This window comes from Elgaria multicarinata, chromosome 4, assembly GCF_023053635.1.
Source record: "Elgaria multicarinata webbii isolate HBS135686 ecotype San Diego chromosome 4, rElgMul1.1.pri, whole genome shotgun sequence".
Lineage (NCBI taxonomy): Eukaryota > Metazoa > Chordata > Lepidosauria > Squamata > Anguidae > Elgaria > Elgaria multicarinata.
In genome coordinates, this window is record NC_086174.1 from 13,949,107 (window position 1) to 14,074,174 (window position 125,068).

Here is a 125,068-nt window from a genome sequence, read left to right on the forward strand (position 1 = left end):
GGGGACATCAGCGTCATTGGCGGCGGCACAGAGAGACTTGGGACATCAGCGGCGGCAGCAAACAGCAGGTGGGGACATGGGGGGGAGAGGGGGGGATCGGAGGCCAGGGGAGGTGGGGGGGGCTTTTTTAAAAAATATAAATACTTACTTGGCCATTGGTGTGCTCCTGCACACGCGGCCACTTTAAGGGGGGGAAATGGTGGACGCGACGGGGCTTCCCTCGGTCCTGTCACGCTTCAGACGGGGCCGACAGGCCACGCTACTTCTAGTGCGGCCTGGCCCCTCCTCACCGCCGGATTCAGCGGTAGGTCTAGCAAGACCCTTAAATATAAGGGAAGGAGGTCTGTTAGATATCCTCGTGCGAAGTTGTTTAAGGCTTGAATGCCAATAACATACAACTTTGGTTATGGTTGAAATTGGTTGAAAGCATTATTAAAGAAAAAATAGTAAGCCTATAGAAGGACAAGCCCACTGAAAAACAATCAACGTGGTTTCCACAAAGGTAAGTTGCGTCTCACTAACCTTTTAGAGTTCTTTGAGAGTGTCAATAAACAGAGTTGATCTGGTGGACATTGTCTACTCAAACTTTCAAAATGCTTTGACAAAGCCACTCACCAAAGACTCCTGAGCAAACTTAGCAGTCATGGATTAAGAAGAGGGGTCCTCTTACAGACTAGTAACTGGTTAAAGAACAGAAAGCAGAGAATAGGAATAAATAGTAAATAGAGAGAGGTAAATAATAGTGGCATTTCACGGGGTTCTGTATTGTGACCAGTGCTTTTCAACTTGTTCATTAATGATCTGTCATTAGGAGTGAGCAGTGAAGTAGCCAGGTTTGTTGATGACATAAAATTACTTAGGGCAGTTAAAATAAAAAGGGATTGTGAGGAACTCCAAAAGTGGGGACCAGAAAAATGGACTGAGAGTTGAGGGATCCAGGTTCTAGGCTAGGGTAGCCATATGGAAAGGATGATAGGGCTCCTGTACCTTTAGCAATTATCTAGAAAAGGGGATTTCAGCAGGTGTCATTTGCATGCATGCAGCACCCGCTGAAATTCCCTCTTCATCATTGCAACAGTTAAAGCCGCAGGAGCCCTGCCTTCTTTTGTAACTGGTTGCGCTAGGCAGCTTTAACTGTTGTGATGAAGAGAGAATTTCAGCAGGTGCTGAATGCATGCAAGTGACACCTGCTGAAATTTCCTTTTCTATGCAACTGTTAAAGATACAGCACCCCGTCTGTATCTTTTTCAATACAATGGTTAAAGATACAGGAGCCCTGTCCTCCTTTTCATATGGTCACCCTACCACCACCCCTGCCTCTCTCAGCCTTCACTGATGCACAATAAAAGAAGGGCAGCAAATGAGGAGGGATGGAGGCGTTCCTTTGTTATCTCTTCTGTGTTCCTTTTTAAAGGGCCACCCTGTAGGGATGTCTTTTTGCCATTTATGAGATGCAGGCAGAAGACAATCCGGAGGCCGCATCGCATCAGTCCTCCCTCTCGCCTTGCCCATCAGATGTTTGCATGCAACTGCATATTCCAGTAAGAGGATGAAATAAGTTACACCCAAGGAATTTGCTCTTGGGATGCTCCATTGGAGAGGACTGTCGATGAGTAACTAGTGCTGAAGGCCCAGGACCTCCCCGGTTGTGTTGCAGCCTTCTCCCCTTTGGCCTTGGGTGGCCCAAGGCTTACGCAGCGCTGCCTCCAGCCTCTTCAAGCCAACCCTTTGGGGAGCTGCAAACTTCTTGCCTAAACCAGAGCTGACCTACTCAAGAATGCATAGCTGAATGCTGAGTCGCGTGGGCCACGCTGAGGGCACTGTCACTCAAGGCCCTTTTGGAAACACGTAGTGCTTCTCATGGGGCCAAAGGAGGCAAGGGCCTGATCCTCTTTCCTGCAAGTCGGTCCTCAGCTCAAGAGGCTTCACATCGCAGGAACTCAGGAAGCCACCTGATACCAGGTCCCTCTTGCCCAATATTGTCGACACTGGTTGGCAACAGTTCTCTGAGGTTTCAGGCAGGAGCCTTTCCCCCTACTTGGAGATGTCAGGGTTCAAATCTGGGGCCTTCTGCATGCAAAGCAGATACTCAACCACTGAACTACATCAGCATTTGGGAATCTTTTTTGGCCGGAGGGCCCAATTGTTTCAGGGCAAGCGTGTTGGGGCCCGTGTGCCAGCAATGGGCAGGGCCAGGGGCAGCCCGTCCATATAGGCTAAGCAGGTGATCGCCTAGGGCAGCAAGTTAAGTGGGCTGCCAAGTGCAAGGGCAAAAATACAAAAAGGGCCCTGCACATACAGAGGAAATATGACCGGAGCTGTGGAGGTTGGCTAGGTGAATCGAGATGTCCTCCTACTCCACTGCTGCTCCCTGTTGGAGGCAGGGAGTGAGAGACTCCCCTGAGAGCAGCTGCTTCCTTTGCCCTTGGCACCTTCCTGGCCATGTCGCCCCAAGGATGCAACCGGGACCCTTCTGCCAGGGACCCCTGTTGGGCAGGAATCTTGTTCCTTCGCAGAACAGAAAGCTGTGTTCATCTCCTATGTTGGTTTTATCAGACCCTCTGTGTTGATACAGTACTTAGTGAAGATGGCTGGATGGCTGGATAGATAGATAGATAGATAGATAGATAGATAGATAGATAGATAGATAGATAGATAATGATAATATGAGGAGAGATTGAAAGAACTGGGCATATTTAGCCTGGAGAAGAGAAGACTGAGGGGAGACATGATAGCGCTCTTCAAATACTTAAAAGGTTGTCCCACAGAGGAGGGCCAAGATCACTTCTCGATCCTCCCAGAGTGCAGGACACGGAATAATGGGCTCAAGTGACTGGAAGCCGGATTTCGGCTGGACATCAGGAAAAACTTCCTGACTGTTAGAGCAGTACGACAATGTAAACAATGACCTACGGAGGGTGTGGGCTCTCCAACACTAGAGGCATTCAGGATGCAGCTGGACAACCACCTGTCAGGGATGCTTTAAGGTGGATTCCTGCATCGAGCAGGGGGTTGGACTCGATGGTCTTAGGCCCCTTCCAACTCTACTATTCTATGATTCTGTGATATTTCTGCTTACAAAGATGTGGGAGGGGTTACCTCTTCATTAAATGGCAACTAGGGGCAAATGTTTCCCAGTTTATCAAAACCTAAGCCTAGATCTGCACTAGAGATTTGGGAGTGGGGGTGCTGTTCATATGCTTTGCCTAGGGTGCCAGGTAGCAGCTAGTCTAGGCTGCCCCTGGGTGGAGCACACTCCAAAGTGGGTGCAGCCTTCCCACTGCTGACATGCAGCACCTGGGTGATGCCCCAGACCTGGTTCACACAGACTCATATACACACATTCACGCACTCGCACATCACCCTTTCCCTTCCGCAATCAGGCTTTTAAAAAGCTTCAACCAGTGGCCATGGAGACTTTAAAAACCTGGTCGCAACAGGGGAGGTGGGATTTGGACAGCTCCTTTAGAGTTCTGACTGAAGCCCAAAGCAGATTCACCACCCCACTGTCATTGGAGCCACCAGCCTCCACTGGCTTGAAAGCATGCGGCAAATCTTGGACTCTCAAAAGCAACAGGTGAGAGGAATGTGTTTTCCAGTGGTGGGGGGTCCGATTTCGATACCCTGAAAAGCACTTTGCCGTATCCCAGTGACTACCAAACTCTGAATATATACACGCTAACTCAAAATAAATTGTTAAAGAGAAGAGAAACCAGGCAGGTTAATTTATCATGCCATAACCTTTTGAGGCCTAGAATCCCTTTCATCAGATGTGTGACGTGTTATCATCAGGTGGCAGGTAGGTATGTGCATATATAAATAAAGAGGGGAAAAACATAAACAGTGGTACCACACGTCTATGAAATGCAGAAAGTACAGTCTGTGTGTAAAGCTCAAATGTATACAAAATAAGCACAGTAATTTGGAAATTTAAAAACAGGAACCACAGAGAATTTCTAATCTATGGGTTCTGTTTCAGAACTAACACCACCTCCTTCAGAGCTCCAAAGTCTAAGGAGGAAGTCGAATGAGGAGAATTTTAGAAGCATCCCTGATTTCACACAAAACAACCAGACCCCGGACTTCACCTGAGGCCTCTGCTTCAGTTTCATTGCGATCTTTGTCTTATACAGGCATCTCCTAAACTTCAAGTCATCGTAGATACTAAGGTCGTAGCTAGACCTAAGGTTTATCCCAGGATCATCCCGGGTTCATCCCTGCCTGAGCGCTGGATGCCCTGTGTGGCACTTTGATGAACAGGTGTGACCCCAGGACAACCCTGGGATAAACCTTAGGTCTAGCTACGGCCTAAGAGTGAATTCATTCTGCAAGCACTGATCCTTATGTTGTGAAAAAGGCACCGTCCATGTATGTAGGGTGTGGGTATATCAGCAGGCTTGGAGAAACCCCAACATTTGCAAAAGGAGGAGCAGGGACCACCCAAGAAGTCCATTGAGGACTGGGCATGTTCAGTGAGCACAGAATGCTGAGTTTCTGGGGGAGGGTGGGATTGGAACACTGGAAGGAATTGGGGCCTTGGAATGGAATCTCCTGGCAAAGGGTGTGGCTGGAACCCTGTATAGGAGCCCTTCACACTGCAACATTTGGTTGCAGGCTCATATTGATTGACTCGGTCAACTACACCAGCTTTCTCCAACGTGGTGCCTTCCAGAGGTTTTGGACTACAACTCACATCAACCCTGATAATTGGCCATGTTGACTGGGACTGATGGGAATTGTAGTCCCAAACATCTGAAGTGCACCAGCTTGGTTGGGGAAGGCGAATCTGCACAATCAGTAAAGTGTGTCTATGCCATGCCATGATGACCAGGTTGCAACCAGAGAACTGCCCTGTCTCTGTAATGAACCCCCAACTGCGAAAGAGGATGCTGCCACTGTTTCTCCCAACTTCTCCTTTCTCTTTGTCCTCTTGCCCACCTTCCTTTGCCACTTACTGCACAAATTGGGATTTCGATATCACTAGGGCTGTGCATGGACCCCCAAACCCACTTCAGAGGCTTATTCGGAACATCTGAATCAGCCCCAATCTGCCTCGGCCCAATTCGAACCTGATCTGACCCACTTCAGATCTGAATTGGTCTGGTCACTCTAGTATAGCTCCTGCAGCTTTAACTGCTGTGATGAAGAGGGAATTTCACCAGGTTCCCCTTATATACAAATGACACCTGCTGAAATTCCCTTTTCTCTGCAACTGTTAAAGATACAGGAGCCCTGTCCTCCTTTTCATAGGGTCACCCTAATTACTGACCACTTTGCTCCCTGCTAGCTTTCTGTCTACAGTGAGCTTTTTCTAAAACAAAAACATAAGGAAGCATTTAAACACTTATTTGGAAGGGAGTGAAATTTATTTCCGCGTAAACAAGATTGCAATCCGAAACACACTTACTATGCAGTACACCCCACTGAACACAACAGGATTTATTTCTGAGTAAATATGCATATGATTCTCCTATAAGTTCTATATTCTATTGGCCCTGTTCAGAAGACACTTTAAACCATAGTTTTAACCATGGTTAATAAGCCTTTTTGCCTTATTCACTGTGGTTAAAGACATGGTTTAAGGTGTCTTCTGAACTGGGCCATTGTCTAGACCACACAGTGTAAGAACCTGCTCCTGTCAACAGACCCCCATAGATTAATCAACTGAATCTTAGTTGGTTAATCTACCGGTTAAAACATACAGCCTTAATTTGCAAGTTTATCTGTCAAGCTTATCTTACTAAAAATAAACATAGACGATTTTTTTTTATTATTATTTTTAAAAGGAGTTAACTTTCCATGTTGTTATTGTTTTGGAGAAGAGAAAATGTTAGGAAAATCTTACTCATCACTAATGATAACAAAATTAACTTTTAGCATCATTCACACCAGTTCCAGTTTTCAAATCACAGGAGACCATCCTTCTCACTCCTTCCAGCAAATTCCACCCAGTCACTAATTATGAAAGAAAAAGAAAGTTTGCCAGCAAAGAAATTAACAAAGAAGATTCATCGTTGCCAATTGACTTTACTACTAAGTTAATGGGGAAAGTATGTTCAAGAAGAGCCACCCAAAGGAGGGAGATTACCCATACGCTCAGAGGAATGCTATTCCAGAGGAAACATTTGTGACATTTGACATACAACCAGCTTAATCTGATTTTAAAGATGCGGGTGGTGGAAGCAACTGATATAAATAAGACTCAACACTTGCAAAAAAGATATATTGCTATATTTCCCATCTTTCCAGAAGAGTGTGTGTGTGTGTGTGTGTGTGTGTGTGTGTGTGTGTGAGAGAGAGAGAGAGAGAGAGAGAGAGAGAGAGAGAGAGAGAACAAAGATTTAGAGCAATGCTACATGGATTATAATAGGGTGACCGAAAGGAAAGGAGGACAGGCTCCTGTATCTTTAACAGTTGCATAGAAAAGGGAATTTCAGCAGATGTCATTTGTATGCATGCATAGGGTGACCATATGAAAAGGAGGACAGGGCTCCTGTATCTTTAACAGTTGCATAGAAAAGGGAATTTCAGCAGATGTCATTTGTATGCATGCATAGGGTGACCATATGAAAAGGAGGACAGGGCTCCTGTATCTTTAACAGTTGTATTGAAAAGGAAATTTCAGCAGGTGTCATTTGTATATCTGGGGAACCTGGTGAAATTTCCTCTTCATCACTGCAGTTAAAGCTGCAGGTGCTCTGCCCTCTTTTAAATCTGGTCACTCTAGTATAGCTCCTGCACCTTTAAATGCTGTGATGAAGAGGGAATCTCACCAGCTTCTCCATATATACAAATGACATCTGCTGAAATTCCCTTTTCAATGCAACTGTTAAAGATACAGGAGCCCTGTCCTCCTTTTCATATGGTCACCCTATGCATGCACCATCTGGTGAAATTCCCTTTCCATAACAACTGTTAAAGCTGCAGGAGCCCTGCCTTCTTGACCAGATACAAAAGAGGGCAGGGCTCCTGCAACTTTAACTGTTGCAATGAAGCAGGAATTTCACCAAGTTCTGCATGCATACAAATAACACCTGCTGAAATTCCCCTTTTCTGTACAACTGTTAAAGATACAGAAGCCCTGTCCAACTTTCCATATGATCACCCTAAATTATAACCAAGCACAGAATTTGAAACTAGATGCCGAATTCAGCATTCTGAGATTATCAGCTTTCATTTGAAAAAAAAATAGAAATAGGTTTCTAGCCTTTATGGCTCCGATGATAGGCTTCAAGTTGGAAATGTGTGAGCAATGCCTAAGGAAATCTCAGAAGCCTGAAGGCTTAACTATAGATTGCAGGGAACGTGTTGGTACCAACAACCAAGATGCCCCCATCATGCTACAAACCAGTAACATTTGGTAAAATAAGCATTCAGTGTGACATCGTTTTATTTTGTGTTCACCCACCCCCTGGAGGTGGTGGCCAATGAATTGCAGCAGGGGCAAGGAAATGTTAAACAAGATGCACTATGATTGTTTTATCTATTCTTTATTTATAACATTTATATACTGCTCTACATCAAAACAGATTCTGCAGTGGTAACCAATAAAAGATAAAAAAGCATAAAACACCATGTTAAAATTGTTGTTTTAAAAAACAGTATCAATAAAAAAGGAAATAAAGCAGCTCCTGAAAACAACACAAAGTTGATGCCTGCATGACCTCCAGAGGCAGGGAATTCCAAAGAAAGGGGGCCACCACACTGAAGGCTCTTCTCTGGGTGAGAATAAAGAGGACAGAAGGAACTTGAGATTTAAAAGAAGAAGAACCCACAAACACAGTTCATGGAGAAAAATCAGATCTAACAGAAGGTTATTGAAACCTTCAAAATGTACATCTTTTATCTTTACAAAATTTCCTTAAATATAATATTCTTGGTGTAAACTCCAAGATGGTCACTGTATTGTCCTTGTTCTGGTCCATCCATAACTTGAAGCTTGAGGTTTGCCAATGAACACATATGACTCATGGCAACTTAGAGTTTTCCATGGCAGAAATCAGGTGTAGGCAGATAGATGCCAACTTGGTCCACAGTCTGTCCCTGGCTTTTGTTGATGCTAATGGAGAAGGCCAGATGAATGGGGAACTGGTGACACTTGAATTGGGAGAGAAGAGATGAGTCAGAAGGGACGAGGTTCATCCTCAGCAGAAAGATCTGCTTGCCCTTAGCCTGTCCGGGGAGGGCTTCCTGTCCTGATGCAAACAGTTGTTGTGCAAAGCAAGCACAATGACCCTTGTTTCATTGGTAAGACCTTGAGTCACATCCAAGTTCCTTAGCAGGATGACCACAGTGACCTTCTTCAGAGACAACTTGCTTGGCGGCAAACCACTTGGGGTGAGTGTGTTTAGGAACTCCAAAGGGTATTGCACATCATGCCTGACATTATCGCCAGTGACTTCATCTGTGCTCAAGTAGGTCCTTCCTTCACCTTCCATTCTGTCCAGTGCCATCTGATTGACGTAGTCCCAGTGCTTGTTCTTGGGACACAGAATGACCTTGCCTGCATAAGCACATACAGCTGCCTTGCTAAAAGCTTTATGGACATATTTAAACTCCCGACTTTGAATTATAGTGGGAAACGTTGTTATTTGTGGAATCTGTGTGTCAAGTGGGGTTGTAGTGTCTGCCCCCCAGAACCCAGTCGGGTGCCCACGGTGCACTCACAGATCCACACTGTGAGTGCCAGCAAGGCACAATGAGCACTCAGCAGCTGTGCACCTTCACCCAGAGCCTCCATTGTGCACCACAATGGAGGCACTGAAAATTATGAATTTCTCCCATTGCGTAAATGTTGAGCGTAAAGGCCCCACTTATGCAAGAGTAAAGGTGTAAATGGGGCCTTTATGACCATCCTTTACTCAATGGGGGGAATGAGTAATTTCCGGAGCAAGGGCAGGCAGGCGCCAAACATTTGTCAGGCTTCACCGAGGCCTTAGCTAGACCTAAGGTTTATCCCGGGATTGTCCCAGGGTCATCCCTGTTCATGTAAATGACACACAGGATATCCCGGGAGCAGGCAGGGACGATCCCGGGATAAACCTTAGGTCTAGCTAAGGCCAGAGCCTCAAAAAATGCTCATGTGGCCCAACAAGTGTGGGCGGCTGGCGGTGGCAAGGTGAGCATCTGACAGATGAGACATGGGTGAGCTTGCCCATCCCTAGTGTCTAGAGCTTTCCAATGAAGTGTATTCCATGAGAATCGGCCCATAGGAAAGCAGTCGAAAAGAGATGACCAACTTACTCCCGATTTTGAAGTGTGTGTGTGTGTGTGTGTGTGTTGTGTGTAAGCAACAGATCCAGGCCCAGGGCTTTGAGTGCTTAACTCTTAAAGGTCTGGATTTGAAACTTTGAGTTTCTGTACATTAAGCAAAAACTCCACACTTTTGCAGGGCTTTTTTTCTTCTGGAGTCTTTCCAAGTTTACGATGGGCTCCTTTAGATGGCAAACACGTGGTTTGGAATTGAAAATTTCCTTTCTCGGCAATGCTGTATATGTTCGATTAAACAATGCCATCTAGTGGCTGAATTATAGCAAAACGCCGGCATTTCACACTGCTGACATGGCACCTTATTAACTGTTATTACAACTTATCTACAATCTTTTTGAAATTGAGATAAAGTAGAGGAGCACAGGAGATGTCCTGAAGGTTCACAACATTGTGTAAAGGACCTACAAACTTCCAGAAGTGATTAATCACAAGCATGCAATAAAATAGCTCATGCAGAGAAGCACTTTGTATATTCAACTATGTTTGTGGTGCTGAATTAGGATTGCCAGCTCTTTTTTCTGACAGGCTCCTAATTTTAAGAGCTACATGGCAGACAGGTACAACTTGGTCCTCTCCATTTTGGAGTTGTATGTATTGAATTTGGCTGGTGCAGACGGGAAAATTTCCTTTCAATTTTTCCTTTTTGTTTTGCGATGATGAAGGTGATGTTGAGTTACCTAAATGTGCAAACGTCTTCATAAATGGGATGGAAATAACTTGATATTACAGTACCTCCCATGAAAGCTCATGCCTGAGGCTGAAATCCTATACACTGGGGTGGGAAACTTATGGCCTTCCAGTCGTTGGACTCCAATTTCCATGAGCCCGAGTCAGCATGGCCAATGATTAGGGATGATGGGAGTTGTAGTCCAACAAAATCTGGAAGGCCACAGGTTCCCCGCCCCTGCTATATACATTTACCTGGGTGTACCTAAGTCCATGTCCGGATCCAATTCAAAGTGCTGGTATTAATATTCAAAGTCCTGAATGACTTGGGGCCAGGTAATCTGAAGCATCACCTCCTCCCATATGTACCTGCCCAGACTCTAAGATAATCTTCAGTGGTCCTTCTCCATGAGCCTCTGCCAAAGAAAGTGAGGCAGGTGGCTACCAGGAAAAGGGCCTTTTCTGCTGTGGCACCCTGGCTGTGGAATGAGCTCCCTAGAAAAGTTTGTCTGGCACCTATATTGTACTCTTTACAGCATCAGGTGAAGACCTTTTTATTTTCTCAGTATTTTAGCCATTTACTATCCTAGTCCTTTAACTCTGCTGTTTTAAATCTGCATTTTAAATGTATTTTAAATCTCTGCATTGCTGCTCAATTTTATACTGGTTGTACTTTTATTGTCATTTTATATTGTGATTTAAGTTTTCATCTTATATTTTATGCTGTACTTATGGTTTTAATTTTTGTGAACCATCCAGGGAGCTTTGGCTATTGGGTAGTATAGAAATGAAATGAAATAAATAAATAAATAAAATTCTGGGACTTCGTTCTTTGTAGACATGCATGAGTTCAATGGGAATTACTTCTGAGTAGACATGCATAAGGTTGAGCTGTTAAAATGCCTTTCAGCTGCCTCGGGGCTCTTTGTTACTGACTTCAGTGGAACCTAATTCCAAATAAGTGTTTTGATCAGAACCTTTGACATATATTTCATCTTCAAACAGGTAAGATATCTTGATATTGACTGTTCTTCTTATCTCTTGTTTCAGTTGGATTCAATCTCCTGCGTCACTAATACTTTTCCTCCTTTTTTGATGCTCATTCCTGACCTTCTTTAAATGCATGCATGCAACAGAAGATATAATATTTCTCCCAAGGATTCTCTCTGCTGATCTCCATTAATATCAGGCCCCCTCCCCCGCCCTGTCATCACAAAGCGCAAAGAACAATTTTACCACTCCCAAACAAATCCCCTCTTGCTTTGCTCTGAGTGATCCTGAAATATTTTGTTATTCCCAGAACCTGAAACTTAAGACAAATTGCTGAACTCAAAGACTCCTCGCCTTGCCAATTTGGGAAGAATCCAGTTTTTTTTTTCCCCTGAATCACTTAGCATACCAAACTTCCTGCTTAAACAAACTCAGCAACGAAAAATAAAATAAAATTGCATTTTAGTCAAGATAGACATGCCCCTGGCCTGGCTTCAGAAAACACAAAGTCAAGACATGCAGATCTCCAAGCTATGTGATTCCTTGGTTAAAAAATTATAGAAAATGTAAATATATATTTTCCATCCAAATTTGCAACTAGCGCAAACATTTTATGTATTTACTGTACATCTTAAATGGGTTTATAGTTCCTAAGCTGGTTCCCTCCCTAATCTGGTTCCTTCCAAGGTGTCAGGGTGAATATGCAACACATGACAATAAGGCCACAGCTAGACCTAAGGTTTATCCTGGGATCATCCAGGGTTCGCCCCTGCCTGAGCACTGGATCCCCTGTGTGTCACCTAGATGAACAGGTTTGACCCCTGGACGATCCAGGGATAAACCTTAGGTCTAGCTATGGCCTAACCCGAGCGTAACCAATAAAAGGAGTGATTCCTCAGAGTCCATACATATACACAAGCCTGTTCCCAGAATTCCAGAATTACACCAAGAAATGGAGATCAGGGCAAGGGTATGCAGATGAAGGGGGTGGGGCTATGTAGATAGGAGGCTGGCTCAGCTTCTCATGGCTCCCATTGAGTTTCATGGGACAAAATAAACAGACCGCATTCTGCACAGGAAGCTCCACAATCTCAGATCAGACAATTTGTACGTCCAGCTCAAAGGGAAGCGAAAATGACCGAGGGGCTGGAGCAATTCCCCTATGAGAAAAGGATACTTTGGCCCTGTTCAGAAGACACCTTAAACCATGGCTTTAACCACAGTGAATAAGTTTTTTTTTGGCGGGGGGAGGAATCAAAAGAAATTTGCACAAATTGTGGGTGCACATGGTGTCATTTGCAAAAAAAATGGGTTGTAATTTGCCGTCCTAATTTGCGCAAATTGCAACTGCAATTCGCTCAAATTAAACAAATTACAGCCACAATTTGCACAAATTAAGCGAATTATGACCGCTATTTGGACAAATTTCTATTGATGAATAAACACCTGGAAAATCCTGAGCTGGCTTAATTCGATGCAAAACGAGTTGGGCCAGGTCGCAGGGAAGTGAGCCAAAGTGGCGGGGGGGGGGCAATCTGATGGAAGTATGGCAAGTTTAAACCCTCCCCCACCCCAGACAGATTCCTCCTACACCCCTAGCCCTCTCCAGCTAGCCCAGTTCTCCAGCAGACATGTATATATGTGGCTGCTGGAGAACTGCTGGACCACATATTGCTATGTGGTCCTCAATTGTGGGGGTGATGATCCATTTCAGGGGTGCCATGCTTTCCCAGCTTTCGTTTCCTTTGAGAAAGAGGACACTGGAGGCTTCCTGGCATTTGGTAACATTTGCACTTATTTACAAAAATCCAGGTTAAGCGTAAGTGGAAGGGCACAGGGGGGTATTCCCAGCATGGCTGTTCCCACATGAGATCTGGGGGAGAGGTCTGCAGTCCACACCAGAGGCAGCTCAGCTCGCTGTCTGTTCTCAGTCTGAATCAAAACAAGACAGCTGATGGTTAGAGTGTTGGACAGGGATGTGTGTGAGATCTAGAACAGGGATGTGTGAGAGCCAGGTTCTAGTCCCCACTTAGCCATGAAACTCTCTGGATGACTTTGGGCCAATCATTGACTCTCAGCCTAACCTACCTTGCAGGATTGTTGTGAGGCTAAAATGGGGAGGAGGAGGGGGATCGTGAATGCTGCCCTGGATCCTTTTTGCAAGAGGAAAAAAGGGAGGACTTAAATGTAGTAATAAATAAACTGCCAGTCTTACCTTTTATGTGCAGATTGTTCATATCATCTGCCGCACGGGATGGGGGAGGGAGAGAGACATACCCCCCCTTTTCTAAAATGGCTCTCTCTTTTCAGAACAGTTGTTGGAAATTTCCTCATCATTGTGGGTTATCGATGGGTGTCGATCAGCTAATTCCCTTGAAAAAGGGAACGGGACTGAGCCACTTTGCCTAATATTATTATTATTATTATTATTATTATTATTATTATTGCATTCTTTCAAATGAAATTACAGCAACATGTAATATTAATACTCTCTTTTTCTTTCTTTCTTTCCATTAACAAGATTTTTTCCAGCACAGGGTTCTTTCTGTTTTAGAGATCACAAAATTATAGAATGTTTTCAGATGAGGGTATTTTGTTTTGCACCATTACCATGTCTTATTCACAGGCTTTTTTTTTTTTTAGTGGAGTGGGGGGGTCTAGAAGACGTCTTCCCCTCATAGCCCTCCCATTTTTTCCCACCACTTCTTCATTTTTATATATATACAACAGAAAATCTGTTAAGAAAAAGACAGAATACCTGCACACAGTGCACCAGGAGCCCTCCACTAGAAGCACCTGCAGTTTTTCCTTTCATTTTTCTTGGATTGGTTTTATGCATCCTTCCATAAATGAATGGAAGATGGCTGTATGGTTTGTAAAACAAATAAATTTCTGCCAAACTGCGTTGGGTTTTCTTAGTCCTTTAAAAACGTTCATCTGATTTTTCTCTGCCAATAGTGTGAATTACACCTTTTGGTACTAGCTCTCTAAGGGCACGATGCTATGAATGTTTAAGCAGATGAATGTCCTACAACCCTTAGCATGGCTGGCTGGGATACGCTGGGAGATGTTGGACTTTTCTTCTGTCTAAACATGCATAGGATTGCCACCTAAGTGTATCGTTTTCTTGTCCCTCCAGTGTTTTGTCAGTACTAACTAGGGATGTGCTCCGCTTCTAATCGGACCGGCAAATTAGAAGCGGAGCGGGGTGCTTCGCCTCCCCTTAAAGCGGAGGCGAAGAGGATTGGGGGGCCGGCGGAGCATTGTGAAGAAGATCGAGGTGAAGGCGGATCCTTCGCCTCGATCCGGAGCTCCGCAAGAAAGGTAAGTGGGGTTTACCGGGCCCTGCCGCTGTCACTGTCACCCATGCGGCGACAGCGGCAGAGCCCGGTAAACCCCCCTCCATCCTCTCCCTTACCTGCATCCGTCCGCAGTCCCTTGACTTCTTCAATTGAGCCCGCGGCTCAACCAGGAAGTCTAGGCCACACTTGCGGCCCAGACTTCCTGGTTGAGCCACGGGCTCAATTGAAGAAGCCGACGGACCGCAGACGGAGGCAGGTAAGGCCCCCCTCCCCCTTGGTCCCTTACCGGGCTCTGCAGGTAAGGGAGAGGAGGGAGGGGGCCTTACCTGGCGCCACTCCCCTCCACTGCGGAGCTCCGATTCGGAGCCGGAGCTCCGCGGCGAAGAGGAGCGGACTATGCGCGGAGCGGCGTGGAGCGGAGCAGGCCGATCCGAAATTTTCAGATCGGCCCGTGAGGAAGAGTGGGGGTCCGTGCACACCCCTAATACTAACCCAGCGGCCACAATCATAAACAAAATTCAAGCCTTGGTGCAGTACGTTTTCATTATCTCCATCATCAAACATGTTGAGTACTGCTACTTTAGGTTCTTTTAATATGCATTGCCCTCTAGGAGTTGCAATTTCTTGAAAGACCTTAATCTAAAAGGATTCAGCCAGCAGACATCTCCACCCCGTCTGGGAGTACAAGTCCCCTGTGTTGCAACCTCTTCAACAGTTGGATGGGTACATACACAGAGCAGGGCCAGGATCTCTTCTCGATCTTCCCAGAGTGCAGGACACGGAATAACAGGCTCAAGTTACAAGAAGCCGGATTCCGGCTGGACACCAGGAAAAACTTCCTGACTGTTAGAGCAGTACAACAATGGAACCAATGGCCTAGGGAGGCGGTGGGCTCTCCCACACTAGACGCATTCAAGAGGCAGCTGGACAACCATCTGTCAGGGATGCTTTAGGGTGGATTCCTTCATTGAGCAGGGGGTTGGACTCGATGGCCTTGTAGGCCCCTTCCAACTCTACTATTTTATGATTCTATGATTCTATGTCCATAACATGGGAGAGTCTAAGCTCCAACGTGCAGAGGAAAGTGTCTACTTGCAGCTGCCCATCCTCTTCATTTCCAAATAATGTCTTTGAGCCCCGTGTGTGACTCAGATGCATCCCTAGGGGGGAATCCGCACGTCGTACCGAGATCGCTTCTAAGCGACCCCAGTGCGGCGTGAAAGCGATCGTGTAACTTCCCTTTGGAAGAGCCGACGAAGAGACGTCTTTGCCGTCGCCGCCGCTGCCACCCACAGACCTCCTCGCCGACTAGCGAGGAGAGCTCAGCTGAAGAAGGCGGGGTTGAGAGCGGAAGAAGCTCCCCACCCCGCCTTCTTCCCCTGAGCTCTCCATCCCAGCCGGCGAGGAGGGAGTTGGGCAGCGGCGGCAGTGGCGGGAAAGACGTCTCTTCGTCGGCTCTTCCAAAGGCAAGTTACACGATCGCTTTCACGCCGCACTGGGATCGCTTAGAAGCGATCTCAGTACAACGTGCGGATTCCCCCTGGGAAAAGAAAATGGTGGTGACTGTAGGCCATCATGTCCCTTTGAAGCAATCCCAACACATACAAGCTGGAGCGTGTTCAGAGGAGGGCAACCAGGATGATCAGGGGTCTGGAAACAAAGCCCTATGAAGAGAGACTGAAAGAACTGGGCATGTTTAGGCTGGAGAAGAGAAGATGGAGGGGAGACATGATAGCACTCTTCAAATGCTTAAAAGGTTGTCACACAGAGGAGGGCCAGGATCTCTTCTCGATCCTCCCAGAGTGCAGGACATGGAATAATGGGCTCAAGTTACAGGAAGCCAGATTCTGGCTGGATATCAGGAAAAACTTCCTGACTGTTAGAGCAGTACGACAATGGAACGAATTACCTAGGGAGGTTGTGGGCTCTCTCACACTAGAGGCATTCAAAAGGCAGCTGGACAACCATCTGTCAAATATACTGTAGGGTGGATTCCTGCATTCAGCAGGGGGTTGGACTCGATGGCCTTTTAGGCACCTTCCAACTCTACTATTCTATGATTCTATGATGTTAAGAAATTGACCTGCAAACTTCTGGGAGTGGCCAGTTATGAACATGCTATAAATTGTTCATTCAGAGATCTCCTTAGATGGCGCCTGGAGGAGCCACTCAAAAGTCTGGGGTAGTCAACTCCAATATAAAAGGTTTTGACACTGGAGGTACAGTATACCATACTAGATTATTTGCAAGTGATGTAGTCCTTTTCACATCAGATCCAATGTCATTCTATACCCCCCCCCCCAAATAACATAATAGTTCATTATGGCAGGACTGGGAATAAATTGTACAAAATGTGAAATGCTCTGTATGCATAAACTTCCCGAAAACCAACAGTAACTCAAGGAACTCTCAGGGATACCTGTTAAACATAAATCAATGAAGTACCTGGGAATTCAGATTCTCCAGAATTTAGCCCCAAACCCCAAAACACTAAATTTTAACTGGTTTATTGAGAAAGCTTTGCAAGACATTAAAAGATGGAGCAAAATTAACTGGGGAAGATAGTAGTGGTAAAAATGTCCTGGCTATTCATGTTGTCATTCCTCTTCCAAGTCCATAGCTAGACCTAAGGTTTATCCCTAGATCGTCCAGGGGTCAAACCTGTTCATCTAGGTGACACACAGGGGATCCAGTGCTAAGGCAGGGGCGAACCCTGGATGATCCCAGGAGAAACCTTAGGTCTAGCTGTGGCCCCAGTCTTCCTGGTGGCTATACTAGACAAAACTATGGAAAGATGGCAGCTTACTGAATGACTTTATACCAGGGATGGGCAACTTGTGGTCCTCCAGATCTTTTGGCTTACAAGTCCCATCAGCTTTAGCCAGTTGAGGGATGATGGGAGCTGTGATCCTCCAGACATTTTGGCCTACATGTTGTCCATATACAGGAAGAGAGCAAGGCCAGGCAAATGTGTGTTATATAAAAGAGTAAAATAAGAGGATACCCAATATTCAAAAGTATTATGAGGCGTCCAGTTAAAGCCATTAGTATTTATTAAACAGTCCATGGGTTTGGTTGGAATCATTTAGTACCATATCATGGTGGCGTGTTCCATTTCTCCCAAATGTATTGAAGTAAATGATACACCAAATGGCTAATCCATTTCTGAGACGTACCCTGGAAATATATATAAAAATGGCAAAAATATTTTAGCACCACATACATCACCATTGCTCCCAGTATTAGATCATCCATCATTTTAGTCAAGACAAACATATCTGGTTTAAGGAATGGGAAAAAAAGAGGCATATATAGGGTAAGAGATTTCTATATTATTAATAAAAAACACACACCTTACTGTCAGATCAACAGTTAAAAGAAAAATTGCAGGACACATCATTTGAGTTAGCAGAGATACATCAAATTATATATTTTATGTCCAATAAAGCAATCAAGGGACAAGCAACTAGAACCTCCACAGCTTTTGAAAATATAGTACAAGGAGCCACTTATAAAACAAAGAGTTTCAAATAGCTACTAAATCTCAACTGGACAGACTGTAAGCTCATTAGACGCTCCGAAAATGTTATGGGAAATGGATATATAATAGATATAAAGACAGAGAAGTGGACAGCCGTGTGGCAGAAGAAACTGTTATTATTCACATCTGCCCATATAAAGAAATGTTCATGTCAAATAATACATAGACTGTACATTACGCTGCTTCAGAGTCGGTCCTATCATAGACCGAGTGAGGCGGTTGCCTCAGGCAGCAGATGCTGGGAGGTGGCAGCAATGTGTCAGAGGAGAGCTGCGTGCCAAGCAGCCTGCTCTATGCTTCCTAAGCTTGCTGGCTGCCTTCAGGTGTGGAGTCAGATGCTGGCCCATCGCCAGTATTGAAGAAAGAATTTTGCCTCGGGCATGAAACAAGCTTTGGGCCGGCTCTGTACCGCTTAGAGACTGGCGGTTGGTAATATGATGCCTGTGGGCACCAATGCAACCTTGGTGCCTGCTGAAGCAATCATATCTTCCTGGTTCTCAATTTTTTTTTTAACGGTCTCAGGCCATAGCTAGACCTAAGGTTTATCCTTGGATCGTCCAGGGGTCAAACCTGTTCATCTAAGTGACACACAGGGGATCCAGTGCACAAGCAGGAGTGAACCCTGGATGATCCCAGGATAAACCTTAGTCTAGCTGTGGCTTAAGTGGCAGCTGGGATTGCTTCAAAGGGACATGATGGCCTACAGCCACCACCATTTTCTTTTCCTAGGGGAAATCCGCACGTTGTACTGAGATCGCTTCTAAGCGATCCCAGTGTGGCGTGAAAGCGATCGTGTAACTTGCCTTTGGAAGAGCCGACGAAGAGACGTCTTTCCCGCCACTGCCGCCGCCGCCCAACTCCCTCCTCGCCGGCTGGGACGGAGAGCTCGGGGGAAGAAGGCGGGGTGGGGAGCTTCTTCCGCTCTCAACCCCGCCTTCTTCAGCTGAGCTCTCCTCGCCAGTCGGCGAGGAGGTCTGTGGGTGGCAGCGGCGGCGACGGCAAAGACGTCTCTTCGTCAGCTCTTCCAAAGGGAAGTTACACGATCGCTTTCACGCCGCACTGGGGTCGCTTAGAAGCGATCTCAGTACAACATGCGGATTCCCCCTAGGAAAAGAAAATGGTGGTGACTGTAGGCCATCATGTCCCTTTGAAACAATCCCAGCTGCCACTTAAGCCACAGCTAGACCTAAGGTTTATCCTGGGATCATCCAGGGTTCACTCCTGCCTGTGCACTGGATCCCCTGTGTGTCACCTAGATGAACAGGTCCTTCTTGCTCACTAACCTCTCTCTGCCTGCCAAGCAAGAAAGTGGGGGCCATGATGAAAAAGAGGATGAAGAGCAATTGCAGCTGGTGGCAATGGCAATGAGAACATAGACTCATTGAGGGATGCCAAGGGGTTATTCAGCCTAACCCCAAAACGTAATAGTATGAAAGTAGAGGAGGGAGCACTGCAGGTCTCTTGCCCAGGGGCCCTGAAACCTACAAGCTGCTGTCCCTCCCCACACTGCCTTCAATGGAAAGCATACGAACAGCCTGCCAGAAGAGATTCTTTGGCTTAATACTCTCTCTGAGTTTAAGACAGCCATAAAGACCAGTCTCTTCCAGCAGGCCTACCCAGAAGAATTTAAAACCTAAGAATTTTAAGATGCTGTGATTGTTATTTTAATATTGTATTGGTTTTAAATCCTCTTTTAACCAGTTTTATGTATTATATTATGTCTGGTGTTGTTCCCTGCCTTGATCCAGAGGGAGAGGCAGGTAAGAAATAAAATTATTATTATTATTATTATTATTATTATTATTATTATTATTATTATTATGGTATTTCAAAGCAATTTGCACTCAGGATCTCAGCACTGTTATAACTCCAGTCCAGTAGATGCAAAGCAGAGCCTGGGAGTGAAACAGCAGTTCAATTCAGGCCTCCTAGACAGTTCATACGGCTACAGTGTGTTTTCCCAGCTCACCATTCACACTAAAAGCCACTGTGCTACCCCCATCTCCACAAAACACTGATGATTAAAAAAAAAAATCAAGGTGGGTAAAAGAGGTGGGCAGCTGTCACCTAAGAGAGATCCTAAATCCTGTAACATTGGCAGAAGGTGATGAAACATCTCTATACCTCCACAAGAGGGCAGCTTTAACATGCAGCAAACTTCTCCCTTGGTCCATCGCAGGGTAAAACATTTTTGGAAGAGGGATTTTAAAAACTGCCCGGGGGATGCTAAATGAGAAGTCTTGAGACTGGTCAACATAGCACAGGATATAGTGATGGCCACCAATTTGAATGGCTTTAAAAGGGGGTTGGATAAATTCCTGGAGGAGAAGGCTATCAATGACTACTAGCTCTGATATTATGTGCTACCTCCAGTAGCAAAGGCAGTAAGACTATGTACACCAGTTGCTGGGGAACATGGGTGGGAGGCTGCTGTTGCACTCATGTCCTGCTTGTGGGTCCCAGGTCAAGCTGGTTGGCCACTGTGTGAACAGAGTGCTGGAGTAGGTGGACCCTCGGTCTGATCCCGCATGGCACTTCGTATGTTCTTAAATTCGAACCTCTGCAACAAATCCTGGCTTAATGGGCAGCTTTTCGGAACTTTGAAGGCTCCGGCCTGCAAAAGGGAAGGCTGGCATGAAAACGAGCCTTAGCGTTCATCCCTTAGATCACACTTTTTTGGGGAGAAGAGTGCTTTTAAAAACATCCAGGGTGGGGTGGGGGAGCTAAATGAGAAGTCTTTGGGATAGGTCAGTCTTTTTCCCATCCACCACACTTTTTCTTTTTTTAAAAAAAAACAAAAAACAGATAGCAAACTGATTCAGACAAATAGTCAGTGGAGCCTGGCAGCTCCTATGTCAGGGGGGCAATGAATCCGCTCTGGATTTCAGTCAGAACCAATCAGAACACTAAAGGAGCTATCCAAGGTGCTTCGCCACTAGTCTCCACTGCTTTGCACCTAGAACGGCTCCTTTAGTGTTCTGACTGGTTCTGACTGAAACCTGGAGCGGAATCACTGCCCCACTAGCATCAGAGTCACCAGCCTCCACTGCATAATCGTGAGTCCTTGCGGGACCCAAGTCTTGAAAGATAATGGAGATAGCACATAGCCATCAGGACTAGTAGCCATGGATAGCCCACTCCTCCAGGAATTTCTCTACCTTGCTTTTAGAGCTCCTCACAACTGGTTTTGTTTTAACTAGGGCTGTGCACAGACCCCTGATCCGATCCGCATCTGATCCGCAAATTCTGGATCGGCCCTGCTCCGCCCTGCGTTGATCTGCCTACGGGCTGCTCCGCTCTGCTGCGGAGCTCCAGCTCCAAATCGGAGCTCCGCAGCAGCAGCAGCGCTGCCAGGTAAGGCTCCCCTCCCCCCTCCCCCCTTACCTGCATCCGTCGCAGTCAGGTGGCTGCTTCAGCTGAGCCTGAGGACTCAAACAGGAAGACCAGGCCACAGCTGCGGCCTGGTCTTCCAGTTTGAGCCTCAGCCTCAGGTGAAGCTGCTGCCAGAATGCAACGGACTCAGGTAAGACCCTGTCCCCTTACCTGGCTCTTCTGCCAGCACTGCATAAACTGCGGTGGTGGTGCCCGCGCCAGGTAAGGCCTCCCTCCCTCCTCCCCCCTTACCTGCAGCCGTCGCGTTCCGGCAGCGGTTCACCCTGAGGCCGAGGCTCAAAGCGGAAGGGCAGGTCGTGGTTGTGGCCTGGTCTTCCGGTTTGAGTCTCAGCTTCAGTTGAAGTCGCTGCCGGACTGTGACAGAGGCAGGTAAGCCCTCCTCCCTCTGCCCCCTTACCTGGCTCTGCCTCTGTTGCCACACAGACTGTGGCAGTGCCAGGTAAGCCCCCACTTACCTTTTTTCGGAGCTCCGGATCAAGGCGAAGGATCCGCTTGGTCTCAATCCTCTTCGCCTCGATCCACAGCCCCCCCCGACCCACTTCATCTCCGCCTTTGTCGGAGGCGAATCAGGCCGCCTCGCTATTGCTTCTACGCTACAATGCGAAGCGGAGCACAGCCCTAGTTTTAACCACCCTAAGTAATTTGGTGTCATCAGCAAACCTGGCCACTTCACTGTTCACTCCTGATTCCAGATCTTTTGTGAACAAGTTGAAAAGCACCAGTCTCAATACAGGTCTTTGGGGACCCCACTGTTTACATCCCTCCATCGAGAGAACTGACCATTTATTCCTACTCTCTGCTTTCTGTTCTTTAACCAGTTACTAATCCATAAGAGGACCCTTTCTCTTATCCCATGACCTGGACAGGCAGGCGGGACGTTGTTCAAACAACGAGCAGGCCAGAAAGCATCTCTGGTCAACTGCATTGGGCTTGTTGGGCCAGAAATTGTGGGAGCCTTGATTATTACAACGCTTACATTTCGCAACTTGGGGTGAATGGGGTGGAGTTGTGTGTTTCCATCCATTCCCATGAATAACTGCTGGGTAGAAAAATCGCATGTCAGCCGGAAGTCTAGGTTGCTCTCTTCTCCGTTACATGCTGGTAGTTTTCTACATGCGAGTCAGATTGTAGTCTACGAAGGATTCAATAAACTTGGTGTTGTTGCTCTTGCTGTTCTACCCGCCCAGGGGCAGGAGCAAGGAAGAGATTGTCAAGCTCTTGGCAGGCCACAATGCATGGGCTGTATTCAGCCTGGTGGGTCACAGAGTTAGGGTAACCCACTTTTGAATTGGGCACACCGTATCTGTACCTTTAACAACACTGAGCAGGGGGTTGGACTCGATGGCCTTATAGGCCCCTCCCAACTCTACTATTCTATGATTCTATGATTCTATGATCTTAATGTGCACCCATTGGCTGGAGATAAGGATGGTCTCCATGTTGCAGAAAGCTTCACCTCTTGATTTCTGTTGCACATTACCCTCCCCTTAAAAGCACAAGAGTGGGCTAAGCCATTTTCTTTTCTGATTTGCTAGCTTCTGTAGACAAGTGGTGCAGGACAGGTTTATTATAATGTAACTATCCCCACCCCCTGCTCCTTGGAGGTGACTGAGGAGTGTTTTCTGCACACAAACATATACAGTAGCATATCAGGGAGAAGGCTAGCTTGAGCTATTTTCCCTTACATGATCATTTGCTACATGCAGGGAATTTCTTTAATGGGATAATGAAATGAACAACATCCTGCAGCCAGAAGTGTTATAGTCCAGCAGAAGTGGACTGTAACACTGTGGTATAGTCCAGAAGGTTTGCCAGAGGGGGTATAGTCCAGGAGGTTTGCAAAAAGCGGTATAGTCCAGGGAATGGTTTGCCAAAAGTGGTATGGTCTACGGGAAGATTGGCCAGACATGGTACAATCCAGAAGGTTTGCCAGAAGCGGTATAGCACAGGAGAAAGTTTGCCAGTAGTGATATAGTCCAGGAAACGGTTTGCTAGAAGTGATATAGCCCATAAGAAGGTTTGCCAGAAGTGGTATAGTCCAGGTTTGCCAGAAGTTGTATGGTCCAGAAGATTTGCCAGAAGTGGTATAGTCGAGAAGGTTTGCCAGAAGTGGTATAGTCCAGGAGAAGGTTTACCATTTGATCCTCTGAATGTCTGAACTGTCGCTAAGAACAGCCTGAGGGAGGCAGAGAGTATCCACATCTGTATACGGCACCTTTCTTTCTCTGAAGTTCCAGATGTGTGCCAGTGTTGCGAGACAGAACTCCGGATCAAACTCCCCTGGGTTTGATCCACTGTGGTTGTTGTTACATTCTTACACTTTACTCTTCATCTGAGGCCAGATCTCCCCAACAACACTGATGGCAAACATCTGTCAGGGATTACTTGGGCCTATTGAATCTTGCTGCAACGCATGGGGGTTGGATGCTACAATGTCCTTCCACCCTACGATGACAAACTTTCCAAAAAAACAACCCCCATCTTGGGTTTTTTAAAGGTCAACATTCCAATGCACTTCCCTTTGCAAACCACAGGTCTATTTTAGCCAATATCCACGAGGAAGGAACTTCCTGCTAACAATTGCTGCATGGATTATGCTATTCCCTTGCAGAATCTCTAAGCCCCCTGGTGCTTTGAGTCATTATTTCTGCAGCATTGGACTCAACCGACATTATTTGTTTGTTTACTCTCTCCTTCAGCCCTCCTCCAGCTGAGGCACTGATGCGACGTGTCCATCAGCATGAAAGGGGCCCCCATGCAACACGTGGTCTACAAGCCCCAAAGCCTCCTCCGTATAGCCTTCTATAACAAATGCAAAGGCGAAAGCACAGCGTTCCAAAAGGCCTCGGCCACAGAATCTATATGGATATAAATCAAAAACATCCTGAAACATTGTCAAGTGATACAAATCCTGCCAAGGATTTTATGGGCCACAAAAATAGAATCATAGAATCATAGAATAGCAGAGTTGGAAGGGGCCTACAAGGCCATCGAGTCCAACCCCCTGCTCAATGCAGGAATCCACCCTAAAGCATCCCTGACAGATGGCTGTCCAACTGCCTCTTGAATGCCTCTAGTGTGGGAGAGCCCACAACCTCCCTAGGTAAATGGTTCCATTATCGTACTGCTCTAGCAGTCAGGAAGTTTTTTCCTGATGTCCAGCTGGAAAATGCAATGGTTTTGCAGGACAGAAAGATAACAATCCTTGCTACCGCATCTGTGAATTTCCTGCAACATAGGGTGGCCGGGTGTCCAAATTTACAGGGGACACCAGTCCTCTATTTGAAGAGCTGTCAGAAGACAGTCCTCTCTTTGATGGGGTGTCCAGTCCACATCAGGTTTAAAAAATAAAGGGTAAAATCCGCCTTGAGTCCTATTTAGAGTGGACCCATTGAAATGAATAGGACTTAAGTTAGTCATGACTAGTTTAAGTCTCATTCCTTTCAATGGGTCTGCTCTAAGTAGGTCTGATGTTGGATTTTACGCAAAGAAATGCAAGGAGGTAGAGCATAGAGACTTTAAACTTGCCCATAAACTGGACAATGGATGAGCCAGCCCACAGGTCTTCTATTCAGTTTTCCCCATTATGGTCAGATGTATTGCATTTCTATTTAAAGTACAGTTATGCTTTCTGAATTTGCGCCTATACATTTACATTGGCAGAGACAGCTGTTGTGCAAATCGGTGCCCTCTTTTACCTTCATTTTGGGTGAGGCCTCTCTTTTGGCAATGTGAGAGTGGACACCCTTGTACTTTCATCTAGGGTGACCATATGGAAAGGAGGACAGGGCTCCTGTATCTTTAACAGTTGCATAGAAAAGGGAAATTCAGCAGGTGTCATTTGTATGTATGCAGCACCTGGTGAAATTCCCTCTTCATCACAACAGTTAAAGCTGCAGGAGCTATCCTAAAGTGACCAGATACAAAAGAGGACAGGGTTCCTTCAGCTTTAACTGTTGTGACAAAGAGGGAATTTCACCAGGTGCTGCATGCATACAAATGACACCTGCTGAAATTCCCTTTCCTAGACATCTGTTAAAGATACAGGAGCCCTGTCCTCCTTTCCATATGGTCACCCTACTTTATCAAAGAACACCAAAGACACTCAGGAACTTTAGCCTTGTCAATTGGTCTTGTTTCCTCTCCAATTGCTGCAACATTAGCATCTACCGAGGCTGAACTGGAGAAGAGGTGGATTCCACATGGGCCTCGGGCCTCAAATATTTATCTCTGTCACAGTAGAAGGTACATTTATGTGTTATTTCTTTAAAACATCTATAAGCCACCCTATATTCAACTCTCCACTCCCAGGAAGCATTCAAAGGAAACTGGGAATGATAGAGGTCTGCTTATTCACGTTATATGAGCTGTTTGTAATGTTCATTTCACCTGTTGAGTGGATAATCGAATAGAGGGCGGGTGACAGGCCCTCACCAAGGCCTGCACACCAGGCAGTCACCTGGGACATCAGCCAGTGGAGGCTGGTGGCTCTGGTGTTAGTGGGGTGGGGAATCTACTTCGGGTTTCATTCATTCACTCTAAAGGAATTATCCAAGGTGCTCCAGATTTCATAGACTCATAGAACAGTAGAGATGGAAGGGGCCTATAAGGCCCTCAGGTCCAACCCCCTGCTCAATGCAGGAATCCACCTTAAAGCATACCTGACAGATGGCTGTCCAGCTGCCTCTTGAATGCCTCTAGTGTGGGAGAGTCCACAACCTCCCTAGGGAACTGGTTCCATTGTCGTACTGCTCTAACAGTCAGGAAGTTTTTCCTGATGTCCAGCCGGAATCTGCCTTCCTGTAACTTGAGCCTGTTATTCCATGTCCTGCACTCTGGGAGGATCGAGAAGAGATCCTGGCCCTCCTCTGTGTGACAACCTTTCAAGTCTTTGAAGAGTGCTATCATGTCTCCCCTCAGCCTTCTCTTCAGTCAGGGCCAGTGAAGCTCCACACATTGGATAGATCCTTTCAAGATCTGACTGAAACCCGGAGGGGATTCAAGCTCAGCACTTTGGGTAGCTCCTTTAGAGTTCCGACTGAAACCCAGAGCAGATTTACCACCCCACTGACACCAGAGCCAACAGCCTCCATTGATCACCTTCCCCTAAATCCGATCATCACTTCTGCCATCGTGTGCTTTGACCACACTAGCAATGCCAACCCATGTTGCTTGGATCAATCCATACAGCAGTCCAAAAGCCCCCAGGTGGTTGAAGACATTTTTTGCATGCAGAACCCCCCACAGTATTGGTTCCAGGTTTTGGAAAGCACTTGGGCAAGGTACCATGAGTGGGACCCCTCTCTCAGTGAGCACCTTCTCACACCATTGTCATGAGCTGCTATTACTCCTCCTCCTCCTCCTCTTCCTCCTCCTCCTTCTTCTTCTTCTGTGCCACCACTTGCTTGCTTTGCCAGGCAGAGAGCCAGTGTGCAAATAGACCCTGGCATCTGCTCCTCCTACTTCTCACCCCCTCCGTAGTCTTGACCAAAGCAAGGGGCAGGCGAACAAACAGGTTGCAATGGTGAAGAGAGGAAGCATCTCCAGCAGGTTTTGCTAACAGTGGAGGCTGGACACTCCGATGTCAGTGGGGCAATGCTTCTGCTCTGGCTGGTACAGCCGCTTCTAAAAAAAAGCCCTCCCTGGACCCCTCTTCTGGCAGGCCTACCCAGTCGAATTTTAAAATGTCTGGCTGTTATTTTAATAATGTAGCGATTTTATATATTTTTAATCAGTTTTGTGTATTTTATAGTATTTTTATATTTGATGTTGTTCCCCGCCTCAATCCAGAGCGACAGGCAGATAATAAATAAATAAATATATTATTTATTTATTTATTTATTTATTATTGCATTTATATCCCGCCTTTTTTCCCCTCCAATGAACCCAAGGCAGCGTACGTAATCCTCCTCCTCTCCATTTTATCTTCACAACAACCCTGTGAGGTGGGTTGGGCTGAGAGTCTGTGACTGGCACAAAGTCAGCATGGAAGAGGGTTTCCATGGCCGAGTGGGGACTAGAACCCAGATCTCCCGACTCCCAGTCCAACACCTTAGCCACTACACTACACTGGCTCTCTATTATATTATTATTATTATTATTATTATTATTATTATTATTATTATTATTATTATTATCCTGAGTCAGACCTTTGATCCATCCAGCCCTGTATTGAAAATGCTCGGAGATCCTAAGGACTGAACGTGGGACTTTTTCTGCAGGTGCTCTACCACTAAGCTACAGCCCCTCCCTAAATATTCTCCCTAAATATTGCAGGGAAATCTCCTTGGTTTCCACCACTTGGTTCTAATCTTGCCCTCTGGAGAAACAAGTCTGCTCCACCTCTTTGAATTGTTCTTGTAGTTACGTCTCACTTAGCTTCTTTGTAAAGTGACCATATGAAAAGGAGGACAGGGCTCCTGAATCTTTAACAGTTGTATTAAAAAGGAAATTTCAGCAAGTGTCATTTGTATATATGGGGAACCTGGTAGAATTTCCTCTTCATCACAGCAGTTAAAGCTGCAGGTACCCTGCTCTCTTTTAAAATCTGGTCACTCTAGTATAGCTCCTGCACCTTTAACTGTGGTGATGAAGAGGAAATTTCACCAGGTTCCCCATATATACAAATGACACCTGCTAAAATTCCCTTTTCTATGCAACTGTTAAAGATACAGGAGCCCTGTCCTCTTTTTCATATGGTCACTCTACTTCTTTGAGCATCCTAGAGAGTGTCAAACTGCTCACAAATACAAAATTCCACAGCCGTTCAATAGTCGTCCTGCATCTGATGGCAAACTTCATTTATTTCTTAGTGTGTGCTTTTTTTTAATCTGATAGATTCCTTAGCAATCTTTTTTTTTTAATACTGAGCTGGGTACAGGTGGGATTTGCTTTTTAGAAAGCTCCCTTTAAAAATAATATCTACACAGAGATGCTAATTCCATTGGACTACACTCATCCCTTATTATACAAGGACACACACACACACCCAATCATGCTACAAATAACAAAAAATCCTGAATTCTTCCAGGAATTAGTAGTAGTAGTAGTAGCTCTCTGAGCAGTTTACATGAAATAAACAGTTTACATAAACAGTTTACATAAAATAAATTAATTGGGGAGGCGGGGACTTCTGTTTATGTGGAAGTTTATTATAAAAGATATTGTCCTTCCTGCTTCCAAATTGTATTCAACTGAATTTCCCTCACGTTTGGAGAAGTGGAAGTTGGTTCCCCCTCTCCCCCCCACCCCACATGCCACCCCTCAGAGTCCTACAGTTTCTCTGGCAATGAAAGAGCGAATGAGGCAATGGAGAGTTTGCATATTCAAAGACCTTTTTAAAGGAAATAAAAGCCACAATGAACAAGTCCCTTAGCTATTCACAAGAGCAGCACAGGGTATTGCGAAACCTGGCAACTGCTGATTCATGACAGATTTAGGAAAAACATCAGCTTAAGTAATTGGGTCAGCCAGGGCACTGGGTTGACCCCAAAGTTGGCAACCAAAACACCTTCTCCCCCCCCCCCTCCACCCACCCCCTCATTATTTTCATTCACCTTTCACCAAATTTAGATTTTCCACACTTGTATCTATCCAGGTCCTGTATATAATTACAACATAAAGATGCAGAGAATAATTTATTGATCAGTAAACATATCCCGCTGATTAAAAAAAAAAGCTTTCTTGATTATTTGAGGCTGATACATCATACGTATGTATCAGGGCTGTAATCAGCCATTTGCTTGTTCGCCTGTATGTTTCCAATTTCCTAATAGTTCTTATGGTTCATTGTATTTAAACTGGAACGGGACAGGGCAGTCTTTCAACTAGGGGACACCGTCAAATAAAGGATGGACCTCTATCACCCCTTCAAATAAAGGGCAGTCCTCTGGACAGCTGGATAATTGGGGTGGGCTAGGAGCGGTAGGTGATAGGCTGCCAAGCAGAGCCTAGTGTTCTCTTTAATAGCATCCTGATTGTTTGTAACACCATATCAGAGTGTGCTTAGAGCAGGAAGGGGCTCGTGTGACAAGGGCCGGATCTTTATTTATTTATTTTATTTATTTATTTAAGGATTTTCAGCCAAAAAAGGCTCTCACGGCGGCTTACAAAAGTATTCTTGACAGTCCCTGCCCACAGGCTTACAATCTAAAAGACATGACACAAAAGGAAAGGGGATTGGGAGGGAGGAGGAGGAGGAGGGGGGAAAGGAAAGCAAATTCAGGCACTACAATCTTAGTTGGAAAGTTCAGCAGTTACAGTTGACAGCAGGAGGGAGGGGGCTCTCAGCTGGAGCTGGACCCAGGCACGGTGGAGAGGTGCCTGGCTGGTGCTTCCTCCCTCACTGGTGGCCTCTGCAGAGACAGTTAGCAGCAGGAGGGAGGGGGCTCTCAGCTGGAGCTGGACCCAGGCACGGTGGAGAGGTGCCTGGCTGCTGCTTCCTCCCTCACTGATGGCCTCTGCAGTTTAAAGCAGTTAAAGCGCTTTATAACTGTTATAAAGCACTTTAAATCAGTAGTGTAGATCCAGAGAAAGGCATCAGTAGAAGAAGCTATGAACGAGGCAGAAAGAGACAAAGGAAATTTGCATCAGATGAACATGAGTAGAGCAGGGGTAATAAAAAAGGGGGGGTGATTTCCCTCCCCCGCATCCACCCACCCTCAAAAAACCCTGACTAAAAGCTTGAAACTGATGCAAAATATAACAGGGAGCCACCCTTAAGAGATGGGTTATGTAATCATAGTTATGTGATGGAAGCATGGCCATAGCACTGTAGTTCCAAAACTGTGTGTTAGGGCACATCTGTGTGCCATTGGAGAACAGTTCATGTGCCATGAGAAACAAATTCATTAAAATGTTTTAGCCCCCTGGGAGCCTGGGCCCAAGCACCCAGCCAGAGAGGAATCTGCCCACTGGGTCTCTGCATGATGCCTTAATTTGGTCTCCTTCCAATCAGCCTTTGCCGGCAGGGGTCGGAAATCATGCCATACCAAATGAACGCCAATGTCTCAGTTACAAAAGTTGCCAACGGTAAACTTAAAAGAAAAAGAAAGACATCCTGGCTTTGAAAAGCTACATGCGGTACTTTGAAATGGACTGATTGAAATGGACTACATGCGGTACTTTGAAATGGACTGATTGAAATGGACTACATGCGGTACTTTGAAATGGACTGATTGAAATGGACTACATGCGGTACTTTGAAATGGACTGATGTGTTAGGAAGTTTGAAAGTAATACAGAACTTTTCTTCATAATGCCAGCACTTGCTGTCCTGCCAATGAAGCTAATTCAATAAAAGGGATGTTATGAACCCATTGTTGTGTTTTGCTGCTTTCGTTTCGCCCCACTTCAACATGATTAATTTCACTGTGGATATGAGAAACGACTCCTTTGCAGGTACACATAACTTAGCAAACTCCTGTGCAGCGCTTGAGTAAAGATCTGCACATTAAATTCCTTTTGCAAAACATCAGAATATTTTCTCAGGTCGTTAATAAAAGGTGATGCGATGAGCTGGCAAAGTCTGGAGCTGGGTTTTCCATCCAAGCCAATCTCAAATATCTGTGTTGTGCTTCTGACATCTGTTCACAGGAGGCGGGCTTCTGGGGTGCAGCATCCCCCACCTCTATCTCCCCCGCTACAGATACACCTTTGCGGAAAGATTTATAAATACGCTCTCTGATGGCTAAACCCCCACATTCAGAGGCTGGGAGAATTGCTTCTACCACCGGAGATCCCTGCCAGAAGATCACTCCCTTGTTCAAGGTTCTGCCAAGCATTGCAGATAACAGATGCAGTCGGAGAAACGGCAGCTGGAAAGACAAAGAGGGGAAATTCTTTATGCACAGCATGCAGGTTTGGAATGGCGAAATAGGGCTGTTTGTGCATCGATTTATGTGGAAAATGGCATGGTGGCGGCAGGCGGGGCGGAGCCAGGATTGCACTTCCTAGTAGCGCCCCGGCTTCCAAGCATTGGCTGGAACCTGGAGAGCCAGCATAGTGGTAGAGTGTTAGAATGGGTGCTTGGGAGATCTGGGTTCTAGTTTCCACTTGGTGATGAAGCTCACTGCGTGTCGTTGGGGCACTCACTAACTCTCAGCCTAACCTACTTCACAAGGTTCTTGTGAGGATGAAAAGGAGAAGATGACGCCATGTATGCTGCCTTGGGCTCCTTGAAAAAGAAAAGGGGTGGTGTATAAGTAAAATAATAAATGGAATATTCATTATTAAAAACTAGGGTGACCATATGGAAGGGAGGACAGGGCTCCTGTATCTTTAACAGTTGCATAGAAAAGGGAATTTCAGCAGGTGTCATTTGTATGCAGGCAGCACCTGGTGAAACTCCCTCTTCATGACAAAAGTTAAAGTTGCAGGAACCCAGCCTAGCGGGACCATTATTATTATTATTATTATTATTATTATTATTATTATTATTTATTTATTTATATAGCACCATCAATGTACATGGTGCTGTACAGAGTAAAACAGTAAATAGCAAGACCCTGCCGCATAGGCTTACATTCTAATAAAATCATAATAAAACAATAAGGAGGGAAAGAGAATGCAAACAGGCACTGGGTAGGGTAAAACTAACAGTATAAAGTCAGAACAGACCAGATACGAAAGAGGGCAGGCCTCTTGCAGCTTTAACTGTTGTGATAAAGAGGGGATTTCACCAGTTGCTGCATGCATAATCAATCACTTTATTACCGTCCAAGACCAGCACAACATTAAGTCAGCAACAACAACCATGCAAAGTAGTACAGATCCTTATACTACTACATAAAAATGGCACCTGCTGAAATTCCTTTTTCAATACAACTGTTAAAGATGCAGGAGCCCTTCCCATATGGTCACCCTCAAACCCTTGGGCATGGTGTCCCTGAAGGTCTGAGCCCCTGCTCCTTCCTTCTTTCACCACCCCTCCCTCTGCCTCCCCCGTCCACTTCCGGGGGCTACATTCATTAAGAACATAAGAGCCCTGCTGGATCAGACCAAGGGTCCATCTTCCCCAGCATTCTGTTCACACAGTGGCCAACCAGCTACCCATGGGAAACTCACAAGCAGGACATAAGTGCAACAGCACCCTCCTGCCCATCTTCCCCAGCAACCGGTTTGCATATGCATATTGCGTCTGATACTGGAGGCAACATATAGGCATCAGGACTAGTAGCCATTACTAGCCTTCTCCTCCAGAAATTCATACATAACAATTGGTACTCATCTCCGAACGCTGAAAACAGAGGGACTGATACACTTATCCTCCATTAATTTGTAGAGGCGCTCCAAATAAATAATAATAAGAAGGGTGACCCTGCAAATAAATATTTTTCCCTAGCCCCCTTTTGAAATTCAACACATTGTCCCTGTTCAGACAACATGCTAAACCATGATGGTTAAATGTTTTGAGCACTACATTATGGCTTTGCGTGTTGTGCAAACCATGACTTAGTGTGTCGTGTGAACCATTCCTAACCATGGTGGCTACACAACCACGTGGGTTTAAACACGCTCACTAACCACTTGCTGCAAAAAGGTTAGCAGCTAATCATTCGGATTGAAGGTGAGTGATGACATCCTACATCTATCAATCAATGGCCCCCAAATGGTTAATGGAATGTATTAAGGTTAATGCATTCCGTTAACCATTTTGTGGTTAAGCAGCATGGTTTAGCGTGTTGTCTGAACGGGGCCAATCAATCAACCCATCATCTATCTAATCTATATAGAGAAAGAGAGGGATTATTTAGTTAGTTAGTTAGTTAGTTAGTTAAAACATTTGCATCCCGCCCTATATCATTATGATCTCAGGGCAGCGTAAAGATAAAAGCATACAGTATAAAACAATAAATATACATAGCTAAAAACAAATTAAACCATGAACCAAGTTAAAACAATATATAATTTAAAAGCAGTAAAAAAAAAAGTTAAAACAGTTAAAACAATGTGCCGTCTTAGTGAATTTAACCATTAAAGGCTTTGTTAAAAAGCCATGTTTTCACTTGGTGCCAGAATAAAATCAGCGCCGGCGCCAGTAGAGACCCCACAGTCGTGGTGCCACCACAGAGAAAGCCCTGTCCCTTGTCATAGAATCAGAGAAAAGCAGAGTTGGAAGGGGCCTACAAGGCCATCGAGTCCAACCCCCTGCTCAATGCAGGAATCCACCCTAAAGCATCCTTGACAGATGGTTGTCCAGCTGCCTCTTGAATGCCTCTAGTGTGGGAGAGCCCACAACCTCCCTAGGTAACTGGTCCCATTGTCGTACTGCTCTAACAGTCAGGAAGTTTTTCCTGATGTCCAGCTGGAATCTGGCTTCCTTTAACTTGAGCCCGTTATTCCGTGTCCTGCACTCTGGGAGGATCGAGAAGAGATCCTGGCCCTCCTCTGTGGGGCAACCTTTTAAGTCTTTGAAGAGTGCTATCCTGTCTCCCCTCGATCTTCTCTTCTCCAGGCTAAACATGCCCAGTTCTTTCAGTCCCATCATAGCTGATGTGTTGAGCTGCTGGGATGCGGAGAAGGGCTCCTCCAACAGATCTCAAGTCATATATAAGGAGAGAAACTGGGTTTACACATGATTTGGACATCAGATCTTCATAGCAAGGGTTAAGTCAGCGGAAGATCGGTAGGGGGCGTTCAAAGGATGCACACAGTAGCTCGAACTTTTAAAGTTTGTCCAAAATCACTGGAGGGAGGGAAGGAGCGAGCGAGGGGGGGGGGACCCTTTTTTCCTCCCGTGACTCGAGCGAGGCGAAGGCGCGGGGTTAACCTGTGCTGAGACTCTTCGGGAGGGAGCGAGCGAGGTCCCATCCGCTCTCCTCTCTCTCTCTCTCTCTCTCTCTCTCTGTCCTGTTGCAACTCTGCCGTCTTGCGCCGCCTCGCCTGGCACGGGAAAGGCAGCCCTGCTCACCTCGCCGCGGTCTTCCCGAGCGGCATCGTGTGCCCGAGGCTCCGCCAGGTAAGACGTGCCCGAATTCGGCTTCTCTCGCCGGCCTGTCGCCACCGGCAGGAGGAGGAAGCGGCCGTTGCCGCCGCGCAGATCCTTGCAAAAGGCGGTTTTGGCGCGCCGAGCTTTGCATGCAGGCAAACGGCGCGGGCTCTTCGCGCGTCCCGGCGTGGGTGCAAAGTGCACGTCGGGATGTTACCCATGCCGCGTCGCAGGGGCGCTTTGCAACGTTTCTGGCAAAGCTGCAATCCTTGCAGGGGCGTGTGTGGCATTACTGGAATGCTCGTGTTTTTGTCATCTTTTTTTTTTTTTAACGCAGAGCGTGAACTCCAGCGTGAGTCCTGTTTAGAGTAGACCCGTTGACATGAACGGGATTGGATTTAGACGTGGTTAACTGAAGCCCCACTCGTGTCAATAGGTCTACTCTAAGTAGGATTTGCGTTGGATTTTACATCAAGGCAACGAAGTTCAGCATTGTGTGATGCAGTAGAAATAAAAGGCAGGAGGGGGGAAAGGAGCAATCGTGGAAATAGATTTCGGATATATGTCGGAAGCGTTGTCGAACAGCATTTCGATCCGGATGGTGCGGCTGTAAGTTTCTAGGCACGTCTACTCAGGCGGAAGGCCCGCTGCGTTCAATAGGGTTTACTCGCCGGAAAGTCTGTGTAGGGTTGCAATCTTATGCCGCAAACCCCAACACACGCTTTACTGGCGAGTAAATCGTATTGAATGCAGTGGGACTGAGAAAACACGCTTAGGGTTGGTGATCTGTTCGAGGGCGGTGGATCGGGTAGGAGTAACTATGCCAAAGGATTAAAAAAAATGGGGGGTGGAATCTGCATCGTTATTGGCTGGAGGGGTAAATGTTCTGGGATAAAGGCGATTCTTCTTAAAATGATGCGAGGTAGGGGGGGATCTGGGAATTCCATGCGAGATCCGGTCCATTTCAGTGCGATTCCTAACGAAAGTTGGTCAAAGTATAAGGTGCTGTTTGGTTAACTGTCCATCTTAACGCAGCACTGTTTGAGGCTGGCAGCAGCCCTATGAAGTCCCAGGCAGGGAGGGGCCTTTCACAGCCTTTGCTACCTGAGAGCTTTTTTATATATATTTATTTACTGAGCACATTTCTAATCTGCCCAATCGCGGATTACAACCCAGGCAACCCCTTCTTTTGTTTGCTTGTTCTCTTATTTATTAGTTGCCTCCTAAAATAAATTCTAGGAGAAGATCCCTGCCAGGCATAGAAGTGAAACATAGGAAGGCGTTTTTGAGACTAGCTCGGGATCTTTGTCTGTCTGGTCCAGGACCGTCTACTGCTTTGCTCCTCCAGCAAAGGTTTTCCACATCTCCGGCTTCTTGTTCCTTTGAGCGTGAGGAGTCAGGTTTGTTCCGCCTGTCACTAAACCAACCGTCCTGAACTTGGCGTCCTCTAGATGTGCTGGACTACTTTTCCCATTATCCCCAGCCATTGGGTGATGGGAACTGTAGTCAAGCACCTCTGGAGGCACCTGGTCTTTGGAAGGCTGCAGTAAATTAATGCCCCGACATTCAAACGCTAAAGGACTCCGCAGAGCTCAGCGGTTCCAATCTTTGCCTGCATGGGAGACTGCTGGAAAACCCCTACAGAATATACATGAAATAAATACATTAAGACCAGCAATTGGAGGCCTGGGGTGCAACTCGATAATGGCTAGCTGCACTCCCACTTACCCAGCTGACAGGCAAGAGGGATGTGTGGAGGCCCATGGGACTTTCTAGAGCCAAAAGCGGGTGGGGTTTGCAGCATTGCAGGACTATAAAGCTAGCTAACTAGCACTCTTAGCTATCCAGTGTCTCTGTGTGTGTGTGCCACCCCATCACTCCGGGTCTCTGTGCCACCCATCTCCACAGGCCGCGTAAAATTAGGGCGGCCTGCAACCCTTCTTCCCCAATCTGAGCTGAGCCAAACAAAGATACTGCTTTGCCGAATCTCATATCCTGTAAACTTTGAGACCAAATTAACAGCCATTACCTGCTGATCGACTAACAGCACAATCCTATGCATGCCTACTCAGAAGTAAGTCCGATTGGATTCAATGGAGCTCACTCCCAGGTTAAGTATGCATGGGGTTGCAGTCGTAGAGCTCTTAGCATCTGCATTGTGGTACATCCTGAACAATTCTAAGTCCACACCCAGCTCACAGGCCCTGCTCAATTCTACTTTGCATCTAGGTGCCATATCTGCCTCTTGATTAGCCACCCGCCAATTCACCCTTGACAAGAAAGAACTGAACCCTGGTGAGTCAGGTAGGAAAATGTCTGTAAATTAGGTGAGGGGATGTCGTCGTCCCCATCTCTGCTGATATGTTACAAGCATCCTACATCGGTATGTAGCAAATGGGTTGGTAAACAAAAAACTTTGGTGGATTTATTTTCAAAGCTGTGCGTAATACATTCAGGGGCCAAAGGAAGAGTTTGGCTGCTCCCTGTGGCATTGTAATAACTGCAATTGCAGAAGTAGTAGAGGGGGCGGAATAAGACCAGAAGATGCCTCAGCTGAGAGAACACTTGAGAGAACCGATCTGTGGGGTCTGATTTATAAGACAGATGGACAAATAGTTTGCCCTGGAATAAGGAAGTTCCCTGTGTCACGCAATAACTTTATGGCTGAGTTGAGATTTGAACTGGGGCCTCTGGGCTCACAGGTCCCTAGCTACCACACACTACCACTGTGTCACTTCTAAACATCAAACTCATTATTTTATTTATTACATTTACATCCCACCTTTTTTCCTTCTTAAGGAATCCAAGGTGGCGTACATAATCCTTCCTCTCCATTTTATCCTCATATCAACAACAACCCTGTGAGGTAGGTTGGACTGAGAGCCTGCAACTGGCCCAAAGTCATCTAGTGAGCTTCCATGGCCAAATGGGGACTAGAACCCAGATCTCCTGACTCCCAGTCCAACACTCTAGCCACTACACTACGCTGGCTCGCACCTTCCCATCTGTCCTGTGCTTAAGTTCACATGTGCAGGAACGTCATTTAGCAACAGCAGCAGCAATGAGGTGGCATGTGAGAAACGGACATTGCAGCTCAAAGCTTTTGCATCATCATCTCAGGGCATTGCAGGCCCAACACTTTGCAACGGAGGCTGTTCACACCATCAACTTCAGTTCATTGGGTAACAAGGTGGAGTGACATGAATGTCTACATGAAGCTGCAGCTAGATGGAGTCATGAAGTGCAATGTAATGCAAAGTTTATGGTTATCAAGAAAGTGCATAACATTAATTTGATAATGACAGGTATCTTGGTGCATATTTCAGGAAGCGGGGGTGTTGAGGTGATGTCCACATGTCGTGATTGAAGCCTAAGTTTCTTGTGTCCCTCCTTGGAGCCACTTCATACATTACGCCAATGGAGGCTGATGGCTCCCATGTGAGTGGGGTGGTGAATTCACTCTGGGTTTCAGTCAGAACTCTAAAGGAGGTATTCAAGGCTCCTTGGATACCTTCTTTAGAATTCTGACAGGTTCTGACTGAAACCTGTAGCGTATTCACCACCCCACTCACATCAGAGCCATCAGATGCCACTGCATTACATAGAGCCAAAGCTGTGTTTGCCATCTAATGCAAACTCAAGATATCTTAGGTGTTGGTACAAGGTAGGGTGACCATATGAAAAGGAGGACAGGGCTCCTGTATCTTTAATAGAAAAGGGAATTTCAGCAGGTGTCATTTGGATGCATGCAGCACCTGGTGAAATTCCCCTCTTCATCACAACAGGTAAAACTGCAGGAGCCCTGCCTAGTGTGACCAGATACAACCTGAAAGAGGGCAAGGCTCCTACAGCTTTAACTGTTGTGATGAAGAGGGAATTTCACCAAGTGCTGCTTGCATACAAATGACACCTGCTGAGGACACCCCTAGGAATCCCTTAATATGCATGCCAAGCTACAGGTTGTAGGTTTAACAGTTTTGGTGCTGACGGACGGACAGACGGACACACATCCTGTTTTATTATTACAAATATACCCTCATGCGTGAGCCTTAATCGGAGTCCTTTCCTGACCTTAGCAGGTGACGACACAGCAAAAGGGCGACTCTGTTGTCATCGTCTTTCCTGGCAAGTCCAAGCAGCTTCTCCTCATTCCTTTTCTGATGGGAAAATCCTATGTGGTCTCTGGTGACCATTTAGAGAAGATTACAGGGTGGCTTCCTGTACTTCCTATATATTGCATCTGTGGTTGACAACCCTGGCAGAGAACGCAAGATGCAGTGTCCCCCTACACCCCAAATCCCCTCCTCCTTACTTGGGCTTCCGTTGGGCTCAGTAGTGATGTAGGAGCAGCACGCTGCTGGAGTCGTTGATGGAATAATTTAGTAATGATGCTTCCTGCTAGAAACGTAATTAGCAAAGGAAAACAAAAAGGCAAAACAGAACGAGTGTTTACCAGTCCCACATGCACATAGGCTATCTTAGAACAAAAGAACGCCACACCCTTCTTTGGTGAAGACAAAAACTAAAAGGGGTTTACTCACAAATGTTCTTGCATAAAAATGCAGGTTGCACCATAGAGTTTCAAAAAAGACTTTGTTCAGTCTGTTTTGTGTTCCATTACAGTGACAGGAGGGGGCAAACATGTGTCCCTTGCAATGGTAGAGGTCGGAGGGTTGGGGGAGCAAAAGGAAGAAATCACAGGAAGCCACACTGTAAGCTATAGCCTGGAGAAGAGAAGATTGAGGGGAGACGTGATAGCTCTCTTCAAATACTTGAAAGGTTGTCATACAGAGGAGGGCCAGGATCTCTTCTTGATCCTCCCAGAGTGCAGGACACGGAATAATGGACTCAAGTTACAGGAAGCCAGATTCCGGCTGGACATCAGGAAAAACTTCCTGACTGTTAGAGCAGTATGACAATGGAACCAGTTACCTAGGGAGGTTGTGGGCTTTCCCACACTAGAGGCACTCAAGATGCAGCTGGACAACCATCTGTCAGGTATGCTTTACAATGGATTCCTGCATTGAGCAGGAGGTTGGACTCGATGGCCTTGTAGGCCCCTTCCAACTCTAGTATTCTATGATTCTAGAGATCCCAAAGCTAGCTGTGGTCAAAGCACCCATGAACTAACCAACTGCAATATTGCTCGCTTCAAGTAACCTGCAGACAAGCTTGCAATATTCCCAACCATGAAGATATTGGCTAGGCAGAAAAGACTCCTTTGATTGAAGTGAGTTCAGAAGTCTCTGGGTCTTAATCAGGGCTGGTGCAGCAACAAAAGATGTGACTCAGCAATTTTTCCAATTTGAATGCTACTGGGTGTGCTGAGCATGCTCAATTCCAGCAGGTGAAGCCTTGTGCGCTTTTTAAAAAAAAACTCATGTTGGGCATCTGCTTTCACAACTACTATAAAACAGGTGTGTTGAACCTCTTTCAGCCCGAAGGCCGAATTCCATTTAGGGGCCCACATTTGAGTGGTGAGTGGAGCCAAACGCAAGAAAGGGTAGGGGAAAAATACCAGAATATTTTAGCATAAAGCTCTTAGGGTGACAATATGGAAAGGAGGACAGGGCTCTTATATCTTTAAAAGTTGCATAGACAAACGAATTTCAGCAGGTGACATTTCTATGCATGCAGCACCTGGTGAAATGCCCTCTTCATCACAACATTTACAGCTGCAGGAGCCCTGCCTTCTTTTGTAGCTGAAGTAAAATAATGCTAACCAGCACACAACTGCTAGAATTTTAAATAATATCAAAAGAACTGAGGTAAACAAACATTTTATGTAACATATTAATTATCAAGTGTAAAAATACAGTAATACTTTACAGAAACTGAACAAGTTGTTTATAATAACCGAGCATAAATAGTTTGCAAGAAACTAAAGTTGTTTACAATAGTTACAATAGAAACTGAATGATGACTGAATAGTTTGCAATAACTGAGCAATTACAGGCCTCCTGCTTTTTTCCACCTGTTTCGCAAATCAGAGTCAGAATGTCACAACAACATCACAATACTTATGGGTAGGGAGAGAGGAGGATTTGTTGAATATGTTCCTCAAATTCAAAAAGACTTTTTTGTCCTCCAAAAAGGGATTGACTTAACTCCCCAGTCAGAAAACGCAAATCTTCAGGAGCGGTTAGTTCTCTTTTGTATCTGGTCATTCTAGTTATAGCTCCTACAGCTTTAACTGTTGTGATGAAGAGGGGATTTCACCAGGTGCTGCATGCATACAAATGACACCTGAAATTCCCTTTTCTATGCAACTGTTAAAAGATGCAGGGGGTCCTATCCTCCTTTCCATATGGGTCACCCTAAGAAACATTGCAATATTTTAGAAGGATGGGGGCGGGGGGGAACTGGTCAAAAGCCAAGAAACCACCAAATGGTGGTGGGAAAGCTAGTGGAAACAGTGAAAGGGGCAGAGCTGTCTGGGGAAGCCAGCAGATCAGACTGAGACCCTGGACGTATAGAAAACGTGGTCAAAATAAGTCTGAATGAGGGGAAAGAGGAGCAGAGAGAAGTTGATGTTCAAGGGAAACGAATTGGGGTCAGGGTTGTGACCTTGGAATTGTTGTAGATCACAAGCTGAATATTATCGTGGAATTGTTATAGATCGCAAGCTGAATATGAGCCAACAGTGTGATGTGGCTGCAAAAAAAGCAAATCCAAGATCACTTCTCGATCATCCCAGAATGCAGGACACGGAATAATGGGCTCAAATTACAGGAAGCCAGATTCTGGCTGGCCATCAGGAAAAACTTCCTGACTGTTAGAGCAGTCTGACAATGGAACAAGTTACCTAGGGAGGTAACTTGTCCCACACTAGAGGCATTCAAGAGGCAGCTGAACAGCCATCTGTCAGGGATGTTTTAAGGTGGATTCCTGCATTGAGCAGGGGGTTGGACTGGATGGCCTCATAGGCCCCTTCCAACTCTACTACTCTATGATTTGATGACCTCCCTTTAGAACCTGGGAGGGTCAGGTTGATACTCTACGGGAACTGAATTTGTCCCATGGGCCTGAGGTTTGATACCCTGCTGTAATAGAACCAAGACATCTGTATACAGCAAACATATAATATTTGAGTCATTTGTTCTTCATGGCTGTTCCAAGACATGCTTGGATGATCAATGATATATAGATGGAAAAGAAGCTGGTGGATGGATTTCCCCCTCCCCAGTTTTTTCTATTTTTTTTCTTTTTTACACATCTTTCTTCTTTGAAAAGCATTGTTTCCAATTTCTGTGTTACATTTGATGGGTTGGTACAGATCTGTTGATGAGATCATATGTTTTTTCATCCTGTTCCATAGCAATTCAGAGGTTCAAGCTTTAATTCCAGATGGAGTCAAATTCTTTGAGGGTCATGAGCAGGAAAAATATTTTCTCCCAAAGCCTTATTTGACATCTCCCTCCCTTCCTCATTCTCTCTCTCTCTCTCTCTTTCTCATTCACTCTCTTTCTCTCTCCTCAGTCCCTTCTCTTCTCCTAAGAAGGAAAGAGTTTGGTGGCACCCATAGGAGGCAAAAAAATATAGAATATATGAAGAAAGAAATGAACAGAACAACTCTGGCAGAGGCCTATAGGGCACTCTGGGACTCCTGAAAAGAAGTAATGTTAGAAAATAACTATAAATATAATAAAGGAAGAGATAAACAGAAGTGATATAACATCCCAGAAAAAGAAATGGGACAATTTATGAGAAATGTTCCAGTCTGCGGGGAGGGAACGGGATAAAAGGGATAAAAGATGAAACCTGAAATGGAAAGTAATTATGTTTATAACCTTGGGTGGTTAAAAAAAAAAAGATTACTGTATAATGAACATTCATTTATTTATTAACATTTGTTTATATATACTGGAAAAACAAAATTATTATCCAAAAAATAAATCATAGGAGGGGTTCACTCAACCCCCCATACACATTGAAAGAATGCGCATAGGAGTGTGTGGCCATGCAGTCATGCTGTGTAGCCCTACTAATTCATTGCTGCTGCGTACACTTGCTGTGTCCCCCCCCCCCCACCAGCTACGTATAGGAATGCAGTCTTCCATTTGAGCCCCCACCTGTATTCTGAACAGCTGCAGCCCAGGTACAGGTATGCCATCTCAGTGAGAGTAGGCCTTTTTATGCAAGAGAAATGAGATGAAACTGGTGAAGAGGTTGACATCTGTATCTATTCTTGGCAAGATCCCTTCCTTTATCCGGAGGCTCGGAGTGTGGCAACGAGGGACAGGGCCTTTTCAGTGGTGGCCCCCAGACTATGGAACGATCTCCCTGACGAGGCTCGCCTGGCGCCAACGCTGCTATCTTTCTGGCGCCAGGTTAAGACTTTCCTCTTTGCCCAGGCATATGGCAGCACATCTCAATCACCCACATGTTTAGGTTTTTTTAACGGTTTTTAATGCTTTATGTGTGTATGTTCTGTGTTTTAGAATTTTAAATTTTGTATACTTGTTTTTATCTCAATTTTAGAATTTCTGTAAACCGCCCAGAGAGCCCTGGCTATGGGGGGCGGTATATAAGTGTAATAAATAAATGAAATGAATAAATTTATCCATTAATGATTCAAACTAAGATGCTTAAAGATAATTAAAAATGTGTTGTTTTCCCCCAGTGGTGTAGTGGCCAGTTTTGAACTGCAGACAGCTCTGTTGATCATTTTGCCCCAGCTGCCGTGAGGATTGCAGCTAAACTCAGAGGGAACAGGGAATTCTGGGTAGTGGTGGAGGCAGAGGACCGCAGCAGCCCCAGTAATTAAAACGTATCAGCGCTGCATCCCTGTGAGGCCTGGTTCTTCTATGCCACTGATTTTCCCTCACCCCCCGCAACATTGTCAGCACTCACTTGTGGAGTATGGAGGGCCATAGCTCCCTCAAAGCACTTGGGTGTGATACTGTTATGGAAAAATAATTGATTTCCCACTACTCCCTTCACCCATCTCTTCTCTCCCGTCCTTCCAAGATCCCTCATTTCCCTTTCCCAAAATGCCACCCTTGGGTGATTTCTAAGTGATATGGGCCACAGCTAGACCTAAGGTTTATCCTGGATCATCCAGGGTTCGCCCCTGCCTGAGCACTGGATCCCCTGTGTGTCACCTAGATGAACAGGTTTGACCCCTGGACGATCCAGAGATAAACCTTAGGTCTAGCTATGGCTTTAGATGGGTAGAATAGACCCCCTACTCCCAGGTAGGAGAGAAAAGTCCCATTTACCTATTTGGGTAAGGTCGCTTACTCAGGGGTAAGGACGAGCCCTAGCCGCTGGTTAAATCACCAGGCGCTTGACACACACACACACACACACCTACCTCTTATTTCCTTTCCCCACAGCTCAGTGGGAAACCAGGGAGACAAATAAGAAGCAGGAAGGTTTCTGCCACGTAGGCAAAGTGGGACAGGAATGTCCCAGGGGACATTGTGAGGGGGGGGACCAGGGAGGGAGTGGTGGACAGGGATTAGTTAAAGACAATGGAATACGTGACAGGAAGGTCCCAGGATTCATTGCTAAGGGAATCATGTGATAATGGAGTTTGCAAAGTCAATAGGGTCTCTCACCCATCTGGGCATGTCAAGAAAACAGGGAGGAGGATCAGCTGTGACGATCTGAGCAAGCAACCAATTATTTGCATACAATGTTTCCCCCCTGTATAAAATGAAACGTAAACTTCTGTTCCGGGCCTTTTCCCTTACATTGACAAGGGAGAGGGACCTTTGTACAAAGAGATTTTTGGTACCTGAGATGGAAATAAACTTTCCTTTTGAAACTGCATCTGGATGCCTTTTTATTTGATTTAATTGGGTTGTAATCCACAATTTTTCTAACAGTACCATAGTTCAGTAGTACAGCACATGCCTTCAAGATTCAACCCAGTTGTGTATGTCTTAAGCTCTCAGTAATTCTTTTGCCATATTTGTATAACATGGCTCTTCCTCCCTCTCACACACACCCCATTTTTATTCTTACAACAACAACCCCGTGATGTTGGTTGGATTAAAATATGGGAGGGCAACCTATGCTTCTCAGGCCAAGTGAAGCCCTTGGCTTAATTTCATGTGGCCCTCTGTATGCGATTGGTTAAGACCTCTGACAAGAGCGATATCACTCATCCCTGGCAACCCACTGGGTGGGAAGAAAGAAGGCGACAGAGAGAAAAGGAGGTGGAAGAACAGGGGGAGGCAAAGAAAGAAAGCAGGTGGCAAATAGAGGAAATGGGGTTTGGCATCAAATCCCAGCTCCAATTTTTTAAAGGCCCTAGGGCCAGAAACCCTCCATGGCTTCCCGACTCAGTGAATCTACCCACTCACTGCCATTTTCACTAGATACTACTGCTCCATAAACATGGAGCGTTTTCATTAAATTGACCCGAAAGAGTTTTGAGAATGCAACAATTAAATTGAAACGATATATCAAAAGGTTCTACTGCTTAAATTATGTTGCTTTAAAAAGCATAAGCCTGCATGCTGTTTACAACTAATGGTTATTTTATTATAACACCTATGTGTTTTTTCTGCAGCTGAAGAAAGATACCAACAGAGACTTGCAGCATTGCTAAACCACAAGGAATTCCCTCCTAATCTGTCCCAGTGTCTCTGTTCTGCTCTCTGTCTTCAGGTAAGGGTCCTATCATATATTTTTTTCCAAAGGTGCAGTTTCAAATTCCTATCTGTGTATGTATATTCAGAATTACTTTGCAAAAACAAACAATATATTTAAAGAGCATTTGCTATGGGGTTTTTTTAATACCTCATAATAACGTAGTAATGTTATCAACACAGGTTGTATGCTCACCATATTTATTCATTTCATAGAATCATAGAATAGTAGAGTTGGAAGGGGCCTATAAGGCCATCGAGTCCAACCCCCTGCTCAATGCAGGAATCCACCCTAAAGCATACCTGACAGATGGTTGTCTAGCTACCTCTTGAATGCCTCTACTGTGGGAGAACCACAACTTCCCTAGGTAACTGGTTCCATTGTCATACTGCTCTAACAGTCAGGAAGTTTTTCCTGATGGCCAGCCAGAATCTGGCTTCCTGTAACTCGAGCCCATTATTCCATGTCCTGCACTCTGTGATGATTGAGAAAAGATCCTGGCCCTCCTCTGTGTGACAACCTTTTAAATATTTGAAGACTGCTATTTGGGGTGGGAGTGCTTTTTTTCTTTTAAGTAAAAATTTGGGATACATATATGTATAACAACACATAGGCCAAATGAGCAATATTGTGTAGAACTAGTGGGGCCTAGTTTTCACGAAGGTAGTAAGCCTGCATTTGGGCTGTACTGTTTCAGACTTTCAAAATCGCATGACTGAATGTTCCTTTATATCAATCTTTCCCTGCACATAGAAAACGAGAAATGTAGAACACTCCTCATTGACATCTAGTTTTCCATGTGGAGGGTAATAATTTTGTAGAAACAAGCGTTTGTTCCTGTGGCACCTTCCCCACTTGAAGTATGAAATGGTACAACCCAAACACAGATTTACCACTGCAGAAAACAGTGGTAAATTTAGCCTCTTTTAGCCAGAAGTACCAGGGAAAGTGTGAGGTGCCCTGTCACATGAGTATGTGTGTGAGTATGTAAAATTTCTTTTTAAAAATTGGTTTTCTTCTTTTTCTTAAGGTTCATGATGGTGGTGTTCACTTTCCTTGCTGCATTGATGCTCGCTACAGCACATTCACAGGAAGTAGATGAAACCATCACATACACGGTAAAGTATAGGGAGGGGAGGGGGAGACAGAGGCTGCATTCAGACCACACAATAACCAACCGTGGTTTAAGTCATCAAATGTTAGTTGAAAAGTCAACCGTTGTCTGTCTATCAGGCGAAAACCACCCCTTGGTTGACTATTTCCCCAAAATAACCAGTGGAGAAAAACAACGCTCTGCAGAGTTGACTAGTCGTACAACCATTGGTTAGCATCTGTTGGGCTCTGTGGTCTATTTTGTCCCGTTGAGTTAAATATTTCATCTGCCTACAGAGTCCTCTGGTAAGAGCGACTAAAGCAGTGACTGCCGCTCTAGTCCAACCGCCAGAACTTGCAATGGCTGATGGCATACCAGCGGGAAGACTGGGGTGGAGAGAGGGTGGGGAATGTGTCAATCAAACACACAGTTGACTAATAGTCAACTTGACGCTAGAGTTAATCCACTCCTTGGTTGATTATAGTCATGTCATGTGGGGAGTACCCCCTTGATAATCAACCCTGGAGTTGACTGTTAACCCATCATTGACTATTGTGTTGTCTGAACTCAGCCAGAGAGAAAAAGAAATATTGCACGTTAACAGGTCTTCAAGAGCAATCTTACACTCTTACAGCAGAAGTTAATAGCACCAGAATCCGTCAGATTCATGCACTCAGAGGTCATGTAAGTCTGCTGTAGAAGAAATAATGAAGGGTTTTGTTGCCCTTTAAAGACCAGCAGATTTATTATCCCATAACTTTTGTTATACATTTAAATCCACAAGAGCTTGTCGTAATTACTTTGTATGTCTTTAATGTGCCACAAGATTCTTTGTTGCTTTTTCCATTAGAATGAATGGGGCAGCCCTTGCTGGCAAGGAACTTTGTATATGTATGGAAATTACTTATTAAGAAATTACATTATGGCATTTTTTATAAAATTAAAATTAATCAAATGTGTATTTAAGAAATTAGAAGATTGTGATGCTACTGTTAGCCAATTAGTTTCCAGGCATAATTCAAGACGTCGGTTTTGACCTTGGATGGCCTTGATCCAGTATATCTCTGAGATATACTGGAGTATCTCTACCTCACCCCCAAGTAATGAAGCCAAACTCCATGCATCTCCTTTGACAGAGGGTAGAGTAATAGTCTTTCAAGAGAGGTGGAGCAAGGCCAGCTGAGTCCACCCAAAGAGGCCTTTTAAAACTTTTTTATTCCTCCAATCCTTTGGGTCGAACTGCGTACTTTCTGCTTGCCGCTACCTTCTCGGTGTTGTTTGATTTGACTTTACATTAAATCTTTGCATGTGTTAACTATTCTTCTCCCTTTGTTGTGAGTGCCCTGGTTGGACATCAAAGCCTTAAATTGGAATACATCTCCTAGGCAACATGGTCAATGGCCATACTGGTTGCAGATGGTGGAGTTTGTAGTCCAACACACCAGGTTGGAGAAGACTGCCTTAAATGTTCCTCAGCATACCAAATGTCTCCTGCTTTCTCCTTTCCATGGAACTTCCACATTTGTTCGTTAGTTCTCTCTCTCTCTCTCTCTCTCTCTCTCTCTCTGGCTCAGTTCAAACAACACGTTTCTCAACAATGGTTTAGAACTCCACAGTAGGGTTTTTACACCACCGTTGAGAAATGTGTTGTCTGGCAGGAAAACTCCATGCAATGGTGAAATTTTTTTGGAAAACACTCCATGCAGAATATCCACGCTGTGCAGAGGAATGTTCCTGCACAACAGTTGTGTTTTGTGTTGTGTGGCAGGCTCCGTAGAGTTTTCCATTGTGTTGAGTTGACTTTTCCCACTGGATACAGAGTTTCCTGGCAAGAGCGGCGAAAGGAGTGAGTGCAGCTCTAGGAGAGCTGCCAGGACTGGGGTGGCTTTTGCAGCAATGGCTGATGGGATACCATCAGGAGGACTGGAGGAGGAGAGAGGGTGGAGGAACTGTCAATCAAACATCACGATGCATTTTACTCAACTCCATGGTAGCCCACAGTCACACAATGGTGGCGTTAGAACATGTTGTGTGGGAAGTACCCCCTAAAAACTCAACCGTTGAGTGGAGTTTTCACACTGTGTTGACTAACGTGTTGTCTGAACTGATCCCCTCTCTCTTCCTTCAAATTCCTTTTCCAAACCTTCCTTTATGAACAGAGGAAGCTGTCTTTATAGCACGTCAAGGTTATTTGTCAGCCTCGCTAAGTATTTTTTATTCCAAGTACGGGCAGCTTGTGCTCCTCCAGGTGGTTTGGCTTACAGCTCCCGTTAGCCTTGGCCAGGATAGCCAATGGTGAAAGAAGATGGGAATTGCAGTTGCCCATCCCAGGTATTCTGACTAGCAGTGGCTCTCCAAGAGAGATGTCTTACCAATCAACTGCTACATGATCCTTTTTTTAAAAAAAAATAGGGGATTGAACCCCAGACCTTCTGCATGGAAATCATGTGTGAAGCCTTTTGCTCAACCCTTTAATCTTCCTCCCCAGCTAGAACAAAGCCTAACCAGGTGAAGCTGCATTCTTTCACAATGACCCTTGCTACCTGTGCATCTCCCCTCCCATGACATCTTAAGCACCGCCACTTCTCCCATGAAATTGCCCATGTGCTCAGGTCAGAGGACCTGGTCTATGTCCCTGCACTGTCAGAGGTACAGCAAGTGAGCACACAAGACAGGGCCTTCTTTGTTGTGACACCTAAACATTGGATCTCAGGAGGCCAGGCCAGCTTCCAGTCTATCTCTACTCGCCTTGGCTTTTTCTGCTCTCTCTGCTCATTTTGTCTCTGCAAACAGGTGGCTCTTTCAACAAGCCTTTTAGCATAATTCTATTCCTTGTTATCACAGAATCATACCATACTAGAGTTGAAAGGGGCCTATAAGGCCATTGAGTCCAACCCCCCGCTCAGTGCAGGAATCCACCTTAAAGCATCCCTGACAGATGCATCTTGAAGGCTTCTAGTATGGGAGAGCCCACAACCTCCCTAGGTCATTGGTTTTTCCTGATGTTCAGCCAGAATCTGGCTTCCTGTAACTTGAGTCCATTATTCTGTGCCCTGCACTCTAGGATGATAGAGAAGAGATATTTAATAAATGTATTATATTTAATAAAATGTGGGGGTGCGGGGGGGGTGTTTGGCTGTCAAACTGTTAATTAATTGTAGTCATTTGTTTTTAGTTTGTAATTTTATCTTTTAGCTTTTGAATTGTTTTTTATTGTTGAGTCTGCATTGTTACCTGCCTTGCAGGTGGGACTAACTTGATCCAAAGGGAGATCCAAAGGGAAGGAACGAGAAAGTCTTTATGCATCTTTTAAATAAACATTGGCTTCCCCCAATATCTATGCCTGGATTATATGGTTGTCAGGGCATGGAGCTGTCTTCTTGCTTCTGTAATTCTGTGAAATGCCATAAACATTAGCAGCACTGTATAAATAAATAAACATAACGATTCTGCAACAATCCTTATCCCCCACACCCCGGTTTTGCAGTGCCAGATGGACTGGCAACACAACCGTATACGTGTCTACTTAAAAGTAAGCCCCTTGTAGTTCAGTGGAGCCTACTCATTTCTGAGTAGACGTGCTCAATTCATTGGAGGCTGGTGGCTCCGATATCAGTGGGGCGTCGAATCCACTCCAGGTTTCAGTCAGAACCAGTCAAAACTCTAAAGGAGCCATCCAAGGCGCAGAAGCTCCGTTAGTGTTCGGACTGGTCCTGGTTGAAACCCGGAGCGGATTCACCACCCTACTGACATCAGAGCCACCAGCCTCCACTGCGTAGGCTTGCTGTGTTAAGAAACCCTTCGCTGATCTTCAACAGGGGTGCAGTTGCATTGACGTTAATGGGATTTCTCCATGATAAGTCATCTATGAACTTGGTCCCCACCCCCCCCGGGGTCATTAAATGGGCGTGACTTCTGTTGTGCATTAAACAGGCGTTGGGGAGATTCTGTTGTTTTCCTTTGGGGCTTGTTGCAGGGAGCGGGTGTTCTTTTTGTAGCTCCAGTAGAGTCAACTTAGGATGCTGTCATTCCTTCAGAGAGCTGGAATTCTAATGCAATTAGCTGCCCTCTTGCCCCCTCGTTACACTCGAGGCCCAGCTGCACTCCCGCTTGCTGCTAGATTTGGCAGGCCGCTAGCATCACCTGTGAATCAACAGAAAGAATGTTTCTCGTTGTTTAACTCTTGTTTTAAGCTCCGCGCATAACAAAAGCTGCTGAAAAAACGACAAGCATGGGCCAGTGAATTGAGCAACAGGGCTGTTGACAGGCCGGGACAGATCCGTCACTGGCGCAAACTCCACCGGTGCCTACCAAGTTACGGCAGGGGTGAACTTGAGTCGCGACGACAAGTGGATTTATTAACTTCAGGCTTTTCTTTTTTGCACGGTGCTAAGAAAACATTGCGCTCAGCGCGGCAGACTCACGCATGCCTCTGTGCTTGAGTCGGTGAAACCTGCCCATGTTTGAAATGGGAGCCGAATGTTATTCCCTAGCAAGGTGGATATGTTGTTCCTTGTCTGGTCTTCAGTGAGGAACATGGCTGTTGTTATTTTGAATAGTAGGTGCTGGCATACCTGCTAGGGTGACCATGTGAAAAGGAGGACAGGGCTCCTGTATCTTTAACAGTTGTATTGAAAAGGGAATTTCAGCAGGTGTCATTTGTATATATGTGGAACCTGTGGAAATTCCCTCTTCATCACAACAGTTAAAGCTGCAGATGCCCTGCCCTCTTTTAAACCTGGTCACTCTAGTATAGCTCCTGCAGCTTTAACTGTGGTGATGAAGAGGGAATTTCATCAGGTTTTCCATATATACAAAGGACACCAGCTGAAATTCCCTTGTCTGTGCAACTGTTAAAGATACAGGAGCCCCGTTCTCCTTTTCATATGGTCACCCTAGGCATACCTGCTACCCTTTGGACGTCCAAAGTAGACAAAACAGTCATCGGCAGACCATTAGCCCCACTATGAGGCCAAGGAAGGCAAGCCATTTCAAGCTGTCGACTTGGAGATACCGAGAAAGAGAAGCAAACTGTCAGTTATTTAACTACAATATTACCTTTTTAGAGACAGAGAGAACCTAAGAACATAAAAAGAGCCATCAGACCAAGGGTCCATCTAGTCCAGCATTCTGTTCACACATTGACCAACCAGCTGCCCATGGGAAACCCACAAGATATGAGTGCAGCAGCACCCTCCCGCCCATGTTCCCCACTAAGTGGTCTACACAGGCTTACGGTCTCTGATACTGGAGGTAGCATAGAGCCATCAGGACTAGTAGCCATCTCCTCCATGTATTTGCCTAACCCCCTTTTAAAGCCATCCAAATTGATTGTCATCACGATGTCTTGTGATAGAGAATTCTGTAGTTTTAAGTATGCACTGGGTGAAGGAGCCCTTCCTTTTATCTCCCACCATTAGTAGAGACGCAGACATCATCAGCCACCGCCACTGCCCAGAATTCCCTCTGAGCTTAGCTGCAGTTTTAAACGCTACTTGGATTCTCCACCTCAGATGTCAAAATGCCTTAAGCCCAGCTGTGGCCTTTTGCAGCTTATCTAGGGTGACCATATGAAAAGGAGGACAGGGCTCCTGTATCTTTAACAGTTGCATAGAAAAGGGAATTTCAGCATGTGTCATTCATATATATGGAGAACCTAGAACAATTCACCCTTCATTACAACAGTTAAAGCTGCAGGAGCTATACTAGAGTGACCAGATTTAAAAGAGGGCAGGACACCTGCAGCTTTAACTGGTGTGATGAAGAGGAAATTTCACCAGGTTCTCCATATATACAAATGACACCTGCAGAAATTCCCTTTTCAATACAACTGTTAAAGATACAATACAACTGTTAAAGATACCTGTCCTCCTTTTCATATGGTCACCCTAGCTTATCTGTTGCTTCACCAGTGGTGTAGTGAGGCCAGGGGAGCAGTGACACAGCGCCGTCACTTTTTGATTAGCAGGGACATCTGTCACCACCACTACCCAGAATTCCCTGTTCCTTCTGAGCTTGGCTGCAATCCTCACAGTGAATTTTCCCAGCAACAAGATATTTTTCCTTGTTGCAATTATGGAAAGCATTTTGGGGTGGATTGGGCTTGAAAGGAGCTAGATTGGGCTAGAACTGGTTTGTTCATATGGATCGGCACAGCCTGCCTGTATTTTTTGATTCTCTAAGCGGGAGTGGCTATGGTGGCTGTCATGCACTTCAGTTATATCATGCTGGGTAGAAAATTGCTCCCTGACACACTAGTTCTGTATCTGCAGTGACCTAGGGTACAATCCTATCCGGATGCTCATCAGCCTCCGAAGTCAAAGGCCGACAGGCGTCCTATGATAGTCTGCACTCCTCTCGCCCTGCCTTTTTGCTAGATGGGCTATTTTGCCCATCTAGCTGTGGGTCTGAGTAGCAGGAAGGAATGATGCTGAGGTGGTCGCAGGATTCTTTGTAAGCCAGATACCCTGGTCTCTTCCTCTCCCCACCAACAGAACCACCCCCTTTCCTCTTCTCCAAGTTCGCTTTTGCAAGCTGGGTGAGGCAGCCGATGCGGTTCTCTCCATGCCACCTGGGAGGGAGTGATGAACTTGGACTCCTGGCCTGAGGTCTGAGCACTGTCTCCAGCCTCAAGTCCAGGAATCAGAAAAATCCTATTCCCACCCCGCCCCAGAGAGCCATAGCATTGCTCACCCTAATGCTCACATTTCGGGGGCTTCAAACCCTTTGGAGAATTACAGTTGTGAGGGTTCCTTGGTTGGGAAGCCATGACGGTTTCTCATGCTAGGAGCTGGCTTTAGTTTGATAGCATAGTTATTATGGCCTCAGCAATCATCCCTCGCAATCATCCTAGCTGCAGGGGAGGACAAATCTCAGGGATTACAGAAAGTGTGTTGGGCGTCATTTCATGAAAGGGAAGACTGAGAACGTAAAAACTAAATACAGAAGGACGCACCAAATGGAACATCGGAAGTGGCCATGTACCAGGTCAGAGTATTTGGCTCCCTATTCAGCACATTATTACATAGTCTGAGTGACATCTCTTAACAAGATACTAAGGGTCGAAACTTGAACCTTTAGGATACAGGCCATGTGTTTTGCAAGAGAGCTAGAATTCTTAGTGGTCCTGGAACACTGATTGCTGAAGCTGAAGCTAGAGTTGGCATTGGAGAGATTGGGTTGGAAAAACACTGGAAACCCATGTAAGAGAGGGTTGTAATAAGACATTCTTAGAATACTAAACTTACAGGCAACTTTTATATGATGTGTTTAATAGGGTGACCCAATGGAAAGGAGGACAGGGTTGCTGTATCTTTAACAGCTGTATTGAAAGGGGAATTTCAGCAGGTGTCACTTGTATGCATGCAGCACCTGGTGAAATTCCCTCTTCATCACAACAGTTAAACTGCAGGAGCTATACTGGAGTGACCAGATACAAAAGAGAGAAGGGCTCCTGCAGCTGTAACTGTTGTGATGAAGAGGGAAATTCAGCAGGTGCTGCATGCATACAAATGATGCCTGCTGAAATTCTCTTTTCTATACAACTGTTAAAGATACAGAAGCCCTGTCCTCCTTTCCATAGGGTCACCCTAGTGTTTAAGGTAAGGTAGGTAGAATCATTGATTACTTCAAATAAAATAACTAAAGATGCTTAGCAGTGTGATCACCAAGAACATAGCAAGATCCGGCAGCAGCCTAGTCCTCATGAATGTTTGAAGGGCCTACAAAATCAGGAGACCCGCAGTGATGCTGGGTCAGTGATTGCACAAATAACAAGAGCAGTGCTCTCTCACCAGGGAGAGAGGCAAGACGCTTCCCTGGGGCCTGTATGAAACATGGGGCAGCTGTACACAGCAGCTACGCATGCATGGGGATGATTGAAAATACACGAATTTCATTTTGGTCACTGCTTTGGTTGTTTTACTTGGTTTTCTCTGTTTTCACACAGCAATGCACTGATGGTTACGAATGGGACCCCGTCATGCAGCGGTGCAAAGGTACAGTAAGCCATTGCGAGTTGCACGTTCCTATATTCCCACCTGCCAGAAGCTCTGAGAATCCTAAGCTCGCACTAACAAGGGGCCCACCTTGAGCCGTGGCACTTTCTCCATCGTCTCCCCTTTTGGAAACGCTTTATTGCGAAGACGGTGGAAAGAGCCTGGGCCTGCACAGAAACCTCGTGCATGCAGTCTTTGGGATCGCATCACACAATACCAGTTGCTCTCCCCTTTGGACTGTGTTCCTCACCTCCTGCGGGTCCCAATCCCACCCCCTGGAGTTTCCCCAAGAGCCACCGCCCCTTCCCCACATTACTAGGTGGTTCCCACTTTTCCCCCTGACTGCCTGTTGCTTGTGTGGTTTTGTATTCTGAAATAACTCTCCTAAGCCTTGGTTCCAGGCAATAAGAGCTTGACGCTATAATAAGCTGGGGTGTTGTTATATATTGGCCCCACCCTCTTTTGCCTTTAGCTCCGCCCACCACTGGAACGCATGCCTCTAGAGCCTCTCAAAAATTGCATACAGCTAGAGTGACCATATGAAAAGGAGGACAGGGCTCCTGTATCTTTAACAGTTGCATAGAAAAGGGAATTTCAGCAGGTGACATTTGTATATATGCAGCACCTGGTGAAATTTCCTCTTCATCACCACAGTTAAAGCTGCAAATGCCCTGCCCTCTTCTAAATCTGGTCACTCTAGTATAGCTCCTACAGCTTTAACTGTGGTGATGAAGAGGGAATTTCACCAGGTGCTGCATGCAGACAAATGACACCTGCTGAAATTCCCTTTTCTATGCAACTGTTAAAGATACAGGAGCCCTGTCCTCCTTTTCATATGGTCACCCTACCACTTTCATACCACCTTTATAGTGCTATATCCTACTTAGTGTGGCTCCAGCCTCTTATATACCGCTTTCATAGTGCAATATCTTGCTTGTTGTAGATTAGACCCTAGTTTGGTCCACCATTAGGGTGACCATATGAAAAGGAGGACAGGGCTCCTGTATCTTTAACAGTTGTATTGAAAAGAGAATTTCAGCAGGGGTAATTTGTATATATGGAGAACCTGGTGAAATTCCCTCTTCATCACAACAGTTAAAGGTGCAGGTGCCCTGCCCTCTTTTAAATCTGATCACTCTAGTATAGCTCCTGCAACTTTAACTGCTGTGATGAAGAGGGAATTTCACCAGGTTCTCCATATATACAATTGATACCTGCTGAAATTCCTTTTTCTATTCAACTGTTAAAGATACAGGACACCTGTCCTCCTTTTCATATGGTCACCCTATCGTCACCAGCAGCTCTGGCTCTGCTGATGATCTGTGGTGGGGAGAACAGACACCAGGAATCACCTGCCTTCCCCCAAAAGGTGAAGCAGGGATTTTACAGGGATGAGAGAAACCTGTCCCTCTCTTCCAAAGGCATTTTCAACCTCCCAAACATCGTGTCCTGGAAAAGTTATTTACAAAATGGATTTTTTATTAGATTTATGTACCACTTGTCATAACAAATTGCAAAGCGCTTACTGCTCATCATACAAAATCACATTTTCCTAGTGCAGATCCTTAAAACCAGCCATGCTGGATCAGACCAAAGGCCTAGCTAATCCAGCCTAGCTAATCCAAACTTGTTGCTTCTACGAGAAGCCCAGAAGAGTTCCCCAGCAACTAGTATTGAGAGGCATTTGCCCCTGATACTGGAGGTAGTATTTAGCTATCATGACTAGTAGCTACTTGACATCCTTATCCTCCACAAATGTTTCTAATGCATCTTTAAAGCTGTCAAGTTGGCAGCCATCACAACATTTTCCACGCAAGCACCCAATGCTGCACCCTCCCAGGTCCCACAGGTTCCACCAATACTTTTTACTGTTTTTTTTCTCCTGGGAGAGAGAACTAGCTAAAAGCATCAAACGCTGGTTCGGTCTTGCTTCAGCCTCTGTCCCCCAAAGCACTGGGATCGGAGAACCCCGGTAAAACCATTCACTGTGATTAGAAGCTAGAGCTGCCATTCACAAAACTACACCCCCTGTTCTCCCTTTCTCTTTCCACCCTGGAGTTGTCCATATATGGAAAACTACCCTTTTTCAGAGACACGCTGTCTGTGACTTTGTGTCCCTTGAAATCTCAAATTCCCGGGAGTGTTCAGATTCTGATTTGGTCCACTTTGGGAGAGCCCTGCTTTGATTTGGACATCTAAATGAGTCCGATTCAGCTCAGGGTTCTTGCACATCTAGCCATCCTTTTTTCTTTTCTTTTTTGGATAGTCATCCTCTAACTTACTGATTTATTCCATTTCCATACCGTCCAATAGCCAAAGCTCCATAAGCGACGATTAAAACCACAAAACACGATGTGATAAGATACAATATAAAAGTTTAACGTTTAGAACCACCCAGAGAGCTTCGGCTATTGGGCGGTGTAGAAATGTAATAAATAAATAAATACAGTATAAAATAAAATAAAAACCAAAGTAAAACCTAGCGGCAGTGCAAAGATTTAAAAATAAACGAAGAGATTTAAAACAACATAATATTCTCAAAACCGCGGCCTGTTTGAGACAGTTATCTGCAGCAGAAATAGAAGACCCCGCGTATTCGTAGCATCCCAAGTATGTTCCATTTCTGATGTCCATCTTCATGTTGTTAATAACCACAGATATCGACGAATGTGAAATTGTGGTGGACGCCTGTAAAGGTGGGATGAAATGCGTGAACCACTTTGGCGGATACCTCTGTCTGCCCAAAACAGCTCATATCATTGTCAATAACGGTGAAGCCGAAACACCACCTGAAACTGCTGGTGGACGAAATGGTAATCCCATCATTCGCCGGACCCCTGCAGAGTACGTGCCAGGACAGATACAATGTGCAGCTGGGTATGAGGCGAGCCATCACAACGTGTGTCAGGGTAAGCTGAACTGTACATCCCTGTCGTAAAGAGTAACGAGAAATGGGATGAGATGGGGCCTTGGGCATTAAGCCATTGATTTAGTCTGGGGACGAAAAGGAAGCTGAATGGCATATCGCTGTATCAGAGAAGGTAATGCAAGCCAAAAAGGTGAGGTTGCAATAGAGTTGCGGGTTTGGATCATAGAATCATAGAATACTAGAGTTGGAAGGGGCCTACAAGGCCATCGAGTCCAATCCCCTGCTCAATGCAGGAATCCACCCTAAAGCATCCCTGACAGATGGTAGTCCAGCTGCCTCTTGAAGGCCTCTAGTGTGGGAGAGCCTACAACCTCCCTAGGTAACTGATTCCGTTGTCGTACTGCTCTAACAGTCAGGAACAGGATGGCAATGGCTCAGATCCCATTTCATGCATTTCACTATTGCAACTGCAGATCCTGGATCCAATGGAGGCTGGTTGCTCCAGTGTCCGATACTTGAAGGAGCGCCTCTCCGTATATCTGCCTGCCCAAGATCTGTCAGAGGAGCCCTTCTCTGTGCCCCAGCAACGCGAGATATTCGCTATGGTGGGACATGGGAGAGGGCCTTCTCTGTTGCGGCACCCCGGCTGTGGAATGCCCTCCCCCTGGAGGCCCAGCTGGCGCCGGCACTGGCTTCATTTCAGCGCTGGGTTAAGACATGGCTTTTTAACAGAGCTTTTGATGGCTAAATCCACCAGCCTGCACACTGTCTTGTTTTAATTGAATTTTACTGTTTTAAAAATTCGTATTGGTTTTAACCTATTAATGGTTTAATTTGTTTTAGAATTGTATATTTATTGTTCTATTTTATATGTATTTTTTTATCTGTACGGCTCCCTGACATCCTTGTGATACAAGGCGGGATATAAATGTTTAAATAAATAAATAAAATGTTGGTGGGGCGGTGAATCTGCTCCAGGTTTCCGTCAGAAATCTGAATGAGCTGTGAAGCTCACAGATACTTTCGTGCAAGTATCAATTCAAATGCTTTTCTAAATTTATTTATTTATTTAATTAATTGCATTTTTATACTGGCCAATAGCCGAAGCTCTCTGGGTGGTTCAATGTGAAGGCAAAGCAAAGAAATAGCAATTGCATATTAGCCACATTATTATTATTGCTCCAGCAAAAGCAATAATAGCTCAGTACAGCTCAGTACAGAATGTGTAGGGCCAGAGTCCTTTTGAAAGGAAAGGAACCTCTCGTGCAAGCACTGAGTCATTACTGACTCTTGGAGGGACGCCAGCTTTCCCTGACATTTTCTCAGCAGGCCTTATAGCGGGGTGGTTTGCCGTTGCCTTCCCCAGCTGTGATTTCCTTTCCCCCAGCTAGCTGGGTACTCATTTTACCGACCTCGGGAGGATGGAAGGCTGAGTCGACCCGAGCCAGCTGCCTGAAACCAGCTTCCGCTGGGATCGAACTCAGGCCGTGGGGAGAGTTTCAGCTGCAGAACCTGCTGCTTTACTGCCACACGAGGCTCAGAGTCTTTTTAGGCCACTGCAAACAAGGCTACTGAGAGGAGGCTATGGGCACTGATATACTAGGAAATTGTAGTGGTTTTATATCAACTTGGACAGTGGAGGCTCGTGGCTCCGATATCAGTGGGGCAGTGAATCCAGACCGGGTTTCAGTCAGAACTCAGAGCTGTCTGAGCACCTTGGATAGCTCCTTTAGAGTTCGGACTGAAACCTGGAGCAGATTCACTGCCCCACTGACATCGGAGCCTCCACTGACTGGATCCTCTTGGTCATTGAGAAATTAACTCTAGAACATTGGTCCAACTGGTGGATCCTGACCAGTGACTAGTTTACAAGCTGACCTATGATGGAGGGCACCGATCAAGCTACCATTGTTTTCTTTGTTCATTCCTTTGTTCTTGGTGCCATTGTCTTGAGATTTTCTTAGGTTATGGATTCTATCCAACGTGTTTAAATTCTGATTCATAAAATAAACTCACAGCAGTGTCCATTAATAGTAACTTAATTTTAGAGTGACTTGTTTGTCAGTAAATGAGGTTGACACTGCTTCTATGAACACTGAGAAAGGAACTACAGCAATTTAATACAGCTTGCCTTAATTATAGCCACTTAACCACTATTTAATATAATTAGATGGGGAAGATTCTCATTTTTGTTGATGTTGTTGCTGCTGAAGCCAGAGAATGAAAATAATGAATAGCCTGAATTTTGGAAAATGGGTTTGCTGACGTGTGCTTGGATCCCCCATTGGCTTGTCTTAGACAAGTGTTTATGAATCAAAAGCAGAATTTGGCTCCAGGTCTTTTCTTTCACAAAAATGATACATGCCGAAGGAACAGATGTTAAAGTAAACTATTTATACAAACAATAAAATGGGAAACAGCCTCCAGAGTTTACAGCGGTGTTGCAAGCTTTATTCCTGATTGTGCAAAAAAAAAAATATTTGCCATTGCTAATCTCCTGGGAATTTTGGCCTGGGGAGTGGTGAATGTGAAAAATGTAATAAATAAATAAATAAAATGTTGTTAAGAACATAAGAAGAGCCCTGATGCTGGATCACACCAAGGGTCCATCTAGTCCAGCACTCTGTTCGCACAGTGGCCAACCAGCCATTGGCCAGGGATGAACAAGCAGGACATGGTGCAACAGCACCCTCCCACCCATGTTCCCCGGCAACTGGTGCACACAGGCTTACTGCCTTGGATACTGGATGTAGCACATAACCATCAGCTGGTTGGGTGTTGGTGTTGTTTGAAACAATAGCAAGCTTCAAACTGGATCTTCAAGCAGATCTACAAACTGAAGGGTCAGAGGCAGAGGATCAGAGTGTGGGAGAATACAGTTTACTGGCAGAGCACAACTGTTAATGTGGGGAGGAACCATAGATCAGCGCCTGTGCACATGCTTTGCATGCAGAAGGCCCAATCCCCAGCATCTCCAACAGCAGGGAAAGGGAAAGACTCTCCTCACTGGGACTTTGGATGGCCGCTGTCCATCAAAATGGAGTCAGTGCTGGATGAGATGGACAAAAACTTCCTGTGATCCACATATCTGGTGTGGAAAAGGTCCCAGGCTCAACCTTCAGTCACAGGACACCAGGAAGCAAGAGCTGGAGTTTCTGACCCCTGGGCAGAACCGTAGCTCAGTGGTAGAGCACATGTCCTACTGGTTGATTGTTCGTTGGCAACTGGTAGGCCACTGTGTGAACAGAATGCTGGACTTGATGCACCCTGGTCTGATCCAGCAGGGTTCTTCTTATGTGCTTATGCTCTTAAGCAGAAGGTCCTGGCTTCTCCAGGTAGGACTAGGAAGAAACCCAGCCTGGAACTTTGGAGAGCTTCTGACAGGCACTGTGGACAATTCCAGGATAGATAAACCAAAGCTCTGACTCATTATAAGGCAGCTTCATAGATTCCTACTTTCCCAGAAGACCATATCCAGCCAGTGCATAACCATGTGCAGTTAGGACTCCAGGAAGCACTAGAATTGCATTCAGACAAACATGACTGCAGTCACACTGCAGCCGTTCCCTATCAACACAGAGAGGTTGTGGGTGGAGCGGTGCTTCCATCTCCCATGAAGAATACCTGAAGAGAGCTATAGATATATATGAATACAGTGGAGTCTGGTTGCTTTGGTGTCAGCGGAGCAGGAATCTGCTCCAGGTTTTAGTCGGAAACAGCTTCGGCACCTTGGATAGCTCCTTTAAAGTTCTGACTGAAATCCAGAGCAGATTCATTAGCCCACTGACGTCGGAGCTACGAGCCTCCACTGTATGAATGTATGTTTTGCCAAAATCACATTGTAATGTGAATATAAAATATAAAACCTTGGTTAGCCAGAATGCTCATCTAAGTGACAAGATGCCTCTCTCCCCCTTCTTGTCCTGCATCAGCCCTGATCATATGTTCACCTAAACAGTAGGTTGATAGAAATCTGACTTATGGAAGCTAGGGCATAGGATTGGCTCTCCAAGATCATGTGACTCTCCCAGGACCCAAGAGAATTCTGCTCCATGTGTTAAAGTGTCTACAATTTCCTCTAACAGAGTGCAGACAGTGGATCGTTGGTGTAGGGTTCTTAGATTGAACCTATCAGTATGCAGCAGACTGAGCATTCTCTGGAATTACTTTGTGCAAGATACTTTGTGATTCTGATTTTAATACTTTTTTTTCCGGGGGGGGGATATGAAAACACCTTAAGGGCTCTCTTTGGTAGAAAGGAATAAGTTGCATTTATAACCTGAACTGTATATTAATATGGGTGGCAGGCATCTATATAGAGGAATAGATAGGACTCCTTTAAACCACGTGAAAACAAATTTTTAAAAGGTTTCAACCATTATTATTATTGTATTTCTAAACATGCATAAGGTTGCACCCTAAATTTAGCAGTTCAGTAGATATTTTGTATTCTTAAACCATTATTATTTTTTTATTTCTCACTCAAAGAAAGGTTTAAGAATTAAAAAATATATGAACCGAACTGCTACATCTGGTGGACAGGAATGCATTTGCACAGTTAAAGCTAGTGCGCCAGCTGCGCCCGTTCCTAGAGATGTCGGACCTGGCCATGCTGACACATGCCTTAGTTACATCCCGATTGGATTACTGTAACGCGCTCTACGTGGGGCTGCCTTTGAAGAGTGTTCGGAAACTCCAGCTGGTTCAAAGAGCTGCAGCCAGATTGTTGACCGGGGCTGGTTACAGGGAGCACACAACTCCCCTGTTAAAACAGCTCCACTGGCTTCCAGTCTGTTTCCAGGCACAATTCAAAGTGCTGGTTATGACCTATAAAGCCCTATATGGCTCAGGTCCAGGTTATTTGAAAGAACGTATTCTCCCTTATGAGCCTGCCCGTGCTTTGAGATCTTCTGGAGAAGCCCTTCTTTCAGTCCCACCATCTTCACAGGCGGCTTGGTGGGAACGTGGGAGAGGGCCTTCTCGGTGGCTGCTCCGGTGCTCTGGAACTCTCTTCCCGGGGAAGCTAGACTGGCTCCCTCCTTGATGGGCTTTCGGAAGCAGGCTAAAACTTGCTTGTTCCAGCAGGCCTTTGGAGAATTATCTGGCCCTCCATCTATGTTAATGTCTTATAATTTTGTTGTGTATTTTAAACGTTTCTTCCCCCCCACCCCACCAATGTATGTTTTAAACTTTGTAAGACTGCGAGGCCCAGCATTGGGCAAAAGGTGGGATAATAATAATCATAATCATAATCATAATCATAATCATAATAATAATAATACATTTAGGGTGCAACCATATGCATGCGTAGACAGAAAAAAGTCCTACAACTCCCATTGCTGGGAGTCGTAGGACTTTTTGCTGTCTAAACATGCATAAACTTGCTCCTTTACAGTGTAATTCCAGACACATCTACTTAGAAGTAAGCCCCATTGAATTTAATGGGACTTACTCCCAGGAAAAGGTGTGTAGAATTGCAGGTTCTATGTATACCACTGACGATATAACTTGCAAAAAGTTTCGTACTTCGCAGCTCTGTTGTGAATGAACTGCTATTAAAAGTGTTTAATTTGTAGGATATGCAGCGATAGGCTATCTAGGGAATATCTGACATATAACTTACACTTCAGCCTGTTCTCTTAATTAAGCATGTCATCCAGCTTCTTCTGATTGCCTACAGATGTGTGCTATTTTCATTCTTGCGTGCAGCAAAACTAGACTCTGTGTTCATATTCCGTGTTCATAAAAATGAGAAATTATGGGATCCCTGCACTCCAGATTTTGTTGGACTACAACACCCATCACTCCCCACCATTGCCCGTGCTGGATGGAGCTGCTGGGAGTTGGAGTCCTGTACAACTACAGGTTCCCCACCCCGTCCTAGAATATGCTAAAATAACAAAGAACATCCTGTTTTAATAATAAAGACATTCCACTTTTTAATTTTGATGCAATGCTTTCTGCAGAGTTAAAAACGGAATTAATTAAATCAAATATGTGGACAAAACAGAAATTATTATTTTTATTCCTTTAGTTTTTATTCTTAAACCATTATTATTATTATTATTATTATTATTATTATTATTATTATTATACAATGAAATAATGTTATTTCATTATAAATAATAAAAAGCAAAAAAAGAAGAAGAGAAAAACAATAATTAAAGCCTTCATCAGAAACAGAGATGGGTACAATTAAGAGAGATTATTCAAGGGGCAATTACAGAACAATTCTATGCCTATCTACTCAGAAGTAGTTTCATTGACCCTGTTCAGACGACATACTAAGCATTTTGAACTAAGTATTATGGCTGAGCATGTCATGTGAACCATTCCTAACCATGATGGCTACATAATCATGGTTCAGACATGCTCACTAGCCATTTGCTGCAAAATGGTTAGTGGCATAATCATGGGTTAGTGTGTTGTCTGAACCGGCTCGCTGAGTTCAAGGGAAAGTAATTCCAGGTAAGCATGTATAGGATTGCAACTTTAACAGGCTATTCATCACTAATCCTCCAGTCATAATCAACAGGAAACAATAAAACAGGTAGAACCTGCTATTAGGAATCTTTTAATTAAAGGCACACTAGACAGCCTAGCTCTACAATTACTTCTCTAAAATTGCTAAATATGAGGTCTGAGGAGAAAAGTGGAGGAAAACACAGAATGTGTTGGAATGCAACATACTGACAATATCAGGTGGATTCCTTGTTTTTGTTTTAAGTGAATAAACAAAGGATGGCAATTCATGGACACAAACCATGACATTACAGCAGCTCAACCAATGTGAAAAGGGAGGCTGACTGATGACAGATTGCAGACTGTTTGTAACCTATTGCTCAAAGATACATTTTCACGCGGTTCAGGTCCATTTTCTCAAGGATTCCCTTTTTAGAGATGGCCCATATGAATGTCCTAGTAATTAGAATGGATAAGCAGAAAATTATTGTGTAGATATTCAGGAAAGGTATATTAAGGAAACATGCTGTATCCTGAAGAGCTCTATTCTACCTTATTCAATGTATATTTTGACTGAACTAAAAATACAAAAGGGATTTGCAAATTACAGAGTGATTGGGCAGCTTTGCCTCCATGTGGTGATTATAAAATAGCTTCTATACTAATTAACATTTTTGTGTTTTATTTGCTGCCATGTTGCTGGTCTCGAACCATGGTAAAAGTGGGTTCTCTTGTTGTAAGTATAGTGGGGAGCGATCTGATTTTTGGTAGGTATAATTAGATGGCAAAATACTTCACTTTGAAGCTCAAAAAAAAAGAGGATGTCATGGGGGAAAAACTTGTGTTAGACACTTATTTTTGTAAGCTATAGTGCTAACAGGATAACATATTTTTGAGAGTGTGCAAGGCCTTTCATCCCATAATAACACGTGAGAGATCTCTTAATGAAGTTGGGGGTTGAGGCAGTCTAAAAAGATACCATTGCCATATTGGGGCATAGTCATTCCTGAGAAGCCACCAATTTGGATGCCCTTAATGGGGGATTGGACAAATTCAAACAGGATAACGCTATCAATGGCTACTAGTCATAGAATCATAGAATAGCAGAGTTGAAAGGGGCCTACAAGACCATCAAGTCCAACCCCCTGCTCGATGCAGGAATCCACCCTAAAGCATCCCTAACAGATGCTTGTCCAGCTACCTCTTGAAGGCCTCTAGTGTGGGAGAGCCCACAACCTCCCTAGGTAACTGATTCCATTGTCGCACTGCTCTAACAGTCAGGAAGTTTTTCCTGATGTCCAGCTGGAATCTGGCTTCCTTTAACTTGAGCCCGTTATTCCGTGTCCTGCACTCTGGGAGGATCGAGAAGAGATCCTGGCCCTCCTCTGTGTGACAACCTTTTAAGTATTTGAAGAGTGCTATCATGTCTCCCCTCAATCTTCTCTTCTCCAGGCTAAACATGCCCAGTTCTTTCAGTCTCTCTTCATAGGGCTTTGTTTCCTGACCCCTGATCATCCTGGTTGGTCCTCATGGCTCTACGCTCGCTCCAGTATCAGAGGCAGTATGATGTGTGCACCAATTGCTGGGGTACACGGACGGGAGGGTGCTGTTGAACCATGTCCTCCTTGGGGTTCCCTGGTCAACAGCCTGTTTGGCCTCTGTGTGAACAGAATGCTGGACTAGGTGGACCCAGCAGGGCTCTTCTTACATTTTTGTACTTGTGACAGTCCAAAAGGGATCCCTCCTCCACAGCTTATATATGACCTTGTGTTTCCTTCACCACCCCTAACATCCTGTGTTGTAGGACTTCTTTTCTCTTGCAACCCCTCCCCCAGCTGTTGTTGTTTTCTTTCTCCCAGTTGTATTTTGGACACATGTTTGTTCTGTCCCCTGGAAATGTGTCTTGATCTCCAGTGGAGAGTTATATCCTGATACCACAGTTCAAAAAGCCGTGGTATTATAATAGTAGAAAATCAGTGAGGTATTAGCTACTAGTCCTGATGGCTCTATGCTACCTCCAGTATCAGAAGCCTATGTACCCCATTTGCTGGGGAACATGGGTGGGAGGGGGCTGTTGCTTGTGGGTTTCTCTTGGACAGTGGGTTGGCCACTGTGTGAACAGAATGGACCTTTGGTGTGATCCAGCATGGCTCTTCTTACGTTCTTATGTTCTTAACCTTGGGAAACGTAGTTCTATGAGGAGCACACCGTGACAAATTGATATAAAACTGATATTCCTTTAGATGTCAGGTGTAGACTTAAAAAAGGATTGGTTTATGAAAAGTTTTTTCTGGCTTCAATCACATGATTGGATATCGATACTTTTTTGTCCTAGGGAGCTAAACCAATCATTGTGGAGGGAGCCTTGAACCTTCCCTCAATGCCCCAAAAAAACATATCTTAGGGCTGCTCTGAAGAGTACTGGAAGGGATGTGACAATCCAAAGACTTTGTTCCACCTCTGAGGCCCAGCTCCAGGTCTTTCTGCTTGCAGCAGGCACTCAAGAGACAAGGCCTTTTAGGTTGTGGTGCCATCACAACCTGGCCCCCTTTGATACAGCACTGTATTAAAGACACATGAAGTCCTTATTCCTCTCTACTGGGCAGTAGTGAGACCACACCTGGAATACCGTGTACAGTTCTGGGCACCACATTTCCAGAAGGACATTGACAGGTTAGAACAGGTTCAGAGGAGGGCAACAAAGATGATAACAGAGACTTGAGGACATGCATTATGAAGACGGGCTGAAGGAACTTGGGATGTTCAGCATGGAGAAAAGAAGACTGAGGGGAGACATGTTAGCAGTGTTCAGGTACATAAAAGGATGCCACAGGGAAGAGGGTTAAGAACTATTCTCCATGGCCACAGAAATTAGTTACAGCTACCTATATTATGATTAAATATAAGGAAAATGTTCCTGATGTTAAGAACTGTACAACAGTGGAGCAGTCTATCTATGGAGGTTGTGGGTTCTCCATCTCTGGAGGTTTTTAAGAAGAGGCTGGACAGCCACCTCTGATGGATGGTTTAATTGGTTTTCCTGCACGTTGCAGAGAGTTGGACTAGATAACCTTGTGGTCCCTTTCATCTCCGCAATTCTATGATCCCACCTTGCTTATGGATGAGCAGCAAAGGCAGCTTTTTTTTAAGCAGGATGCTACTATTAATACAGATTTGGCTGCTGCAGTGATCTTTGCCTCCTCCTTCTCTGTTTCTGCTGTAATGTTCAGATGGAGAAAAAGGGCCATATTCCTTCTAAACCCACGATGGACATAAGAGCATTTCCCGACAGCAAAACATGCACAAATCCCCACCACTTCACTACATGTCCCTTAGAACAACAGCTGCAACAATTGTATTGATTTTGCTTACAGTGGAGGCTGAAGACTCCGATGTCAGTGGGACGGTGAATCTGCTCTGGATTTCAGTCAGAACTCTAAAATAATTCCTTGGATAACTCCATCATTATTATTATTATTATTATTATTATTATTATTATCATCATAATCATCATCATCATCATCTATATACCATCCCATAGCCAAAGTTCTCTGGGCAGTTTACAAAGATTAAAAACATTGAACATTTAAAAACCAATATACAAAATTTAAAACTATAAGAACAAAAAAAAGGGGGGGCTACATATCAACTATCCACGGGTCAGTTAAAAAAAAAACCCCAAAAAACCCATCTGTTGTTAAATGCCTGGGAGAAGAGAGAAGTCTTGACCAGGGGCCATAAAGATAACAATGTTGGTGCCAGGCAAGCCTCGTCGTGGGGATCGTTCCATAATTGGGGGGCCACCACTGAAAAGGCCCTCTCGTTGTCATCCTCCTAGCGTCCCTCAGAGTAGGCACCCGGAGGAGGACCTTAGATGTTGTGCGTAGTGTACGGGTGGGTTCATGTTGGGAGAGGCGTTCTGTCAGATATTGTGGTCCTAAGCCATGTAAGGCATTATAGGTTAAAAACAGCACCTTGAATCGGGCTCAGAAACGTACAGGCAGCCAATGCAAGCGGGCCAGAGTCGGTCTTATATGTTCAAACCTTCTGGTTCTTCTTCGTGGTCTCTATGCATCACACATATGGGCTTTGCGCCTGCGCAGAGACCAGACCGGAACCTACTATAGCTGAGTGGAACGTTTTTGGCGGGAACCCCTCCCCCCACGCTACCGCGCATGTCCATGGGGTTCCCGCCCTTACCTCAGTTCTTCGTCGTCCGCCGTTGTGCATAGACCAGCTTAACCGAACCTCTAGCGTTTTTCTAGTTAACTTACTTAATCTTTTCTTTAAACCTGTTCATTCTTCAATCTTTCCTAATTCTTCTTATTTCTTTCTTATCTATATATAAAAAAAAAAAAAAAAAAAAAAATTAATTGTAGATAGTTTTTCCCTCAGCGACTTCGGTCGCCTGAGGCCCGTATGGCAACGAAAGCCCCATTTAGGAAGTGTGTAAGGTGTGGGGCGAAACTTCCGCCGACGGACGGACACTCTCTTTGTCTCGTTTGTTTGGGAGAAGGACACGTTGTGGAGGCCTGCCACCACTGTATGTCGTTTACGAAACAAACTAGGAAACATAGAGCCGATAGACTTCGCTCTATATTGTGGGAAAAAGCTCTCAAGGCTACTGAGGCTCCCAGTATGGAAAAAACGGCAGTTGGTAAGTCCGTTACTGAAAAGACGGCAATCCGTAAGCCCGTTATCGACAAACCAGCAGACCGCGGCACTGAGGTGCAAGCCAGAGCTCATAGGGCACAGATACCCCTCACGCCTGGCCGGTCTTTGACGAGTTCTATGGCTAAGAGGATTTCAAAGAAAGCCAGAACTCCTAAACCTTCTTCGGAGCTGGAGAAGAAGAAGAAGAAGAAGAAAAAGAGGGACGCTGAAAAATCCACCTTAGCGTCACCTCGAGCGGCGGAGCCGGTTAGGAGTCATTCCACGCCTCCCATTGCTCCGACCGCGTCGATGTCGAGGCCTCCCTCGGCATCGAGATCTCAGTCGGTACCGATGGCCATGGTACCGACACGCCCACTCAGCCTTTCGGAGGGCGAACTAAGAGATTCCGCGTCAGCGGCTTCTTTCCAACAGCCTACAAGGCCTCAAACGTTGCAGGGATTAATCCCACTACAACCATCTCCAAGACTTACACCTCGTCGTGAATGGGACGGAGCTTCTAGATACTCCGATCCTCAGCCAAGATATGAAAACTATGAATGGGACCGATATCGTCCCCAGCGCTACTTTCCGGATCGACAGAGTCCCCGGGAAGGTTACTATGCGCAACCACCACCTATGACAAGGATGTGCCGATTGCCATTACCTGCATCGCCTGACCATCAGACATCGAGGGTGTCTACTCCTCGACACCGTATGCAACCTTCGGCATCGACCGAGGCAGTTCCCACGGTACCAACAGACCAACTTCAGTTACAAGTGGTTACGGTGTCTTCTCCTGAGCAAGACTACCCGTCAGACTCGGAATCGAGGGTGTCTGCAACTCCAACGATGCCCTCGCCGGAGGATGAGGTTCACGAGAACGACCCTTCCTCTCCGTCGGACGATATGGTCAGGTTCTCTGACCATATGCTTAGGATGTCACAGGCATTAGGACTAGATATCCATCAAACGGATGAATCGGTTGTGGATCCCATTTATGATGTGTTCCAAACTACTACCAATCAAAGACTGGCTATCCCCATTCCACATGCATTAAAGCAAACTGCCCAAGAGTCTTGGAAGACACCTGCTGTGACTCAGGCTACATCTAAGAGATTAGAGACTCTTTATCGAGTCCAGGAGGAAGGCGCAAAATTTTTGGTTCAACATCCAAAGCCTAACTCCATAGTGGTTGAGTCAGCCCAAGGACAATCTCAAAAGGCACATTCGGCGCCGGTGGATAGGGAAGGGAGGAAATTAGACCAGACTGGCAGAAGGATTTATTCCTCTTCTTCCCTGGGCATTAGAGCGTCATCATACGAAGCAACGATGGCGAGGTACCAGCTTTTCTTATGGGAAAAGATGGGTTCATTATGCGAACACCTTCCGGAGGACAAGAAGGAACTGGCGAGGGTATTTCAAAATGAGGCTTCAGCCATCGCCAGGCAGCAGTTATCCACGGCTCGACACCAAGTGGACTGCCATTCGAAGTCCATGATGGGCGCAATATCTCTAAGGAGACACGCGTGGCTCAGATCGGCTAATCTGAGCCATGAGACCAAGTGGAGGATAGAAAGTATGCCATTCGATGGCGAGGGACTTTTTCATTCTAACACCGATGAAACACTGGATTCCATCTACAAAGCCAGAACAACGGCTAAAAAGATGGGATTCACTGCTCCTCCACCTCAGTACAAGCCAAAGAGATGGATGAGACCGTCATTGCAACAGCACCAGCAATACCGGCCTCAGTACCAGCCTCAACCTCGGCAGCAGCAACAGCAGTTGCAAAGGAAGAGGCCATACCAGGGCCGATATCAACAAGACAAGAGGCAACCTGACTTTTCTAAAAAGCAGCGTGTTTGACTCTTCGGCCCCAGATCCACCCCCTTTTGCGAACCGCCTAGCACCCCGTTACCATCTATGGGAGTCAATTACAACAGACTCCTGGGTGCTCACTATCATCAACTCGGGCTATGCCATCGAGCTCGATGCCCTTCCTCCTTTTTCCGGCGTGAAAGTAACGACTCCATCCTCTCCTCTGCTGCTCGAGGTACAGACCTTGCTATCGAAGGGAGCCATCTCTCCTGTACCCGCAAAGGAACTCAATCAAGGATTTTTCTCTCGTTACTTCACGGTCCCGAAAAAAGATGGAGGTCTTCGACCGATCATGGACTTAAGACAACTGAACAAGTTCATCACCCCGAGGAAGTTCCGTATGACAACGGTCGCTTCGATTCTACAGCTTCTACAAAAAGGCGTTTGGTTCGCAGTGGTGGATCTGAAGGATGCGTACTTCCATATCTCCATCAGGAAGTCGCATCAAGCTTACCTTCGGTTTTCGATCGGTACATCCCAGTACCAATTCACCGTTCTTCCGTTCGGGTTGGCCACGGCGCCGAGGGTCTTCACCAAAGTCATGGCGGTAGTATGCGCCCACCTAAGGCAGAAAGGCATTTACGTTTATCCATACCTGGACGATTGGCTCCTCGTAGCAGACAACAGCGAGGCGCTCCAGTCGGATATACTAACCACCCTCAACCTATTGGACTCGTTGGGGCTTTGGGTGAACCACGAAAAGTCCATTTTGACCCCACAGCAGAGGTTGGACTTCATAGGAGTAACCCTATCCTCTCGAGACGGAAGAGCATACTTACCTTCAACCAGGGCGAACACTTTGCAGCAGTTAGCCATCGACATCGAGAGCCGGCGGAAGGTATCGGCTTGGACAGTTCAGAGACTATTAGGCCTGATGGCAGCCACTACGGCAGTCATCAGGTTTGCAAGACTCAGAATGAGGGTATTGCAGGCCTGGTTTTTAAGAACTTTCGATCTCAGGCTCAATGCTCGACGAACTTACCTTTCGTTACCGAAGCAAGTCAGGGCATCGCTGAAATGGTGGTTCTCGATGTCGACTCTTCTCGAAGGCGTTCCGTTCCAACAACAGGCGCCTTCGGTAACGATCACGACGGATGCATCTTTAGAAGGATGGGGAGCTCATTGCAACTCCTTTACTGCTCAAGGTCGTTGGCCTCGAGCCCAGAGAGAACAGCACATCAATCACCTCGAACTCATGGCTGTAGAAAATGCAATAAGAGCATTTGCACAGTTGATCGAGGGCAAGAATGTCTTGATCGCGATGGACAATACTACCGTGGTGGCATACATCAACAGGCAGGGTGGAACAAGATCACACCCTCTGAACCGGTCTGCACTCAGGATATGGAACTGGTGCATAAAGAGAAGGACTTACCTGACGGCGATCCATGTAGCCGGCAAGGACAACGTTATTGCGGACTCCCTCAGCAGGTCCTTCCCTGTCGACCACGAGTGGGAACTCGACGCCGAGGTGCGGGAAAACCTTTTTCTATACTGGGGCCACCCTTCTGTCGATGTCTTCGCTACCGAAGACAACGCAATTTGCGCCAAGTATTGCAGCAGGGCAGGAAGAGGAAAGCACTCTCTAGGAGACGCCTTCACAAGGACTTGGAGAAGAAATCTCCTGTACATGTTTCCTCCCTTCCCACTATTGACAAGGGTGCTAGCCAAGATCCAGAGGGACAACTCCAACTGCATCCTGATCACGCCGTGGTGGCCTCGACAGACGTGGTTCTCTCACGCTCTTCGGTTATCGAAGGGGAATTACGTCAGGCTCCCGTCGACACCGAAGCTCCTGTCTCGACACCAGGGCAAGGTTCGACACGCAGATCTGTCGACCCTCAAGTTGACTGCATGGAGGATAACAGCCACTCCTCCTCTGGGATCAGAGTTTTGACTGTGGACCACATTATATTAGCAGCACTAAAGCCTTCCACAAGAAAGGCTTATGCGGCAAAGTGGCAAAGATTTCAGAACTTTGCTTCAAAGGATGGTCAAATACCAGAATCTTGCCATTTGTCTTTCATCCTCAATTATTTATTGACACTCTTCCAGCAAGGACTTAAGCTCGCATCCATCAGGGTTCACCTTGCTGCGATTACATCTTTTCACCAAGGTATAGATGGGTTTACACCTTTTACCCATCCAACAACCAAGAAATTTCTGAAAGGTCTGAAGAACACGATACCGACTGTGAAGAGTATCGTGCCACCATGGAGCCTGTCAGTTGTGCTGCAAGCACTGACACGCAAACCCTTCGAGCCTATGGCGTCGACAGACCTTAGGCTACTTACTTTAAAGACTGTCTTTCTAGTAGCCATTACATCGGCAAGACGGGCAAGTGAGCTTACAGCTCTTAGGATAGATGTCCCGTACACTATCTTTCATAAGGATAAGGTTGTGCTACGCACAGATCCAGCCTTCCTACCTAAGGTAGTGTCTACTTTTCATCTGTCCCAGCATATTACTTTGCCTGCCTTCTTCCCTAATCCAACTACACCTCTTGAGTCTTCCTTGCACACTCTCGATGTAAGAAGGGCTCTTGCTTTTTACAAAGACAGGACAGAGACATTTAGAAAAACAAAGCAATTGTTTATTTGTTATGGTGAGCCTTCTAAGGGACTCCCTGTCTCTTGCCAGCGGTTGTCACGCTGGATAGTGGAGACGATTGAATTGGCCTACTCTATCTCTAAATTAGAGTTAGTGAAACCTGTGACAGCTCATTCCACCAGAGCTGTTTCAACATCGGTGGCTTTCACCAGAGGTGTTCCACTGACTGAAGTCTGTAGAGCCGCAACGTGGTCCACTCCATCCACGTTTGTCAAGCACTACAGTTTGGACACCCGTGCGAGGCAGGACTGCTCATTTGGGAGGACAGTGCTTTCGGAGATCTTCAGATGATGCACCAACCCACCTCCAAAGGTATGTCAGCTTGCTACTCGCCCATATGTGTGATGCATAGAGACCACGAAGAAGAAATGCAGGTTGCTTACCTGTAACTGTAGTTCTTCGAGTGGTCATCTATGCATTCACACAACCCACCCACCATCCCCACTTGGTGGTGCGAGACTTATAAATGACACTGTTTTATTGTGGAATGTACTTTACTTTATTTACACTCATGTTTATGGGGGCACAACGTCGGACTCCTGTAAACTGAGGTAAGGGCGGGAACCCCATGGACATGCGCGGTAGCGTGGGGGGAGGGGTTCCCGCCAAAAACGTTCCACTCAGCTATAGTAGGTTCCGGTCTGGTCTCTGCGCAGGCGCAAAGCCCATATGTGTGAATGCATAGATGACCACTCGAAGAACTACAGTTACAGGTAAGCAACCTGCATTTCTTGATAGCAATCCGGCCGTTGCATTTTGCATAAGCTGCAGCTTCCGAACCATCTTCAAAGGCAGCCCTACATAGAGCGTGTTAAGAGTTCTGAATGGTTCTGAATTCACCACCCTACTGACAAAGAAGCCACCAGCCTCCACTACTTGCTTACATCACAAAATTGACCTAGCTTACAGAGCCACTGAGTCTTCATTGAGATGTTTTCGGGTTTTCTCCCCCTTGGGGTTCTTTTCCTAAACCTTTTCTGTACTTTAGCACAGCTCGGAGTTCCCCTGAGCCCGCTGCTACCTCTTTCTTGTGCAAGGGTGGTGCCCTATGGGCTATATAAGGAACGGCACTCAGGCCTCAACATTGGAAATAGAAGGAATGATAACAAGCCTGCACAATGCCTGACTCACCAGGCTGAATGCAGCTGCACGCGTGGTGTGTGGTCTGCCAGGTGCACCCACCCCATTTTTTGCAGCACCAGGCAGGCAGCAAACACAGAAAGGTTATTGTGCTCTTCGCATTGCTTGGGAGATGTGTTCAGCCCAGTGGCACAGACGTGGCATTATGCCCACACATAGTATAACTGCTGTTAGTTGTCATTCGGACCACCTCCCTCTGAATATAATACCAATTAACTACCTTACAAGGTTGTTGTAAGGGTTACTGAAATAATGTATGTGACATTCTTTGAAGAAATGTACTGTATGAGACAGTGGAGGCTGGTGGATCCGATTTCGGAGGGGCTGTGAATCCATTCTGGGTTCAGTCAAAGCTAGCCAGAACTCTAAAGGAGCAATCCATGGGCCTGAAGGCATTTTGGGAATAGCGTTCAGCACTTTGGATAGCGCCTTTAGAGTTCTGGCTGGTTCTGACTGAAACCTGGGATGGGTTCACAGCCTCTACGAAATCGGAACATCTCATCTAGTTTTTGGAGAGAGTGTGTGAGTGTGAGTGTGTGTGTGATCATGCCCAGCATTGGCTCATGATACACTCGGTCAGCTTCCCAGATGCTAGTGCCTTGCCAGGATGCACCAGTAGCACTACCTAGTACCCCTTTGTTAAGCAGCAGGGTCCAGGAGCAGCCATTTTCATTTCCCACAATCCCCACACAATGCAGCATCACAGTGCATGGCGGCTAATTAAAATGGTGGCTCAGTTGCCTGCAGCTGTCACCAGGTAAGTCCTAGAGGAGGCTCACTGGTGTTGGAAAGGAGTTTGCCAGCGAGTACTTTGATAAGCTCCTCAGATAAGCTTTGATAAGCTTTGATAAGCTCCTCAGATCTGGAACATTTGTGTGTTTTTACTGAAATGCAGCAGGGTTTCCGAGTTTGATTGGTGCAGCAGCAGCAGCAGGAAAAGAAGAAGAGAGGGCAGCTATTAATGTTGCTGTTACGTCTCACCTATTTTGGCTCTGAGGGCGTCTCTAGCATCTTGGGGTGGGGATTCTCAGGATCCCCTGCATTTTTTAAAAAAAGATAGCTGCAGCTGCCCAAATTGGGACTGACGCTGGGAGAATGGCTTAATTCTTTTCATCTGCAGGCCATCTTTCTGGACCCTAACCCACCCCAAAGCTTCAATTTGCCCCATGGAAGCATACAGGTCTCTTAAATTTGACTCTAAAACAACATCCAGACATCTACATGCATCTATATTTCTTTGACCAGGACTTTGGGCTCTTTTCCAAAGCTGGCACTGAGCAAATTCATTGCCATATATTTCTACTTAAGTGCAGAGGGGAATCATTTTTCCCCGCCAAAAGAAAAATAATAATAGTTTAAAATTAAAGTTCCTGGCATTCCTTAGGCGTCAAAACAAATTAGTCAGCAATTCACAGTGAAGAAATGTATATTTCAAGCTTGTTAGTGTATTTCATGTTTGAACCTGCAGTCTTGCTGGGGGTGGGGGCGTGATTATTCCGATGGGATCATTAAAGCCGACTGAGGCTGGTAACAAAACATTTGAGGCTTCATTGCTAGTCAATCAGCAACTGAAAAACCCAAATCTAATGTTTCTGTTTCGGTTAGTGACCATCTCAAAAGCTCAAAGCAAGTAATAAAATAAAACCCTTATTAGTAGGAAAACCTGTCCCTCGTGCCATCCAAGTCTTCTCCTCTAAGAACCAATTGACTCATCCACAAATCACATGTGGTACAGTCTTTCCCGAACTGTACTACTTCACAACACAGATTTGAATACTCCTCCACATCAACAAAAGCTTTCTAATACATGGAAAGCTAGCAGCTCAGAGAGTAGCCTGTGCTAAAACCCTTCTGTGGAACATGGTAGCTTTTCATGTGCAGGGAGAACTCCAACATGATTCCCCCACTTGCAATCTGAAGCATTACAAGTTGGGCTATTGCCCAGTTAAAATTTTTTTAGTGATTTACTTTTATGCATTTTACAGTCCAATCCTATGTACATCTACTGAGCAGTAGGTCCCATGGAGTTCAATGGGAATTACTCCCAAGTTAAGTGTGTATAGGATTGCAGCCTTAAATCTATTTACCTGGGAGTAAGTTCTATTGAACTCAGTTGGGCTTTCTTTTGAGCAGACATAGAGAAGATTGCATGTAAATTTGCAGAACTTTGCATATAGATAACACAATAGTTTTAGAGGAAAAAGACACACTTTGTTTTGGGATGATGCACACCGGTGTTGCAGCAAGCACCATATTGGTTAGAGAGAACTGAGAACCCCTCTTCTAAGACCATTGTCTTATGCAATTTTTGTAAATATTTCTATTAAAATATTTTAAAATATAAGTTAAAAAGAAAAGTACCTTTTTAGTTCTATCAACTAATCTCACAGGTTAATCAACTAAACTTGCCTTCCTCAACCTGGTACTCTCCAGCTGTGCTGAATTACATCCCCCAGCCTGGCTGATTGGGGGTTGCTGGGTGTTGTAGTCCAATATATCTGGAGGGCACCAGGTTGGGAAAGGCTGAGCTAAACATTGCAGCCCTAGGTATCATCCAGGAAGGACTGTACCATGCAAAATTTCCACTGTTTGAATTGCCAAATTCAAACAATCTATAAGGTCCTGCAATAGCTAAAGGTGCTACACTGTTATCAATAATAGCCACTTCTTGAACATTAACCTAGTGCTGGGATTACAAAGGCATGGTTGATGTTTGGTAGGTCCAAAAAAATTCCCAACCAACACCAATCACCATCATGACCTTGGACTTGACTGAATTAAGTTTCAGTCTGCTTGCAATTTTCCATTTCTGAAAGCATCAAATAAAACATAGGCAGGATCTATGCTACTGCTTTATAACAATATTGAACTGCATTGACAACTGTTGGGGCCCATGACACATTCTTTATACCGTTTTTATACCGCTTTCAAAGAGTTATGTCCTGCTTGGTGTAGATCTGTCCATAGTCAAGAAACAAGGCAACATTCAACTGGTTTCTTCTACTGGGGTGACTTGTCGAGGGAACGTATATGTGCTTGTTTCCCACGTGCTCAACAGGTACGCTTGTCAATAAGCAAGTTACTACAAAAGGCACCCTGAGTCATCTCTAGTGCCCTGTCAAGGAGACAGAACCTGTAATGCTGCCATCAGAAGTCTACCTGTCTGGAAAGTAGAGAGCAAAACACAAAATACTGGATTTCTTTGCAGTTTTGGTAGAAAGCATCCATTCGTCAAATCAGCACGCAAGTTGGCCTCTATATTCAGTTTTGCTCCACTGTTGACAACTCAGATTTTGCTCGGGTGACATTATTTATAAGCACTTTTATGATACTATTTCCATTGTGAAATGCTGGGAATATGCACCCGGACCACAAAAACGTTCCAGCTTTTAAATAACTGTTGCACAATTTTCATGCTTGCCATAAATTGCCATCTGAAAATTTTCAAATCCAGTACTGTGACTTGATTTTTAGAAAAAAGAAAACACACACTTAAACATATATAGTAACATCTGTTAGAGTGTCTATGGGAAAATATATGTACATAGATTTATGTTGCACGCTTTATTTATTTATTTATTACACTTCTATGCCGCCCCATAGCCGAAGCTCTCTGGGCGGTTTACAAAATTAAACAGTAAAAAGTATACAAAATTTTAAACCATCAAAAACATAAACAGTATAAAACCAACAGTATCCATTTAAAAACAACAGTTCTGGGGTCCGTTAAAAACAAACAAACTTAGCGTTGTTAAATGCTGTTAAATGCCTGGGAGAAGAGAAAAGTCTTGACCTGGTGCCGAAAAGATAACAATGTTGGCACCAGGCGAGTCTCGTTGGGGAGAAAGTAAGTACTTTAGAGAAAGTACAATCCTTCATCCCATAAGCTTGTGCCAAGCGGTTTGGCTTGCCTGAGTAATGAAGAGTCTTGTGGCACCTTAAAGACTAACAAATGTATTCTGGCATAAGCTTTCATCGACTATAGCCCTGCATGGGATGTTACATAGAGTTTCAGGTTTTATATACAGTGCTTATGGTAGGGCAGAAGGAAATTAAATGCAGAAAGTGACAATCATATTATTAACCGCAATCATTCACTGTGCATTTGTTGCTGATAACACAGGCACCTTGGCGCTAGACAAGCCAATTAACACATGTAGGGTGGTAAAAAATAATAATCTTTGCTCCTGATTTTAGCCTATAGGAATAGAATGAAAGTTGTGGGTGAATTCTAACTCAGCTCTCCTTCTAATCTCCCTTTGAAGTTTCTTTGCTCCACAATGGCTACTTTAAGGTCAGTAGCAGAGCGTCTTGAGAAGCTGAACTGTTCTCCTGCCGGTTTTTGTTTAATGTCATTTCTGATGTCAGGTTTGTGTCCGTTTATTCTTTTCTGTAAAGTCTGGCCTGTTTGCCCTGTGTAGAATGCAGAGGGCATTGCTGACAGAAGATGGCATATATCCGGAAATGGAAAATCTAGGCATGTGTGTGACCAGATTCCAGCAGAGGGTCCACGTTAATTATTTGCTGCAAAAAGACACAGCAATAGAAGCAGTTGATTTGCGGCGTGAGCCTGTTTGCGTCAAATCACTCTGGAGTGACTCTTCCAGGTCTGTCGAATGGGCTTTTCACGCTCTTTCCCACTGAACGCACCTGCCCCGTTAAGGCTCTTTGGAATCTTGTTGCGCAACGGTGTTGCATTTCTGCTTGTTTTTGTTGGCAACTGCTTTATCCTACCATTGCACCCACGTCTACGAAATTACAGAGCCCAAGGCAGAGTGTGTGTGTGTTTGTATGTGTGTGTTTGTGTTGGGTTGTTTCAGCCAAAGCCTGCCTGCAGGTTTCACTTGGCAGAAGTTAGATCAAGCAGAAATCTTTCTCTTTCTTCGTCTAAGCTCTTTGGTGTGTGGGCCTGTCGACTGCCCTGTGAAAGAAAAGACATTAGTCCTTTCGAGACCATCAATATGCCCAGAATAACACAAATTGCACGGTCGGATCCGAACCCGATTCAGCAGCCAACCAGATGCCTCAAGGCAATCACAACCAGAACATAAAGATACTATCCTTGCCCTGATGTTTGTCTTCCAGCATCTGGCAATGAGATATGTAGTAAACTTGGAGAAAACTTCATTCAGCAACCGTAATTATAATGCCCACTGATAGACCTATCCTTCATGAATTTTATCTAAGGCTGCAGTTCTGTGCATGTCTTTCTCCAGGAATAATCAGTTTCTTGTAGGAGAGGTCTTTTAGTGCTCCTTCTCTGTATCTTTTCCAAGCACAGTGTGGGAAAAATAACACAGCACTACCGTAGAGGGTTGTTGCAAGGGTTATTGAGACAATGTAGGCAAACCTCCACCTAATCCAGTGTCCTCCAGATGTGTTGGACTACAACTCTCATGTTCCCAAGCCAGCGCAGGTGTGATAGCTAGAGATGTAGTCCAAACACATCTGGAGGGAGCCAGGTTGGGGGAGGCTGATCGTAGGTTTTTGAACACTTTTAAAAGCAGTATTTAAACATTAGGCATTTATTAAGTTTTAATAATTAAACTGATTGTCCATTTAGAAGCCTGTGCTAATCTATCATGCCTATTAACTATTTGCATAAACTTTTCAACCTCTCCAGCCTTTTATGTTGATATTTGCTCTGAATGTTGTTCAGTGTTCACCCTACTTTTACATAAAAGCCCCCCAGCACAAAATGTTCAGGATCACAGGGACAAACAACTATGTGTGTTTTGTGAGTGGGGATGTATTTGACAAGTGCCGATGGAGAGCGCACTCATTAAGAGTGTCAGTGTTGCAGGCCACTATCTGAGTGAAATGCAATGTCGGAATATTAATACTGAGCTACTGTACAAGGCATTTATGAGGATTAATGAGATAACGCAGGGGAAGGGCGTTGAACCGTCTAAAACGATACATAAATGCTAAGTAAGTAATAGTAGTAGTGGTGGTGCGTGTGCAAAACTTCTGCTAATTGTGGGATTGGGGCATAATGGAGTAGGAACGCCATGCTAGCTGCAGATTCTTCACACGGCACACAGTTAACTTATGGAATTCACTGCTGCAAGACATAGTGATGGTGGCCACCAATTTGAATGGCTTTAAAGGGTGGTTAGACAAATTCCTGAAGAAGAAGGCTCTTAATGGCTACTAGTCCTGATGCCTCTATGCTACCTCTAGTATTAGAGGCAGTAGGCCTACCAGTTGCTTGGGAATACAAACGAGACAGTGCGGTTGGATTCATGTCTTGCTAATGGGTTTCCCATTCTGCGTGAACAGAATGCTGGACTAGGTGGACCCTTGGTCTGATCCAGCAGGGCTCTTCTTATGTTCTTAAGTGATGTTCAAATTCTTTTCATCCAACCTGTGCTAATCCACACTGTGGATCACTTACTTAATGACCCTGATAAAGGGCTTCGTATCTTTGCAAACTGTCTTGGCGGTTGTGATCTTTCAAAACGAGTATGCCTCCTTGGCCTCCTTTCTTATCCAGCTGAGGACTTACCTACCCACAGGAGTGTGTTAGAGTATCCCATGAATGTGTTTTGGGGGTGCGGGGGGAGGGGGATCATTATGACTTGCTGCTGGCTGAGCCCATCAAAGGCATATTTTAAAAGCTTGGAACCGCGTCAGGAATCTACTTATTTACTCAGGGAGTTGTAGAGATTTCAGAAACGAGGCTGCTGCCAACAGATAGCAGGATTACAGCTGGAAAACAATATCCTCATTGAGATAAGGGCTTCTGCTTTTGATGGCTGTCATTGAACTCAACTTGAACTTCAGTTGCACTCGGAGCCTCAAAAGAGAGCTCAGTAAAAGTCTTCGCAGAGCGAGAGCTCTTTGCTTCTTGCTGGGGTTCACTTGGTTTCAGGGAGGGACCATCAGCTTGTGGGTGGAGCAACAGGCTTGCATGGAAATACTTCCACTGGTCACTTCCTGTCATCTCTTATTGCGGTACCTGGGCAGCAAGTTGAGTAGGCCCATGTGTCACCAGGTTGCAATCGTCCCCGTGATCATCAGATGTAGTTCCATTTAGATTATAGTAATTATGTAGAAATTTTATTTATTTATTTATTTATTTATTTATTGCATTTCTATACCGCCCAATAGCCGAAGCTCTCTGGGCGGTTTACAAAAAAAATGTGGATATATGCATACAAATGCTTGCTTATTCGTTCAGTCGCTTCCCACTCTTCGTGACTTCATGGACCAGCCCACGCCAGAGCTTTCTGTACTGATCCATTTAGTTTTCGTGGCAAGAGTACTGGGGTGGGTTGCCATTACCTTCCCCAGGGATCGTATTTAGTCTGACCTCTCTATCATGACCTTCCCGTCTTGGGTGTCCCTTCACGATTTAGCTCATGGCATCCTTGAGGTGTTCAAGCTCCAGCACCGCGACAAGGTAACGATCTCCTTTGCTGGAGATGCATACAAATAAGCATATGCAAATGTTTTGCCAATCTCTGCCCTCTTTTGTCCACTCTTTTAGTAATTTTTTGATGATGTGTCAGTGGCCAGCCTACACATCATTCCTAGCTAGCATGGGATACTCTGGATACTAGAAACAGTAGCACCATGGTGGTGGTGGGGAGGGGACCCTCTGCTGGTCTTGGGCCCTGGCAAAGGCCCAACTACTGAGCCACCCTCTAGAACTGGCCCTGCAGAGGCTGAGAAGGCAAGATCCATAGCTTGTGGTTTATGGCAGGGATGGGCAACTTGTGGGCCTCCAGATGTTTTGACCTCCAGATGTTTTAACCTGCAACTCCCAACAGCCTTAGTTGTAGCTAGCATAGGAAATAGGGAGGGATGATGTGAGTTGTCGGCCAAAATATCCAGAGGGCCACAAGTTGCCTGCCCAATACACAGCCTAGGAGATCACCAGTTGGCAGGCCTGGCTTTCTAGGTTTCCAAGGAGAGAAGAAGACAAAATAGAAACAATTTGCAAACCGGAAACTAAAAATCCAATAATGTTAAGAAAAAAATCATACAATTCTAGACACCGTTAGAGCATAATCAGATTTTTGGCTACCTTTCAAGAAAGAATGACCACTTCATATCAAACACTGAATAGCTTTTCTGTTAACTTACATAAACAAAGAAATCATATACAACAACTTGATTTTGACTTTTTTTTTTTTGGTCTTCTTAATTTCTTTTTATGAATTTTGCAGTGATGAACCACGAGGTTAATTTGGTTACGTTAATTTGATTTCGCCGTCATGCTGTCTCTTCGTGTTCGGGAACGTGTTCTTTGAAACACTGCAGAATATAGTACTGAACTGAATACATGGAAATGTTCCATATTAGTTTTGAAGATGATATGACACAAGGGGGAAATCGCTTTTATCTACAATCATTTTTTGAACATCCTCCAACATTTATTGGTCATCGTGGGTGGGTTAGAGATGTGCTTTCGCTGAGTTGCTTTCGTGCTTGCTCCATCTGTGAGAGGAACAGATTTAAAGAAGCAACTCCAGGATCGTCTCCGTAAGTTAGTACAATTTCTGTCAGCCCATTTGCTATCTTGACAAGTAGTGTTAACATACTGTTAGAGCATCTCTCTGCAGTATGTTGATAAATTGCATCCAACTGTTCCATTTCTGATGTCAAAATTCAAAAGCAACCAAATTTGCAAGCTCAAGTTGCAGTGAGGGAACCAGATTTCGTCCTGTGCAAGATTACATTTATTTATTTTTATTTCTTTAAAACATTTCTTGGTCACCTTTCAGGGCAGAAATCCTCACAAGGTGACTTGCAACAATAAAATACCTATTACATTTTTAGAGCTGGTGTGCTAGAGTAGCCCTGTTCTTTCGGTTTGATCTGCAAGACACTTGTAAATGAAATTAGCCACTATGCTGATTACAGAAGGTAGATCTCCAGATGTTTTGGACTTCAACTCCTGGAAGCCCCCCTTGCTTGTATGGCCAATGGCAAGGCACGTTGGGAGACGAAATCCAAAACATCTGTAGTTCTACTTTCGGCCCACCCATGATCTACAAAACAAGAGTTGTGGGGAGAAACAGGGAGCTGGTAATAAGAAGAAGAGAGAGGGAAAGGAAGAGTGAGGTAGCAGTGAAATAGAGGTGCCATCAAAGTAACACTGTTAGATATTTGGAATCAGGAATCCAGGGTCCCTCTGGGCTGGGGCTTGATGAAATTTCCTCTTCATCACAACAGTTAAAGCTGCAGGAGCTATACTAGAGTGACCAGATTTAAAAGAGGGCAGGGCACCTGCAGCTCCACCTGTTGTGATGAAGAGGAAATTTCACCAGGTTCTCCATATATACAAATGACCCCTGCTGAAATTCCCTTTTCAATACAAATGTTAAAGATACAGGAGCCCTGTACTCCTTTTCATATGGTCACCTTATCGGTAGCTTGCTAGGTTATAGTTGTGCACTATGAGATTTGTGATTATTTTTATTTATTTATTATTTATTTATTGCATTTATATACCACCCCAAGCCAAAGCTCTCTGGGTGGTTTACAAAGATTGAAAATAGTGAACATTCAAGTCCCAGATCCCCTGACAGGTGGTAAGGTGAGGCGATGCAAACATGGTCCTAGGATGGCATTACCAAAGACTAGAACTTTGAAGGGAAGGCGTAAAAGGAGGCAGGGTACCGAATAAAGAAGATGGAAAGCAGATGTGATGGCTCTGATACTTCCAGACAAGCCCAGTGTTAACGCTCACCATTGACTCACCTGCTCTATCCCCATCCTCTTAAACAAGTTTCTAGCACTAGGCCACCATTTTAAATTTCCCACAATGCCCCAGTGCAGCATCACTCCAAGGCATTGTGGGAAATTAAGATGACAGCTTCCAGACCTTCTCACTGAGGGCTGCCTGGTACCAATCCGAGTGCTTTTGCCTCCACTGCTAGGTAATGAGGAGGGCCCACCTTGCTGAGGGACCCTCAAATCTAGAGCTGGCCCTGCCTCCTAATCTGAAGATTAGGTCGCATTTTCTTTTTGAAATCTTCAGGCTTTCCAAACCAAGGAGTTAAAAGTAGTCTGGGCACTAGGCCCAGATGCACAACATTCCAAACATGGAAGGAAGTAGCAAGGGAAATGAAGAAAAAAGAGAGAGAGAGTCTTTGACAGAGATTGCAGATAGCTTGCTAATGTAGGGAGGAAAGCAAAGGGATTTGCAAGGTTACTAATTTTGCTCCAAAATGTACGGAGGGATCAAGGGAGGATCTAGGAACTGAATGGCAGCTGAGCCTGGCTTTAGCCGTAAGAAATATAAGGGGGGAAGAACTGTAAAGGACATGTCATGGCCATCACCTAAAGTATAGTTGTCACAAGGAGTAGATATGGTATGATTAATGGATTTCCTTTGGCTCTTGGAAAATCTTTCCCCAAACAGTAGACAAATACATAATTTGCCAGCACTCTTCAAAGGGTTGTCCTTCAAAGCAAAGACTGCATGGTGAGCAGAGGAAATTTATTGGAGTGGGGTGGAGGTGGAAGCTACAGCACCATTCTTCATATTACTCAGATGCAATTCCACCCCCCACCACCCCCAAAGACAAAATAACTAAAACATTACCAGTTTCCAGAGGGGTAGCCGTGTTAGTCTGTTGCAGACTTTATGGTGCCTTATGGTCTTAAGGCACCATAAAGCCGAACAAATTTATTGTGCCATCAGCTTTCATAGAGTGAGGTCTGGTTCACGGAAGCTTATGCCACAATAAACACGTTGGCCTTGATTGATTGATTGATTGATTGATTGATTGATTGATTGATTGATATGTATATCCTACCTTGTTCCTCTTGCAAGATACCCAAGATGGCATACAAAATCCTCTTCCTCTCCATTCTATCCTCACAACAACAACCCTTTGAGATAGGTTAGGCTGAGAGTCAGTGACTGGCCCAAAGTCACCCAGTGAGTTTCATGGCCATGTGTGGACTAGAACCTGGATCTCTTGAGACCTAGTCCAACACTCTATCCACTACACCACGCTGCCTCGAAGGTGACGCAAGACTCTTTGTTGCTTTTCAAATATGCTAGTCCCCATAAAATGATCTATTATAAGGGGAGATATGCATGCTGCAAGATTCCCGGCAGGCCTATCCAGTGGAATTTTAGAATGTTTTAAGGATGTTTTAATCATGTATACTATGTTTTTAATCAGTTTTTATGTGTTTTATATTCGCTGTCGTTCGACGCCTCAATCCAATTGGAGAGGTGGGTAAGAAATAAATTATTATTATTATTATTATTATTATTATTATTATTATTATTATTCCCATCAGGCTTTTGTTTCAGAGCAAGTACCCAAGCTTAGTCCATGGCTACCAGGCATGTACCAAAGGGCACGTCCCTTAGACACCAACCTTCATCAGCCACCTTGAAATGAACACTTCTTTATAATGGGGAGACGAAGGAAACTACCTCTTGCAGCTCAGGTGGCAGGCAATACATTTCTTCATCCATAGAATGGTTGATTCCTCATACTACGCTGGTGTATCCCAATGTCATATCTGCTTTCTAACACTGGAAGCATGTTGGAGGTGTTTTAAGCTACAGTCCTAAATGTACATTTTAGAGGAAATGGGGCAGGGGGTCATTTTTAGGTAAGCATGTGCTGTTAGGACATTAAAAAAAAACACAAAATGGAGAAGCCATAGCTCAGGTTTAGAGCGTGTTCTTTGCATATAAATGGAGCAGGGCCTTTATTGTTATGGCCCAAAGACTGCAAACTGATGTCCCTCGAGAAGATTGGGATTTGGTTTCTCCCATCGCATATTAAGTGTAGACCTGTAGCAATTGCCACTGTTGGATTTCTAGGGCGGTATCCAATGGTGACATTCCGCCAACTCAAATAGCGCTAGCGGAGCTTGGCTGAACCTTTCCATTGGGCAAGTGGTTACCCATTACTCTTGCGCAACCAGTTATACAAAGCAGTTGCGCAACAGGTGCAAAGCAGTTGCCTAATCCAAACATGTTGCACGAGCATAACACAAAACTGCTTGTGCAACCACGGTTGTGCAACCACATAACTTCTATTGGATACTTCTCTTGTGCATAGTTAATATTTCCTTCTAGCCCAACGTCATGTGCGCTAACGGAACGACATAGTTGCATACTGCCTCTTGGCTACTACAGTTTTCGCTTTGGCTGGGGCTATCGCCCAACTGGCCTTTGGCACCGCGTGTGGCAATGACGTCGGGTTCCTGTCTCTGATCGAACACATTTTAGGCACCAGATTGCCAGGTCCCTGGGCAACTAGGCCTTGGATTTTTCCAGCCTTGCAGCCAGTGACCAAGAGTAATGAGATGCGGCACATGCTTGGATTGGTCGGCTACATTGCTCTGTAACCATGGGCTCCAGATTGACACAGGTTTAAAAGGGCATCAAGGCAACCTGTGGCTTGTTACATAAAAGAGCTGTGCTGAAGGAATAATTGCATTGAAGTGTAAACGGCTGGTGGGAACCGCACTGAAATACCGAGCGCTGTTGTGATTATCTGGTTGTAGGAAGCAAACTGTGGAGATTAAAATGTTACATAAGGGAGTGAGCAGCATGAGTCAGGGGTTCTGGGAAGAATGAGTCACAGCCAGAGGGAACAAAGCCAGGCATGTAAGTATAGAACAGAGGAACCAAAGCAGAGGAACCCTAAGCACGCTGGCTTAGGGAAGCAAGTTCCAATGAAATCCATGGGACTGAATGTTCAAGCCCATGTGTTTTTAGGACGGAGGTTCCAGTGATGGACCCGGTGGCCCCAGACAATGAGCCCTGAGGAGTAGGCTACCGCGGACGACTTGAAAGAGCAGCTTGCTTCAAAGAAGGGTCTTTTGAGAGCTCAAAGCAGCTCACCCAGAATTTCAGCACAGAATGAAGAGCGTCCTGCCAAAGTCAGCAACGGAAGGGACAAAACAGTATAAATCACTTTGCATTGGGTACATTTTTGGCAAATGAGGAGGAATCACTGGAGTGTAGCTAATAGCAAACCTAGTGAAATGCAAGCTGATCTTTATTCTGTTGTAATGGGGGGGGGTGTCATTGCAGTTGCATCCCCCTATGAAAACATCTTCTTAATCTTATTTTTTTACCAACCCGTGAACCTCATTGGATAGCAAGACCATATGGAAAGCACTTTCTTAAATCAGATTTCCATGATTGCTTATAAGAAAAGTTTGCTAATGTGTTGTGTATGTTTGTGACTGAAGTCTTATGGGTGGTAATAATGGTCATCCTTGTTGCAGTGTGTGATGGGATTTCATGGTGACAGCTGTGTGGGGATGATGAAAATTCTGCCTGTGATTGACTGAATGGTCCCATAGTTCAGGGCCCTTAGCTCAGTGATAGAGGGTGGGCTTGGCATTCAGGAGGTTCCAGGTTCAGGTAGGGCTAAGAAAGAAATCTTGCCTGAAACCCCAGAGAGCACTTGTGGCCCTGTTCAGACAACGGTTGGGGAAAGGTGGTACATCTCGCCATAGTACAGTAAATAGGGGGACCATATGGAAAGGAGGACAGGTCTCCTGTATCTTAATAGTTGTACAGAAAAGGAAATTTCAGCAAGTGTCATTTGTATGCATGCATCTAGTCATGCTAAACAGGGCTCCTGCAGCTTTAACTGTTGTGATGAAGAGGGAATTTCACCAGGTGCTGCCTGCATACAAATGACACTTGCTGAAATTCCCTTTTCTATACAACTGTTAAAGATACAGGAGCCCTGTCCTCCTTTCCATATGGTCACCCTAGAAGTAAACAGTATCTGGATGACCTGTGTGCCTTGCTCCATCTGGAACTCTCAAAAATCTGGAGCCCTCAAAAAATCTGGAGCCCTCAAAAATCTGGAGTCGGCATGCACACATACCTGCCAGAATGACAGGCATTTTGCTAATTAATTTTTTAAAAATGTGCATTCCACCTATCCATCTTCATCTGTGTACTTTTCTAGCAGCAAGCCAGCTTTTAAGAACTGATAACAGCCTTCTGTTTGAGCTGTCAGATAGAAAGGAAGCATGTTGGAAAGTATTTGGGTATTTGAATGTGCTTGGTGGGGCTGTGGGGGGCAGCTGAGCTTAAAGAATAAAGTCAAAACAGTTGGTTCTATTTGTGATTTGAGTCTTGCGGTCAACTTTGTTTTCATTTTGCATGAGAAAGAATCCATTTTTTTTTCTGTTCCATGGCCCCACCCGGAATCTGCCACCCGTCCCCAGTTCCTGAACAAATGTGGAGAGTTCAACTGGGATTTGTAAACTAGTTTTAAGGAATTTGTTTATTCAGCTTAGAGACTTCCAGTTGGTGCCGAGTGCCAGAAGAAAGTCATGTCACAGCATTGCATCAGAGTAGAACAGACACATGGCTGGAAAGCCACACACAAACCCAGTACAGTGATACAGTGTGTTAAATCTTTTTGTGTTGTGGGGGGGTAGAAAAAACAAAGGTATCCCAATCCACTACTGTGCCATGTATCCAAAGGCAAATGGTGGATCCCTAAAATATTTCATTAATCCAAAGGTCATATCAGTAAGATTTCGGGGAAGAGCCGTATTTTGTCCATTTTCCATACTTCTCTGCAGATGACTGATGGACCTGAGAGAATTTAGGCAGGGGTGGGGTTGCACCTGCTGCCCCCAACCAAAACCTGAGCACATTAATGCAACTTTGTGCATAGATTGTGCAAAGGCTCTATAGAGAGGATCAGATGACCATGAAGATGGTGGGACAGAACGAGCAGATGTGATCCCAAACCCTCCCTGCCTTCATTCACCCCAACATCTGGTCTAGATATTATTGCTTTGACTGTTTTGTTTTTAATTTCATTGATCAACATGTACAGGTAGATTTTATATACATTTGGTTTGTTTTATAATAGTAGTGTTCAGTGCTTTGGATCCCAGGTAGTAGGGAGAAAAGTGGGGTACATGTTCCATGAATAAATGAGGGCCACCAATTTGGATGGCTTTAAAAGGGGGTTGGATAAATTCCTGGAGGAGAAGGCCATCAATGGCTACTAGTCCTGGTGGCTCTATACTAGCTCCAGGATCAGAGGCAGTGTGCCTATGTAGAACATGGGCGGGAGGATGCTGTTGTACTCATATATGACTTGTGGGTTTCCCATGGGCAGCTGGTTGGTCACTGTGTGAACAGAATGCTAGACTAACAGGCTTTATCAATCAATCAATCCAAAGTTTATTGTACTAGCCAAAGGCTATGACAAATACATCAAAAGAAAGCATCCATCCATATATAAGGTAATACAAATACCTCGAAAATACACAGATAACTTGAAATTTACCATGACTAAACTCAGCTTTCACTCAGCGGTCTGAATCTCCATGGCAGTTTATGGCAATTTTGTCTAGTTCTCTCTCCCTTATTTTTTTTTTGCTGCCAGTGCAAACAAAGGCCATGGCTAGACCAGGCCTATATCCCAGGATTGTCCCGGGATCATCCCTGTGCATCCAAATAACACACACGGGATCCCGGGAACAGGCAGGGACGACCCCTCCATTTGCCTGGGATAATCCTTAGGTCTAGCTAAGGCCAAGCCCACTTTATGTGTCACATAACTGTTGGTATCACTCAGAAGAAAAAGAACTGTTTCAGCAAGGGCATTCCTGTATCCACGGTTAACAAGGGTTTCAGGAATCTCCCTCTCTCTTGGGTCCCTATGCAGAGGGCAAATTAACGTGTAGTGAACAATGTCAAGTGCTAGACTAGATGGACCCTTGGTTTGATCCAACAGGGGCTCTTCTTGTGTTCTTAGGTAAATAAACAAATCAGAATGACAAAGTCCAAACAAGTGGAGGTGTGGTGAAGGTAGGCTTCACCAGGATGCAGCTCCGGCACTTTTTGATCAGCAGGAATGTTGCCATCATTTGCCACCCACCTCAGAATTCCTTGCTTCCTCTGAGCTAATGGAGGCTGGTGCCTCCGATGTCAGTGGAATGGTGGATCCATCCATTTTTCAGTCAGAACTCTAAAGGAGCTTCTGCACTTAGAGTTCTGACGGAAACCCGGAGTGAATTCACCGCCACACTGACATCGGAGACAACAGCCTCCACTGCTCTGAGCTTACCTGCTATCCTCACTGTTACTGGGTGGAAATGAATTTCTCCTGTTGCTCCCTGTTGTAATACAAAGTATTTTGGGATGGCTTGATTTAGAATGGGCACGCAAGATCTATTGGCTTTACAAGAGACTTGCCACTGGTGGAGAGGAGAATGGCTAGAACTGGTTTGTTGATATGGATCAGCACAGCAGTCTGCATTTTTGGATTCTCCTTGGGGGCGTGGCTATGTCCTCTTAGCGCCTGCACTTCAAAACATGCTACTGCGCCATTGCAGGCACGTGACTGGACCACAAAAGTCTTTCGCAGAATCGCTGCCTCCGTTAGGGTGTTATGTTAATGATCTGTGGTGCGTTTGATGGCATGAAAACCAACAGAATAACCCATTGTCTTTGCTTATGTAAGAGTGGAAGTAGACAGATGGCCTGAGTCTAGAGATGTAAAATTTCTGGAAATTTTGAAGCCATGGGGGGAAAAAACTGGGTTTTTTTTCCGGGGGAAACCGGAATTTTTTGTGAAAATTGAAATAATGCAATATTAGCACTTTCTACAGATTGAAAGCCGCTTTATTACTTTGCGAACATAAAATGTAATTATGTCCAAGTTGGTCTGGCAAAAAATTATTACGTTTGGTATATTAAAAGTGCAGGCCTACCCAGTCGAATTTTAAGACATGTGGCTGTTATTTTAATAGTGTATTAGTTTTTATATGTTTTAATCAGTTTTATGTATTTTATAATATTTTGTATTTTATGTTGCTCCCTGCCTTGATCCAGAGGGAGAGGTGGATAAATTATTATTATTCAATTTAATTTACTTTTTAAATTTTTTAAATTTTATTTTTTGGTAACCAATGGAGCTACAAGCTCCTGAACTGTAAGGAACCTCTTTGGTTTTGCCAATTTATGACGAGTAGGCAAAAACAATTAAAAACAACAGAAGACACCGTCAACATTAGTAACAAAGAAAAATATTTATGTCTCCACTAGTCCTCCAGTGTTAAGACATAAAGCACCCATTCCCATAAAAAGAACTGAGAAAAAAAGGGGGGGACTAAGATTCAATGAATATGTATGAAATTTAATCAGACTCATTTTCTGACCTATAACTATCACTATCAGTTTCAGTCTCTGCTTCAATGGCAGTGTCCCCTAGAGGCAGAAATGCATCTTGCTCTTGCATTTGAGAGTTGTAGTCTCAGTTTGCAGCCTAGGACTTGCTTGTCCTCGGTGCACAGAAATTGTAATAATCTGATACTGTACATAGTTTTTAGAAATCATTTGGAGAAGTAAATATCTGAACACCTTGTCTTAAACATTTTATTCATCATGCTAAAATAAAACATCCCATAATCTTTTTTTTCTTTATTTTTTTTTTCAATTTTTCCAATTTTGGAGGGGGGGAGGGACCAAAAAGGCTTTGGGGAAAAAACAAGAAAATACCAGTTTTTTTCCTGAATTTTTCTGTTTTTTCCCCCAGGCCTTCACAGATGGACAACCATCTGTCAGGGATGCTTTAGGGTGGATTCCTGCACTGAGCAGGGGGTTGGACTCAATGGCCTTGTAGGCCCCTTCCAACTCTGCTATTATATGATCTCTAGGCCTGACCTGTTAATTACTGGAGGGACAGGGCTACCATTTATCCATGCCTAGATCCCACACTGCTCCAATAAGATTTGAATGAAGAAATCACATGGGTGGGTAAATCCTATTGGAAGTCACCGTATATTGCCTTGGAGGGAAGCCAGTATCATTGCAGCCTGGGATCCAAGGAAAGGAAAGAAGCCATTGTACTGTCCCACCAGCAAACAGCATGAATCAAACTTTGGATATGGGGTTGTGCTGCCTTTGTTTATCTCTTAAAGCACATTTCGGGGAAGAATAGAAAAGTTAGGGCCGTCTTTCCACAGTCCTTAACCATGCCGCCCTTCTTGTTTCTTTGCTCCTTGAAGACATTGATGAGTGTGCAGCAGGCACACACACCTGTAGGTCAGATCAGATATGCGTCAACTTAAGAGGATCATTCACCTGCCAATGTCCAGCCGGATATCAGAAGCGAGGAGACCAGTGTATCGGTAAGTACTGCACTGGAAAATGAAGATGCCCTTGGCTGTTGACATGCGCTGACATTCGTAGCCCGTAACCCCTGTTCTGACTAAGGGTGCTGAGCAGAGCACCTGTATTTCCCTAACTCCACTTTTTTAAAAAGAAAAACAGATTCATGTCTCACTTATGGGCTCACAGTCTATATGGTTTGTTGGGCTCGATGGCCTTTTAGGCCCCTTCCAACTCTACTATTCTATGATTCTATGGTCCCCTTCTTTTTCATCCCTGCTCTATCACTCCAAACTAAGATCAGAAAACAAATGGAATTATTATTATTATTATTTTAAAAAATGTGCTCTTATGCCAACCCAGACGTAGATGACTGCATGATCCCTCCGTTTTGCCATCATCGGTGCGTCAACGCTCCTGGCTCCTACTACTGCCAGTGCAACGCCGGTTTTCAGTTAACAGCCGACAACCACACCTGCGCAGGTAAGCACCTTTCAGTAACGTTCTGCAAAAAAGGGCACCTCTGGACTGCGCTGCCAAAATTGTCTGGCCGAATAAATGGAAATAGCATAGAAGTCCCATCCTGTTGAGATTGGATTAATAACCGATGGGAGCTTCAAGAGGTCAAATCCATGAAAGCAAGTACTAAAACCACGCTGACAGTTCCCTCAATGTGTGGTTTTCTCTGTCTTTTCTTTTATAGAACTTCCTGAGCAGTCAGGTGGAGTGAGAAAGGTTGCACCCAGACCAGTTCAAATGTCTGGTCTTATACTGACAATGGTGGACTTGGATGGCATTCAGCCTTTTCTTTAATGTTGATTGATTACTAAATATATTTTAGTGGTTATGGTATTATTCTCAAGCTGCTCCTGTCTGTGCAATGTGTTTGTTACTTCTTAAACTTAGGAATGGAATCTGGTTTAAATCAATTGGAATTTATTTGAGTTTTTAGTCGATTTATCAAAGGGTTAAATCTCCTCAGAAAGGGAGACTGGGTTGCTGGTTTCAGGGGTGCTCCTAAAGCTATTGGAAAAGGCAAGGAAGCTGTTGGAAAAGGCAAAGCCAGCTCAGCATGTATGTATTTTTGTGTGTGTGGATCAGTGGATTGTGGGTGGGTGTGTATGAATGACGTGTGTGTGTGTGTGTGTGTGTGTGTGTGTGTGTGTGTGTGTGTCTGTTTGAATGGGGTCCACAAAAGAACCGAAAATGGTTCCCCACCTCTGGTTTAATTGATCAGATAGCATGGCCTTACTGAAACTGAATAAATGGAATGTTTTTAGAAAAGGCAAATCTTGACATGTATTCAGTGTCCCACGACCAACAGTGTATTACATTGTATTTTATGAATTTCTTATGGAAACCCCTTAAGGAGCAATCCTGAGGCCTCCAGACATTGCCTGAAGACCATAGGATAGTGGCTATTCCTCCCTTCAAGGTCAGAAATAGCACTCCGACCTCGGAAGGAGGAGTTGATGATCCACCCGACCCCACGTCGGCTGGGACTCCAAGGTTGGATAAGTAACCTTGGAGTGGGGGGAAAGGGGTGTTTTGGGACACGGGGGGGAAGAGATTGAATTGGCCACAATACAAACTATTCTGAGGCCTCTCCATCCTTCTTCCCTCCCCTTCCGAAGCACCATTACTAAATGGGCAAAAAGCCCATCTAGCAAAAAATACAGGGCAGAAGGATGGGGTGGCAAAGATTGCCTCCATCATGCCTCCCACTCTAAACTGGAAGCTTCTGAGTTGAGGGACTTCCAGTCATCGAGGACACAGTCCGTAGGATTGCTCCTTTAGAAGCCTTATGATACCAAGCAATATATAAGTAGTTTAATTAAATAAATACTACCACTCAAAGTAGACTCATTGAAATGAGTTGGACTTGAGTTAGACTAACATTGGTTGCAGCCCTTTTACATACAATGCCATCTCTCTAAATGGCTTTTGTCCACAAAAGGGCTCTTTACAAAGAACGTTGAAGCCCAAGACTTATTTCTTTGTTTGCTTCTAGATGAACCATCCCACCATCTCTTATACTGGGAAGTCTTTCAGAACAGGCTTTTTCAGTCACTCAGTGGGAGAGGATCTGCTTTGCATGCAGAAGGTGTAAAGTCCAGTCCCTGATATCTCCAGTTAGAACAGTGATGGGGAAAACCTCCACCTGAGACCCTGGAGCAGTGGAGGCTGTTGGCTCCAGTGTCAGTGGGGCAGTGAATCCGCTCCAGGTTTCAGTCAGAATTCTAAAGCAGCTATTCAAGCACCTTGGATAGCTCCTTTAGATTTCTAACTGGTTCTGACGAAACCTGGAGCAGATTACACACACACCCCGACATCAGAGCCACCAGCCTCCACTGCTCTGGAGAGCTACTGCCAGTCAGAACAGACAATATTGGTGTAGTGCAGCTTCCTATGTTATAGAATCATTTATTTAATTTATTTCACTTCATTTATTACGGTCCTACACCACCCAATAGCCAAAGCTGTCTGAGCGGTTTAAAAAACATTAAAATACATTACACATAGTGTAAAAAACATCTACATACACACAAATATAAACAGACAGCACAAACACACAAGACACACATATATCTAAAACAATTTCAAACAGTCAACAATAAGAAAAATCCAGGACCAGGTTAAAACCGCATCGCATGCTACCAAATGCCTGGGAGAAGAGGTCTTAACCTGGCACTGAAGATATAGCAGTACTGGGCCCCAGGCAGGCCTCGACGGGGAGTTTGTTCCATAATTGGGGGCCACCACTGAGAAAGCCCTCTTCCTTGTTGCTGCCTCCCAACCATGTAAGACTTTATAGGTTAACACCAGCACCATGAACCATGCTTGGAAACATACAGGCAGCTAGTCTGAGCAGGCCAAAATTAGTTCATCAGATTCAAGTTCTTGATTCATTTAAATGAAATGTGAAGGCCTTTTTATTTAGACAGACTTTCTGTCGCTAATGTGCTTTGTGGTTTTATCTGCCGCACATTTTCCATTCATCATTGTTCCTTTGGTTAATTTGCTTTATTGATTTTAATTGTTGTTGTTCTCATTGTTGTTCCTTGCCATGAGAGTCCCTGGTGGATTAAAAGTCGTCTAATACGTAAATAAATAAGATGAATCATTTTTAATTTAGATTTTTTAATCCACCATTGGCATGGAAACAGCCTATTGCTATGAGCACATTAAAGAAATTTCAAGTTACGTTTACTGTTGAATGTACAAATTACAACCAGAAATCATAACAACCAATTTTAACACCAACAGTTAAAATACTTTTTTTAAAAAAAGATAATCCACCAACGCAGTTTAGTTTAACAGCAGTTATTAAGGCTGCAATCCTGTGCATGTTCAGACAGAATAAAACGTCCCACAACTCCCAGCATGGCTGGCTGGAGATCACTGGGAATAGTAGGACTTTTTTCTATCTAAGAATGCATAGGATTGTGCCTTAAATTAGCTAAAAGTAATTCTCATATATTGGAGTGTCTCTACATTAAGGGAAATCCCGTTGTTTATCCAGCGCTGTTGTGCTTCCTGGTTCTTTGGCGTGATTGGTATGAGTTGGATTACATTGGGAAGAGAGAGGTGACAAGGCGGAAGATCCTGCTGCTTCCTGAGGCTCCTTTAAACGGCAGACATGGTTGAACTGAGGGAGCGCCTCCTTCCCTCTCTGGGCATGTGTGCAAAGGAGTGGGTGGGGGAAATGTCTTGTTTTTGTCTGTTTCCTTGCAGCCCCCAGGACTTACTTCTGAGTAGAAGTAAGTTTGTGCTGTAAGTTTGCAACCCTCAGCACACTTGGGAGTAAGCCCCATTGAACATAATGGGACTTACTTCTGAGTAGACACTTGGGGATCAGATCTGCCTCCCTTTGTTGCAGGGAGGCATTTTGCCCTCTCCTCCCTCTGTGTAAAGTCCTTCCTCCCTTCCTCAGCAACTTCATAGCACAAGGCCAGCTTTACATGCTGCCGATTTCGCGCCATTCAGGGTTTATTCCAGCTTTTCTCTGATCTATTTTGAAACGGAATAAGGGGAGAAACCGCAGGAGACATCCTGTTTGTTTACCGCGTCATGCAGTCCACATTCAAAAGACCATCTGAACAGTTTCTACGTGGGTACAGTCTGTGCATACATAGGCTTTGCACATAAGAAGAACATAATCAGAGCCGTGCTGGATCAGACCGAGGGTCCATCTAGTCCAGCACTCTGTTCACACAGTGGCCAACCAGCTGTCGACCAGGGACCCACAAGCAGGACACAGTGCAACAGCACCCTCCTATCCATGTTCCCCAGCAACTGGTGCACACAGACTTACTGCCTCCAATACTGGAGGTAGCACATAGCCAACAGGACAACATTGCAACTAGTCTACAATTTATGCAGGTGTGGACCACACAGGTGGCCTAATGTATCCTTCCCCAACCTGGTACCTTCCAGATGTTTTAGACAACAGTTCCCATCAGCCCCAGCCAACATAGCCAACAGTCAGGTATGGTAGAAACATCTTAGTTCGAAACATCTGGAGGGCACCGGCTTAGGAAACGCTGGTCTAGTGAATGTGCATAAATTGGGGAAGGGGGCTTCCTGGAGGAAGAGAGTTTTGAGATACTACAGAGCTCGGTGGGGAAAGCCAACAAGCCGAGAACTGCTTTTTTTTTTTTTTTTTTGCATTTAGGTTTCATTGTTTTAATATTTTGCTAATGTTCGTGAAATCGCAGTAAAGTGCGTTTTTCCTCAGCTCCTGAAAAAGGATGTATTTCCAAAACACATAGAGCAGATCGAACAAATCATTAAAGACTAAAGAAAAAGATTGTTTTGTAGCACCAGAGCTTGGCTCTCGTTTTTTCATCGGCTCAGTGCTTGCAGTCCCAGTTGCCAGCCCCCACCCCACCCCACCCACCCCACGTAGGCACATGCAGTGTATGTGTGATTGTCTTATGGCTCTGGAATCGTAGCTTGCCCTGGTTCTGGACTTGTGGGATTTGGCAGATGAATCAGACAACAGGCGTTTAAGTTCTTACTAAATTCATCCTCCATTACTCAAGAAAATGCTTTGGGCCACCCAGCCTGCCTTTACAACCATGCATTTAAAACCAAACCTATTAAAAGGTGAAAAAGCAACTCTGACAAAATAAGCCCTATAGTATTAGCCATCACTCTTATTTATTTATTTATTTATTACATTTTTATACCGCCCAATAGCCGAAGCTCTCTGCGCCGTTCACAAAAATTAAAACCATAGTAAAACAACCAACAACTTAAAATATACAGAACAATCCGTTACAAATATTCAATTGTCTCTACAGCAAAGAGTGATGGAACCGCTGCAAAACCAATTAGTAAAAAAATGGCCAAAATAAAGTTTTGGATTCCTTGAAAAAGTCAGCAACTTTGGATGCAAGACTGTGCTCAAGAAACAGTTGCAGTTAATAGGTGTGGAATGTTGTGGATTTTCATTTTGTTAGTGTTTTGGCTTGTTCGTTTGTTTTTAAAAAGGGTCAGTTTCTAGCCCTTAAAGTTATAAAGATTTTTTTTTAATATTCTGGTATTGTCTCACCAGATTGAGCAGGTGAAAATCCCACATCCCTGAACTCCTAATTCTAGCTATTGGTGTGCCAGGCACTATCAAAAGAAATGTTTTGGTGGAACTGGGATGGAGCAAATGGTGAAAGAGGAGGCAAAACTATCTTCCCTTTTTCACCTTTTGTGGGCCAGTGGGCACACTTTAAGTGGGACAGCACTCACTAGCTCTCCTGCTGCCACCCTTTGACATCTGCCTGCCATTTTTATTTTACTTGTCTTTTGCCACGCCTCCATCTCAACCATTTTGTGATAGTGCCCAGGACAGCTTCTCAAATTGCCAAATGTGCCCACGGACCAAAAAAGTTACATAATCCTGCCCTAACCGTTTGTTTCTCTTAGCCCTCATTTACTCAGGCATGTTGTCTTCCTCCTAGACTCATAGAATCATAGAATAGCAGAGTTGGAAGGGGCCTACAAGGCCATTGAGTCCAACCCCTTGCTCAATGCAGGAATCCAGCCTAAAGCATCCCTGACAGATGCTTGTCCAGCTGCCTCTTGAAGGCCTCTAGTGTGGGAGAGCCCACAACCTCCCTAGGTAACTGATCCCATTGTCGTACTGCTCTAACAGTCAGGAAGTTTTTTCTGATGTCCAGATGGAAACTGGCTTCCTTTAACTTGACCCCATTATTCCGTGTCCTGCACTCTGGGAGGATCAAGAAGAGATCCTGGCCCTCCTCTGTGTGACAACCTTTTAAGTATTTGAAGAGTGCTATCATGTCTCCCCTCAATCTTCTCTTCTCCAGGTTAAACATGCCCAGTTCTTTCAGTCTCTCTTCATAGGGCTTTGTTTCCAGACCCCTGATCATCCTGGTTGCCCTCCTCTGAACACGCTCCAGCTTGTCTGCATCCTTCTTGAATTGTGGAGCCGAGAACTGGACACAATACTCTAGATGAAGCGTAACCAGAGCCGAATAGAGAGGAACCTGCTACACTGTTACTTGCAGAAACATAGTTTGCAAACTCAGAACACATATGGAAAATAATCAGATAATTCTGGATAAAAATCCATCTTGCAGATAGCTTTCTAGCCTATTCTGAGCACTTCAGAGTCCCATGGATACTAGTGGAAGAGTTAGCATCTGTATAAGTCATTCCCATTGAAATCAATGGGACTTAAATGTACTTAACTGTAATTGGATCATGTCCTTCATTTGAATGATCTTCATATCCAGCCACAATGCAGTATGTTAATACTCATGCCATCCCTGCAGACCATGTTTTACATGTTCAATGAACTTTCTGCTTTAAAAGAGGTAAATAATTAGCACAGGTGCATATTTTGATATTAATTTGCCTAGCATGGTTTATGACAGCCCTGTCCCTTTTTCTTGGTACAAAAATGTGGAAATTGTGTGTGGGGGTTTCCCCCCTTGCAGGATAGTACCTGCCACTCCCAATAAAAATGAGAAAGTAAAAGAAAACATCAAATGCATTTTGTAATAACTGGTGTGATTTATTTATTTATTTATTTATTTATTACATATCTATACCGCCCAATAGCCAGAGCTCTCTGGGCGGTTCACAAAAATTAAAAACATTCAAAGTATAAAACAACAGTATAAAACCATAATATAAAATACAATATAAAAGCTCAACCAGATAAAAACAGCAGCAATGCAAAATTTAAAGGCAGTCTTGAATCTTTCTATTTCCATGACTGTTGTGACCATATTGAATCAACTGCAGAATCCACCATATGCCTGAGCAAATCAAAACAGCCGTATCTCAATGTTAAGTTTCCCTGCTAACATCTGCAAAAGCCTGGATAAAGGCAGGATGCAATATAACTAAGCATGGGGTGAGCCCAGCTTTGCAGCTGAAATGACAGGTGTTCATATCAGCAAACTCGATATTGGGTTCATCCACCTTTCCGTTGCCTTATTTTCCAGATTGGCTGGGCATCCTTGTTTTACTTTTAAAAGTGTTTTAACGGAAAGTATCCCTTAAAAATATGACTGAATAAGATTAAGGAGGAACAGAGAAATGCATTTATAATTTCTTTTTAAAGGATAACTTTTGTTAAAAGAAACACACCCCACTGTGGTGTAGTGGCTAGAGTGTTGGACTGGGAGTTGGGAGATCCACGTTCTAGACCCCACTTGACCATGAAGCTCACCGGGTGACTTTCGACCAGTCACAGACTCTCAGCCCAACCTAACTCGCAAGGTTGTTGTTGGGAGGATAAAATGGAGAGGAGGAGGGTTTTGTATGCCACCTTGAGTTCCTTAAGGAGGGGAAAAAGGCAGGAAATACATGTGATAATAATTAATTAAATAAATAAATAAAATGCTAAGCTGCTCTGGGGATTGGCGTGGGGAGGGTTTTTTGATGACATCACAGAGAGGCAACCAATCAGCACTGTGCACAGCCAGATTCTGCTTGAAATTTGCAACCATTTCCCCCCCCCAGAATTTGACCCTTTGCAACGGAGTAGTACATTTAGGTTGAACACAGAGAAGGCACCTCTGGATCAACCCCACTGCTCTAAAAATGTAGTGTGTTCCTTCACCTCCAGAATTCAGACACCTTCAGGAACACTCAGCAGCTTTTCCTTCCATGTGATCCCAGCTGCAGCTTGCACAAAAGACTCCGGGTCCACAGACAACATAACTGGCAAACACCAGGACCACAACGCTTTTTCAAAGTCTGAAACTCCCTTACCCAACCTAGCATCCTCCAGATGTGTTGGATTACAATTCCCATCACTCCCCCATGGGATTAGTAGTCTGCTGCATCTCGTTTAGGATTACGGGAGTTGTAGTCCTCTGGGGGACATATGGTTGGGAAAGGGAGTTTCATGACTTATCGCGATCCCACTTATCCTAGTAAGTCCCCCAGTGTCATGAGAAATCAAGCATGGCTTGCAAAACTCCACCCCCTGTAAAACCCAAGTTTTATCTACTCAATATCTCTCTTAGTGCAGGGATGCCAAACCTTGGGGCCCCGGGCCTAATACGGCACACCTAGAGTCCCAATCCATCCATCTGATGTTCTCCAGATCACCATGACTTCTTCCCCTTCTCCCCTAACCACTGGTTGTTTGGTTTTGTGGGGTTTGTTCCATTTTCCCCACCATTAAAGGTTGAAATGTCTCTCCTAAGGGTTACTTATAAGCAGTAAGAGCTTTAACCTGAAGTACTACGTCATCTCAAGGGGGGAAATCGCGTTGGCTTACTGTCGCTTCTCCGCCTCCGCAATTGTCCCTCATTACTTCCGCTTTCGAAAGAGGAAGTAAACAACATGCACGTGGCCCATTCAGTGGGCCGTTTTGCTTGCGCTGCTTCTCCTGCACACAGCAGGACATAGCAACTTCCGTTGTTAAAAATAAGTCGGACTTACTGGGATGTTTTTTTGTGGCGCGAAGAAGGCTAGAAGGGGCAAGAGGTAGACAACATCGTGAGAGGCACCCATGAAAATCCATGAGTGCTCAGTAACAAACGTGCAATAAAATGTTCGTCTGATGGAGCTCTACGACTGGTATTTTTTGTGTTTTGGCCCACCGGTTTGGCTCTTGGGCCTTCTGTGCCTTTGGCCCCATCCACAACTGCAGCGTGGATCCCAACGGCATCTCCAAAATAGAATTCCACCCTTGAGTTGAAAGAGATTTAACACCCCTGCTTTCAGGTTTCACTCATAATGCCTATAATTGTGAAGTCCGTTGTGCGCAAAGTACCAAACTCTGCCTCCACTTGTAAGAGACAGCAGGGCTGGGGGGAAATCTCTGCCCGAAGGAGCCTGGGGAGATGGCTCGTAGTTCCTGAGCTACATAAATAACAAAGTGCCCACAAACCATCTAGTGAATGCACCTAAATACACCACAGGAGAAGACCCAGCTGCAGATAAAGACTTTTCATGTTTCCTTCATAGACATCAACGAATGTGAGACCAGCAACCCGTGTGCACAGCTGTGCTACAACGTTGTGGGTTCCTTCCTGTGCCAATGCAATCAAGGCTTTGAGCTAAGCCCAGACAGAATCAGCTGTGATGGTGAGTGCCGGTTTTCTACATTGGTGGGGTTCTCAAAGGGCGTGGGATGGGATGGGGCCGTTTGAGTTGAGTCTGGACATGGCTAAGGGCCAGAAACATACGTGACTCCAGATTCTCTTCCTCCTCCCTAGCCAGAGCTTTTTTGATAGGTCCTTTTGTTTTATCAGCAATCTTCTAAAGTAACTCTGACAGCTATATTCACGGCCATCAGGTCCAACCCAAGTGCAGCACTTAACTCCCATCGATTTCAGTGGAAGCGTCAAGCATCCGCTTAAGTCATTCCTGTTAAAATCAATCTTGACTTCGCATTGAATTGTGGCCAACCTGTGCAGAGGATGTACGTTACATGCCCAACGTTTCAGTTGTATTTCCTGGCATCTCCAGTTAAAGGATCTCAGGTACCAGGGATGGAAATGGGTGCAATTCCATCACCGCCACAACCACCCCCATTTCCATAGCCCTACTCTCAGGTTGTGAGGAAGGGGTGGGATTTCAGCAATCTTTGATGGCACAAAATTGAGCAGAGGTTTCAAGGAGGCGTACCTGGAGCAGCCGCAGTCTTCCTGGTGGCTATTCCTCTCACCCCAAATGCCTCATGATGGTATTATTATTATCGTTGACAACATCATCACCTTTATTTGTACCCTGCCTTTTGCCCAGTGCTGGGCGTAGTGTTGTTTCCAAGGGATGATGGGGCAGAACGGCGCTGAGGGGTGCACCATGGCCACAAAAGCAGCCACTGGGTCAAAATGAGGGAAGCCATTGATAAAGACAAAAAAAGATAAAGTGAGCTGGCAAGAGAACGGCCATTTCCGCTCAGGTTTAGTTACAGCACTTTATGCTGGTGCTTCAGTCTGTGTGGGAGTCTGTGCCAGCCATTTATTGCAGGATTGTATCGCAGTCGTCACTAACGGAGCACACGACGTTCACCTGCAACCGCGGTGCTCTCGGGTCCATCTCTCAGTTTTATCATAATGGCCCTCACTGCTTTTGACACGGTTTAATGTTCACTGTTTTTAACTTTTGTAAACCGCCCAGAGAGCTTTGGCAATGGGGCGGGATATAAACGTAATGAATCAAATCTCTCGCTTCCACTCCAAAGAACATTTGCAGTGTGCCCCCCCCCTTGCAAGGTTGTTGCAGTTCACCACGAGTTCCAGGCGCAGCGAACAGCCAATTAGCTGTGAGGGGTGTGTGCATGGGTATCAGTGTGTTTCACCGCCAAGGTTTTTTTTAAAAAAAAAAATATCTCTGTGCAGGAGCACGTATTTGACAGAGTTCCTATCTGTCAGGGATGCTTTAGGGTGGATTCCTGCATTGAGCACGGGGCTGGACTCGATGGCTTTGTAGACCCCTTCCAACTCTGCTATCCTGTGATTCTATGTGTTGCTGTATATCTGCGCTGGTGTGCATCCCTCGGTTGTCATTAAAAAAAATGGGGCACACGTGATCCCGCAATGGCACTCCTGTAATTGGGATAAAGATCACTCGCGTGTGCCCCGTGAGTACCGATCGCAGAAGCAGGGAACCTTCGGGAGCATGCCTCTTTCATTGAGAAAGGGCTGCAGGTGTAGATTAGCCCTGTGTCTCTGTTTTGCAGATGTTGATGAATGCAGAACTTCTAACTTCATGTGTCAATATCAATGTGTCAATGAACCAGGGAGGTTTTCTTGCATGTGCCCGGATGGATATCAGTTAGTCAGGGGAAGAAATTGTCAAGGTAAGTGTACCTCTCTTCAGTTGCACACCTGCATCATTAATGCTAACATCATCATCATATTAGTAGTAGTAGTATTTAAAGCACCTAGCCATACGCACGGAAAAGACTTCATTGTCACAAGATTCTCTCTCCGTGGTTGTGAAAGAACAGAACTGGCCTCCATTTTTTTATTTAGTTGTGTCTGTGGGTGTTATGTTAAATTTGTGTGTGTGTGTGCGTGTGCTGGTTAGTTTCAGCTGAAAGGTTAAAAGTTTAGTTAGAATGTAGACGTCAAGAATTTTCCTCAGAAAGCCAGGAGATTACGAAGTTTGCAAGAGGGTGAATAGAAGGTCGGAGGAAGAGAAAGAGAGAAAAATTGCAGGAGGTTCAAGAGGAAAAACTAAGGAAATAGATATTTATGTTGCAGAAATGAACAAGAAACTACCCTCCTGATTGATTGTGGTTGAGGAGGGGAGAAACCCTAATTTTAAGATACAAACGCCTATAACTGAAAGGGAGAAAGAATCAGCGAAACAAAGAGGAGAGAGAGAGAGAGAAGGAAGGAAGACCAGAGAGTTTTAAGGCTGGTTTGCTGGAGGCAGCCTGAGAGAAAAAAGAGAATTTTACCTGGTAGCAGTGGAAAAATCCACAGGAGTGGGGAACGCTATTTTACCTGTTCTCCCTTCCACTCATGGAACAGGGCATTGATGGTCTGTGACAGTGGCCTAATTTACACCAAGCAGGATATTGCAGTATGAAAGCGGTATATAAAAGACAGGAGCCACACTGCTGCTTTGTAGCGGTATTGAAATGCACTGACAACTATTGGGGCCCATTGATACATACCATAGACTGCTTTCATACCACTATATCCTGTTGGGTGTGGCTCCTGCCTTTTATATACCACTTTCATAGTGCAATATCCTGTTTGGTGTAGATTAGGCCGATGGTACAATTCTTATTAACATGGAAAGCGTAAAATGGACTCAAACCAGGCCCTGCACAACATGTGTACACCACACCACACCAGTCCCATAATGTGGCCCACAGAGAGTTGGTAAACCTGTATTGCTCCCTGGAAGAATCGAGGTGGTGAGGACAGAAATCAAGTATCTGCCAGGCTCTGTGTAGGCCTGGCTTTAAATAACTGGGAGTCCAGCATACACGAAGTAAGCTGCTATCTACCAGGGGTAGACAGGCTTCAAATTTGTGGGACCTACTTAACTTTTTCACTAGAAGCACAAGTTTCACTAACTGAAGCCAAGTGAAAAATAGTGTCTTGGGGAGGTAAAGAGGGCGGTGATGTACCTATGAACCATATCCTGGGATATCCTGCAAATTCGAGTACAAATCTGTATCCAAATGGCTCCGGTTGAAGGATTCTACCAGCAAAACTCTAAAACCTTGGCTTCCTGTCTTTCCCGATGTAGATATAAACGAATGTGAACTTGGTAATGAATGCCGGGAAGATGAAATGTGCTCAAATTACAACGGCGGCTATCGTTGTTATCCGAGGAACCCTTGTCAAGAACCGTACGTGCTGGCGTCTGAAAAGTAAGGGAAACCCACGCACCATTTCTTAACAAGCATAGTTGTTGAGACCGAGGCTGAGCGCCTCTTTGCACATGGAAAGATTTCGTTTTTCAGTCATTGTGGTTTGTTTTACAGTCGCTGTGTTTGCCCAGTGTCCAACCCCCTTTGTCGAGATCTGCCATACTCCATTGTCCATAAATATATGAGCATCCGCTCAGAGAGAACCGTGCCGTCTGATATCTTCCAAATCCAGGCAACCACAATTTTCCCCAATACAATTAACACGTTCCGGATTAAATCTGGAAATGAAAACGGAGACTTCTTTCTGAGAGTGAGTATTACTGCTAATGTTACTTTTCTCTCTGGGCCTGGGAGTTATCAGGTACAAACAGTTGCTCAGAACAACAAGCCAGGCCAGAGTCAGCAGCTTTCTGGGATTAGGAAGAACCCTATTGGCCCAATTGTGTCATCTGATCTCTGCTGAATGGGTAGCTGCAGTACCATTGTCTGGCCATGTGCAGTGGCGGTGCTATAGTGCAACAGGAGGTGCTCTTCAGCTCTTTCTTTTGGCAAGCTGTCATAGGGGTACAGAGAGTAAGTTGCCTTGGTCCTGCTGGATTTGCACAAGACTTCCATCCAGGCAACGTACAATGCCATACCTGCTCAGCTCCAATGGCAGAGCTGCATAATGTGCCTTTAGAACATTCTTTGCAGGGCCTCTTTGTCATCCTTCATCAGTTTTCCCTTTGGTGACTTATTGTTAACTTTATTTTATATTTATTTATTTATTACATTTATATACCGCCCCATAGCCGAAGCTCTCTGGGCGGTTTACGGAAGTTAAACAGTGAACATTAAAAAGTATACAAAATTTAAAACCATCAAAAACATAAACAGTATAAAAACAACGGTATCCATTTAAAAACAACAGTTCTGGAGTCCATTAAAAAACAAACAAACTTAGCATTGTTAAATGCCTGGGAGAAGAGAAAAGTCTTGACCTGGCGCCGAAAAGATAACAATGTTGGCGCCAGGTGACCCTCATTGGGGAGATCATTCCATAATTGGGGGGCCACCACTGAAAAGGCCCTCTCCCTTGTTGCCATCCTCCGAGCTTCCCTCGGAGTCAGACCTTAGATGTTGACCGCAGTGTATGGGTAGGTTCATGTCGGGAGAGGCATTCCATCAGGTGTTGTGGTCCCAAGCCATGTAGGGCTTTATAGGTTAAAACCAGCATCTTGAATTGGGCTCAGAAGCATATAGGCAGCCAATGCAAATGTCTACTTTGTCTATGATCACTATTGCCGTCTCCGCATTTCCGCAACAACCTTTGTTTGAACTGATCTGCATCTTAAAAAGAAACACATGATATAGAGCCAGTGTGGCGTAGTGACTAAAGTGTTGGACCGGGAGTTTGGAGATCCACGTTCTAGTCCCCACTCGGTCATGGAAACCCACTGGGTGACTTTGGGCCAGTCACAGACTCTCAGCCCAACCTACCTCACAGGGTTGTTGTTGTGAGGATAAAATGGAGAGGAGGATTATGTACGCTGCCTTGGGTTCCTTGGAGGAAAAAAGGTGGGATATAAATGTAATAAATAAATTAAATAAATAAATATAGCCATCTGCCCCCCACAAAAACTGTATCAATTCAGAATTCTGGTGGAAGATCCCATGTTTGAAGGCTTCCTACCTTAAGTATTTGCTGCATACTGAAAACTAGAAGGAACAGGAAGCCTGCTCTGCTCTCCTGTTCCCCTGACATGCTGGCTTTCTATAAGCAAGGAGTTTGGATGTAGGAAGCTTGGAGTTGGATTTAAAAAAAACTCTACCCCATCAGAAATACAGTTTTCTTCCTCCTTTTTTTCACCCCTTCTTTCCCTCCTGCCAAACAGTTCCATTATTTATCTGAAAGTAGCTGAGTTAATTTTTGTTATTTCCTGTATCACTTCTTCATTTTGTAATTAAAAAATTGTCTAATTGCCTTTGAGCAGTTTCTTCCTTTCCAGCTGAATGCTCTAATAAATTTGGGGCACAACATTGCATAAATTGCTGAGCCGGTTTTTGCTTTTCCTACCAACTGAGTTTGGTGGGGTGACATAAAAACTAATTCAATTCACAAGGAGGAATATGTACGATTTTCATAGGGATGCTGAAATTACCAAAATTCAGCTCCTCTCTTAGTAAACCTGTGTTTGCAAAGATGCAAACACAGATGTGCATCTTTGAATCATAGAATAGCAGAGTTGGAAGGGGCCTATAAGACCATCGAATCCAACTCCCTGTTCAATGCAGGAATCCACCTTAAAGCATCCCTGACAGGTGGTTGTCCAGCTGCCTCTTGAATGCCTCTAGTGAGGAGAGCCCACAACCTCCCTAGGTAACTGGTTCCATTGTCGTACTGCTCTAACAGTCAGGAAGTTTTTCCTGATGTCCAGCTGGAATCTGACTTCCTGTAACTTGAGCCCATTATTCCGTGTCCTGCACTCTGGGAGGATCGAGAAGAGATCCGGGCCCTCCTCTGCGTGACAACCTTTTAAGTATTTGAAGAGTGCTATCATGTCTCCCCTCAATCTTCTCTTCTCCAGGCTAAACATGCCCAGTTCTTTCCATCCTCCTTGCCCTCCTCTGAACACGCTCCAGCTTGTCTGCGTCCTTCTTGAAGTGTGGTGCCCAGAACTGGACGCAATACTAAAGATGAATCCTAACCAGGGCTGAATAGAAGGGAACCAGTACCTCACGGGATTTGGAAGCTATGCTTCTATTAATGCAGCCCAAAATAGCATTTGCTTTTTTTGCAGCCACATCACACTGTTGGCTCATTTTCAGCTTGACAATTACTCCGGGTGGGATGGTGTGGAATGTCACACATTTCCAGGTGAAAAACGTCCTATTTCATTGTCTTTCAGCAAACCACCCCTGTGACAGCAATGCTTGTGCTGGTGAAGCCATTAACAGGGCCACGGGAACATATCATCGACCTGGAGCTGCTCACGGTCAACAATATGAATTATCGATCGAGTTCAGTGCTTAGGTTAACACTAATTGTAGGGCCGTATTCGTTTTAGGCGCCACAGTTTGAATCATTTGCAAGCACCCAGAGCAGCCAAAGAAATATCCTCTTAAATGAAGCACTTACGACTTTATTTATAGATTTTACATGGTGTGTTTGTTTTTTAAAGGAAAGGAAAAAAAAATCTCTATTAAGGAAATTAGTACTTGTAGCCATGCTGTTACGCTTATACTTCAGAAGTAGTGTATTTGTTCTGCAATATAACCCGGGCATTGCCACTTTCTGTATAAAGCCTGCGTTTCTCCCTTTCCTTACAATACCTGTATTAGTTGTCCAACTACAGAACTGTAGCTCTATTCCCATTAAAAGCATGGGAACACTCTGAAGTCCAGCCCTAGATCATGATTGTCACAAGTTGAGAATGGAGCTCTGAATGCGTACGGCTGTATATACAGAGGCTCTGTGCACCCTGTTGGGAACCCTGATCAGGAAGGATTTTCATTCATGTGGAAGAGTTTGCACCACCCTTCCCCAAACTTGTGCCTTCTAACTGTGTTGGATCACAATTCTCATCACAATGAGAGTTGTGGTCCAGCACACCTGGAGGACACCAGGGGGTCATCTACACCAAGCAGGATATTCCACTATGAAAGCGGTATATAAGAGGCAGGAGCCACACTACTGCTTTATAGCGGTATTGAAGTGAACTGACCACTGTTGGGGCCCATGACACATACCATATACCGCTTTCATACTGCTTTCATACTGCTATATCCTGCTTGGTGTAGATGTGTCATGGGCCCCAACAGTTGTCAGTGCACTTCAATACTGCTATAAAGCAGCAGTGTGGCTCCTGCCTTTTATATACCACTTTCATACCACTTTCATAGTAGAATATCCTACCTGGTGTAGATGAGCCCCAAGTTAGGGCATCAAGCTCCATTCCCACCTTCCACAAAGAACCAGCGTGGTAATAGTGGTTAGAGTTTTGAACTGGGACTTGGGAGATCCAGGTCCTAGACCACACTTGGCCATGGAAGCTCACTAGGTGACTTTGGACCAGCCATGGACTCTCAGCCTAACCTACCTCACAGGGTTGTTGTTGTGAGGACCAAATGGAGAATATGAGCAACATGTGTGCCACCTTGGGCTCCTTGGAAGAAAGATGAGATATAAATGTAACAAATAAATAAATGAGCGCACACCAACTTCTGTTTCACTACAGAAACAATGAGCATCGTAAGTTTTTCGAATACCTGCATTTGTGTGATGTGGCCTAGTGGTTAGAGTGTTGGTGTGGGACTTGGAAGATTCAGGTTCTAGTCCCCATTCAACTGTGAAGCTCACTGGGTGACTTTGGGCCAGTCATAGACTCTAAGCCTAATCTGCCTCACAGGCTTGTTGTGCGGACAGCAGGGAGAGCAGAAGGGCCGTGAAAGCTGCCTTGGTTTCCTTGTAAGAGGAAAAAAGGTGGGATATAAATGCAGTAATATTTTCTTTAAAAAAACTAAAACCCGCAGAGGTTGGGGGTTGGGCTAGGGTGCCCAGTCTTACTCACTGCCCCCACTACATGCCTTCATTGGCCATGGTTTGAAGGTGAGGACTACCATTTTTGTTTATGAGGTTTTGTAATGGGTGTGCCTCTTCCTAGCATAGTAGGAACGCTTCTTTGATTTTTCAGCATAGTTCGGAGATCTGATACTTCTCCATCTAAGACAGCCTTTCTCAACCTGAGGCGCTCCAGATGTGTTGGACTACAACTCCCAGAATGCCCCAGCCAGCTCTGGCTGGGGCATTCTGGGAGATGCAGTCCAACACATCTGGAGCGCCCCAGGTTGAGAAAGGCTGATCTAAGAGATGCTATGTGCGTGAACGTGTATGTATGTATGTGTGTGTGTGTATTTGTAATCGAGTACCACCTTTATTCATGATTGCTTAAGGGCACAAGAACCCAATGTACAGGTAGCACTTTCTCCGGCTGCAAGGGCTGCCCCATTCATTTCAATGGAGGAAGCCAATCCATATCTGCATTCTTCTGTGTATATGTGGGGGGAAATATCATAGCCAGAATACAGAACAGCCTCCTGTGTGCATTGAATCCTACTCAGGGTCACAGGATGTCATCCATCCAATGAGAATCACTTTTAATGTCCACTGACATTAAATTCCCTGAGATTTAAATACGCTTAATATTGGCTGCATTAGGAGAAATTAATTCAGTTCACATTTTTATTTGAATGTGAATTCACCTAAATTTGCACTTTCAAACCACTTTGCAAAGCAAAGCTCAGTTATCTTCAAAATTTGCACTTCTCCAAATTTTGCAATGGCGTTCTTAAAAAAAAAACGTACACACAAATGCATATATTAGCAGAAATAACATTAAAAATGCATTAATTAGGAAAATGGCTTGCAAAGATGTGCATGTTTGGCAAAAATGCATACAAAAATGCATGTATTAGGAGAAATATGCATTGGGAGAAATATACACAAAACTGCTTAGGAATTTTCATCCAAACTTTTTTTAAAATCTCAAAAGTTTGGGATGAACTAAACGTAATAAAGAAATTCTCAAATTTTGTTTTGCAGTAGATGATCCCTGCTGACCTACTGCAAATCACTCAGAGAATTTCCTCCTTCCCACCCCTTCCCTACTGTGCACGCCCCACGCCTTGCATGCACATAGTCCTTAAGGTTCAGTTCTTTTTCAATGATCTCAAAGCGCCGGGCTGGGAAGGATCCATTCTGCTGCCAGTCAGAATAAATAGTGGACTAGATGGATCAATGGCCTAGAATGGCCCACACAGCTTCATATGCGGTGGTGGGGTGGGACGGACCAGTTCTTTCTCCAATATAAGTGAAAGTTTGCCATGGGGACAACTAAAGTGCCTCTGGAGAGGGACCTCTGGGGTGGGAGAGTTGCACCCCTCAAGGGCTCTTGCAATATAGAACGGAACACTGGCACTTACCGAGAAGGTTCCTTCTGGGTTGGTGTGCGGAAGGCATCCCACAATGGTTATCTCTCCCCCTATCGCCCAGGAAAAGCAAGGACTCACGTGACTGAGTTTTAAGCCCTCTATCAGTCTAAAGCTCCTCCTAGCCAGTTCCGTTCATGGCTAAAGCTCAGAAATTGAGAAAGAAAGCATCTCTTTGTATCATAGGTAAGGCAGAACCACAGAGGAACAGGTAACATGTTAGTAAGTACTTAGAAATCAATCTGAGAGTACAAACTTTGAGGATGCTTAGGAGAAGGTCTGGCCAGCTAAGCGCAGAAACAAATGGCTGATAGACTCGGTGGTGTTTCAGGGTGTAGTTGGGATGCCTTCCGCACACCAACCCAGAAGGAACCTTATTTGGGTGGGAAAACCTTAGAAGTAGAGATAAGTATAGACTTGAGATAGGAGGAAATGAGAATTAGCTCTGTCCTGGGCGAAAAGCCTGGACGAACTGGCTAGGAGTAGCTTCAGACCGATAGAGGGCTTAAAACTCAGCCACGTGAATCCCTGCTTTTCCTGGGCGATAGGGGGTGATAACCATTATGGGATGCCTTCCTCACACCAACCTGGAGAACAACCCTTTCTCCATCAGCACACACACATACATACTGTCTCAAAGAAGGGCATTTGGCTAGCATATGATTTATCCTTTTTCTTTGTCCCTTTTAAGTGCCTTATAATGACAGACAGAGATCAGTAAAAATAACAAGAATTAATTCATTCTTCGCTCTCCTATTGAGGTTTTTTGTGTGTTTTTTAAAGGAACATATGACTTAGAACTATCAAGCATCATAAAGAGAACAGAGTTTGCACTGGGCGTTTCCTTCGCTCCAGATACTGGGCAGACCTTTTCTACTTAAACATACCACTCATTAACATTTTATCTTTTCCGAGAAAAATGGGACATAAGCAGAACGCTTTGCCAACAATGAGTGAAGCTCCCAGTGGAAAAGAAAACATCATTTGGAGAAATATTTCTGTATATTGTTTCGTGTTGCAGAGAACAAGCTTTCTAGTTCCTGAGCAAAAAGAGGGTGGGTGGAGAAATATATGTTTGTATACTAACAAACCCTGATCTAAGAAACAGCTGCCTGTGAGTTGTTCCTTTTTTCTTTTCTTTTTTTAAAATCATTTTTGGCTTAGTCTTGCGCATTTTCAGAATTTGGGATCCAAGAATTGGCTCCCCTTTGTTAAGCTTTCTACAATGCGACATTGACTTATTCATGTTTTATAAATGAGATTTTGCGACTCTAAATGTACAGTGTTCATTTAAAAAAGAAAAGAAAAAGAAATTGTAGTCGGACCTGGAAGTAAATACATCCTTTTGTAATATTAAAACCTTTTCTTGTTCCTTACCTAAAAATCCTAACAGTGAACTCTTTGATGTACATTTTTTAAAAAATAAATAAATAAATTGCTAAATGAATATCGCTCTTGAGGTCTCATTTTGTCTTGTAGTTATTTTAAGTTAAAAGACGGCTCAAAGAAACCAGATCAGCGGCTGGTATATGTCAGTGCTAATTTCACAAGAACACACAAGTTTACACCAGCTGTGCTCTGACCACAGTTTATTGGTAGAGCACATGCCTCCATGTACAATCCAGTAAATGGACTATGAGCTCCATCAGATGAGCATTTTATTGCACGCTCATTACTGGGCGCTCACGTATTTTCGCAGGTCCCTTTCACGATGTCATCTACCTCCCGCACACCTCCAGCCCCTTCTAGCCTTCTTTGGTTGACAAAAAAACCACCCCAGTAAGTCCGAATTATTTTTAAAGACGGAAGTTGCCGCTATGTCCTGCTGTGTGCAGGAGAAGTAGCGCGATCAAAACGGCTCACTGAATGAGCCACGTGCACGTTGTTTACTTCCCCTTTCGAAAGAGAAAGTAATGAGGGACAATCGCGTTGGCGGAGAAGCGACGGTAAGCAAACACGATTTTCCCCTGTGTGATGATGCTTTATAGGGAACCCAGCTGGGGAAAACTGGGGAGCTGCTTCCTGCCTCTGCAGGCATTTCTAAACTGAATGAATCACCTGTCTGCCCTTATACAATGTAGCTTCACGCCTGTAAGAGACCATTTGAACATCTGATCCAATATTGGTCCATCTCAGGTGGAGGACTTTCTTATCACCTGGTACTGCATCCTTTTAACTGGAGATGCTTATGGGTGAAACGGGGACCTCCTGCATGGCAAAAATGTGCCTTACCACTGAGGTAAGGTATGGTATTGCCTGAAGTTCTGCAAATGTGTTCCACAAGTATAGAACGTTTGTCCTGGGGCTTGTCTATATGGCATTTTTTTACCATCTTAACTGTGCATTTTCACGTTCTCGGACACATGACGCAGCCATCCATTCACTGCAGCACAGGTCTTTAAGCCCGAAAATGCGCATATTCAGAGATGCGATTTACTAAACCTTTTGCTATACCTTTGAGTTTAAACTGCATAAACTGTCGTTGGGGGAGTAAAATCGGATTTTGAGATGTGGGCGGAGCTTTCAGAGCAGGACAAAGTGATTGGCTTGCCGATTTCCCGCCTCCCCCAAAACCGTGGGCGGAACTTTGACGTCACAATGTTCTCTTCCTTACTTAATATAAACGAATGTAGTAATCCAAGTAATGCAACCACCAATCCAATCTCCATATGTGAACACGGAGGTAGACCAATCGGCCCGCCACATGACTTCCCATACCCCCTTTTCTCAAAGAGAGATTCAATAGAAATAAAAAGAGGTAGGAAAAGATCATGGAAGTATACCAGTCTGCCAGACTGTGATTGTACGGAGGTGCGCATTGACAATGCTGCAGTGTGATGCTCTGTGAGCAGAATCGAATCGGCAAAAAATCAGGTTAAAAAATGAGGAGCAGTCCCGTGGTCATATAGATGAGAGCCTGGAGGCAAGATTCAGCATACTGAAAATTATGGTAGAATAACACCTTACAAAGGACACAGGGCTGCCAGGGAAAACAGCCTCCCCGTTTTGCATTTTTCCCTCTCCTGCCATTAATGCCTAGTTCAACTTACCCCAGATCCTGACATCATTACAATATACATTTCCCCATCCCGTATAACAATATTATGCCTTCTAGAACCAGGTTGGAACTCCATTAAAAAGATACATCCAGCTAATTCCATTTTTGTTTCCAGAAGAGCAAGATAGACCTTTAATCTTTTCCCCCTACGCTACAGATTTTTTTAAAAAAATCATGCATCCCTTCTCTGGGTTTCTAAAATAAGGTATATGCATTTTCATACTCATATATACATTATATGTTGTATGTTTCATATGCAAAAGCCAAAACCATAGCTACGAATAAAAACATTTATCTTCCATATGCGTGTGTGTGTGTGTTTATAAATAAAGTGGATTACTGAAAAACAAAATTGAATATTTGGATATACTGCTTCACTTCTGCAGAAGTTAATCTTTAAAGCTTTACACGGCCTTGAACAATTTTGCCTAGGGTGACCATATGAAAAGAAGGACAGGGCTCCTGTATCTTTTAACAGTTGTATAAAAAAGGGGATTTCAGCAGGCATCATTTGTATGCATATAGCACCTGGTGAAATTCCCTGCTCATCACAACAGTTAAAGCTGCAGGAGCCCTGCCCTCTTTAGCTAGAGTAACCAGATACAAAAGAGAGCACAGCTCCTGAAGCTTTAACTGTTGTGATAAAGGTGCTGCATGCAGACAAACAACAACTGCTGAAATTCCCTTTTCTATACAACTGTTAAAGATACAAGAGCCCTGTGCTCCTTTTCATATGGTCACCCTAATTTTGACCCACAATACACACCCCGGGCTACAGTCCAGAGCTTGTCCCTGCAAAAAGAGTGAAATTGCTGGATTGCAAATCACTCCACAGTGCTATAAAGGGCTGACTTAAATCACTTGGGCACTCCATATAAGCTATGAACCTCCAAATGGGCCACATTTTCTTGCAAACATGCAAAATGCAGCCATTTTGACACTCCCATCACCACTACACAAGCCTTTTCCCCACTTTTGTTAAAATTATTATTATTATTATTATTATTATTATTATTATTATTATTATTATTATTTTGGGTACAGCAGGGCACGTCAGGGGATGCGTGTGGCCCACGGGCAGCTCTGGCCACCCCTGCCTTGTAAGAGAAAATGACAATATATACCTTTTAGAGGAGGATTATGTACGCCACGTTGTGTTCCTTGGAGGAAAAAAGGCAGGATATAAATGCAATAAATAAATAAATAATAAAGTAGTGGAGAAGGTCCTGTGCAGTGCCACTGTTCCCTTTAATCTGGTTCTGTTTACTTGTCATTATCACAATCGGGCTTTAACAATCGGATCAACCGCAAAGCACAGCATCTTCCAAGAAATGTGGACACTGTCAGTAACTATAGAACTCCTGAATAAACAAGGCTCTCGCGGACATAGTAACCGAGCTCATTCACTTCTTTTGAGACCACCTGAACATGAGTCCAATGGGATTATTATGTTTGGAAGTCTTTAAAAACAGGAGTTTACTGTTGAAATCTGTCTCCATGGCAGCGGGCCGTTGCTTATGTTTTGAAAAGGCCAACCACGTTTCTAACTTTATAACTCTTCGGCTAAAATCCAGAACAGCTGCTTCCCTGATCGTACGCTGCGCATATGGGGGCCCCATGAGGGGCAAAACCTACTCTTAGCCGAATTACTTTTAACGCCCTCGCATTTCTATCAAAACTCATCATCTCTGCTGGATGGCAGATGTCCATATTTCCCAGCTGGGGGAACACCTGCGTGATTCCAGCCTAAAGTACACCGCATCTGGTTCTTGCGGGGGGCACGGGTGGGAGGCGAATCTTATTTCATCTGGCCAGCGGAATAAATTATTGTCGCGAGTGAAAGGAGAGAGGGTAAAAAGTCAACTGCTTTTTATATTTAGGGAAAAGCAGATGTTCAACAGGGCTGTTTATTTTGTACGTATTTTATGTATGTTAGCGAAAGACGGGACCTTTTAATAACAATATTATGTGGTTGCTCGGTTAAGGTCTTTGCTTAGCCTCAAACCCCCTGCCCCACCCCACTGCTAGCAGATACAAACCCAATAGGATGCAGCAGTAGGCCATAAACCTCTGTATAGAGGCAGTCCCAAAGCAGTGAGTCTAGTCATTTGCTTCGCCTTAAACATTTGAGATCATTGAGCACAGATGCCAACCCCAATGGCACTTTTTAAGACTTTTATCCTGAATTCCCTGCCAGTTCCTGTCAAGGAGAAGGGGTACAAAAGTCCAGTTTTCTGACTAAAAGTTCTAGAATGTTCTGATGTTTGTTCTGTGCAGAAACAGAATCTAATGTGTGCTTCCCTACGAGAGTTTTATTGCACTTTCTCTCTACCTCATTCATGGAATTGAGTCTTTACGTTTCTGTTGCTTTTAAATCTGTTATTGTATTCATAAACCTTTACACTTGTTTTGGTTCTGTACTGCAGGTTTAAACTTTTAATACTGCATTCTTCTGCATGTTTATACAGAAAAAAGGCCCTACAATTTTTAGCTTCCATGGCTAGCATGACTGGCTGGGGAAGGCTGGGAGTTGTAGGACTTTTTTTTCTGTCTAAACATGCCAGGGTGAATATATGAAAAGGAGGACAGGGCTCCTGTATCTTTAACAACTGTATAGAAAAGGGAATTTCAGCAGGTGTCATTTGTACACATGCAGCACTTGGTGAAATTCCCTCTTCGTCACAACAGTTAAAGCTACAGGAGCTATAGTAGAGTGACCAGATGCAAAAGAGGGATAGGGTTCCTGCAGTTTTAACTGTTGTGATGAAGAGAGAATTTCACCAGGTGCTGCATGTCTACAAAATGACACCGGCTGAACTTCCCTTTTCTATACAACCGTTAAAGATACAGGAGCCTCCTTTTCATATGGTCACCCTAAAACATGCATAAGATTGCAGCCTAAAAGTTTTATATTTATTTATTTATTTTATTTATTTATTGCGTTTGTACGCCACCCCATAGCCGAAGCTCTCTGGGCGGTTCACATTAGGTTTTATCATGCTGTATCTTATGTTACGAATCCCCCAGAGAGCATTGGCTATTGGGTGGTATAGAAATGTAATAGATTAGATGATTAGATTAGATTAGATTAGATTAGATTAGATTAGATTAGATTAGATTAGATAAGAAAAGATTGATTGTAAGCCTATGCAGCAGGGTCTTGCTATTTACTGTTTTACTCTGTACAGCACCATGTACATTGATGGTGCTATATAAAAGAAGAAGAAGAAGAAGAAGAAGAAGAAGAAGAAGAAGAAGAAGAAGAAGAAGAAGAAGAAGAAGAAGAAGAAGAAGAAGAAGAAATGTAATAGATAAGATGAGATAAAATAAGATGATATAGTTTTACAAGGGGTCCTGACAAGGTCATCTTCTCTGCGTTTTCCCACTGTTGTTTCTGCCTTTTTTTCTTCATACTGCGGGGGGCGGGGGGGGACTGTTAAGGAAGAAAATATGGAATAACTTTGCTAACAATCAAACAATGTCTTTGATTTTTAGCAATAGGAGTTCTCTGTCTGGGAGCATCCCACCTGTGGGATCACCACTCACAGGTCATGAAGAACGTAATTCAAGGAAACATATGTAATGCAACTGCTTTTGTTTTGAAGTACCTATTCTAAGTTGATACAGTTAGCTCAGACTGGATCTAAACTACTGCTTTAAAACGGTTTATAACAGTATTGATAGCCATTGAGGCCCAGGACACACTCCATATACCGTTTTCAAACCATTTTCAAAATGTTATATCCTCCTTAGTGTAGACCTGGCCTCAGTCTCCTCTGCCTTCATATCACCTATAAGTGCCAACTGAAAAGGATCGTCTCCTTTTAAGTCAATAATAGGTTAAATCTCAGCTGAGCAGCCCTTTTACCCAAAAAGGGAAAATCCACTTTCACTACAGTGACAGGAAAGAGAATTTTATCACCATTTTACCAGATTGTACACACTTTCTGTGCATGCTTATATATGTTTACTCTGAAGTAAGTCCCATTGTATTCTATGGGGCTTCCTCCCAGGTAAGTCGGTGTTGGATTGCAGCCTTTAGGAATTGAAGATATTCCTTTTATGCACAGGTTTGGGAATTGGAGCTGGAAGAGGTTATAAACAAAGGACGTTAGAATATATAAACCTCTGGGTGGCAGCTTCTACATTATCTACTTGTGTGACAGTTAAAGAAAGGCAGTTTAAAAATGGTTTTTGTAAATGACACTTGCACGGTCACATTTGATCTATAACTATTATTGTCCTTAATGTCAGAAAGACTGTGGTCAGCCAAAATCCTTTTATTACTTATGGCGATGGTGCTGAGTAGTGCAACTTTTTGTGACATGGTTTTGATCGCTGTGGCCGTATCCTGGATTGTGCAACAGAGATGGACCTGAACATTTATTTTGCCAGAAGCGACTCCAGTTTAATCATGTGTTAGCACAGGCAAGGTTACTTTAATTCTTCCCTGTGTGTGTGACACAGTGGATAGGGAAGTTATGAGCTACCTGAAGAGTAATGGGCGGGGGGGGGGGGGGAGTTAGGAAGGACAGTGCTAAACCAGTCGGAGGGTCAGGAAAACCAGCAAGGATTGGGGAAGTTGGAACTCAGTCTCCAACTGTCTTGTACTCAGACTTTTGGGCAGATCACTTGTCCTTTGTGACAAGTCACACCTCCCATGGCAGCCATTTTATTGTGGCGCCTGAAACAATTTCTCAAATTGCCAAATGTGCCCACAGGCCCCAAAAAGTTTGCTTACCCTGTCAGAGAAGATTGTGCCATACATCCAGTTACGGTCTGCCCTCTGTTCTTGGGTGGCCATGTGGCCTCTTTTAAACAGGACAATCCCCTATTTGAAGGCCTACTAGAAGACTGCCCTCTGTTTGAATGCGTTCTTTATTTGAGGGCATCCTCTTTTGGAAGGGAAGTTATGTCCAGTTCCAGTTTAATGGAAATGAATGCTAAAAAGTGTTAGCCATCAACAATTCGCACCTGGCTGAAAGAGAAGGGGAAAACTTCATTCTTATACATAACAATGGCAGCAAGACTACTATACGCACAGAAGTGGAAAAATGAAGCGACGCCAGCAATGGAAGAATGCCTGGTGAAGATATTGGAACTGGCAGAGATAACAAAACTTACAACGATAATGAGAGATAAATCAACAGCCACATTCATATCTGAATGGAAACTTCTGAAAGAATTTTTGCAAGACGTATTGCACAAAAAATGATGTATTCGTCTGTGGATTTAGTGTATGAGATATAGTAAACTTAGAAGAAAGAAAAGAATTTGATTATTGTGTTAAATGTATCAAGGAGAGAATGTAATTCACATTTGGGATATGTAGAGAGCCGAAAATACAGCCTAACCTTTGTGTGTGTGTTTTTCTTTTGCCTTTTCCGATTTTCCCTTTTACTCGATGTAATGTCTTTATGTAATGCTTTTATGTCATGTATGTTTGCAAAACAATAAAAAAAAATTAAAAAAAATTCGCACCTGGACAACAGACTGAACAGGTGGGCACACAGGCCACCTGGTGACAGCCTTCTACACTAGGCTGACATATACCATCTTTCTATTTAAATTATAAGAATTCGTTCTAAATTTGCATCTATCCTTATAAATTTGCACATGCACGTGTTTTGCAAATCGTTGCCCTCTTTTGGTAATGTATTTCCTCTTTGGGGATAATTCATAGTTCACGGACCATTGAGGCTTGTTTACCCTAATGTCCTATGTGAACTACGCTTCCAGAGCTCCTCTATAAATGTGCCTTCCAGGCAGTGGAGGCTGGTGGCTCCGATGTCAGTGGGGCAGTGAATCCACTCTGGGTTTCAGCCAGAACCAGTCAAAACTCTAAAGGAGCCATCCAAGATGCAGAAGAGCTGTATTTTGTCCATATATTTTGAGAGAATTTAGGCAGAGGCGGGATTGGACCTGCTGCCCCCTTCCAAAACATGAGCACATTAATCCAACCTTGTGCATGGATCGTGCAAAGGCTCTGTAGAGAGGATCAGATAATAATAATAACAATAATAACAATAACAATAATAATACATTTATTTGTTACCCGCCTCTCCCTCTGGATGACCATGGAGATGGTGGGATGGGATGAGCAGAGGTGATCCTGACCCCTCCCTGCCATCATTCTCCCCAACCTCTGGTATAGTGGCTAAGGTGTTGGACTGGGAGTCAGGAGATCCGGGTTCTAGTCCCCACTCGGCCATGGAAACCCACTGGGTGACTTTGGGCCAGTCACAAACTCTCAGCCCAACCTACCTCACAGGGTTGTTGTTGTGAGGATAAAATGGAGAGGAGGAGGAGGAGGATGTATGCCGCCTTGGGTTCATTGGAGGAAAAAACGGTGGGATATAAATGCAATAATAAATATAAATAAATAAATAAAAATCTGGTCTAGATAGTATTGCTTTGACTGTTTTGTTTTATAAATTTCATTGATCTACATGTGTGTTTCTTCAAGTAGATTTTATATACATTTGGTTTGTTTCATAATAGTAGTATCAGCTGCTTTAGATCCCCAGCAGTAGGGAGAAAAGTTGGGTGCATGTCCCACGAATAAATAAACAAATCAGGCCTTAGCTAGACCCAGGCAAATGGAGGGGTCGTCCCCGCCTGCTCCCGGGATCCCCTGTGTGGCATTTGGATGCACAGGGATGATCCCGGGATATAGGCCTGGTCTAGCCATGGCCTTAGTCTGACAAGCAAGCGGTGGTGTGGTGGAGCCAGGATTCACAGGAATGCAACACTGGCATATTTTTTTATCAGCAGGAATGTCATTATCTGCCGCCCACCCCAGAATCCCCTGCTCCCTCTGAGCCTGTGGAAGCTGGTGTCTCCGATGTCAGTGGGGTTTCAGTCAGGACTCTAAAGGAGCTTCACACCTGGGGGATAGCTCCGTTCGAGTTCTGACTGAAACCCCAGGGGCCAATCCACCAGTCCACTGACAGCAAGCCCACTAGCCCCCCACTGATATCTGGGCATGACTTCCTGTCTTAAAGTAATATGTGTGTTGGAATCTACACACAATTCAGTACCATAGATAGATAGATAGATAGATAGATAGATAGATAGATACATAGATGATAGATAGATAGCCTCCAAACTGTTTCTATAAAGGACTTCAACTGCGCAGTTCCCTCCTTGCAAACCAAGAATTCGGTGTTGTGTCTCGGGGCCTTTATCTTTTAATCCTAATACTTTCTGAAGCTATTTTGCCTCATGAGATTTCTTTTTCTTCCTAACAAACAGCATCGTAAAGATCTGGCAAAGTTGCTGGAGCGGGTAAACATGAAGCAACATGTTGAGGACTTTATTGGGAGGCACCACGTTCTGAGGATCAAAAATAGTAACATGAACCCTTAATGGGAAAGGAAGAGAGCTCTCTTTCCTCTGGAATGCTTCAGAAGGGGAAAGCCCTAAATTATCCAGTGCAAATCTTTAATCAAGCACTCAAATGTCGTGGAATTCAGGAGAGTCTGTTACAGAGCTAGAAGGTTGTTGGGTGTCCCGTAACCCCCCACCCTCCCCATCCTACTGCTCCGGAGTAGGATATTTTGTAACGCCACCCACAAAGTTTCCTTTCTAACCGTAACGTAGCAGAGTTCATAGAGTTCTGCCAGCCGGGCCAGCTAACCGCAGAGGTAAAGCGGGCAACTGCTTTCAGAGTGCCAACATTCCAGAGCAGCCTGCCGAAACTGGGTAGATCTTTTGGGGAGAGAGACTGTGCCTGCACTTTTGGAGGAGGTGCAGAGACGCTTCTTAGGTGCTTCTTGGCTGAGAGCAAGGTTGGCAACGTCAAGGGTCGGCATAGTTGGGCCCTTGCCAAGGGCCCACACCATAGGAGGGGGCCCATGAACAAGAGCTCCTGCAACCTCCTTGTTCCCCTGCCTCTCGCTCTGGCCCAGACAGTGGTGGTGTTTTGAAGGAAGAAGGCATCAATGCCACTGCCTGTTTGCTCATTGCCTCTCCGCCTGGGCCAGGAAACAGGTGGTAGCATAAATGAGGAAGAGGGGCTGACAACTGCGCTGGTGAGCAGGTGGATGAAGAAGGCCTATTGAGGGTGTCTTGTCCAAGAGCCCCCCAAAAGCTGGAGCCGGCACTGGCTGGGAGACAATCCCTGCCTTCCAGAGGATGTGATCAAAATCTCCACCTATATCTCGGTTGTATCTGGTCAAGAGGACAGGGCTCCTGCAGTTTTAACTGTTGTGATGAAGAGGGGATTTCACCAGGTGCTGCATGCAGACAAATGACAGCTGCTGAAATTCCCTTTTCTATACAACTGTTAAAGGTACAAGAGCCCTGTCCTCCGTTTCATATGGTCACCCTAGTCACACTAGAAACCATAAGAACATATGGGTCTCTAGGGCCCTGTTCAGACAACACGCTAAACCATGATGCTTAAGTGTTTTGAGTGAAACATTATGGGTTATCGTGCCGTGTGAACCATGACTTAGTGTTTTGTGTGCACCATTCCTAACCATGGTAGCTACATATGCACAGTTTAAAGATGCTCACTAACCACTTGCTGCAAAAGGGTTAGAGGCCTAACCATGGCTTCGCGTGTTGTCTGAACAGGCTCAATAGGATTTTCTATGACTTTAGAAACAGGCAAGTGCACACACACACACACACATACACACACAAATTTAGGGTTTTTGTGTGTTTTTAATTGCATCAGCTCAATCAACATTTCCATTCTTCTGTTTTTAAATGAGTTCCTGACATTGTTGACTTATCACAGTATAAATAATAATCTCAACTAACCCAGCATAACTGGGTTCAGTTGCCAAAACTAGCTCATTGGCATGTACTGCCAAAAGGTTGTTGCTAATACTGTTACCTAACTTGGAATGGAGTTGCTAGATACTATAAAAGGAACAAGATTTGGGACCCAGTAGTCTGGAGGGCATATCAGCCTAAGCAAGATCTCCCTGCGGGCTGAAAGCTTGCAGACCAAGAGAAACAATTCCGGGAAGCAAGGCCCTTGGAAGATATTTTCAGCCTTGCAGAAAGACCCTTGAATGCCAGCCCAGCCCAGGACATTTTACAAAATGCAGTTGAATCTTCCTTCAATGCTTGTGATGAGGCAACATCCCCCACTGCTCCTCAAGGCAGCAGGCTAGCTCAGGGGGTTCAGGTCTAGGGTGACCATATGAAAAGGAGGACAGGGCTCCTGTATCTTTAACAGTTGTATTGAAAAGGGAATTTCAGCAGGTGTCATTTGTATATATGGAGAACCTGGTGAAATTTCCTCTTCATCACAACAGTTAAAGGTGCAGCAGTCCTGCCCTCTTTTAAATCTGGTCACAGTATAGCTGCAGTATAGCTCCTGCACCTTTAACTGTTGTGATGAAGTGGGAATTTCACCAGGTTCTCCATATCTACAAATGACACCTGCTGAAATTCCCTTTTCTATGCAGCTGTTAAAGATAGAGGAGCCCTGTCCTCCTTTTCATAGGGTCACCCTATTCAGGTCAGGCCATGTGGCTTACAGCTCGCTCCTCCTCCAGCAGCTTGCTGCCACCTCCCTGCATCTGCCGCCTGAGGCTACTGATGATAGGTCCAGCCCCGACTGCATAGATCCCTCTTTCCAAGCATCAAGTGGGTTCCAGGGGTGGGGGGTCGTGCCCTAGGGCCACTTCTTCAGCAGAGAGGTTTAAACACAGCCTCTGTTTTGGCATCTCCCTGCCTTCTGGATTATCCTTCGCTACCTTTGGCCTCAAAAGCAGAAGGGAGGGGGAAGAAATGTATCCATTCCTTCCTCCTCCTCTCGCTCAGACATTTCTGCCAGCTATGGAGCAAAGTATTTGTTTGTGTATCTGTTTAAGACAGACTTCCCAACCCAGTGCTCTCCGGATATGTTGGACTGCAATTCCCATCATTCACAGCCAGCATGGCCACTGTCACTGGGATCAATGGGAGCGGCAGTCCAGTACACCTGGAGGGCACCAGGTTGAGGAAGCCTGGTTTAAGAGACTTCTAGGCAGCCTTTTAGGGCCGTGCTTCTAATATATATAAATCAAAATGAATCAAAATCCCATAAAACATATTTATTTATTTATTTATTTATTTATTTATTTATTCAAGAGCTGTGGGAAGTACCTTACACTGTAGGGTGACCATATGAAAAGGAGGACAGGGCTCCTGTATCTTTAACAGTTGTATTGAAAAGGAAAGTTCAGCAGGGGTCATTTGTATATATGGAGAACCTGGTGAAATTTCCTCTTCATCACAACGGTTAAAGCTGCAGGTGCCCTGCCCTCTTTTAAATCTGGTCACTCTAGTATAGCTCCTGCAGCTTTAACTGTGGTGATGAAGATGGAATTTCACCAGGTTCTCCATATATACCAATGACACCTGCTGAAATTCCCTTTTCTATGCAACTGTTAAAGATACAGGAGCCCTGTCCTCTTTTTCATATGGTCACCCTACTTACACATTGCCCTGAGCTCTTTGGAGGATAGGACAACGCCAGGTAGCTGCAGCTGAGAACTGCCATTTTAATTTCTTCTAATGCCCCTGATGTAGCATTGCTCTGGGGCATTGTGGGAAACTTAAATGGCTCCTCCCTCTGGCTATGATTGGAGCATTTTTATTTATTTATTATTGCATTTCTATACCGCCCAATAGCCGAAGTTCTCTGGGCAGTTCACAACGTTTTTTGTTGCCACCAGGTAAGTCTGCAACCGTTTCAAAAAACCCTCCTTGAGGACACTGCTGAGCACCCCCTCAAACTAGCAGCCAGCCCTGTAAATAGGTACTTCCTCTGCTCAGGGAACTGCCATCATATGGGCCAGGAAGGGACCAGAATTCTTAGCAACGATGCAGCTAGGTAATTTTAGACCCTGGACTTAATTATCTTATTGGAGTGGGGGCACATTTTAAATGGCCCTGTGTATTACTTTATTTTTGAAGCTCACAACTAATATATATTTTCCCCACACACTGACAACTGCCTTTCCATCTTTACTATCTTCATTCCTGACATATTCAAACAACCACCACAACCACAAAACCATTTGCCAATCCTGATTAACTAACAATAACATTCTGAGCATGTGCAGTTTTGTACTTTAAAGTCACTTAAATTTGCTTCTGCTGCCCTTCTCACCTGCCACTCTTTGGGTGGTCTTTGGGGGAACCCCTGGGCTGCAGGACCCTGGGCCTTTTCCCCGAGGTCCAACCTTACCTGCACCATTGATTTTCAGCATGCTCAAAAAAACTTCACTTCCCAGGATTCTTTGGAGGAAGCCATGACAGCTAGATTCAGTGGAGGCTGGTGGCTCCAATGTCAGTAGGGCAGTGAATCGCTCCGGGTTTCAGACAGAACTAATTAGAACGTTAAAGGAGTTATCCAAGGTGTACCTCAGATAGCTCCTTTAGAGTTCTAACTGGCTCTGACTGAAACACAGAGCGGATTCACCGCCCCACTGACATCAGAGCCACCAGCCACCATTGATGAAACTGGTATAAAAAACCACTATAATTTCCTAGTATACCAGTGCCCATAGCTTCCTCTTAGTAGTCTTGTTTGCAATGGCCTCAAAGTTTTCTGGTCCGACATATTCTGTACTGAACTGTCCACTAACCTTTGGATGGAGCAATTTAAAAAACGGTTGTCAACCACACTTGTGCACATTAGCTATTTCTTTTATTTTCTTTCAGATTTAGGAAAGCATTCGAACTGATACTTGCACAGAAGTTTCTGTGAAGCTTTACCATAGTTGTGC

At 44.7% G+C, this 125,068-nt stretch overlaps 1 protein-coding gene across 1 annotated transcript; it reads left to right on the top strand.

The window, feature by feature from the left end:
- Positions 1-34,075: 34,075 nt before the first annotated feature.
- EFEMP1 (EGF containing fibulin extracellular matrix protein 1) lies at positions 34,076-107,894 on the top strand. The gene is made up of 12 exons (XM_063123798.1): positions 34,076-34,120; positions 44,613-44,710; positions 45,723-45,810; positions 53,734-53,782; positions 56,440-56,691; positions 91,383-91,505; positions 91,849-91,968; positions 100,936-101,055; positions 102,656-102,775; positions 104,185-104,308; positions 104,423-104,618; positions 107,197-107,894. Exons 3-12 carry the CDS (start codon positions 45,727-45,729, stop codon positions 107,353-107,355), a joined length of 1,347 nt encoding a protein of 448 aa, XP_062979868.1. The 5' UTR covers positions 34,076-34,120; positions 44,613-44,710; positions 45,723-45,726; the 3' UTR covers positions 107,356-107,894.
- Positions 107,895-125,068: the final 17,174 nt, after the last annotated feature.

Bases quoted from the DNA above. Each gene is read 5' to 3' on its own strand.
- EFEMP1 (XM_063123798.1), top strand. From the start codon at position 45,727: ATGATGGTGGTGTTCACTTTCCTTGCTGCATTGATGCTCGCTACAGCA. The intron at 102,776-104,184 runs GTAAGTGTACCT...TTCCCGATGTAG, and splicing joins CAGGGGAAGAAATTGTCAAG to ATATAAACGAATGTGAACTT. The intron at 104,309-104,422 runs GTAAGGGAAACC...TTTGTTTTACAG, and splicing joins TACGTGCTGGCGTCTGAAAA to TCGCTGTGTTTGCCCAGTGT.